The sequence below is a fragment of the Perognathus longimembris genome, chromosome 6, assembly GCF_023159225.1.
Source record: "Perognathus longimembris pacificus isolate PPM17 chromosome 6, ASM2315922v1, whole genome shotgun sequence".
NCBI lineage: Eukaryota > Metazoa > Chordata > Mammalia > Rodentia > Heteromyidae > Perognathus > Perognathus longimembris.
In genome coordinates this window covers 14,740,417-14,865,224 of record NC_063166.1, presented here as the reverse complement: position 1 = coordinate 14,865,224, position 124,808 = coordinate 14,740,417, and the positions used below count along the sequence as shown (strand labels likewise).

Here is a 124,808-nt window from a genome sequence, read left to right as displayed (position 1 = left end):
AACGGGCCCCAGGACCTGCTTTAGACTCCTGGTTCCCCTCACCAAGCCCCTCCCCACCCAAAGTGTAGCATCTGGCATCCTTTTATCTGCCATCTCTGAGCACCTTTGCCAGCGTCCTGGATACCACGCCCGTGCCAGGCTCCTCTGCCCCAAGGCAGTATATGGGGCACAAAGGACAGGGAGGGGCTTCCAGGAAGCAGGGGGAAAGAACCCACAAAAGATCTGGGGATGGCTCAGAGGAGGCTCTGAAGATGGACTGACGCCTGGGAGGATCAAGAGGAAGGCTAGAGAAGTGGACACTGAGAGTAATTAGGGGAGGTCAGGGACCCACAAGTTAGGTGGAGTGGGTGGGAGGATGAAACACTGACACCAGAAATGAAGGGACATACGGGGTGCGGAGCGCCTGGAAGAAGTGATTGGGCCTGGGGAGGGAACATCATCAGGATTCCCATAGAGTTGGAAGTAGAAGTGAGACAAGAGGTAACACTCATTTTTACTTTTGTTTTTTTCTTGTGCCAATACTGAGATTTGATCTCAGGAAACTGAGTCCTGTCCTGGCTCTACTACTTGAGCCACTGCTCTACTTCCAGCTTAATTTAGACTTAAGAGTCTCATGGAGTTTCCTTTCCCAGGCTGGCTTTGAACCTCAATCCTCAGATCTTGGCCTCACAAGCAGCTAGGATGATAGAGGCATGAGCCATTGGCACCTAGCCATTTTCACATTTTAAAGCGCCTTTGTATGTTTTATTCCAGCATTCATTCAGCAAACATTATAGATGTCTTTGCTCCTATTTTACAGATCAAGAAATGGAGGCCAAGAGAGATCAAGTAAATTACCCCAAACCATACAACTCTACCTGTTCTTTAAGCCAAGGCACCTGCTGCTTCTGAAACTAGCATGTTCAATAGAGGAAGGAGATTGGACTTTTAGGAAATAAAAAAGTTTTCATCCTACAGGTATTTGTACCCCTCCCCCCCCTTTTTTCTTGCACCAACTGATGTGCTAATACACTAACACGGTGTGCCTTCAAAAGACCAAGCTTCCAGTGAAGAAGTGATGTAAGCTGTAGAAACCAGATGGGGTGTGGCCCAAGGCTGAGGCTCCTCTGGGGGAGGGCAGCTTATGGAAGCTTTTACAGGGAAGGTCTGGGAAGAGGGAAACCTTGCACCAGTGCATGGTGGGAGGGGGCAGGCGAGGGCCTGTTAGGCAAAAGCTAGTAAGCACCCTGTGTGGGAGAGTTGGGTGTGTTCAAGAGAACAAAGGCAGGATGTGAAGGGAACTGAATGGAGAATCTAGAGAAATGAGAGGGAGGAGATTGATGTTCCACTTAGGATCTATTTAAAATCAGTGCGTGCCCACAGGAAGGGTTAGGAGGATGCTACCACCACAGTTATTATGGAGTGACAAGGGGATTCTCCATTGTGTTGGGATGATAGGGACTTAAATGAAATAAGGAAATAACCGTTGAGCATTCCTATATGCCAGATGACATGCACAGTGTATTCACAAATGTTATGTAATTTAATCCACATAGCAGTTGAAAAGAATGAGGAGAGGCTAAGGGGCGTACCTCCGTGGTAAAGCTAGTGCTTAGCATGCATGAGGTCCTGGGTTCAATCTCCAGTACTGAAACAAAGAAAGCAAACAAAGAAAAGAATGAGGAAAACCTATTTGAGTTGACATGGAAAGATGGTTAAGACCCATGGTTAAAAGAAGAAAAGCAAGCCAGGCATCCATTACTCATACCTGCAATCCTAACTACTCAGGAGGCTGAGTTCTGAGGATCAAAGTTCAAAACTGTGAAGGGGGCAGGGGGGGCAGGCAAGTCTATGGAGACTCCTTTTTTTTTTCTTTTTCTTTGTGTTTTTTTTTTTCTTTTTCCAGTCCTAGGGCTTGAACGCAGGACCTGGGCACTATCCTTGAGCTTCTTTTGCTCAAGGCTTGCACTTTACCACTTGAGCCACAGCACCACTTCCAGCCTTTTCAGTTTTTATGGTCCTGAGGAATCAAACCCAGAGCTTCAGGAATGCTAGCACTCTACCACTAAGCCACATTCACAGTACCTATCAGAGTCTTATCTCCAGTTAACCACTGAAAAAGCCAGCAGTGGAATTGTAGCTCAAGTAGCAGCCTTGAATGATAAAAGCTAAAGGGCAGTGCCCAGTCCCTATGTTCAAGTCCAGCACCAGAACAAAAATTAAAAGGAAAAATAGTACAAGACATTATACACTATGTGTTATGCACAAGAGAATGGTTTCGGTCTGGAAGGACAGGACTGAGAAAGGGCAGCTCGTGAGACAAGTACGTGTGGAGACGGGCAGGTGGTAGCTCCAGGCTGGGGATCACAGTGTTTGGTGAGGGTGGTGCTTCATGCCTAGGGCTGGCACTAAGAGGAACCTAGAGCTTGCCATGCCTTACGCTTGACATCCATCTTTTACCCTAGGCAAATCTCAGAGAGTTTTGAAGTGAGTGTGAAACACACACTGATTAAATCTGTTACAGTGACCTTTCTGGCTGCAAGTAGAGAATAGATTGGAGGGGGTGTGAGACCAACCAGGAGGACTGCACACAGCTGGAACGTGGGAATGGAGAGGGGGAGGGAGGAAGCCAGCGAGGAAGCTAGCGAAACTCCTCTGAGCCAGTGGGTGGGCAGCAGATCTTGATGGGGCTGGTGAAAATAAATGAGCACAGAGCACAATTAGGTTTTTTATTTTTTAGGATTTTAATAGAAATAATACATGCAAATAGTTTGTATGGATTAATTATGGGGGGAAAACTGGCAATCCTTATTCCTATCCCTACTTTCAACTCTTTTAGCCACTTTTATTTGGGGCATTTACCTGCACATCTGGGACTATCAGAATGATGTGATTCCTGCATGACCTTCCGACTTTAAGGATTATCTGTTGCTTTACTTTTATTAGAAATATATAGCCTTAAAATGAAAGAAAAAATCCTATAAGCTGAGTGGCCAGTGGCTCACACCTGTAATTCTAGCTACTCAGGAGGATGAGATCTGAGGATGAAGGTTCAAAGCCAGACTGGGCAGGAATTTCTGTGAGACTCCAATTAACCACCAAAAAAAACCACCCATAAGTGACAATGCGTAGGCCCTGACTTCAAGCTCCATTATCAGCACCAAAAACAAAACAAAACAAAAAGCACCACCACCAACAAAAAGCAATGCCACTTGATTCACAAACAAATATAATATTCTCCCATTCTCATTATTCTTACCTTATAACTATTTCAAAAGCCCATACATCCACATGTATTTCTAAGTATACCTGGAAATACACATAAAAATGTCCTGAAGAACCACAGTAAATTAGGATGTGAGGAGACAAGAGCCAAAGGAGACTTTCATTCTACCTGCCTTATTTAAATTCCTTTATTTTCTTTACTGTCAAAGCGATGTACAGAGGGGTAACAGTTTCACATGTAAGGCAGTGAGTACATTTCTTTTCTTTTTTTTTTTTTTTTTTTGTGGCCAGTCCTGGGCCTTGAACTCAGGGCCTGAGTACTGTCCCTGGCTTCCTTTTGCTCAAGGCTCGCACTCTCCCACTTGAGCCACAGCGCCACTTCTATATATGTGGTGCTGGGGAATCGAACCCAGGGCTTCATGTATACAAGGCAAGCGCTCTTGCCACTAGGCCATATTCCCAGCCCTGTGAGTACATTTCTTATCCAACTAGTTACCTCCTCCCTCATTTTTCCCCAGCCTCCCCCTTCCCCTTTCCCTCTCCCCCCCCCCGCATCCCCTTGAGTTGTACAGTTGTTTACACCAGATGGTTTTGTAAGTATTGCTTTTCGAATGGTTTGTCTTTTTATCCTTTGTTTAAATTCTTTACAAACGAATATATACTCATGTAGTAAAAAAACAAAAAAAAAACCTACACAATACTGAAAGATAATTATCATTGCCAATTACCCATAGTTTGCAGATGGGAAAAGTTAAAGCTCAGAGAATTAAGTAATTTGTTCAAGGTCTTACAACAAACACATCTGGTAAAAAGCAGACTTGAATCTAAAGAAAGAAAGGAGTAGGAACAGAGAGCATGGGAAAGAAAGCCAGGCATTGTGTATGTGTGTAGGAGGAAAAAGAGGTAAAGAACCTTCGAGAACAAGCCAGCTGGGGTGTGGTGGCACATGCCTGTAATCACATACCAGCACTTGGAGGGCTGAGATAGGATGATCATGTGTTTGTGGCTATCTTGGGCTGCATATTGAGACCCTTTCTCAAAAACAAAACAAAATCCAGAAGAGTCTGCCTATGGCTGACAAGGATAATGAAGGCAGAGGCGGCAGCAACATCAGAGATGTCTAGTTTGAAGGTTAAGGACACACTGAAGGCTCTATTGAGGAAAGGGGATCACTGATAGAGACAGACAGACAGAGACACTGACCTGAAGGGTGAAAGGTCACAGCCCCACATCCTTAAAGAGCCCCAAGAACTCAGGAGCCAAGCATCCGCCAGGCTGTTGATTTATCCCACCATGAGTCACTGATCCCTGAAACTGACGGCCAGGGTGAGGTCACCACGCCAAGAGCAGAGACAAGAAGGCCCTTGGGGTCCAGGGAGCTGAACCCGTCTGGTCAGAGGCCTTGGTCACAAAGCCAATGAAGAATTCATATCTAATAGCTCTTCCTCGGGGCTTCTGTGGATAGTTACGGGAGTCACTGAGCAGCTGTGATACAAGGCAGGATGACAAACAAAACACAGCCCAGACAAGAAAACAAGCTACTGTGTCCTACCCTAGGAAATAAGGGCTATCCTGGTAGGAGAAACCCCAATGACCCCCTGCCCTCCCCCCCCCCCCCCAAGAAAGCTGGCTTCTCCTTAATTGCAATTCAGCTCCACCAGGGGCACCTGGGAAAATCATAGCAACAGAAGACATGGCCAAAGCTGTGGAATTGCTAGCTTGGTGACCTAGGAATTTATGTCTGGAGGGTTGGATATCACAGAGATGAAACAAGATTTTTTTTTTTGTCGGTTGTAGGGCTTGAACTCGGGGCCTGGGTGTTGTTCCTGAGCTCTTCAGCTCAAGGCTAGTACTCTACCACTTCAGCCACAGTGCCACTTCTGGTTTTCTAGTAGTTAATTGGAGATAGGAGTCTCATAGACTTTCCCTCCTGGGCTGGCTTTGAACTGCAATCCTCAGATCTCAGCCTCCTGAGTAGCTAGAATTACAGGTGTGAGCCACTGGCACCCAGCGAAACAAGACCTTTTCTATTTGAAGAGGCCTTGTATTGAACTGCATTTTCCCCATGTATTCATATACGTTTCAATCCTACCAATTCATCTTGAAAACAGACTAGTCTCTTCCATTCAAAGATGGCCTGACACCCTAAATCCCATTCTTCTATGCAGAAATGCTCCTACAGAATACCAGCACAGAAAACACAACAAAATACAAACATGGTACCACCCACAGAAATACCAAACATCTCCTCTTGCCCAGAAGGAAAACTGACCTTGTGACCAATTTCTCAGATGACAATTGCTTTTTTTTTCTTTCTAACTAGTAACAGTTTTATCCTCATTTTAGTCTCCTTCCTATAGACAAGATTAAGATATTCACAGAATCTGGTTTCTAGCAGTATTTATCCAAAGCAATCTCCACACCTGCCTTAGTCTCTCCCCAAGTTATACAACGCAAAACTCAAAGTCCTATAATAAGTTTTCTATCACACATACTCTGTGGGTATATGTGTGTGCACACACTCACATCAAGACTAGGGCTTCATTTCAGGGTCTTGTGCTCTCACTTGGCATTTTTTGCTCAAGGCTGGCATTCTACCACTTGAGCCACACCTCTGCTTCTAGCTTTTTGATGGCGAATTGGGTATAAGACTCTCACACACTTTTCTGCTTGGACTGGTTTTGACCCAGGATTCTCAGATCTCAGCCTCCTAAGTAGCTAGGATTACAGGTGTGGTCTACCTTGATAAGAGTATGTTAGTGCCTGGCTTCCACTACTCTTAGAAAATGTCCTATGATTCCCATTAGGTCGCCTTCTACTTCCCTGTAAGAAGTAATTTACTAAACTTGTTCAACTACAATTATGCTCTGGGGGAGTCTCTACCTGGAGGACATTGATAACAATTTTGTCCTGTGCTATCCACCTTGAAGAATTGGACTGCTGGGCGCTAGTGGCTCACGTCTATAATCCTGCTATCTGAGGATCGGTTTGAAGCCAGACCTGGCAGGAAAAGTCTGTGAGACTCATATCTCCAATAAACTACTCAGAAAAGCCAGAAGTGGTGCTCAAGCACTAGATTAAAAGAAGCTCAGGGACAGCACCCAGTCCCAGAGTTCAAGCAGCAAAACCAGCCAAAATAAATAAATAAAAAGAATTGGATCGTGCTGCACAGGTTAAGATAGTACTAAGGCAAGAGGTGCTGTCAGAAGGGGCAGACCAGATGTGCATTCACTCACCAAGTATTTATGGAGCACCCACGTATCCCGCAACCTGTTCTAAGTGCCAAGGACAAGTAAAGCAAGATTCTTGACTTTTCAGGAAGCTCTGGTTGAGGTGGAGGTGAGACATAAACAGATCCTTATGGTTTGTGATCCTTATGATTCGGCCCAGGGGCTGCTCTCTACTCACAGAGGAGCTCATCTAAACTAGTGTGGGAGAAGCTGGAGCTGGTGGCTCACATCTATAATCCCAGCTAGTCACATGGCTGAGATCTAAGGATCATGATTCCAAGCCAGCCTGAGACAAAAAGTCCAATTACTGGGCAAAAAGCTAAAAGTAGAGGAATGGTAGAGTTCAAGTGGTAGACTCCAGCCTTGAACAAAGTAACTAAGAGACAGTATCCAGTCCCTAAGTGCAAGCCCCAGTACTAACACACAAACACACACACACACATACACACACACACTCTCATACATATGCCACTTTCCTGCCATTGTTTGTTTCTTTTTTTAAAATACCATCACTTTGTAGTGGCTGATGGATGGAATGGTGGGGTGAAATGTGTCTGCTTGAAAGATACAGTATGGTAAAGGCCCAAGCCCAGGTACCTGTGAAGTCGAGATCATTTGAAAGTTAACATCTCTTCAGATGTAATCAATTAGAGTGGGGCCTTCTCCAGTATGACTGCTGACCTGATAAGAGAGAAACTTGGAGCTGGGTGCCCGTGGCTCACATCTGTAATCTTAGCTACTCAAGAGGCTGAGATCTGAGGATCACAGTTCAAAGCCAGCTTAGGCAGAAAAGTCCGTGAGACTCTTATCTCCAATTAATCACCACAAAATGAAAGTGGTGCTGTGTGTCTAGTCTCCTCCCCCTCTCCCTCCCCCCTTGGACTCTTGTTCAGCTTCCCCTCCCCCACTCCAAGGCTGTTGCTCTACCACTAGAGCCATACCTCCACTTTTGGCTTTTTGATGGTTAATTGGAGATAAGAATCTCTCAGATTTGTCTGCCTGGGCTGGCTTGAACTGTGATCCTTATGTCTCAGTCTCCTAAGTAGCTAGGATTACAGGTGTCAGGCGCCAGTGCTGGTACAGGATATAGTTTCAGTCTAGTCAACCGGAACCACCCACCCCTGCTGGGGTTTGTGCTGAGTATCAAGGGTTAGTGAGAACTTGGAACCCAGTGTGAGACAGCTCTAGGTTTGTGCTGTTAGCAAGGCAACTACTATCCAGGGGGGATTCTGAGCAAAACGTCACAAGCAGAGTTCCCGGCCCAAAGTTGTCCCCTTCATCTGGAAGCCAGGACTGCTTATGTAATCTGGGCGCTTGGCAGGCGACCGGGGGAACTGGCCCGAGGAGCCTGGCCAGGGCTGACTGCGCGCTCCTGGAATCCCTGCTCCAGGGCGTTGGCCTCCTGGCCCTGGCACCTGGCACCGCCCTCTGCGTGGAGACACGCGCCAGGCAGCCCGCACTAATCCAGGCACTTCCCAGTCCCAAGCAGAGAGCCGTGCAAGCTGGTGAACACCTGCCCCCGAGGGCTTCACCCTGCACCCCAACCACTGAGCAGAAAACGAAGGAGCCCACAGAATTTTCAACTCCAGCGGCGATGGTGGGTCTTGCTCATTTCAGGATCAGGAAAGTCCTTTAACTTTATTCCTCAGAAGGCACCTCTAGACAAGATCGAGATTTTCGTGGTGAGGGTAAAGTGCTGGGGGGCAGTGTGCTGGGGGGGAGGGTGCTGGAGGCCAGGGTGGTCATGGGAGTGACTCACTCTGGTTTCTGAGGCGCTAGAAGAAGCAGATGGATTTATCTGTGCAAGAGAAGGACTCCATCCACCCCTCTCCCTAGTCCAAGTTGAAACCAGTCATTAGCTACAACCAGAAATCTTTGCAGCACCACTGAATGGATATGTGCATTCTGAGTCAAATTCAATCACACATATTGCCCCTGAGCTACTGCCCTTAGAGGATGCCTCTGTAGAAACTCCCCTTCTCTTGGGAGTTTTTGTTCATTACTAGGAGCTTACTAGTGTTTGAACTCAGGACCTCACTTTTGCTAGGCAGGCACTCTACCATATAAGCCATATCCCCAGCCCTTTCCTTTTGCTTTGGTTACTTTTCAGACAGGGCCTCACTTTTTGCCCTGTTTTTTGTTTTTTTTTTTAATATACCCAAGATCAGGGTATCAAGAGACTCATCCCTACCTATGTCTCTGTACATTTAAATTTTACATTATAACAGGTGCAGGGAGTACATGCCTGTAATTCTAGCTGCTCAGGAAGCTGAGATCTAAAAATTGCAGTACAAAGCCAGCCAAGCAGGAAATGTCCAAGAGACTATATCTCCAATGAACCAGAAAAGAGTGGATTGAAGGTATGATCCAAATGGTAGAGCACCAGCCATGAGCAAAAAAAGCAAGAGCACTAGACTTTGAATTCAAGCCCCCTGACCCCCCATACCAATATAAAAAAAAATCCCAACAAAACTCAAAACAAGGGCTGGGAATGTAGCTTAGCAGTAGAATACTTGCCTAGCATGCAAGAAGCCCTGGGTTCAATTCCTCAGCACCAAAATAAACAGAAGAAACTGGAAGTGGTACTATGGCTCAAGAGGTGGAGTGCTAGCTAGTCTTGAGCAAAAAGAAGCCAGGGACAGTGCTCAGGCCCTGAGTCCAAGCCTTGAGACTGGCAAAAACAAAACAAAACAAAACCCTCAAAACAACAACAAAAAATTAAATTAGAATTAACTTGTTTAAATCAAGATCCAAAAAGATTGGTATAGTATTTGGCTGGGTGACCTTTAGTCTCATTTTCTCCCAGAAGCTTTTTTTTAAATTAGTGTATATTAATTGTACAAAGGCCCCAGGCATTTTTTTTATTGAAGAAACTGTTTCTTTGTCTTATGAGATTTTCAGATTGCATCTCAATGGCATTTCCAAATTCATTTTGCTAGATCTAGATATGATAGGGTTTAGACTGCTTAATTTTAGACTTTGTGATCAAAGCAAAGAAATAAATTTTATTATTATGAAAGAGGAATACAGCATATGGTTATATCTGTTTTCCTATTTAAATCTAGAATTGTGTATTTATTTCTCTTCTTTCATGTCATATTCATAAGATAAAATTAAATTTTTAGGCTGAAAGTCTTGGTTCTCAGCAACACTAACATGAGTCATTATTTGCCTGTCCTATCATGTATGTATATACACAAACCTAATCGATTCAGAATAACAACACAGCTGTGATTTTTTTTTCTTTCTTTCTTTCTTTTTTTTTTTTTTTTTGCCAGTCCTGGGGCTTGGGACTCAGGGCCTGAGCACTGTCCCTGGCTTCTTTTTACTCAAGGCTAGCACTCTACCACTTAAGCCACAGGGCCCCTTCTGGCTTTTTCTATGTATGTAGTGCTGAGGAATCAAACCCAGGGCTTCATGTATATGAGGCAAGCACTCTACCACTAGGCCATATTCCCAGCCCTCATTGCTGTGATTATTACTGATATAACTGAAAAGTTAAGATTTATGTAGGATGTAACCAAATCACTACATTTTAAAGTTACTTTTAGTGTCTTTTTTTTTTTTTTTTTGGTCCAACACCAGGATTCAAACTTGATATCTTATGCTTTTGTTCATTGGCTGGTGCTCTGCCACCTGATCCACACCTCCAAACCCCTCTCCCTTTTTTGAGAAAAGGTCTAACTATGTTGCTAGGGCTAGTCTCAAACCTAATGGGCTAATATGATCCTCCTGCCTCAGCTTTCCAACTGGCTGGGAGTACAGGCTCAAAACACCATACTAATTAGTCACTTAAAATAATTTCTCTCTGTTGTGTAAGCTACCAACTACACAGATTAAATTTGTCCCATTCAAATTATGTTTTATAATGATGCAAAATTTTACATGCTATTAAAGTCAAATCTACAAAAAGAGAATGTAGTAAGAAAAGACTAATTTCCATTCCTTCCACCTAGTTTTACCTCTCCCTAATAGGGTACTGAGTGCTAGCTTTGAGCAAAAAGATTCCAGGGACAATGCTCAGGCTGTGAGTTCAAGCCCCAGGACTTGCAAAAAAACAAAACAAAACAAAACAAAAACATATATTTGTTTATAGTTCTTAAGTAGAAAGATAAACCAAAGCCACAGCGCCACTTCTGGCTTTTTCTATATATGTGGTGCTGAGGAATTGAACCCAGGGCTTCATGTATAGGAGGTGAGCACTTTACCTCTGGGCCATATTCCGAGCCCCATAAATGTATGTGTTGTGTATGCCTCTTTTTCCTATGCAAAAATGTAGTGTGATCATATTTGCAAAGCAGTGTTGGGGCTAGTCTGCCTGATTCTGAAGAGACAACGCATCATAGTTTTCAGATCTCAGGAAAGAATGAAGTCCAGATGGGTCAAGGCCACGTTCAAAGCCATAGGGACAACAGAAAATAATGCAGAGGAAAAGGACATCCCAGCATCAGCCGTTCCGACCCGTGCATCTGTGTCCCGGCCAGGACGCTTTCTCCAGCAGGGCTTTTCCAATACTACCTGTTGATGATGGCCACGTGACTTGCTTCCTGTCTTGTCGGATGCGTGGCCCTGAGCATAGTCTTCTCAGATATTTGAGTCTTTCTTTTCGACCCAGACATGGGGGGTGGGGATGGAACGTTGTAAATGGGATCAGAACATCAAGCCTGCATCAGTGTCATCTTCTAAAGGGCCACAGGAAGCCTAGCTCCCATCCTACAACTGTAGCACATCCGAAAGTGAGGGGCGGTCAGTGGGAAAGACAAGCAAATGATCCTAGGGACTCAGGGTGATCTGGGTGCCTTGTAACAGGAGCCGAAAAAAGGGACAGATCTTCCCAGGAAAGGAGGCTTGGAAGGTGTAAATGTGACTGTTGTTGGTGGCGTCATAGAAGGTGACCTTCCCCTCATTGTGATCCACAAGGACACCCACTTTCCTTGGACGGACTGGCAGATCCACCCGGGTGCCATGCTCGGCGAGCGCTTGGCACGTAGGGCCGAAGATGCGCAGCGCCCAGAAGCCAGACAAAGGTTCCATTCGCAAGTGGCCCTTCCGAGGCACGGGTTCCGAGGCCACGCCCACCAAGGAGGCTCCGCCTTCGGGCCCTTGGAGCTCCGCCTCCCAGGCCTGGCGGCCCGAGGTAAAACCTGGTAAACCCAGAACGCAGCAGAAAGGATGGAAGCGCTCGGGATTCGTGGGCTCAGTTGAATCACTCTGGTAGCCGCGGTGTAGCATTGCTGTCTTTAGATCTGGAGAAAGGATGAGATCTGGGTGGGCCGTGGCTGCGTCCAGGGTCACAGCAGCTGTGGGGAGATGAGGGGAAAGAGCGACAGCTTGACATCAAGCTATCCTGATCCTTATTTTCCATCTCCAGTTGGAGGGAGACTCAGACATACCGCAAATCCCCAGAGAAGTTCGAGGCCCTGTCACCTCCTTAAAATTAATCTCAAATCTCACAATATTCTGTTTTGTGGATGCACCAGGGAGCACCCCACTTAATCACGGTGGTATCATTTCAAAGATGAAATCATCTTTTCCCTGTTTACAAGGGTTGGTGCTGATTTGAGAAACAAGGCTCTGACTTGCTGAGCTGAAGTAATTTTCTAAACACAAGAATGAGGGGTGAAATACAGAAGGAGGAATATTCAAGAATCTCCCACCTCATCTTCCCATTTTTTTTATTAGGATCTAGACAGGGAGTCACATTTGATTAAGGTTGAAATTCTTTCAGGTCATCTCCTACAAGGCTGTCTGGGCACCAGATGTAGGAATGTGGACCTCGTTTTATCTCCTGATTTGTTATCTAATCTCAATACTTTCTGCAATACTAGTTTTTCTTTGATGGATGTGGGAGTTTGGAAGAGATAAGAGGAGGGGATATAGGAATGTGGAGACCTGTCACAGTGGTCTGGTTCATGGGGATGGATAAGAGACGGCTGCTTGGGTAAACAGTTGTTTAAAAAGTGAAGTTGATGCTGGGCCAGGCGCTGGTGGCTCACACCTGTAGTCCTAGCCACTCAGGAGACTGAGATCTGAAGATCGCAGTTCATAGCCAGCCCGGGCAGTAAAGACCCTGAGACTCTTATCTCCAATTAACCACCAGAAAACCAGAAGTGGCACTGTGGCTCAAGTGATAGAGTGCTAGCCTTGAGCTGAAGAGCTCAGGGACAGCACCCAGGCCCAGAGTTCAAGCACCACAACCAATTAAAAAAGAAAAAGTGGAGTTGAACTGGGAGAGAGTGAGGGAAGGAGTGACGTCTAAAACAAATATACTCATTACCTAACTTATGTAACTCTGACCCCTCTGTACATCACCTTTATAATAACAATACAAATATTTTTAAAATGGAGTTGATCCTGGGCACAGGTGGCTCACACCTGTCATACTAGCTACTCAGGAGGCTGAGATCTGAGGATGTAGGTTCAAAGCCAGTCCTGGCAAGAAGGTCCATGAGACTCTTAGCCACCAAAAGACTGGAAGTGGAATGGAGCTGTGGCTAAAGTGGTAGAGCACTAGCCTTGAGAGAAAAAGCTAAAGGACAGTCCTGATGCCCTGAGTTCAAGCCCAAGTAACTGACACTAATAAAAGGGAGTGGGAGGCCAGCTGGGTAAGGGAAACCAGAGGGGGACAGTTGTAGAGGTAGATTTTATCCACGAGGGGGAGCCCTAGCCAAAGTGACAAGAAGAAGCCAAAAGACAGGCGCGCCAAAGGCCAGGGGTTGTCCTTTCCCTTAGACTTTGCTCAACTACACCTTTATTCCTGCACCAGTACCATCCCATCTCCATGATCAGTATCTCCGGCCCCTCCCCGAGGCCCCACTCACTTGACCCAACTCTGCTTAACCTAGGACACTGGACATCTCCAGTCACTCACTCAAGTCTGAGCGTGGGTCTCCAATCTGCACCAAGGGAAAGTTCCCGGTGTCCTCAGAGTTGATTCGGTCTCGAGGAACCTCAACGTAAGAAGCCCTGCTTCGTGCTCGGAGCAATGCTGAAGGGACCACTGTCCCAGCAAGGGAGCCCCCAGGGAGGGAGGGTGTGCGCCACGATGCAGTTGAGGAGTTTAGTTGTTCATTGTGTCAAGGGAAAAGGAAAAGAGAAATGAGATCAGTGGGAGGAGCCAACGAGAAACCCCCATCCTCCAGCTCACAGTGCTATTGGGACTGAGGCCAACCACCATGCCCGGGTGTCTCCTGGGGGAAGCATACTCGGTAAGGAGAGGGGATGGACGAGATGCCATCTCTGGCACCTGAACTCTTCAAGATCTACAGGCCCCACAGTCCCCCTCCCACAATCTCTTTAAATGTAGTCTCTTTAAATCCTCCTCTTTTCTCCTCCCTTCTTCCTCTCCATCCTGACTGGCTGAGGAGGGTGAAGGGGACTTGGATGTGAGGAAGTTCTTCCTGCAGTCAAATCTCTACCTTCCCCAGTACATTCCTGACTGCTCTGAATAGAGCATTTGTCACACTGAGGTCCCCCATGAGAAGACTACAGCGTGCAGGGCGGGACTCCTACCTGGGGAGGGCAAGCCCAGATTGTTTTTCTCTGACAGGCTCCCTAGGAATTGGAGAGAGAAAAAAAAATTGTTACCAGAAAGTTGCCAAGTAAAAACAAACAGCCAGCCGGGTACCAGTGGCGCCTGGCACATGTGAAGCTCATGGGTTTGATTGTCAGCACCATAAAACCAAACAGCAGCTGGGTGCCAGTAGCTCACACCTGTAATACTAGCTACTCAGGAGGCTGAGATCTGAGGATCACAGTTCAAAGCCAGCCTGGGCAGGAAAGTCCATGAGACTCCTATTTCCAATTAACCACCAGACAACTGGAAATAAAGCTGTGGCTCACAGAGGTAGAGCCCTAGCCTTGAGCTGAAAAGCCCAGGGGACAGTACCCAGGTCCCAAGATCAAGCCTCACAACCAACCAAATAATAGATAAATAAAATATAAACATGTTCTCTGCTGACTGGCTTGCTCTGCACCCATAAGGGGACCTCCTGTTCCTATAGAAAGAGAATCCTACCCTTTGCATTCCCACTTCCCCAACAACAAGAAGCAGCCATCACTAGTGGCAAGAGAGCTCGCCTCGTATACATGAAGCCCTGGGTTTGATTCTCTAGCACCACATATCTAGAAAACAGCCAGAAGAGGCGCTGTGGCTCAAGTGGCAGAGTGCTAGCCTTGAGCAAAAAGGAAGCCAGGGACAGTGCTCAGGCCCTGAGTCCACGCCCCAGGACTGGCCAAAAAAAAAAAAAAAAAAAGAAGAAGCAGCCATCAGTCCCCACTTACAGCTCTTCTTGTCCCTTTCATCCATGCCTTTGAGGAATCTGGCTTCATCTTTCTTCTTTTCAGTCTGCAGGTTTTCTAGGGGTAGAGAACAGAAGGAAATGGAGAGCATTCAGACAGAAGGAAGGCTATTTTGAGCATAAACTGGAAAACTTATCTAAAAAAAAATAGCTAGAACCAAAAAAGGATGGGAGTATAGTTCAAGGGGTATAAATTCAAAAACTTGAAATTCACCCATGAAATGTATGTCTGGTCTCAGTGGCTAACACCTGTAGTCCTAGCTACCCCAGAAGCTAAAGTGGGAATACCATTTAAACCCACCATGGATTAGGAATGTGCATTAGTGGTAGAGTGCTTGCCTAGCATGCATAAAGTCCTGGGTTCCATTCCTCAGTACCACATACACAGAAAAAGTGGGAAATGGCACTGTGGCTCAAGTGGTAGGGTGCTGGCCTTGAGCAAAAGAAGCTCAAGGACAGTGCCCAGGCCCTGAGTTCAAGCTCCAGGACTGGCCAAAAAAAAAAAAAAAAAGTCCACCATATCAAGACCAGACTGGGCAACATAGTGAGATACCACTGAAAAAAAGTATTGCTTATATTTTACATTCCATTTTCATACTAAGTCTTGTGGAATCTTCAAATACTGAAAGAGAACTGTGACTCCGTGTTTCACAACACACATGGTTAGCAGCTACAAATTAGGCAGTGTACATCTGGCCCTTTGCACACCACCCAGCAGACTGACCAACCAACCAGACCCCAGAAATGCCACGAGAAAGAGGTGCATTGAGCTGGCTGTGGAGCTAGCCACTCAGGAGCAGGGTGCTGTAAGGGGGGGGCAGGGTCTAGTGCTTGGAGGGCAATCTCAGTCTTCTCTCCATGAGAGAGGGCTTAAGGGGAAGAGGAACAAAGCTCCTGTAGCAGAGGCTGGCTCCCCTTCCAACCCAGAACAGACAGGGAGGGCCTGCCCAGGGCACTTCCGCCACTGACAGGCAGGGGCCAGAGACGACTCCGGGCAGTGAGAGGCTGGACCCAGAAGTGGGGACCATGATTCCTTCCTGGCCTGAATTTCTTGTAAGGGTGCTGGACTCAGTTCTTTGTGGCCCCTATGCCAACCTTGGCTGGAGGAGGGCACAGAGAAGCCCCGGGGTAGGTGGAGGGAAAATGGTGGGCAACTCCCCTGAGTGCTAATAGCTCAGCTATGGGGAAGAGCCAGGAGACACCATGACCTTCACGTGAGAGGCCTGCAGAAGGACAGCCAGAAGAAACTGTCTGGGAACACTGCAATGCCCTTTGGGGCCCTTAATACACGTTGAAGTTCAGGCATTCCCAAGTCCACTCCTGAGTTTCCACACCCAGCCGTCCTCCATGGGGAGCAGTGAGCTTCTGCGGAGGGAACCATGGAGATTGAACCCATGGTAGAAGCAGACTCCTTGTCACCTCTCCATTCCCTCATTCCCTGGGCCCGGTGGGAATTGGAGGACTGGTGGGGAGGAGGGGATATATGGGTATGGCAGACAGATGGACATGTACATAGGGAGATAGAAACAGAGAAAGACATAGAGAAACACACACACACAAGAGGAGACAACACAGCACATCTACCTCCCCCTTCCCCAAATCTACAGGGAGTTCCTACCCTAAAACTCGACCCAACAACTAAATGTGTTAGACCTGAGTGTGTGTCGAGTTGCTGGTTTGATCACAGCAATGGGTGTGGAGCATTGTGCAATGCAGAGCAGCGACTGCCAGAAAGCAACGATCCAAATGCTGTTCTGCTTGCATGTGCTGAGGGGGAGTCCTGGAGGAAGGGGTCCACTCTGGTCACTGTCTTAGTCTTCCTTCTCCCCCAGGATCTCTCCTAGGATCTTTCTAGAAAGAGGACTCCATTCAGTTCTCTTCTCTCCTGGCTTAACACACCCTACATGGTAAAAAGAAGTCCTCACAGGCAGGCACTGGGGGCTCACGCCTGTAATCCTAGCTACTCAGGAGGCTGAGATCTGAGGATCGCAGTTCAGAGCTACCCTGTGCAGGAAAGTCCGTGAGACTTAATCTCTAATAAACTACTCAGAAAAGGTTCTGCGGCTCAAGTGGTAGAGCACTAGCATTGATCAAAAGAAGTTCAGCACCCAGGCCCTGAGTTCAAGTCCCAGGACACACACACACACACACACACACACACACACACACACACACACATCCTCACACATGCCAGCCCTGCTTCCCAACTGCAAACCCAGACAAGTTTGAAAAAGTATCTGACAATATCTATAGCCCCGTCTTTGTGGCTGTGATCTGATTAGTTTCTATTTCCTGAAAAGAAAAAAGTATTTCCTTCAAACATCATCTGCTTTCAATGTATTTTTCTCTCCTTCTGTAGCCCCTTGACAGACATTACACACCCCCTGCCTCAGTGTCCCCCAAAAGCAGCACTGCCTCTTGTGTGTCCGCCAGACAACGCCACACAATTGCTGACAGCCACTGCACTAGGGGAGGGAGCCCTCTTGAGGAGGAAAAGGGAACTTCAGGTCCCCTCAATGGTTATTATAAGGAAAGGCAGAAGGGACTGGAAATGTGGCTTAGTGGTAAAGTGCTTGGCCAGCATGCTTAAAGCCCTGGGTTCAAGTCCTCAGTACCACATAAACAGAAAAATCCAGAAGTAGTGCTGTGTTTCAAGTGGTAGAGTGCTAGCCTTGAGCAAAAAGAAGCTCAGGGACAGTGCTCAGGCCCTGAGTTCAAGCCCCAGGATTGGCAAAAAAGAAAAGGCAGAAGACAGAGCAAAAGGAAAGCAGAGAGATGCTAGACAATGTGGCACTTGAAGGGCCCAGTGATGACTGCTGGCACTCACGAGTTACAGGCCCCCTTCGGGGGGATGATGGGGACAGAATCCTCCAGAGAAGTAGGGGAATCGAGGTGCTGGCTACTTTTTCCTTACCTTTGAATTTTCTTAAGTTCTCTGTGATGGCGTTGTGACTGGATTTTGCTTCGTTGAGTTTTTTCTCCAGCCCCTCAGGAACTGAGGTTGGGTTGAGAAATTGAAATACCTCGCTCCTATAAATACATAGCTGAGCTGGGTGGTTAGATCATAGGAAGGAAGGGGCGGGAGGACCGATCACAGAGATGCGCAGGGATGGAAGAGTGCTTGGGGAAGGATGCTGCAAGTCAGGGGGTGGTGAGCTGAGAGAGAGGAGACCAGGGCTAGGGTGCTGGAGCTGGAGTGAGGTGGAGCAGGAGGAGATTCGGAAATGAACTTGGTATGTGACTGAGGAGAAGGGAAAGAGGGGGGCAAAGAGATTGAGCCAGGGTGCTAGGCCCCACCAAGTTGAGTGAGGAACATGTAGGAGGTGCCAGGAAATAGACTTTGTGCTAAAAAGCCAGGAAGCCAGAGAACACAGCTCTCTTTACCCACCAACCCCTATGCCCAAGCACCCACCTGCAGCCTCAACAGTTGGCTGCAGAGTGTGTGAGTATTCGGGGCAGAGGAGGTGGAGGTGTTTGGGTTTCTGTTGAGTGCCCTGAGCATGAGTGACTCAGTAAGCACTAGGCACCGTGTGTTCCAGCATACCTGGACAGGAGAGTTTTGATGTCCTGCAAGAGAAACAGACAGCACAGGCTCAGCGTTTGAATAAAGCATGGGAACCAAGGATGAAGTGCAGATGCCCCTGGAAGTGGAGTATGAACATCTCAGATTCCTCTCTCTCTCTCTCTCTCTTCACCCACCACTTGGAGGACTGCTCCAAGAAGCTCTTAATAAAACAGTACACAGGACCATGATAATAGCTTAAGAAGAACCAAATAAGTGATGTTCCAAAGATGAATTTTGTTTCTGAGACTGAATCAGGAGCCTTGCAAGCTAGGTCAGAGAAATGCAATGACTTTGCCTGACTTACTTCCTCCCCTCCCTCCCTCCCTCCCTCCTTCCCTCCTTCCCTCCCTCCCTCCCTCCCTCCCTTTCTTTCTTTCCTGTGGTGATACTGGTGCTTGAACTCAGAGCCTCACACATACTAGGCTGATACTTTACCATTTGAGCCATACCTCCAGCCCCACTGTTTGCTGATTAAGTTGTTAAGTCTCAAAGAATGTTCTGCCCTGGGCTGGCTTCAAATCATGATTCTCTAGATCTCTCAGCTTTCTGAGTAGCTAGAACTATACACATGAATCAATGGCTTTATCTGTGTCTTTTTCATCTTTTCATTGTGGCCACTAAAAAAAAAAAATCTGAACCACACATGTGACTGAAATGTATTTCTACATGGCATATGTGGTTCAGATTATATCTGAAGATGTCACATGTGGCTCACATATTTTTACATCACTCATGTGACCCTCATTATAATTCTAACTTTTATGTGGGGCTCATATCTTCTTGTGGGTTTTTTTTTGTGCCAGTCCTGGGATTTGAACTCAGGACCTGGGCGCTGTCCCTGAGCTTCTTTTTGCTCAAGGCTAGCATTCTACCACTTGAACCGCATTCCCAGCCCCCAGAGCTCATACCTTTTTGTTGGATAGTGGCTAGACTAGAGGTGGGGTGGGGCAGTCTTGGGCCATCTGTCAGTCCATGCTGTCCCAAGAAACTCACCTTCAACAGCTGTCTGGGCTGCATTTGCCGCTTGGCTGTCAGGGATTCAATGAGCTTCTTGAGCGAGTTCAGCTGCGCCTCCGTGGAAATGGAATAGAACTTCTTTCCCTTGGCTCCTTCCATCTCCAGCCAACGAAGCCTGGCCAGGAGGAAATTCTCTTCCTTGGCTAGGACCTGCCGCAGGTGTTGGAAATGCTGCTCAACCCTTTGCTTCTCAAGCCGTACCTGGGTCTGGCACAAGAGGAAGGTAGTAGAGATGAGAGGTGGCAGCCTCACAGGTCCTCCCAGCTGCCTCTTCAAGTTGGGAGTGTGTCAACCTAGGCAGGAGAGGGGAGCACCAACTCCGAAAGCATTTCCTGTGTTCTCAGGTTTAGATTAAATTATGTTTTGTCATTTACCTTCAAGGACCTGAGTGTCTAAAACTCACATCTCCTGAAGCTTTTTGGTTTATTTACCATCTGCTCCTAGGTAGATTTTTTCCCCCCTTGGACATGCCAAACACAAAACAAAACAAGTGAAAGTGGAGGGTGGCGTTTCTAAAGGGAGAATCAGACTCTCCAAGGAAGGGAAGGGCAGAGCGTGGTGCACTCCGTGTGTGTGTGTGTGTGTGTGTGTGTGTGTGTGTGTGTGTGTGTATTGGTACTATGCACTCAGGGCCTTTTCTTGTGTAGCTTTTTCACTGAAGGCTTAGTGAGTGCTCTTCACTCGAGTCATAGCACCACTTTCAGCTTTTCTTTGCTGGTTAATTGGAGACGAGTCTCATAGATTTTCCTGCTTGGGTTGGCTTTGAACCATGATCCTCAGATCTCAGCCTCCCAAGTGGCATGAGCCATAGATGCCTGGCTCCAGAACTTGCTTTGAAAATCAGCATTTCCTATTCTAAGACCAATATAGGTTTCCTTCCACCACCTGGGCACGCGTGGAGATGATGAGGCAGAGTGAGGAGGTTCAGTGGCCCAGTCAGCAAGGGCCTGACGCACCCAGCCCCAGTGCCCCCATGCTGGTCCTCCCGTGCTCCCGGTGTGTCCTCCCTCCCTCACTCCACCCTGCTCTGTGCTCCATCCTTCATCACAGATGTTTTTTGGAGAGTCAGTGTAAAAAGGATTCTTGGAGCTTGGATGGCGTGGTTTCTGCTTCTGAGGACCACAAGAAAAAAACAGTTCTTTCTTACCTGGAAGACCTCATTTTTCTGTTCACCTCTCTTCTTCTCTAGTAGTATTTCCTTCTCCTTTTGCAGCAAAACTTCCATCTTTGATTGAATCTGCCGCTGGGGGCGGGGAGAGAGGGAGCCATTGGGGCAGGCTGCACCTAGAGGCTACTCTGCCTCCTAAAACCCAACCCAAGCCTCTCAGGGGAGCAAGTGATACTCTCCTGGGTAGGACGGGTGCTGAGAGATGGGAAAAGAGAAATCCAGAACTTTAGTGGTCTAAAAGAAAAGAATTGCTATTCGTGACTCATTATGTTATTCATGATTAATTCATTTGGAAGGCATTTGAGGATTAATAAAGAATTCCCACAACCTTTTCCTTGTCTGTCAACAGATAAGTTTTGTTCACCCCATTTCCTTCTTTCCTTCCTTCCTTCCTTCCTTCTTTCCTTCTTTCTCTCAGGAGCTAAGGACTAGTGTCTAGTACAAGCTTGTACTCTATGGGATGTGGCCTAGTGGCAAAAGTGCTTGCCTCCTATACATGAAGCCCTGGGTTCAATTCCTCAGCACCACATATACAGAAAATGTCCAGAAGTGGCGCTGTGGCTCAAGTGGCAGAGTGCTAGCCTTGAGCAGAAAGAAGCCAGACAGTGCTCAGGCCCTGAGTCCAAGGTCCAGGACTGGCAAAAAGAAACAACAAAAAACCAAAAACAACAACAACCAAAAAAAAAACCCTTGCACTCTAATACTAGACTACATCCCCAGTCCCCCTGTAAGATGAGGCAGAGGATAGCTCAGTGGGAGAACATTTGCATAGCATATGCCAGGACCTAGGCTTGATCCCCTGAATGCTGAGAATGGCTGGCTCAAGGTGGTAAAGTGATTCTTCAATGGTCATATTTAAATTCAAGAGTCTGAACTTGAACCCAAATCATCCGATTCAAATTTCAAATCTGGGGGCTGGGGATATAGCCTAGTGGCAAGAGTGCCACTAGGCCACTAGGCCCTAGGTTCGATTCCCCAGCACCACATATACAGAAAACGGCCAGAAGCGGCGCTGTGGCTCAAGTGGCAGAGTGCTAGCCTTGAGCGGGAAGAAGCCAGGGACAGTGCTCAGGCCCTGAGTCCAAGGCCCAGGACTGGCCAAAAAAATTTCAAATCTGGGCCATTCTCCCTTAGGCCTTGATTGCAAACAGGCAACATTTCCTGGACTCCTTGACCCCACTGTGCCTGACTGTGGACTTCTCACTTGAGTGCAAAGGGATTGAGCCACAATTCCTGTCTTTTTTTTTTTTTTGCCAATCTTGGGGCTTGAACTCAGGGCCTGAGCACTGTCCCTGGCTTCTTTTTGCTAGCACTCTGCCACTTGAGCCACAGCGCCACTCCTGGCTGTTTTCGGTATATGTGGTGCTGAGGAACTGAACCCAGGGCTTCATGTATACGAGGTAGGCACTCTGCCATTAGGCCATATCCCCAGCTGAGCCACAATTTCAAACCGAACTGTCCCCTGGAGGTAGATAACACTTCCAACCCCCCCCCCCCCCGAATCCTCCTCTGATAGAAGGCAGAAGGAGGAGGGTAGAGAAAGGGCCCCAAATACCTACCTGATATATCTGGGCAGCTTCTTCTATCAAGATGGCATTATGGGATCTGTGGTCCTTGGAATCCCGACACACCACACAGAGGAATTCCCCATCTTGCTCACAGAAGTAATGGAGCCTTTCTCCGTGCTTTGAACATTTCATTTCTTCCTCTTCTGGCTGGATCTCAGAGGGATCCATAGCTTGGATTCTCTCCACCAGATTTACCAACAGCCAGTTGGGCCTGAGTGTGCTCCTCTGCACATAATGCTGGCACAGGGGACACCTGAGAAGGTCGTCCGATGAGTTTCCAATCTGAGAGATGCATCTGAGGCAGAATGTGTGCCCACAGTGAATGGTGACCGGCTCCTGCAGGGTGTCCATGCAGATGGAGCAGATCACTTCATCCTGGAGATGGCTGGCGAGCTGCTGGCCAGCCATGACGAGCCTCCGGATGGCTTCAAATGTACAGTCCCAAAATCTGTGGTGGACGGTGGATCTAGGAAAAGAGGAGGTGGGCACCGGAGAGTCTAGCAATTAAAGGGATCTGGAAGGAAAGAAACAAAGATGGCATAGAGGGGGGAGCAAATGAATGGTAAAAAAGAAAAATTCAACTGTAGAAAATAGAATAAAAAGAGGGAAACACAGACAATCCTATCTTAGTACCTCTTGAGAGCAAATGGATATTGTGACCGACTGTATGGAAGGTGTCCTGAACTTTGGACTCACAAAGATATGTTTATAAAGCAGTTGATTGGCCCAGAAAAAGTAGAGCACCAAAGTCCACCAACAGGGACTTTTTATGAGCCTCAGGTAGGGAGTGAAGGAAGGAGGAACTAGCAGCTCTTGAAAGGCTTTTGACTCATGTGTGCATGCATATATGAGTGTGCACATGCCAATATGGCGGCTTGAACATCAGGTCTGGGCAGTGTCCCTTAAATTTTTTTTGCTCAAAGGCTTAGTACTCTGCCACTTGAGCCACAGCTCTGCTTCTGGCTTTTTGGTGGTTCATTGGAGGTAAGAGTCTTGTGGACTTCCCTGCCCAGGCTGGCTTTGAACCATGATCCTCAGATATCAGCCTCCTCCAACCTGGCTTGTTGCTCATTAATTGGAGATGGAGTCTCTTTTCTGCATTGGCTGGGGTTGAGCCTCAATCATCCAGACTTAGGATTACAGATGTGAGCCACCAGCCCCTGCAGATTATAGTGTTTGTGTTGACTGTGAACATATTCACCAGTTCCACCTCAACTCTCTCTCTAGCTCAACGCATTCACGTCTAACCCTCTCTCCTCCCTCTTGTCTCAAGAGGAGAGTGACTCCTCCCTCCCCATCCTTGGTTGTAGTTTCCACCCTCCCTCCCCCCTCTCCAGCATGGCCTTCTGTCCTCACCAAGAAGCACAATTAACTTTGTTTTGTTATTTTTGTCAAGCCTGAGGCTCGAACTCAGGGCATAGACACTGTCTCTGAGCACTCTACCACTTGCGCCACAATTGAACTCCCAACTTTTTGATGAATAATTAGAGATCAGAGTCTCAGGGACCTTCCTGCCCAGCTGGTTTTGAGACAGCTTCAGAACTCAGTCTCCTGAGCAGCTAGAATTACAGGCATGAGCCACCCGCACCTGATACGCAATTGACTTTTTCTGATCTTAAACTTAAGTCACACAGGGATACGGAGTGGTTTCATGACTGTAGCCAGAGCAATTATACATTCTGCTTTACCTAAAGTGGTCTCTGGGCTTTACCTTTCGCCTGGTTAAATGTCAATGGCACAATCTTCATTTTTTATTTTTTTTATTTTTTTGGCCAGTCCTGGGCCTTGGACTCAGGGCCTCAGCACTGTCCCCGGCTTCTTTTTGCTCAAGGCTAGCACTCTACCACTTGAGCCACAGCGCCACTTCTGGCCATTTTCTGTATATGTGGTGCTGAGGAATTAAACCCAGGGCTTCATGTATAAGAGGCAAGCACTCTTGCCACTAGGCCATATCCCCGGCCCTCTTCCTTCCTTCCTTCCTTCCTTCCTTCCTTCCTTCCTTCCTTCCTTCCTTCCTTCCTTCCTTCCTTCCTTCCTTCCTTTCTTCTTTTCTTTCTTTCTTTCTTTCTTCTCTCTCTTTCTCTTCTTTCTTTCTTTCTTTCTTTCTTTCTTTCTTTCTTTCTTTCTTTCTTTCTTTCTTTCTTTCTTTCTTTCTTTCTTTCTTGCCAGTTCTGGGGCTTGAACTCAGAGCCTGGGCACTGTCGCTGAGCTTCTTTTGCTCAACACTTACCACTTTAGCCACAACTCCACTTGTGGCTTTTTGGTTTTTTTGTAATTTATTGGAAATAAGAATCTCACAGACTTTCCTGTCCCAGCTGCTTTGAACCACAATTCTCAGATCTCAGCTTCCTGAGTAGTTAGGATGAGTAATCTAGGAGAGCAAAACACCCAGTATTCCAAAGCTGTTCTATTCTCCTAGAATTCTCTTTGGTATCCATCCATTAAACTGAGTGGATATTTGAAATGTGCAGTAGGTTCAATAGTATGAAAAAAATGCTCTGATTTGCAAGAACTGAGTTCTTAAAAGAGAAATGATATTGTGCATATTACTTCTGGAAGGTTATGACTTCCAAGCACAGAGTTTATGAAAAGTGGCATGGTAGCACATGCCTGCAATCACACCTGCTTAGGAAGGAGGGAGAGAGAATGAAGTCTTCCCTAGGCAGAAGCTCTGGAATATACCTATTAAAACAACAACAAAGAGAAACTAAATGCAAAAGAGGGCTGATGGTGTGGCTCAAATTCCTGCAAATGCTCTTTTAAAACCTAGTACCAGGGGGCTGGGAATATGGCCTAGTGGTAAAGTGCTCGTCTCGTATACATGAAGCCCTGGGTTCCATATATAGAAAAAGCTAGAAGTGCTGCTGTGGCTTAACTGGCAAAGTACTAGCCTTGAGCAAAAAGAAGCCCAGGGACAGTGCTCAGACCCTGAGTTCAAGCCCCAGGACTGGCAAAAAAACAAAACAAAACAAAGCACCTAGTACCACCAATAAAACAAAATACAAACTAAAAAAAAACAGATGAATCATACAACATAATTATGGAGATAAAATAGAACAAGGAGATGTGTGAGGGAGTAAGTGGTAAGGCTAGGGTGGTCAAAGTAGGCTGAAGAAGGTATTAAATGGGCATCAACTTGGAGATGATAATCAGCAAATATAGACCATTGTTACTGCTGGTTGGGGGAATTATGGATCATTTCTAATATACGTTTCTGTATTTTTTTCTGCCAGTCCTGGGGTTTGAGCTCAGGGCCTGGGCACTCTCTCTGAGTTTCTTTTGCTCAAGGTTAGCACTCTATCACTTGAGCCAAAAAAGAAAAGAAAAGAAAACCCCTACAGTTAGCCTCAATTTTCTACAGAATGAAGTCTGAATTCCTCCTCCAAAGGCTTTCTCCACTTCCACCTAACTTATCTTCAGTTCCTCAAGACTGTCTTTTCCAGTCAAAATGATAGTGTGTGACCTAGATTAGCCAAGAAAGGCTTGTCCGATTCAATAAAAAAAAAAGTACAGGACACTCAGTTAAATATGAATTCCAGATACATAATACATCATGTAATACCTGAGACAGAACGTTCCATGAAATTCAAGTTTAGTTGAGCCTCTTGCTGTCTGATAACCTACACAAGCAATCGTCCTTCCCTCTTGGCTGGAATAGACATAACTGTTCAACGTGAGGACAGAGAGCAGGGTAAAGTGAAGGACAACCTGCCAATCTACCCAACCATTAGAATAAGACAGTATAACTTGGGGGACTTTCTAGATCTTGGTTCATCACTTTTCTGTAGAAAGAATATGCATTTTTTTGGGGGGGTGGGAATGTAGCTCAGTGGTAGTGTAGTTGACTAGCATGTGTAAGCCCCTGAGTTCAGAAAGAAGAAAAGAAACAATGCACTTGGGGTCAAAGAACCCTAATCTAAGAGTCAGGTCAATAGGTAAATATCTAAATTTCTCCCCAGAGAAGAAAGTCTATTTTAATCATACATTTAAAATTTCTGAGACATGGATCAAGAAAAGTATAAGTATACAAGGGAATTTTACTCATCTGTTTGAATGGTATTGTACCATTTGTAAGGAAAGGAAAGATGGAAACAATTACATTAAGTGAGGTAAGCATGACCCAAATAAAGGTTCCCTCATTTGTGGGAGCTTCTTAGAATGTGCCTGTACATCTAAAGTCCCCACACTGGATGGTATGCAAGTGGATACAAATGAATTAACTAAAGGATAGTAGACTCTATGGACAGCTCAAATAGTGTAATTGCCTAGAAAGAGGAGGTCAAAGTCCAAGGAAATCAACTTGGGGAGATGGGTACCTCTAAGAGATGGGGTGGGGCCTGGGGCGAGGAGGGGTGGGGAAGGGGGGGAGAATGCAGTCAAGGACTCATTGTATATACCACAAAACTAAGAAAAGTAAGGGGAAGAGGGCGTCCAAGGGAAGTGAAAACGTTGAACCTGGCAGCACTGATCAAGGCGCATTGCATTCATAAACTGCTTTGTTACATGGCACCTCCTTTGTACAGCTAAAGACAATTTTAAAAATAAATTTAAATTTTTCTACTACCTTAATTTAAGTAAAATGTCCTTATTTTTTTAATTGGAGAGTGTTTTTCTTTACTGTAATTTTTTCTTTTACAGGCACATGCTGGCAACCTTAGCACTGAGAGACTGAATCAGGATGACCCAGAGTTCAAAGCTAGCCTGAGATAACAATAACATGCTGTCTCATAACAACAACAAAAAAAACCCTAAAAATACAGATACTATGTCTAGGAACTCTCTGATCCATTGCTATATTTTTAGGTTTAATTGTTTTCATTTTTGTTGTGTTGCCGTTGAGACAAGAACTGGCTATGGAATCTAGGTTAGCCTACAACTCCTGATTTCCTATATCAGCCTCCTGGGTGCTTGGAATAGAGACCTTCCCCCACCAAGCTGAAGTAGCTTTATAAGCTTGATTCACTCTGCATTTGAAAACAATTCCGTAATGGAATCTGTCAATTGAGAGTAAGTAATGTGTAATGTCTTCTATCATAGTAAATAAAACGCAAAAAATGCATTACTGTTGAGAGCTAGGGGCACAACCTTGGTGATAAGAATATATGCAGTCCTCAGATCTCAGCTTCCTGAGTAGCTAGGATTATTGTCTACTTTTTAATGTCAAAATAACTTTGATTGAATTTATATAGAAATACATTAAAATAGTTTCCCCTGATGCATATATGTGGTTTTGCAAACTTTGTCACACAGTGGGGCCCATCCCAGAGCCCAGAGAAAAGCCCGTGGGAAAGCTTGAAACTCACACTAGATTAGATATTCCTTTTCACAACTATTGCCATGGGGTGGTCTCCCTCTCACTCTGGGCCTCACCACCATTTCTCTCAGCATTTGCTCACTCCTTTCGAATGTTTCTCTCTGCCCTGAGTGTTTGGATAGAGAGTTCATGATCTCCTCTACCACAAGGAAGTGTCTTATCTTTTCCTTGAAATAGGTGTGACTAGCTCAGTACTTCCAGTAAGCCCGACAGTCACCCACATTCCACTCAAGGGATGAATTCATTCGTTCTACACCCACACCATCCACACAGGCCCATCTATCTTACTTCTCTAATAAGAATTCTTTTATCATTTTGGTATATGACTAATTGCTTGAATACATTTCAAGCTATTCTAGTTGGGTGGTGTGTGTGTGTATGTGTGTGTGTGTGTGTGTGTGTGTGTGTGTGTGTGTGTGTGTGTACAGAGGCTTGAACTCAGGACTTCCCACTTACCTGGTGCTCTCACTTGGCTTTTTAGCTCAGAGGGCTGGTGCTCTGTCACTTGAACCTACACTTCGACTTCCAACTTTGTTGTTGTTGTTGTTGTTAGTTGTGGGGCTTGAACTCAGGGCTTGGGCATTGTCCCTGGGCCTCTCTGTGCTCAAGTCTAGCAATCTACACTTGAGCCACAGCTTCCCGTTTTTGAGTGGTTAACTGGAGATAAGAGTCTCATGGGGACTTTTTTGCCTGGGCTGGTTTCCAACAGTGATCCTCAGATCTCAGCCTTTGGAGTAGCTAGGATTACAGGCTTGAGACACTGGCACCTGACCACTTCCAGCTTTTTACTTTTTAGTGATGAGTCTCAGAAACTTTACTGTCCAGGCTGGCTGATTCTCAGACCTCAGCCTCAGAGGAGCTATGATTATGGTATATGACCTACCAGCTACACTGCCAGTTTTTTTCAGGCGCCCTAGTTATCACAGTAGCTATCTTTCAGAAGTTTCTTGGGGGACTGGGAATATGGCCTAGTGGTAGAGTGCTTGCCTCGTGTACATGAAGCCCTGGGTTCGATTCCCCAGCACCACATATATTGAAAAGGCCAGAAGTGGCGCTGTGGCTCAAGTGGCTGAGTGCTAGCTAGCCTTGAGCAAAAAGAAGCCAGGGACAGTGCTCAGGCCCTGAGTCCAAGCCCCAGGACTGGCAACAAAACAAACAGAAGTTTCTTGGGAGACAGCGCCACCTATTGTCCATTGATATAGAAAAACTTTCCCACTACAACTTTTCCACCTGTTGTGTACAGTGGCAGACATCCATGTAAGAATAATTTATTAAGTACATTGAATTGAAGATCCCAATGGCTTTGGGTCCAGGGATATTCCACGATTTGTGAAGGGTTAACCACAGGAAAAAAGTCAGAGTGGTGATCAGAACTTGGTGGATCAGAACTTGGGTCCTCTGCCTTTGAAGTTCCAGTAGCTGCACCTGGTACATGCTAACATAGAATGGGCTCCTTCTATGGATGGTCAGGAAAATGAGACAAAAGTTAATGGGGAAGCTGGGCACCGATGGATCACGACTGTAGTCCTAGCTACTCAGGAGGCTGAGATCTGAGGATCGTGGTTTAAAGCCAGCCCAGGTAGGGAAGTCCATGAGACTCCTATCTCCAATCAACCACCAGAAAACCTGAAGTAGTGCTGTGGCTCAAGTGGTAGAGTGCTAGCTTTGAGCTGAAGAGCTCAGGGACAGCGCCCAGGCCAAGAGTTCAAGTTCCACGACCGACCAAAAAAAAAAAAAAAAGCTAATGGGCAGGAAATTTTTAGAAGGGGACTGGGAATGGCCTAAGTTTTCACAGTCATTGCATTTGAGCCTGTGAACTGAGTGATAACATTGAGATTTTAGTTTAGAATTGTTAGATTCTTCCAAGAATATTGATATTTGTTTGGGAGGTACAGTACTAATGGAACAGTAAGCAATGAGTTAAGCATACTATAGGAACCATGAATGTTTAAAGAGGATTGAAGCAAATTAAAAATATGATTTCAATATTTGTAATACCAAATATATGAATATTCCCTCCTTACAGTAACCAATTTTCCACCTCTCGAACATAACTAAAGAGTTCTGTAATTTGATCCAGGGATGTCACTATCTAGAGTTGGCACAGGCACCAGAGGTGTATCATTCCACAAAACTTCCCCTTGCTTCAAATATGCTTCACAAAAAGTGAGTCCCCAAGTTACTTGTCTAGGAATTAGAAGTCCCACAACCTCTCCCCTAGATTTGCTATAATGGTTTACAGAAGTCAAGAAAATGTTTTAATTACTGTCAGTGGTTTAGTAGAACAGCTATTCAAGCTGAGCACTCATGGCTCACACCTGTAATCCTAGCTACTCAGGAGGCTGAGATTTGAGGATCACAGTTCAAAGCCAGCCTAGGTAGGAAAGTCTATGACTCTTGGCTCCAATTAACCAGTGAAAAAAGCCAGAAGTGGAGTTGTGGTTCAAGTGATAGAATGCTATCCTTGAGCAAAAGAAGCTCAGCCCCAGGACTGGCAAAAAAAAAAAAAAAAGTCTTATGGGCTTTTCTGCCTGGCTGAAAAGTCTTATCGGCTGGCTTTGAACCTCCATTCTCAGATCTCAGCCTCTTGAGTAGCTAGGATTGTAGGCATGAGCCACCAGTGCCCCAGCTGAGTCGCAGATTCTTAAGAACCTCAAGTGACAACCCTTGTAGTGGCCCCTTATAGTGTCAATGCCTCCTGTCTGGAGGGAAGTTGGAGGACAGTGAATAGGCAGTTGATAGTTTAACATTATCCAGAAATACATGCCATGGCCTTGTGATGCTTGGACCTGGCTGAACCCAGATTGGGGCCTGGCGGTGGGACTTCCATTCTGTCAATCGACCGTCAGACCATGTAACACCAGCATTAAAAACACCAAGTTGTTCCCTGGGCAAACAGACCACACCTGAAAACAAAGTCCATGTCAACTTGCAATTACCTGCAGCCATAAGGATTTTCATTTTCCTGTAATTCATCATTTCTTAGATAGGGCATGTCCCTTCACCTTTCTCCAGTCTTACTGACACACAAACATATATAGTTGGCATGATATAAGAAGGATCATTCATTCACCTACAAGCCTTCTCCCCAGATCTGGAGCCAAAGAAAAAGTACCTGAAATTGAAAAGGGAGAAATTAAGGTAGGAAACTAAGATCTTTTTTTTTTTTTGAGGGAGGGAGAGCAGAAGGGGGAGTAGGCAAGAAGTACAGGATGGGACAATGAGAGTGGACACATAGTATTTAAAGGGAGTACTGTGTATATGGTGGGATTCTTCCTGTTCTGGGTCATCTTTGGTGGTGGTTTGAAAGGATGGAACAAGGTAGCTTCAAGCATGATACATATCACTCTGCTCCCTGTCCTGTTTGCTTTCTCTTTCTCTTTCACTGTGGGTTTTGCATTGCCTTGGAAAGAATGTTGGTTAGGAAAGTGGCTCACTGACAAGGTGCCAATGTAAAAGTTGTCAGGAGCAATCAATAGCAACAATCCACCTGGGTTGACAGCAAAGGAAAGAACAGCCCAAGCACCTGGCAAGTTCTCTCAGCCAACATCAAATTGGAGAAAATATTTAACTTGTCTATGTGTGACAGTTTTACTTCCAGCCTCCATAATGACATCCTGGCCTTATAAAATTCTGAACTATAAAAATATCCACTGAGGGGCTGGGGATATGGCTTAGTGGCAAGAGTGCTTGCCTCGTATACATGAGGCCCTGAGTTCAATTCCCCAGCACCACATATACAGAAACGGCCAGAAGTGGCGCTGTGGCTCAAGTGGCAGAGTGCTAGCCTTGAGCAAAAAGAAGCCAGGGACAGTGCTCAGGCCCTGAGTCCAAGCCCCAGGACTGGCAAAAAAAAAAAAAAAAAAATCCACTGAAAGCTCTCAAAAGAAAAATCAAATTTGTTGTTTTATTTGTTTGTGCTGGTCCTGAGACTTGAACTCAGGGCCTAATGCTCTCACTCAGCTTTTGTGCTCAAGGCTGGCACTCTGTCAATAGAGCCACAGCTCTACTTCTAGCTTTTGGCTGGTGAGTTGGAGATGAGTCTCTTGGATTTGTCTGCTTGGGCTGACTTCAAACTGCCATCCTCAGATCTTAGCCTCCTATGTGGCTACGATTACAGGCGTGAGCCACTTGTACCCTGTCAGATTCATTTTTGCTTCCTCCATGTGTGTGGAAAACAATAGATTGATTTCAAGTTTAACTAATACAGGGGGAACAGATCGGTGTACAACTAGCTAATGAGAAGTTTGTGAAACTCATGCCGAATCCTGTTTTTTGTGGTCCGTGATTCGACCTTCTTGATGGCAAGACGGAGCCTGAGTCCTGACATCTAGGCTATTCCATGGCCGCTTCCAGCTAAGTCCTCCCATCGGGGGCTGTGGCGTGCCAGGCCTTTAGAAGAATATCCAGTGGGCAGCTTGGCGGGTGGGTGGAGGCTATGGTCTCTTTGCCAAAAGGCAGCCGGGAGGAGGGTGTCTGCCCTATCTGCCTGGAGCGCCTGAAGGAAGCTGTGAGCACGGACTGCAAACACCTCTTCTGTCGAGTGTGCCTGGCCCACCATGTGGAAAAGGCCTCAGCCTCAGGGGCTCTCTGCTGCCCCCTCTGCCGCGAGCCCTGTTCTGAGGAGGTGCTGGGTGAAGGTTACATCTGTCCCCATCACCAGAAAAAAGTATGCAGATTCTGTGAGGAGACGGGAAGCCTGCTGTGTGTGGACTGCCTGGAGTTACCCGAACACCAGTCCCATCCCAAGCCAACCATTGAACATGCCATCAGCCATTACAAGGTAAGGCGGTCCTTCCAGCCAGTCCTTCCCTCCCCAACCCCCAGACACTGACTCCTTCCTGTACCCAGTACCCTAGTGGCTCAGTCACCTTCCTTTGTCACTTCTGCCAAGTCCTGTTGTGGATCCTTGTCTTTGCTTTTTTTTTTTTTTGTATATTGCTACTGATGCTGGAGTTTTGCATTTATGTGAGGTCATCTAAAAAGCCATGCTGTCACTGTGGTGGCGCATTCCCAGCATGCACCACTCTGTTTGCTTCTCTGTAGACGGGGGAACTTAGATAAAGCAAAATCCTTTCTGTACGGAGACTGTTGCCTTGCAGGTTAACAGCACTGGAAATGTGGCTAGAAGTGTAGTTAAGGGCTAGTAATTATCCCATAGATAATTGAAATCTGAAAATTAACACATGGTTCTCTGGCCCCCACCCCCTTTCCTTCTTTAACTGACTTCTCATTTGAAGAACATTTTGTGCTGTTACTTCTTCATTAGCTGTTGCACCCTTTTACTTAATTTTTTTTCCTTGGCTGTCCTGTTGCTCTATTCTCTGCTTTTTTTCCCCCGTCTCAGAAATTCTTGGTAGAACATATCTTTTTTCCCATGTGCTAGCGTGTCTGAGGTGCCTGCTAGTTTACCAGAGAAATCTGTACAAACACCCAGGGCGCCTCAACTGAACAAGTCTCTTTTCTTGAAAATTTTATGAGTTTCCACTGTCATTGATATCCTGTGCTAGTCCCAAGTAGTATGGGGTGCTGCCACAGTCTTTACCCTTGTGGCTACATCCCCTACCCCCCCCCCCCAGAAATCTATTCTTCAACTGCTATCTTTTTAGAGAACAAATCAGCACATCAACTATAGATGAGCCACCTGTAGCGGGCAAAGTTATTTGCTCTCCATTTTAATCTCTTTAAGAATGAAATAGGCAGGTACAGAATTATAAATAACTGCAACTACAGGATAGCCACCCTCTCCACTTCTGTCAAGTGAGTCTTGGAAAGCTCACACTACTCTCAGTTTTCAGAATTGCTGTGGATATACCTGTATGTTTATCTTGTCAATTCAACTTAAGAATTATTTTCATCCATTTTTCCCTACTTTAAATCAGTCAGTATTGATTGGATGGAAGACAGGCAATATTTACACCATAACATCTTTCTATTCAATAATAAAGGGTGATTTTCCAGTCTTCTTCCCCCGCCCCCACCCCCACCCCCACCTGTGTCATGGGGCTTGAATTCTGGGCCTGGGCACTGTCCCTGAGCTCTTCAGCTCAAGGCTAGCCCTCTACCACTTGAGCCACAGCGCCACTTCCGGTTTTTCTGGTGGTTAATTGGTGATAAGAGTCTCACGGACTTTCCTGCCCAGGCTGGCTTTGAACCTCCATCCTCCAGCCTCTTGAGTAGCTATGATTACAGGTATGAGCCATCGGCACCCAACCTTCTAATCTTTTTTTTGACACACGATTTTGTGAGAACACTGTTATGGTATAAGATGAAAAGGGGGTCCAATTTGGGGATGACTATAGGAAGGTAGATACATAATGCAGGAAAGTGCAGAGAGAATATTCAGTTTTGTTCTGTACCCCAAGATGTGCAGTCCACAGGGGAGCAGGGTGGGACTTTCCACTAACCCATGAGTCAGACCTGAGGGCGAAAAATCTACTCACTCACTAAATGATTTACTCAGGCCTACACTTCGGGAAGAACATCGTGCTAGGCATTGTAGGATGTAGAAAGATGATTCATGATCATTCTCTTCGAATCTGTTTAAATAGTGACAGGAAACAGAGCACAAATAAATAATAATAATATATTTGCTCAATTAGGGAAAACATAGTGAGCTCTTCCTGAAATATATACTAGAAACTTCAGTGTGCAGGGATGAATGATGAGGTCTATTACCCTAGGATTGCAATTAAGTAAGCAAGAAAGACAAACAAGAAACCAAATGAGCTACACAAGTTTTCATGAATCAGGAAGGAAATAAATTAGAGTCTGAGATGGGCTGGCCCATGTTAACATGGTCTTGTGGCGGAGGTGATATTGAAGTTGAGATCTAGAAAAAGGGAAGTGCAATTCTGGGGAAAGGGAGTAGATGCAGAGGCCCAAATGTAACAAAGTCTTGTTACATTTGAAGAGCTTCCAGAGTTTAAATTGACAGGAACTATTGGTAGATTTGAAGCAGAGTGAAGGAATAAAGAGACTCAAAGATAACCTCATGTTTCTGGGTTGAGGGAGAGGTGTGAATGATAAGGATTGAGGAGAATGGGTTTGAATGAAACATAAAGTTTCACTTGGGACAAGTTGAGTCCAAGCTAAAGAATCTTTCATGGACTTTCTTGCCTAAGCTGGCTTTGAACTGTGATCCTCAGATCTCATCTTCCTGAGTAGCTAAGGTTACAGGTGTGAACTGATAGTACCCAGATAAGAAAAGAGTATTTTAAGAAGTAACGATATGGGAGGGGGGAAGGGGGTAAAATGAGGGAGGAAGTAACAAGTTGAACAAGAAATGTACTCACTGCCTTACATATGACTCTGTAACCCCTCTATACCACACTTTGACAATAAAGAAAAAAGTTTAATTAAAAAAAAAAAAAAGAAGTGATGATATGCCAGGCACCAGTGGCTCACACCTGTAATCCTAGCCGCTCAAGAGCTGAGATCTAACAATGATCTGAAGCCAGTCCAGGTAGGAAAGTCTGTGAAAACCTTCACTTAACCACCAAAAAAGCCAGAAGTGGCGCTGTGGTAGTGTTAGCCTTGAGCAAAAGGCTCAGGGATAATGCCCAGACCCTGAGTTCAAGCCCCTCCCTACAGAAGTTCAGGGACAACACCCAGAACCCCAAGACGTGTACAGAAAAGGTCTAGAAGAAAGGATTTTGAGTGCTTTCACCACAAAGAAATGATAAATTTCTAAGAAATTAGGTATTCTTACTCTGATTTGAACATTGTATAATTTATATATGTATCCAAATATCACATAGTATCCTATTTATAATTTAACATACACTAAACAGTGAAAGGAATTTAAATTGTAAATTAAATTATATGAAGTTATAAATTATGAATATAATATACCTTAAAATGTAAATTATATTTTTAATGTTTAATAACTATAAATTTACACATTAATCAAGTTGGTTACATTGACTTAATTTATACCAACTCAAAAAATATATACAGGGGCTGGGAATGTGGCTTAGCGGTACAGTGCTTACCTAGCATGCCTGAAGCCCTGGGTTCGATTTCTCAGACCATATAAACAGAAAAAATCTGAAGGTGGCGATGTGGCTCAAGAGGTAAAGTGTTGGGGGCTGGGGATATGGCCTAGTGGCAAGAGTGCTTGCCTTGTATACATGAGGCCCTGGGTTCGATTCCCCAGCACCACATATACAGAAAACGGCCAGAAGTGGCGCTGTGGCTCAAGTGGCAGAGTGCTAGCCTTGAGCAAAAAGAAGCCAGGGACAGTGCTCAGGCCCTGAGTCCCAAGCCCCAGGGCTGGCAAAAAAATAGTAATAAACAAACAAACAAGCACCAGGAAGATTGGCCCAATTGTAATTCCCATTACAAATGAGAAGAAAAGCAAAAATGCTTTTGTCATTATCTTTTTTTTTTTTTTTTTAATTTTTTTTTTTGGCCAGTCCTGGGCCTTGGACTCAGGGCCTGAGCACTGTCCCTGGCTTCCTTTTGCTCAAGGCTAGCACTCTGCCACTTGAGCCACAGCACCACTTCTGGCCGTTTTCTGTATATGTGGTGCTGGGGAATCGAACCCAGGGCCCCATGTATACAAGGCAAGCTCTCTTGCCACTAGGCCATATCCCCAGCCCCCATTATCTGTTTTTATAATTCTAAAACTTAAGAAAAGATTATTCATTACTGCTTTTTTTCATTATCCATAAAATAAACTTTCAAGTTCCTTACCTCAGGCATGCTTCAAAGTTGCCTGTTTTATTTATTATTTTTGTTGTTGTTGATCATGGAGCTTGAATGCAGGGCCTGGGTGCTGTCTCCTCAGCTTTTTTGCTCAAAGCTAGCACTCTACCACTTTGATCCACAGTGCCACTTCTGGTTTTCTGGTAGTTAATTGGAGATAAGAGTCTCATGAGCTTTGCTGCCCAGGCTAGCTTTGAACTGTGATCACCAGATCTCTACTAGTGCCCAACCATTGCCTGTTATGCAGGATTTTACATTAGCCTCATCTGAGATCAATACCCAACCAGGATTCATGGATTCCCACCCCAACATTTTGCCCTCATCCCTGGTTTATCAAACAGGTGTGCCTGTCTCTTTAGGAAAGACTCAACCGCCGGAGCAGGAAGCTTAGAAAGGACCTGGGAGAACTGCAGAGGCTCAAGGCCCAGGAGGAGGAGAAGCTGCAGGCTCTGCAGGTGGGCGGCTGGAAATCCTGAGAAAGCCGGTGTCTGTGTCACACAATAGCCTAAGATCAAGTGATGGTTGTGGAGGCTGGCAACCTGGGTGTGGATGTGGTTCTAGGGTTAGCTAGCAGGAGGGCCCTCTGACCTTCATTTGACTTACATGTTAACGGAAACCCAATTCTGTTCTCCCTGATGCATGAGAATCAGAGGAGACAAGTGAAAACGACTGCACAAACTATAAGGCTCCATGATGGCCCCACTGTCTACCTTTTTGTTCACCTTGCTCCTTTGGGTGAGCTCTCTGCTCACCTAGGACCTGAAGAGAGCTAAAAGCAGGCAGTAAGAGTTGCCTGCTGAGTTGTGTATGTGTGTATGTGTGTGTGTACATGCACACTTCCACCACACTAAGACTTGACAAGAGTGCAAGGGGAAATGAGGTCTACCCCTGCTTTCTGAGGAGCACAGCTGTCTCTGAAGTAGGACACGCTGAGAGATGGAGGACATGCACTGCACACAGCTCTCAGATCCCAGAGGGTTAGGAGGGAACCCTTTGCCCTTGGGTCTTAGGGAGATCCTTTCCTTTGGTTTCAGGTTGACTTGGCATACCATAAGCTGGAAGCTGAGCTGGAGAGCCAGTGCCAAACCAAGGGACAGCTGGATGTTCTCCATCCACCACCGCAGGATCAGCCAGAGAACATGCCAGAAGAGGCAGCCAGATACCGTTACCTCTCCAAGGTAGTCATCCAGCTTGCCAACCTGGTCACAAACTTAGAGAAGATGGCCAAGGAGCTGGATGCCACGACACTAAAGGTATTTATCCTGAGACATCTCCCCAGCCCTAGGGTTGTCCCCAAAGAGCAGGGAGCCCACCTGCAGTGCGCACTTCCTCCAAGAGGGTCTGATACATGGTGACAGGTTCTGGTGGTTTGTCCAGAGCCACATCATGCAGCGTCATCAGAGTGAGGAGCAGAAGAAGCCAGCTGTCCCCTCAGCTTCCCAGGCAGTACCCCCAGAGTGGCCTTGAAGAGCCGGTTGGGAAAGGAGTTAGGTTGCCAGCAGGATTGACTGTAATTCTCTCGGTCTTTCTTTCTCTCCTAGAATGTCAGCGACTTACTGAACAGGTATGAGGCATCCTTCCCTTCCTCCACATGTGCAGACCCATGCAACCTCCCATGACACAGACACACACGTGGGCTCCATCAAGATCAAGGAGACCTGCTTCTCCATGACCATGTGCACCTCCAGGCTATGCACCTGTGCAGGCTCAACAGATACACAAGTATATATGAATTTATGAAGGGTGTCTTTGTTTCTAGGAGTGCTCCACAGAAATTAGATGGACTGCTCTCGCTCCTTTCTTCCACCGGCTCAGCCCCCCATTAGCTCTGCCTGGTGCGTCTTCAGCTCTGCTGTCTCCTGAACAAGGTCCCAGTTCCTCCTTCCCACAGCCATCATGTGATATCTTACTCTGTGACCCATGGACACAGTTTCCTTCCTGGACTGGGTCCAGGCTTGTGGCCCCCACTGTGACGATCAGGTCCATGATCTCTGGCACCATTTGTACAGTGTGCCTTTTGTTGATGAAGCAACGTAGCATGCACTGCTCACATTTCATGTTAACACTGGAGCATCCGGGTATCTGCAATGCAGCAGTGAGACCACCTCAGCACACGGAGCTCAAAAGGTCTGTTAGAAGAATATTCCGTCTGCACTCCAGTACCAGCAGCTGTCTGCCACCCAACTGGCACTTATTCATTGTGGCTTTCAAGATCCCCCCCTCTTAGTGTCTGTCCATGTCCTTGTATGACCTTCTCCCCTGCATTGTGAGTAGGACCTGTCACATGCTTCTCATCTATAGAATATGGCAGAGTTGGTAGCTATGTTACCATTCATACGACTCTTCTTTGCTGGAGTACTTATACTAGGGACTCTCCTTTCCTTGCTGACTTATTTACTAGAGTTAGCAGCCCAGAGGAAAGGATCTGCCAGCAGCTTCTAGTTGCTGAGAGCAGCCTCCATCCTCCAGCCAACAAGAATCAGGGATCTCAGTAAGAGTGGAAGTATCTCCTTCCCCAGTTGAACCTCCGGATGAGACCCTGGTTTGCCTGAGACCTGGATTATATCTTTATAAGACAATGAGAACTCAGTCAAGCTGTACCCAACTTTTTGATGCACAGAAACTATGAGATAATAAATGTAGGTTCTTTTAAGGTAATGAATGTATGGTGGTTCTTATTTTAAAATATGGATAACTCTTACCAGGCGCCGGTGGCTCATGCCTGTAATCCTAGCCACTCAGGAAGCTGAGATCTCAAAGTCTGGAAAGACCCTGAGAGTCTTATCTTCAATTAATCACCAGAAAACCAGAAGTGGTGCTGAGGCTCAAAGGGTAGAGCACTAGCCTTTAGCAGAAGAGCTCAAGGATAGCGCCCAAGCCCAGAGTTCAAGACGCACGACCGATATATATATATATATATATATATATATATATATATATATATATATGTGGGTAACTCCTATAATTGTATATCAGTTATTTCTACATATGTCCCACTTCTTTACACACTTGGACTTTCTAACCTTGTCACTCATCCTGGTGTGAGGAAGATCCTATTGCCTCATTTAAAGTTGATATTTGCTAAGTTTTATTATTTGCACAGCCAAGTTCATATAACCAGGATTTTAATCCATGCCTGGTGCAAGATGTGTGTGTGTGTGTGTGTGTGTGTGTGTGTCAGAGAGAGAGAGAATGTGTGTGTACTGGGGCTTGAACTTGAGGTTTGGGTACCATCTCAACTTTTTTGCTTAAGGTTTTATCACTTGAATCACAGCTCCATTTCCAGCATTTTGCTCCTTAATTGGAGATGAGATTCTCACATTTCCTGCCTGGAATGGCTTCAAAGCATGATCCTCAGATCCTTGCCTCCTGCTTAGCAAGGATTACAGGTGTGATCCATCAGCGCCTGACTTCTGACCCAAGCTCTCTCAGTCACCAAGCTGCACTGCCTCACTCAGCACCAGGTGCCTGCGTGGTCCCGATGAATACACATAAAATTTAGCAGGACCACCCAGCACCTAATTCGTGAATTTGACCCAGTGCCCCATAAGGCACACCATCCCCCTCAGTTTTCAGTCATGGGGCTTGAACTCTGGGCCTGGGCACTGTCCCTGAGCTCTTTTGCTCAAGGCATGCTCTGCCACTTTAAGCCACAGCACCACTTCCAGGTTTCTAGTGGCTAACTGAGAGAAGAGTCTCACAGTTTCCTTCTCCAGCCTGGCTTTGAACCTCAATCCTCAGATCTCAGCCTCCTAAGTATTATAGGCGTGAGCCAACTGCACCTGGCTCCATGCTCGTCTGTTGTGCACTCTCTCTCTCTCTCTCTTTCTCTCTCTCTTCATGGGACTTGAACTCAGGACCTGGCCACTGTCCCTGAGCTTTTTTGCTCAAGGCTAATGCTCTACCACTTTGAGTCACAGGCTCCACTTCCAGTTTTCTGGTGGTTAAGAGTCTCATGGACTTTCATGCCTTGGCTGGCTTTGAACCATGATCCTCAGATCTCATCCTCCTCAGTAGCTAGGCTGTGTTCCCTTCTTAAGGTGCTTCTTGCTCACCATGTGGGAGGGAGGCACTCCCCCTCCCTCCAGACAAAGCTAAGCCTCCTCCTCCAGGCTTCCGTAACACCCAGCAAGACCCCTGACACAGAAGCCACACCACGCTGAAATCCCCGCCTTATCTTCCCCTGGCCTTCCCAGAGCTTCTTTATATTTAGGACAAGCTTGTATTTTGTTCTTCCTTTTTATTTTCAAATCATCAGTGGCTCACACTGTTACGTTCATAGCACACAACAAATACTTTTTGAAGATAGGAGTCAATTAAATATGTGGGGAAGAAAAACAAGATTAAGAGAGGTGATTTATAATATGTAATCTTTTTCTTTTCTTTCTTTTTTTTTTTTTTTTTTTTTTTTTGGCCAGTCCTGGGCCTTGGACTCAGGGCCCGAGCACTGTCCCTGGCGTCTTTTTGTTCAAGGCTAACACTCTGCCACTTGAGCCACAGCGCCACTTCTGGCCGTTTTCTGTATATGTGGTGCTGGGGAATTGAACCCAGGGCTTCATGTATACGAGGCAAGCACTCTTGCCACTAGGCCATATCCCCAGCCTGATTTTTTTTTTCTTTAATCATCCAAGGTTTGGTTCTAGAAGCCAGGTTTTCTGGTTCCAAGTCCAGGTCTCTCTCCTCTATCCAGAAACTTCTGTTCTTGCTGGGAATGAGAGGAGCTGGCAGCAGCTGAGTCTGCAGATGTCCTGAGCACCCCTGCACACTGGGGAGGGGACTGATCAGTACCCCGCCCACCCCTATCCCCCCATCCCCATCTCCCAATCCCTTCCCATCAGTCACCACTGCATTGTCCAGAATAGTCAGTTCTCTCCCAAGTTGTCCCTGTGACCCAAGCAGGGGTGAAATCCACCCCAGCCTGGACGTGAGTTGTGGGTATCTAACCCCTTTCAGCAATCCAGGGAGAAGCTGGACCCTCGGCCCCAGAGCCCAAAGAAGGGCGAGACCTCCCGTGTGAAGGAGGCGGTGAAGGTATGGATGTGCTCCTGGGTGACAGCGTTGGCAAAGGTCACCCAGCCGACCTCGTAATCCAGAGACACGCGAACCTTCCTGGGCTGCTCCTCCAGGGCCAGCCGTGTGGGGAAGGAGCCCAGCGCCGAGACGAAGCCCCAGGCCAGCCTGACCGCCCACACCCCCTCCTCTGGCCGCAGCCGAAGCTCCCCCTTCCTCCTCACCTCCCCACTCACCACACCCAGGGTGCAGCTGCCCCCGTGGCACAAGTCCACACCTACCACCCACGAGTGTCTCCCCCCTGTGAAGCCCCTGTGGGCCAGGACACAAGTAGCCCGGTCAAAACGCTGGGGGTTGTCTGGTGAATTCTGCCATTTATAGGAGAATCGAGCCCGCCGGTGGTCCTCAGACAGAAGGAGCTTGGGGTGGGAAGTCTGAGGGTCGAGAGAGATGTGAGCTGCGGGGGGAGGGGGGGAGAAATGGAAGAGATAAAGATGTCAGCTGATGCACAGTGATGTTCAAGAGCCCAGAAACCACCCTCCATGCCTGCCTATGCATTCTTTCTTTCTTTATTATCTTTTTTGGCCAGTCTTGGGGCTTGAACTCAGGGTCTGAGCACTGTCCCTGGCTTCTTATTGCTCAAGGCTAGCACTCTGCCACTTGAGCCACAGCACCACTTCCAGTTTTTTCTGTTTATGTGGTACTTAGGAATCGAACCTAGGGCTTCATGCATGCTAGGCAAGCACTCTACCACTAAGCCACATTCCCAGCCCTGTCAGCACATTCTTATGAAAGCACCAGTGAACTTGTTAGAAACAGACTCAGCATCTGCCCTCCCCCCCCCCCCCAATGCACAGGAGAAAGCCTGAGAGACCTGTCTCAGAGCATGCCCAGACCCCACTACGTTCCTGCTGTCCTCAAGATTCCACCCGGCCTCCCCTCTCAGTGGGCCTCTGCCTCCTCCCAGCTCTACCTCAGAGGCAAAGACTTTTCTCCCCTTGGTCTCAACTTCTGGATTTTGCCCCAGGACTCATCGACACAGCCTTGGTTCACAGCAGACTCTGCTCACACTCCTCCTAGTCATTCACTCTGCTTCAGTCATTCTAAATGGAATTTTAGATGCCTACTTTTTTTATTATTATTATTTGAGTGCTGGTCCTGATGCTTGTACTCAGGGACTCAGTGCTGTCCCTGAGGCTTTGTTGCTCAAGGCTAAACGCTCTACGACTTGAGCCATAGTAGTTCCACTGCTGGCTCTGTGTGTGTGTGTGTGTGCGCGCACACACACACACTTCATTGGAGATAAGAGTCTCCAGGACTTTCTTGCCCCAGCTGGCTTTAAACCACAGTCCTCAAATCTCAGCCTCCTGCATAGCTAGGATTATAGGCGTGAGCCACCAGCATCCAGTCATACTGCAATGTTTAGTATCCATAAATTGAGAAAATCTGTAAAGTCAGACATGCCCGTGGGTCATTGAGGCCCTTCCAGCAACTCCATGGTGTTTGGTTGGTAGATGAGGAATAACGGCCTCAGAGGTGCTTATTGTGTTCATTCCTGCCTCACCCCCAGGCTGGCCTCCTGTCCTCTGTCATCTGAGAGATGGTTATGAGAGGGGATTCTAAACTCAGACCAGTTCCCTCACCCAGAAAGACTTCCTTGACCCACCCTGTCCCATTCTGATCCAGGCCTCCTTCCCACTGACCACGTGCACGTCAGAGTGCGAGCTTCATCAGGAATGCCTGTGCCTGTTCTTTGTTCCCAGTTCTCCTGGGGACCTTACAGAGTCCGTGGAATCTGTGCGTACACTTATTCTTGCAACAAGTATACTAACATTGGGACAATACAGAGAAGATTAGCCTGGCTCCTGCACAAGGAGGACATGCCAATTCATGAAGAGTTCACACTTATTCTTCTGGGGATTGGTACAGGGACCCCTGGGGTAGCAAAACAACAAGCGCTCACTTGTGTCCCTTGAATAAATTAACATAATGTGGCCGAAGCCTCAGTGCCTCATGTCTACTCCTAGCAATTCAGGAGGCTGAGATCTGAGGATCACAGTTCGAAGCCAGCCCGGGTAGGAAATCCTATGCGATTTTTATCTCCCATTTAAAAAAAAAAAAAAAAAACCCACAAAAAAACAGCAGTGGAACTGTGGGTCAAATGGTATAACACTAGCCTTGAGGAAAAAAAAAATCTCAGGGACAGTGCCCAATCCCTGAGTTCAAGCCCCAAGATCAGTGCATGCACATGTGTGCGTGCGCGTGCACACGCGTGCACACCCCCCCATAATGTTTACATATAACCTCCATATATCCTCCCATATACTTTACATTTCTGGATGACTTATAATGTAATTGTAATACTCACAATGTAAATGCTATGTAAATAGGTGTTATACTTTATTAGTTAGGGAATAATGACAAGGGAAAGGAAAGTTTGGCTTTGTTTAATACAAATATAACTTCTTTTTTCTGAATATGTATTAGCATCACTGGTTGGCACTCTACTACTTGAGCCACATGTCCAGCCTGGCTGGTTAATTGGAGATGGAGTCTCTTGGACTTTTTTTCTCAGGCTGGTTTTGAACCAAGATCCCCCAGATCTCAGTCTCCTGAGTAGCTAGGATTTTTTTTTCAGTCTTGGGCCTTGAACTCAGGGCCTGAGCACTGTCCCTGGCTTCTTTTTGCTCAAGGCTAGCACTCTACCACTTGAGTCACAGTGCCACTTCCAGCTTTTTCTGTTTACGTGGTGCTGAGGAATCGAACCCAGGGCTTCATGCATGCTAGGCAAGCACTCTACGGCTAAGCCACATTCCCAGCCCCGTAGCTGGGATTATAGGTGTGCTTCTGGTACCCAGACTGAATATTTTCTGAGGTTGGATATGGAACCTGTAGATACGGAGGGCCACTGTGTGTGTGCACGTGTGCATTTATATGCACACGTGCATATGGCATGCATATACATAGGTGTGTGTATATGACTTGTGTGTGCAAGTGTATGTGGCTACATATTGCCTAGTGCTCCCAAACTGATGGAGACTGCTTACCTGGCTCATAGTCCAACTCAAAGCAGAGTTTCTCTGTAAAAAGAAAATAATGATACGAGAAGATTTCATTAGTGTTGAAACCAGAAAAGACCCAGTGGTAAGAAAACGGAGCCCTTCCCCTCCCACTCCCACCAGATAAAGGAGCAAAGCGAATGGAAGCTGGAGTCATCTTGACCAGTGGTTGTAAACTTGTGCCGGCATCTGAACCTCCTGGAGCTCCTACCACCATACCCGTTTCAGCTCCAGGTGCTCGCCAATGTGGGGTGGGGCTGCAAATGTGCATTTCTCACACAGTCCCAGGGAGGACTGCTGCTGCTGCTCGGGGTTCTAGTTTGAGGCCCACTGCCCCAGCTCTGAGCACACAGGGCCCATGTCTCCTTTGTAAACATGTAGCCACAAAACATACCAGGCACCAATGGCTCATGCCTATAAGCCTGAGATCTGAGGATCACAGTTTGAAGCCACCCCCAGACAAGAAGATCCATGAGATCTTATCCCTAATTAATCACAGAAAAAGCCAGAAGTGACACTGTGGCTTAAGTGGTAGGGCACTAGCCTTGAGCAAAATGAGCTCAAGGACAGCGCCCCAGACCCAGAGTTTGAGCTCCAGGACTGGAAAAAATAAATAAATAAATAAGCATGCTAAGTACTAAAGAACCATCTGCTTAATGGATAAGTAAGTGGATGCATTTATTTATTCTTTTTCTTGAAACTAATTTGAGATTAGCTAGAAGTCAGTCTTTTTCTCCCATAGCATTAGGGATTGAATCCAGGGTCTGGAACATGCTAAGCAAGCAACCTACCTCTTAAGCTATGCCCCAACTCCTTTAGTTTTTACGGTTTTTAAAAATTCATTTTGATAACTATTATTGTATATGATCAGATGCACAAAGGCATTGCACCTTTGTGTTCCTCTCCTAAGAATACCCTCCTTTGATCTCCTACCCCTTTAGTTTTGTGTTTTGTTTATAAGATGGGGTCTCACGAACTGTTCCTGGCCTCGGGAGATCCTCCTGTCTCTGTCCCCCGAGTAGCTGGGATTATAGGTATGTGCACCTCTCCCTACCTGACTAATCCACCTCAGAAGAGAGTGAAATTTCCTTGCAAGGTCCCTAGGAATACTAGCAGGAAGTGGACTTTTGGGGAATGTTCTTCTAGGGTGACGCTTTGGAGGGTGGGACTTTTAGAAATAGGGGACATCATTCATAATGTCACAGCCTGGAGAAGGGCAAAAGCCACATTCCCTTCCAACTCTCATCTCAGCTTTGCCTTTCCCTCTCTCATCACCACTTCCTATTCCCAGAAAGGCCACAGTTCCTACAAAGACAACCCAGCCCTGGAGAGCCACATGAACAGAAGGAAAGAGAAAGAGGGAGGGATGAGTCAGATACCAGAGGGTCAATGAAAACCTTGTCGCTGGCTACTGATTAATGGTGTTCAGCAGAAACTTACCATGCACTGCAGATTATGCTGTGGGTTTCTTAAATTATTGAGAATGATATTGTTAATCTCTCTCTCTCTCTCTCTCTCTCTCTCTCTCTCTCTCTCTGTTGGTCATGAGACTTGAACTCAAGGCCTGGACACTGCCCCTGAGCTTTTACACTCAAGGCTAGCACTCTACCACTTTGAGCCACAGCGCCTCTTTCAGTTTTCTGGTGGTTAATTGGAGAAAAGCATCTCATCGACTTTCCTGCCTGAGCTGGCTTCCTCAGATCTCAGCCCCCTGAAGAGCTAGGATTACAGGCTTGAGCCACCAGCACAATCTTTTATATTGCTTAATGCTTACTGATGAGATTACATTATTCTTCAAGTCAGTTGAAATTTTCTTCAGAAATCTACACCTTTATTGTCTTTCTAATGGCCACATCATTTTTAGAATCTGAATTCGTCAGAATCCTCAAATAAGACAGTCAAAGCACGAAAAAGGCATATAACTTCATCAGTATTACCACTATGAGGAGGGGAGCAAGAAGGCCTTTCCTAAAGCCAGGCTCTATAGCCGCCTGTGCTCCATGGAGCTCTTACCCAGAAACTTCTTCATCTCCCTCTGCAGCGGGATGGCCTGCTGGGGGAAATCCCGGATCCTCTGGCCCAGCTCAGGGGACACAGCCTCTGGTTTCCGGCATTTTCTAGTTTCACATCTAGGGGCAGAGAAACAATGGTGCCTAGAAATTCTTCTCCTTATTGGTATTCGCAGACCTAGGTAGCCATCTTCTCACAAGGGTGTGGTACCAGTTCAGTTCCCACAGACAGCCTTCCTCTAGGACCCTCCCAGCTGCTACCCAAGAAATGGGTACCTGCAGCTGTAGGTGACACTGCATTTGAGTGTGCGGACATTTATGTGTGAATATATGTCCTTAATGCAAAGATGTACATTTATATGGCAATAACTAGAACGATGGGGCATTTATATGTATTTATGTGGAAAAAGACAATAGACATCACATGACTTACCTTATTAGAGTGCTCCTGATGTCCTGGGGGGGGGGGGGAGAAAGAGAAGGGATTCAGCTTCCAGGGCTCCCTCCCTCCCTCCTTTCTTCTCTTTCCTTCTATTTTATAATATTGGGAGTTGAATTAGTGTTTGCTAGTCCTTGACCACTCCAGCCATACCCCCAGTACTTTTTTTTTTTTTTTTTTTTTTTTTTGCCAGTCCTGGGCTTGGACTCAGGGCCTGAGCACTGTCCCTGGCTTCCTTTTGCTCAAGGCTAGCACTCTGCCACTTTTTTTTTTTTTTTTTTTTGGCCAGTCCTGGGCCTTGGACTCAGGGCCTGAGCACTGTCCCTGGCTTCTTCCCGCTCAAGGCTAGCACTCTGCCTCTTGAGCCACAGCGCCGCTTCCAGCCGTTTTCTGTATATGTGGTGCTGGGGAATCGAACCTAGGGCCTCGTGTATCCGAGGCAGGCACTCTTGCCACTAGGCTATATCCCCAGCCCCCCCAGTACTTTTGCTTTGGGTTTGCTTTTACATTAACTTTGACCAGGCTAGCCTCAAGCCTCAATCTTCCCGGCTCTGCCTCCTGAGTAGCATGGGCCACTATGCAAAGCTTTCCCTATTTTTTCTTATGTTCTTAACCCTGGGCATTTCAGAAAGGGACACCAGATGCATAAAAGTCAGATTTTTAGGGTTCAGACATTGAGGATCAGAGTCCAACTCCTTTTCTTTATAGACCCAGGTGATGAAGGGGCCTGTGTCGGCTAATTAGGCAAAGGTGAGCAAGTCCCAGAGAAGTTTCCTGTTCTCCATCTCCAGTGATTTCCCCTAAGTCTTGCTGCCTTCAGATGCTTCCGATGCCTTGCCTACAGCCCAATCTCCCTCCTCTGGCTCAAAGAATTAAAACATCAGGAAGAACTGTCTGACTGCTAAGAGGTGACATTCGGGTTATAAAGAACAGTTTGCATGGGAAATAGCACCTGGCATTTGTTTACATAGTACTGTGTGTCTGTCTGTCTGTCTGTGTGCGCGCATGCACGTGCACACACACACACACACACACACACACACACGGATGCACGCACCAGTACCAAGGCTTGAACTGAGTGCTTCAAACTCTCACTTGGCTTTTTCACTCAAGGTTGGTGCTGTACCACTTGAGTTACACCTCTGCCTTTGGATTTGGGCTAGAGATAAGAGTCTGTTAAATTTGTCTGCTTGGGCTAGCTTCACACTGAGATTCTCAGATCTCAGCCTTCTGAGTAGCTAGGATTACTATGAGCCACCAGTGCCCAGAAGTAATCAGTACTTTTCAAAGTGCTCCTTCCATGTGCATTATGCTGACAGACACTTACAAACGCCCTACAAAACGGCTAACAGTGACAAGTGTTAATCTGTGCTATTCAATACATGCTGGGTGGAAAGACAGAAGAGAACAAAGACAAGGGAACTCAGAAAAGCATGGGCAGAAACTCAGGCCTCTGGTCCTATAACTCATCTCCTGTCATGGATGCAGATGTGTGTGAGGGAGACAGTGATTCCAGGCGCCACAGGGGCAGGAGACAACTCAGGCCTCACCGTCAGGAGCTCCCTTGCCGGCCTCTCGTTCTTCTCCTCCAGCTCCTCAATCAGGGCACTAAATCGGCAGATCTCCCCAGAGACCAGGAAATCAAACTCCTCCTGTTGTTTCAAGATGTCTCCATCCAGCCTCTCTAGCTGTGCTAAGAGAATGCCCTGCTGTTCCTCCAGGAATCGGCTCAGGTGTGCAAACTCAGAGATCACCTGTTGTCGCTTAGTAGCCACCTGAGTCTGCAAAGACAGATCAAGAGTCCAGGAAGATGTCTCTCACCTTCACCAGTATTTCCTCCTCCTCCTCCTCCTCCTCCTCTTCCTCCTCCTCCTCCTCCTCCTCCTCCTCCTCCTCCTCCTCCTCCTCGTCCTCCTCCTCCTCCTCCTCCTCCTCCTCCTCCTCCTCCTCCTCCTCCTCCTCCTCCTCCTCCTCCTCCTCCTCCTTCTCCTCCTCCTCCTCCTCCTCCTCCTCCTCCTCTCTTCCTTCTCTTTCTTTCTTCACTCCCATCTCCCTCTTGGCCCAGATCAACATGCTCCAAGGCTTGGTGGTGAAATCAAAACCTCTCCTGTCTCCCTAGTCCCCAGAAGTCCCCAGACAGAATTAGAGCTGTGGCACGGCCTCCTTTCCACCTGCAATCCCCTCCGGGAGCCCTCGGTGAACCAGCCATAAAGGAGCAGGGGAGTTGGTTCAGCACTAAACTGCTCTGACAGAGTGATCTCACTTAATCCTTGCAGCAGGATGAGGAAATGGTGATTTCTAATCTCTACCAACAAGTTAAACCAGAGTTAAGAGAGTCACTTGAGGCAATGCAGTTAGTGTCAGAGTCAGGATTCAAATTCAGAATGACTTCAAAGACCATTCTGCTGTTCCCCCAGACTGAGGGAGAATTCTAGACATAAAGAAGGGGCGGGCCCTGGGGAAGGGGAGGTGACCGACCAGGAGGACTTGGATCCTTTTGCTTTCTCTTGATTGGATTTCTTGAATCGCTTCTCTCTCTTTTCTTAGACTCATAAGACACTTGTGTATTTGTTCCTAAGGGACAAAATACAAAGATGGAAAATGATTTCTTAAGGGATGTCATCTCGTCCAACCCTCTACCTCTGGGAATGAGATGCCCCAAGAACAGTTTGCATTGTCCCTTAGCTGACAAGTTGGAGCCATCATCACCTTGATAACAACTCTTACAGTACTATTCTTTTTGATTTATACTTTCCCCTCTTTGATTGTTTTTTTTGGGGGGGGGTGCTGGTACTGGGGCTTGACCTCAGAGTCTGGGAGCTTTTTTTTTACTCAAAGCTGGTATACTACCACATGAATCACAGCTCCACTTTGGCTTTTTGGTGGTTAATTGGAGATAAGAGTCTCACAGATTTTCCCTTCCTGGGATCAAACTTTGATCCTCACATCTCAACCTCCTGAAGAGCTAGAATTATAGGCATAAGCCACTGGTCCTTGGCCCTTTGATTTTTCATCAGAGCTTTCTCCCTCTTGTGTGCCACTGAAGGTTACAACTTTGTTCTCCCTGTGAGTCTTTCTTCAGGTTAAATATCCTAATTTCTCTCTTCGGTAAGTAGTTTCTAAAGTCTGTCTTGAGCATGGTACATCCTTCACTGCAGTTACTCCAACTTCCTGATACATCCCAAAGGGAACATGCACAAATAAATAACCTTCCTTCTTATTGGAGTTAGTTATGTAGGTATGATTCCAGAAGGGAGAAAAAACTTGGATAGTGCAAAAATAAGTGACAATTTTTAAAAAGTGATTTGCTCTGGGATAGATTAGGAACAGGTGCACACCTAACCATTCAGATCCGGTATATTTAAAGCTCTCACTATCAAATGCTAATTCGCTAATTAAGACATCAGCACACATAGACCCTCACTTGTATCAAGGCACAATACATACACAACTAAAACCACCACATAGTTATTTCATGACCAATAACATTACATGACACATCTATTTATCCAACCTTATCTCTATGTCAACTAGCATATTAATGAACAAGAACAGTCAAACAGCTATACTCCAATACCCCACCTAAACACACCATTCACTTTTGCAGACATGCAAAATATCACTCATTTATTCAACTACCATTGTTGAGCTCCTATGATTTCAAGGCAAGCAAATATCCTATAACTCAGTCTTCAATCATAAATGTGGCATCGTCTTGCTTGGATCTATTCTCTGGGTGATCACACAAATAGGGAGAAAGAATTTAGAGTGATCCCCAAATTTCATAACTCTACTCTGCTTCCCTTAGTCCAATTCTAGCTCCACCCTGTGACCCCAGGGTCCCCTCTCCTACCCTGTAGGGACCGGCTGCGTCCTCCAAGAAGCGCACAGTGTGGGTTCCATGTTCCCCGGCCTCGCGACACACCACGCACAGGTGCGCCTCATCATCTTCACAGAAGAAGTAGACCTTCTCCCTGTGCTCCGAGCAGATGTCCTCCTCCCCCGGGCCCAGCGTGGACACCAGCTGGAGGCGCTCAATGTTCTCCACCACATTGGCCAGCTGCCAATTGGGCCTGAAGCCCCCTGGGCGGAAAGGCTCCTTGCACAGGGGGCAGGTGAGGGACTCCTCAGACTCTGGGGCTGGGATCTCACAGTAACGAGTGAGGCAGCCCCGGCAGAAATTGTGACCACAGTCGATGGTGACCGGTTCCTTCAGAGTACCTTGGCAGATGGGGCAGTTGACCTCATCAGCCAGGCTGGTCACAGAGGCAGCTGAGGCCATGCTGGTGCTCTGAAGCCTTGGGCCTCCTCCAGGTCACCTCCTCTGCTCCGCTGAGGGGGATTGGCAGGTGCACATCCCCACAGGTGGCCACCTCTGGACACAGACATAGTCACACACACTTGGACAAGGTACCAGCTCGCATCTCTGCCACTGGGGTCCCTCAGGAACAGAGTCACACCTGCCAGCTGCAGAGATGGAGAAAGAGCAGCAGAGGGGACGGTGTAGAGGGCTTCACAGCATTTCCCAGAAGGCCTTAGTTCTTCTTGGCCCCTGGACACTGCCCATGGCAGGGCATCTCCATTCACTCACCATCACTCCCAATAGAAAGATGGTGTTGGCATTCAGTCATCCGCTGTTGAAATGGATCATTCTTGTTTTGGGAGGACAGGAAAGAGACTGGCTTAAGGAGTAGTGAGGCCACCCCAGCCTCTCTCCAGTGCATGCAGCTGTCTCCAGGGAGATTGGAGGTATCAGGCAGCCCAGGGCTGGCCAGGCAGCAGGCAGGGGAGTGTGGAGACTCAGATAAGACCTTGTGCTCTGGTGTACACAGAACAGGCAACTTCACCAGTGGTGCCCCAGCTGGCTTGCCACAGGCTTTAAACGAGGCTAGAATATACCCCATGGGGGGAAGGGGAGGAAACTTAAATCATAGCCACCAAACTTTCTTTATGATGACTGTACCCCTTACACTGATATAAACATTTTGAACACATGATGTCATTTCTTCTACCTGTCTACTCTATACAATTGTGCTATTAGGATCTCCACTTTGTAGATCAGAAATCTGAGTCAGCCAGGTCACCTCAGTTCACCCAAGAAATGTGAGTGACCACGATTTACAGTCAAAGCTCTGTGCCTTTCTAGCAGTTCCAACCAACAACAGGAGCCGTGTATGCACTTTAAACTTCTAGTTCCTATATAAAGAATAAAAAGAAATGAGGGGCTGGGAATATGGCCTAGTAGTAGAGTGCTTGCCTCTTATTCATGAAGCCCTGGGTTCCATTCCTCAGCACCACATATATAGAAAAAGCCAGAAGTGGCACTGTGGCTTAAGTGGTAGAGTGCTAGCCTTGAGCAAAAAGAAGCCAGGGACAGTGCTCAGGCCCTGAGTTCAAGCCCCAGGATTGGCAAAAACAAAAAACAAAAAGAAAGAAAGGAAATGATCAAATAAATTTTAGTAATATAGCTTATTTAGCTTACTATCTTGAAAATATTATGATTTGGGCTGGTATTGTGGCCTAATGGTAGAGTGCTTTCCTAGCATTCATAAAGCCCTGGGTTCAATTCCTCAGGACCACATAAACAGAAAAAGCCAGAAGTGGTGCTATGGCTCAAGTGATAGAGTGCTAGTCTTGAGCAAAGGAAGCTCAGAGACATTGTCCAGGCCCTAAGTTCAAGCCCCAAGACAGGCGAAAAGAAAGAAAGAAAATGTTATGAGCCAACATATACTCAGTAGAATATGTTATCAAATGAGATGTGTGTGAGATATGTGTGTGTGTGTGTGTGTGGGTGTGTGTGTGTGTGTTGGTACTAGGGCTTAACTCAGGGTCTGAGTGCTGTCCCTTAGCTTTTTTTTGCTCAAGTTTGGTACTTTACCACTGAACCACAGCTTCACTCCTGGCTTTTTGTTGGTTATTTAGAGATGAGTCTCATGGATTTTCCTGTCCAGGCTGGCTTTGAACCTTAATCTTCAGATCTTAGCCTCCTGAGTAGCTAGGATTACAGACATGAGCCACCAATGCCAGGCTCAAATGAGATAGTTTGCATTTCTTTTCATTTATGCCAAACCTTTTAAATCCATCTGTATTTCACATCCATAGTACCCCTCATTTCGAACTGACCATATTTCTTTTCTTTTCTTTTCTTTGGTCCAAGACTGAGATTCAAACCCAGTACCCGACACTTTCACTCGCTGGCTAGCACTCTGCCCACTGAGGCACACCTCCAACCCCCAAGCCCACATCTCACAGAACAGTAGCCACACATGATGGTGGCTCGCCCATGGACAATGTTGTCGCAGGGCTGTGCTCTTGGCCAGGGTGATGGGGTGCAGGTAGCTGGGAAGTGGTGTGAAAAGGTGCAAGAACAGGGTGCTGAGATGAGCCGTCAGTAGGAAAACAGAAGGAAGGACCTGATTTTCTCAGCAGATGCAGAGAAGTGGACAGAGAAGCTGGCTGATTGACCTCTGTTGTGTCTTGGCAAGTGGGAAGGGCACAGAGACGTGAGTTGTCTCCAGTCTTGCAGCCATCAAGCTCTGTGAACTTTGAAAAGTCACTTTGTCTTTCATTTTCATCTTCTTCTCTGTAAGATGTGGGTGAAACTTACCTTCCCCAAAGACTCATATCAAAAGTGTATACAGGGGCTGGGAATATGGCCTAGTAGTAAAGTGCTTGCCTCATATATAAGAAGTCCTGGGTTCGATTCCTCAGCACTACATACATAGAAAAAGCCAGAAGTGGCACTGTGGCTCAAGTGGCAAAAAGAAGCCAGGGGGACAGTGCTCAGGCTCTGAGTTCAAGCCCCAGGACTGGCACAAAACAAAAGAAAGAAACAAAAAGTGTAGACAATAATACAAAAATAGTAAATCCTATGCAAGTGTGGTCAAACCTGCTTATTTTGTAAACTAATTTAACTAAAGCCTAAACTCAAGGTTTTCTGAAGTGTGTTGATATTTACATTCTGTTTTCTTGCTTTCTCTTGCTTGCAGTGAAAGAAAAAAAGAAAAGAAAAACTGGGGACTAGAGACCTAGCTCAAATGGCTGAGCACCAGCCATGAGTGAACAAGCCAAGTGAGAACACCAGGCCTTGAGTTCAAGCCCCAGGACTGACACACAAAAAAATAATTAATTGGTTGATTAAATTGAATGAAAAATTAGGTTGAAACCCAATGTTATCCAAACTCCAAGGAACAGTGATACTCAGAGGTGGGGCATTTAGAAGTACAGGAAAAATAAGGGGGGGAGAGGGGAAAGGGGAGGGCAGAGCAAAGGAAGGGAATCTGCAAGTCAGTCTACAATGTCTCAATGGAGTCACTGCAGTGTGTCCGGAAGTCAGTGAGCTCATTCATTCTCCAGGCTGGACTTTGACAGGGCAGGCACACCCCATAACTAGAACTTTATGACTCCTACCTGCTCACTCTGACAGGAAGCAGCAATTCCCACTGCAGTCAAGAGATTCCAAGAAATCCCAACTCCCGGTCACCTCACGGGTCTCCCCACTCCTCGGCCCAGACACCGGAAGGTCACGGGCCTGGTCACGGGCCTGAGGGTGCTCACCTGGCTGCTGCTGGGAAAGGCCGCTTTGTTCAGGATGCCCTGGAGTTTGGACCTGCTGAGCCGATAGGCGGTGGCCAGAGGGTTTCTGGGGAGCTGAAGAGGAGGGGCCGGGCGCTTCCCTCCGTGGTGATATTCTTGCACAAATGTGCTTCCGTGACACATTGACAAGTGAGTCAACCTCAAGCAAAGAAATTCCTGCCGACGGAGGCCAAGGACTGCGCACACACACGGGCTGGGGAAGGCTCCGGGATGCCCTCAACTCCATGCATGCAGGGGAGCCACCACACGGCTGCCTGTCCCGTCTGCAGAGGGCCCCTGCGTGATGCGGTGACCCCCAGCTGTGGACACGCTTGCTGCCGGCTCTGCCTCCCTCCGTCGGCCCAGATGGGGGCCCAGCCAAGCAAGTTCCTGCTCTGCCCCTTGTGCCAGGAGGAGGAGGAGGAGGAGCAGACAGACCCCAGGCAGGCCCCAGTACCCCTGGGCCCTCTGGGGGAGACTTACTGTGAGGAGCATGGGGAGAAGATCTACTTCTTCTGTGAGAATGATGCTGAGCTCCTCTGCGTGTTCTGCCGGGAGGGAGCCTCCCATCAGGCCCACACCGTGGGCTTCCTCGATGAGGCCATTCAGCCCTACCGGGTGAGAAGCTAGGGAGCTGGCTTGGGCCTGTTTGGGGCAGGATGGAGGTGGGAGTGGAGAGCAGGCTGTAGTGTGCTTTCTAAGGCTAAAGGATCCTCTGTATTCCTATCTCACTATGGATACCTTGATTATGAATTGTCTTATCTACCTCACACCAACTCCTACCCTAGAGAATAATCTCTTTATGGACAAGATCTAGACTTTTTTTGTCAGTCATGGAGCCTGGGTGCTGTTCCCGAGCTCTCTTTTGCTCAAAGTCAGCACTCTACCACTTTGAGCCACATCTCCACTCCCAGTTTTCTGGTGGTTAATTGGAGATAAGAGTCTCATGGGCTTTCCTGCCCAAGCTGGCTTTGAACCACAATCCTTAGATGTCAGCCTCCTGAGTTGCAAGCATTACAGGTGTGAGCCATCAGTACCCAGCTACACCTAGACTTTTGTCACCTACAAAGCCCTTAGCATTCAGTGGCGAGCCAGGAACACAGCAGACAATATTTGTGATTTGGATTGTTAACTGAGCCACCTCTCTCGGCCTCTGCTCTCCACAGGATCGTCTCAGGAGTCGACTAGAATCTCTGATCATGGAGCGGGACAAGATAGAAGACATAAAGTGTCAAGAAAACCAGAAGATCCAAGTGCTTCTGGTAATGCCCATGCTACTGAGCACCTTAATCTCTTGGGGTTTTCTTAGACCACTGCGGAAGCCTGTTAGCTTGTCCCTGGCTGGAAAGAACTGGCAAGCAATTCACTTTCCTGCTGCCAAATAAAAGTGTTTGCAATGCTGGAATTTCAGAGCCAGAAGTGGTTCTGATATCTTCTAATTCAAAATACACGTACCCAGTCCTTCACAGAGAGAAAAACTGAGGCTGGGCCCTGGTAGCTCATGCCTATGATTCTAGCTACTTGGGAGGCTGAGATCTGAGGATTGTGATTAGAAGCCAGCTCAGGCAGAGAAGTCCCTGTGAGACTCTTATCTCTAATTAACCCCAAGAAAATCATAAGTAGCATTGTGGCTCAAAGTAATAGAGTGCTAGCCTTGAGCACAAAAGCTCAAGGACAGCACCCAGGCCCTGAGTTCAAGGCCCATGACAAAACACACTCAGACATACACAAAACTGAGGTCCAGGAAAGTAATATCGTGATATACCAAAAGCCACTTCATGATGAAGTGATTAGAATGCGGTCTCTTGATTTCAATGGACTCAGGGCCATTATTCTTCTATCCCCACTATGTCTGCCTGGAAAGAGACCATCTATCTGAAACCTGGGAGTCTGGGGTTACAAGGTGTAGATTAGCATCTGATTCTAGTCTTGACCATAAAGCTGACCCTGTAGACAGCAGGTTATGATATAGTTCTATCTGGCTCCTTCCCAAGAAAAATCCAATATTGGAATTTCTGGCACTTTGACCAAGGAGACAGAGTATCAAGACAGAAAGTTCTCCCCCATATCCCTAAACTGCCAGTAAAGCATGCCTTGTAGAGGATTTGTCTCTAGTCACAACTTCCTTTTGCCTGAATTAGTCTCTAAAAATGTTTCACAGTCATGTCTGCCTAACTCTAAAGAGATACAGTAGGGCATTGTGAAGATAGGATTTTTTTTTTTTGGCCAGGCCTGGGGCTTGGACTCAGGGCCTGAGCACTGTCCCTGGCTTCTTTTTGCTCAAGGCTAGCACTCTGCCACTTGAGCCACAGAGCCACTTCTGGCCGTTTTCTGTATATGTGGTGCTGGGGAATTGAACCCAGGGCCTCATGTATATGAGGCAAGCACTCTTGCCACTAGGCCATAAGATAGGATTTTTTTAAGTGCAACATGGCTCAAAGAGCACAAAGTGGTATTATTATTTTACTTAAGACAATAGCCCTTGTCAATGTATAGTATAGCCTTTGTCACTGATAACTTTATCTCAACATATTAATTTCTACCAAAGTACAATTTAGAAGAATGAGTTTTAGAATAATACTCTCAGCACAGCATTGGTGGTCATGCCTATAATCCTAGCTACTCAGGAGGCTGAGATCTGAGGATCATCGTTCAAAGCCAACCCAAGTAGGAAAGGCCCTGGGACTCTTATCTCCAATTAACCAAAAAAAAAAATGCCAGAAGTGGGTCTGGGAATATGGCCTAGAGGTAGAGTGCTTGCCTAGCATTCATGAAGCCCTGGGTTCGATTTCTCAGCACCACATATATAGAAAAAGCCAGAAGTGGCGCTGTGGCTCAAGTGGCAGAGTGCTAGCCTTGAGCAAAAAGAAGCCAGGGACAGTACTCAGGCCCTGAGTCCAAGGCTCAGGACTGGTAAAAAAAAAAAAAAAAGAAAGAATTACAGACTCTCTGGGCATAGAGAGAGATGAGATAAAAGACATAAAGTGTTAGAATACCAGAAGAGCCAAGTGATTGTGGTCAAACCTTTACCCTTGGCCACCTTCTCCTTGGGGATTTTTCTTATCCTTTGTAATAAGTATACAGATGTTTCTTCTGGAAGCCAGCTCAATGAACCTCTCTTTTTTTCTATCCCTTCTTTTTTTCTATCCCTGCAGACTCAGATGGAAAGCAAGAAGCAACAGGTAGAAGCAGCCTTTGAGAGGCTGCAGCAGGATCTGGAGAACCAGCGGCATTTCCTGCTGGTCAGGCTGAGGGAGCTGGAGCAGGAGATCTGGAAAGAGAGGAATGACTACATCGCAAAGGTCTCTGAGGAAGTCGACAGGCTTGGCGCTCAGGTAGAGGAGCTGGAGGAGAAGTGTCGGCAGCCAGCAAGTGAGCTTCTGCAAGTGAGACACCCCTCTACCCCATAGGAAAGAGCAGGAAGGTTCTGCAGGAAACGGGTGCTGGAAGATACTGGAGAGAGGCAGGAAAGGGAAGAGATTTTCTCTAATGGGAGAAATAAATGGCTGTCTGTCTCTGGTCCAGAGAAGCTGGAAATTAGCCCAGGGCATACATTGTTGAGGGTCATACAATCTTTGATTTTCCAAGTATTGGTTCTTCCAGTTGTGTCAACTGTGTGCCTTAACCTGGAAGTATGGAGATAAGGGTAGCTCCTCCTCATAGGGTTGCTCCAAACAATGCCCTGGGCATGCAGGGAGAATTCCATAAATGGGGCCTGTTTCACATTGAGTCCCTCGGGGAACTCAGCCTGATTCCTGCTGTCTGCCATCTTGTAAGCACTGGAGGCCAAACACTGTTCCAGGATAAGGCTGAGACAGGGAAAGCAGCACAAAGGGACTGAGTCCCTCCTAAGCAAGGAAACGTGACAAAATTGTTTAGATGAGTAGGTAATTAAGTAGATTCGACTCTCTGGGTGAGGAGAGCTTTCAGTTGACATATTAAGGAAGACAGGATGTTCAAGAGGCCCTGTCAGGAAGGACATGTGGAAACTAAGTGCATATTCTTGTCTTTCTTTTGTAGGATGTCAGAGTCAACCAGAGCAGGTAGGGCCCACACCCCAATTCTGACCTCCTTTATGTGAGACACTGAGTTAATCACTGACCACTACACAGAAAGAAAGCACTCTGACAGATACAAGGGCGAGTGAGTCGCACAGTAACAATTCCAGCTCTCAAAGGTTTGTGTTCCAAAGCTGCACTTTTGAACGGATGGGTTGGAATTGGGGCATCTTCTTTCCTCCTTGAAGTGAAATGATGATTAACAGTCATGGTTTTAGACTGATCTAGGAACATCTGTAATCCATGAAATTATTGGTGTGTGAGTCAGTACCCAACATCATTTGCAATGTCACTTGAAGGGGCATTTAGTGTATGAATCAGGTATCCACGAACCAGGAAGTGTCTCTAAACTGACTTTGTGAGAGACTGAGCTCTGTTGAGACCCAGGGGGTGACGTAGTTGTGCATTCATACAAACAGGGACTAATGAGGATTGCGTTGGGATTGAACTTGATGGCTTTTTCACTACAATGTATAATTTCTCTCCTTTCCTTCCACCCTCTCCCCCCCCCACACACACACACATCTGTACTGCAGGGCTTGAACTCAGGGCCTGGGAGCTGTCCCTGAGCTCTTTTTTTTTCCTTTAAGGCTAGTACTCCAGTACTTTGGGTGTTTTTTGTTGTTGTTGTTGTTTTCTTGTTGGTCGTTGGGCTTGAACTCAGGACTTGGGCACTGTCCCTGAGCTCTTCTGTTCAATGTTAGGACTCTACTATATATTGAACCACAGCGCCACTTCTGGTTTTCTGGTGGTTAAAAGCCTCATGGACTTTCCTGCCAGGGGTGGCTCATATCTCAGCCTCCTGAGTAGCTAGGATTACAGGCACAAGCCACCAGTGATGGGCTTCATTTCCTTTCTGTTCTCTCCTAGCCCCTTTCAATTAATTAATAGTACCAGCTCATGAATTAGAAATCGATTAAGGCTGCTTTTCAAATGCTGCCATACTTCCCTCTAGTGGCCAATGTTGGTAATGATCTTAGCTCTGCGAGGCCCAACCAATCCAAACATACTAATAAAGAGCCAATCTCCAGTTCCATAAAATAAAGTCTTCAGTATAACTGCTCACCACAGATAGAGAGATCTCTTAACTCACCCAGTTTGTTTAACTCAAACATTACTTTTTGAATCAGTACCTAACCCGTTACCATACTTACCTGTAGGTGTGAAATGAAGACTTTTGTTAGTCCAGATGCTATCTCTTCTGACCTTATTAAGAAGATCCGAGACATCCACAGGATAACACTCACCCTTCCAGAGATGATGAGGACGTTTTCAGGTAATGGAATGGGCTACAGTTCCCAACTCCCATCAGTCAGGAGTGAGGTGGCAAATCAGCACTTGGGAAAATGAAGCAGGAGGATAGTGAGTTCAAGGTCAGCCTGGAGTCCATTGCAAGACTCTCAAACAACAACAGCAAAACCTGGCTCAAGCATCTTTCCTCCTCAGACCTTCCCTTATGACCCCCTTCTATTCAGGGGACCATCCACACAGTCATATATTTTTCTCCTTAAGGACAGACATTGGACTCAGAATCCAGGAAAGTGAACCCCATTTCTCCTATCTCTGACCTCACATTGTAGCCAGGATCCCTTGCCCTTGAGAGTGCCCATACAAAGCACTAACCAGCCCGGCATGGTGGCTCAAGCTTGTAAGTGAGAGGCCTCAAGTTCAAGCCTCAGTAACCTCCCTCAAAAATAAAGAAAAGAAAGACATACACCTTTCTATTTCCCTTTAGAAACCCTGGTGCATCACCTGGAAACAGACTCAGGTAAACAAACTGGGGGGTGGGGCGGGCATTCTTCCACTCATCTGCTTACTCCATGAGAGCAAATAGCAGACCAAATGCCCATGTTCTGCACCCCATGCGCTCAGAGTGTCTGGTTGTAGCTCTTGCTAAGCTATGAGACAACTTCTTCTATAGAGTAAACCTCATATAAAAGGAACAAAACAGCAGAGCAAAGGGTTTAGTATAACCTCTTTTTTAAAAAAAAGCAATTAACTTTCAATTGAAGGTTAATTTGGACATTGTTTCCAAATTTTTGTATTAAACTAGTGCTTCTCAAACTTCATAGAAAAGAGCTTGGAGGATGTTAAGTTTCACTGCAGACTCTGGTTTTGTTGGTGCATGGTTGTGTGCTTCTAGCAAGTTCCCAACGCACACACACATTGAAGAGCAAATCTTACAGCACCCCTTGCCAGTCAAGTAGAGCTGAAGGGGAAACTGAGGTTCAGAGGGGCAGGCTGCCCAGGGCCAGTGTCCCGTTCCACCCCGCCCCCCACCGTCGGCCTTGTGGTTGCTTCCAGCTCTCCTCTCTCTAGGGATCATCACTCTGGACCCAGAGACGGCCAGCCCGAGCCTGGTCCTCTCTGAGGACAGAAAATCCGTGAGATACACGCGGCAGAGGCGGAAGCTGCCCGACAGCGCCCTGCGCTTCGACGGCCTCCCGGCGGTCCTGGGGCGCCCGGGCTTCACGTCGGGGCGCCACCGCTGGCAGGTGGAGGTGCAGCTGGGCGAGGGCGGCGGCTGCACGGTGGGGGTGGCGGCCGAGGAGGCGAGGAGGAAGGGCGAGATGGAGCTGAGCGCCGACCAGGGCATCTGGGCCGTGGTCATCTCGCACCACCAGTGCTGGGCCAGCACCTCGCCCGGCACCGACCTGACGCTGAGCAGCATCCCGGGCCGCGTGGACGTCACCCTGGACTACGAGGAGGGCCTCGTGAGCCTCCTCGACGCCGACACCCAGGCGCCCCTCTTCACCTTCACCGCCTCCTTCTGCACCACCGTCTTCCCCTTCTTCGCCGTCTGGAAAAAGGGCTCCCGCCTCACCCTGAAAGGCTGAGGTCCCAGCGCGACACGTGGGGCCCCGGGCCCAGCTCCACACTCGGCCCCCCTATGCACCCCCAGGAGGCCCGTGAACCCCAGAGCCTAGAGTCTTTGGACCTGGTGTTTGCAGAGTTTTTGGACCTCGTGTTTGCTCGTTTGTTAGACTGCACTATAAAGGTGTTGTACAGAGGGGTGACAGTCACCTAAGTCAGGTAGTGAGTGTGTGTCCTTTTGCACAATGCCCCCCCTTCCCTCGCTCTCTTCCCTCTTTTCCCTCCCATCCCCACCCACAAGTTGTATAGTTCATTTTCGGACCACAGCTGCTTTTGCTCACCCTTTGTCCCTCCCCTTCAGTGTCCCCCTGATCTCCCAAAGACAGACAGAAGAGCCAACAAGATCAAAAGGAAACAAAAATAGAAACAAAGAAAAAAGAAAAACTGTTTCCATTTCCTGGCCGACCTGGTTTTTACCTATTTATGTTATGCCCTCAGCTCGTGGTGTCCTGATCCTCAGGGTGGATGAGAATGAGAGGCAGGCGAGCCCATGCAGAGCTCCTGGCAAAAGCTGGGGGTTGGCAGGGTTGAGGGCAGGGGAAACCAACTAAAATAAACATGTTAAAGCCCCAAAGCAGTCATCATGGGGGAAACACAGGAGTTTGTTGTGCTTATGTTAATTTACCCCAGGGGCTTTTTGTTTTGGACATACAGCTAGAAATGCCTTATCCAAAGGGCTTTGGGCCCCTTCAACAGGCCTAGGTAGATTGACACCCCTCCCCCCTTAAGGCATTTGTCCAGGCTTGTAGAGAATGCCTCTGTGTGTGCACACATGCGCGTGCACTCCTCCTAGAGCCTAGAAGACACAGAGCCAATTATTCTAATCGTAACAATAAAGCCACTGCCACAAGTATCATCCCCTCACAGGACTCTAGAAATCCCAGGAAGCAAATGACTCAAAGCACTACGCAGAATGTAACAACGAGTACAAGTCACTGGTTCTGTGGGAAAATTGGGCCATCTGCCTGGAAAGCAATGACTTCACACCTTTGTGGTCCGTTGTGAAAAGCATGGGATCTAGAAGCAAGAGGATCCAGGTTCAAATCCTCACTTCAGTTGTGTGACTTGAGATTTACTTAATCGCCCTGAGTTTTTAGGTTACTGGTCTCAAAACTGGGCATGAATTCAGGGCGTGGGTGCTGTCCCTGAGCTTTTCAGCTTCAAAGCCACCACCCTGACCCTGCCTTCCAATTGTTCTAAGGAGTGAATGAAACCACCTGTGTAAGGTGCCTGGCAACGCAGGTGGTGTGAGTAGGGGAGAGCCTGCCCTGGCTCTTAGAGCCAGTCCTGGGTGGGACTTGAACTTAGGGCCTAGGCACTGTCCCTGAGCCTCTTTGTGCTTAAGGATAATGCTCTACCACTTGACCCACAGTGCCACTTCCAACTCTTTGTGGGTAGTTTGTTGAAGAGTCTCATGGGCCTTTTCCTGCTTGGGCTGGCTTTGAACTGTGATCCTCAGATCTCAGCTTCCTGAGTAAATAGGATTATAGGCATGAGCCACTGTGCCTGGCTAACTTCTTTTTCTTAAAGAAGGTCAAAAGTTAATCAGGTGCTATGTGGTCCTCACAGGTCTCCTTCTGCCATCTATAGCACATGCAGCAATCATCTAATTTCCTGGGATCTGCTGTCTTCTGGGGACAGCTTCCCGGGTCCCTGGAGACATATTACAGGAAGGAGTTGGATCAACTTTACAACTGAGCATAACTCACTCAGCTTCAGCACACAGAAAGCTAACCACCATGTAAAAACATTTCTGCCAGTGTCACTGAGTTAAGTGGCTGACATTTGTTCAATTTTGTAAGAAAACAGTTGATGAAAGGAGTGGCTCTAATCAAGATGCATTCTACGCATAAACTGACATGTTAAATTGGAATCCCTTTGTACAACTATGTCTTTTTTTTTTTTTTTTGGCCAGTCCTGGGCCTTGGACTCAGGGTCTGAGCACTGTCCCTGGCTTCTTCCCGCTCAAGGCTAGCACTCTGCCACTTGAGCCACAGCGCCGCTTCTGGCCATTTTCTGTATATGTGGTGCTGGGGAATCGAACCTAGGGCCTCGTGTATCCGAGGCAGGCACTCTTGCCACTAGGCCATATCCCCAGCCCTGTACAACTATTTGAAGAAAACAGAATAAAGTAGGGGGAAAAGAGAAAGAGAGGGAGGGAGGGAGGGACCAGGCATTGTGGCTGATGCCTGTAATCCAGTTACTTAGGAGGGAGAAATCAAGAGGACTGAGATTTTGAAACTTTTTTTAGCTTGGTTGTAGGGCCTGAACTCGGGACCTGAGCAGTGTCCCTGAGCTCTTTTTGCTCAAGGCTAGTGCTCTACCACTTTGAGCAACAGCACCATGTTTGGTTTTATGGTGGTTAATTGGAGATAAATGTCTCCAAGACTTTCCTGCAGGCTTGTTTTGATCCTCAGATCATGGCCTCCTGAGTAGCTAGGATTATATAGGCATGGGCCACCAGCTGACTGTAAAAGGACTAGGATTTTCTGGGTTTTGTTTTTTTTGAGGGGGGTTGTGTGTTTTTTGCCAGTCCTGGGGCTTGGACTCAGGGCCTGAGCACTGTCCCTGGCTTCTTTTTGCTCAAGGCTAGCACTCTACCACTTAAGCCATAGCACCACTTCTGGCCGTTTCTATATATGTAGTACTGAGGAATCAAACCCAGGCTTCATATATAGGAGGCAAGCACTCTTACCACTAGGCCATATTCCCAGCCTGTATTTTTTTTTTATTCTCAAAGTATCAGGACTTGAACTCAAGACCTAATGCTTGCACAGCTGGCACTCTATCATTTAACCCATCTCCAACCTGTGGAGGACTAAGATTTGAAGCTAGCTCTGGGCAAAATGTTAGCATGACCACATCTCACTGAGCACTGGTGGCTTATACCACTCAAAAACCAGAAGTGGCACTGGCTCCAGTGGTAGAGTGCTAACCTTAAGCACAAAGAGGCTTAGGGACAGCATCCAGACCCTGCATTCAAGCCCAACCAGCAAAAAAACAAAACAAAACAAAAGACCACATCTCAACCAACAAAACAGGTGTAGTACCTGTTGGCTATAATCCCAACTACATGGGAGACAGAGACAAGATGACCGTGCCCTGGGTAAAAACACAAGACTGAAAAATAACTAAAGCAAAAAGAGATGAGAATTATGGCTTAAGTGGTAAAGTACCTGCCTAGCAAGCATAAGGCGCAAGGCTCTAAGTTCAAATCCCAGTACTAAAAAATAAAAAAAAATTTAAAAGGCTGGGAATATGGCCTAGTGGTAAGGTGCTTGCCTCATATACATGAAGCCCTGGGTTCGATTCCTCAGCACCACATATACAGAAAAAAGCTGGAAGTGGCGCTGTGGCTCAAGAGGTAGAGTGCTAACCTTGAGCAAAAAGAAACCAGGGACAGTGCTCAGGCCCTGAGTCCATGTCCCAGGACTGGCAAACAAAAACAAAACAAATAAAAATAAAAAAGAGGCAAGAAAAAAGATGACAAGTTATAAAACAATGTGATAGAAATACATTAATCTATCAATAACCACAGTGTTTACAAACAGAATGATCTCAGATTTCAGAGAAGACAATGGCTCCTTGTTCGGAAAAACCAACAACAACAAAAAACTTTAGCTATACTGTTTATGAAAGAACAATGATACCTATTGAAAACAGCTGGGTGCCAGTGGCTCACATCTGTGATCTAGCTCAGGAGGCTGAGATCTAAGAATCCCAGTTCAAAGCCAACCCAGGCAGGAAAGCCTGTGAGATTATCTATAATAAATTACCAAAAAAAGTCAAAGTAGAGCTATGGCTCAAGTGCTAGAGCACTAGCCTTGAGCAAAAAAGAAGCTTAAGGGGGGCTGGGGATATGGCCTAGTGGCAAGAGTGCTTGCCTCGCATACATGAAGCCCTGGGTTCAATTCCCCAGCACCACATATACAGAAAATGGCCAGAAGTGTCGCTGTGGCTCAAGTGGCAGAGTGCTAGCCTTGAGCAAAAAGAAGCCAGGGACAGTGCTCAAGCCCTGAGTCCGAGGCCCAGGACTGGCCAAAAAAAATGCTTAAGAACAGTGCCTGTCCCTGTGCTCAAGTCCCAGGACCAGCAAAAGTAAATATATGTGTGTGTATGTGTATACATATACATATATACATACATACATACATATATATATATATATATATATATAGCAATGCAATGAGAACTAAAGGAAAGTTGATGTAAATTAGTCAGTACCAGAGAAAATACAGGGCCTGAGCACTGTCCCTGAGCTTTTCTGCTCAAGGCTAGCACTCTACCACTTTGAGTCACAACTCCACTTCAGGTTCTCTGGTGGTTAATTAGAGATAAGAATCTCATAGACTTTCCTGCTTGGGCTGGCTTTTTTTACCTGCAATCCTCAGATCTTAGCCTCCTGAGCAGATAGGATTACAGCTGTGAGCAACCAGCTCACAGCCGAAAAAAAAACATTCTTTAATGAGAGAATTATTAGGTTAGAGAAACAGGAACAACATCCTGATAAATGTATCTGGAAAGTTGAGGTACCTACATCATTGTCACACACACAAAAAAATCCTTTAATGAAGAGAAAGGAGGACACATTATGATAAAAACAACACATTTTTCTGGAAGTGGAAACAATTCTAAGCTTTAATGAACCTAGCAATTCGTTAACAGTTACAAGAACTGGAGCCAGACACCCATGGCTCACTCCTGTACTACTACTCAAGAGGCTGGTGGTTCAAAGCCAGCCCAAGTAGGAAAAGTCTGAGGTTCTTGTCTCCCATCAACCAGCAAAAAGCTAGAAGGGAAGCTGTGGCTCAAGTGGTGAAGTGCTATCCTTGAGCAAAAAGGCTCCAGGACAATGTCCCAGGCTCTGAGTTCAAGCTCTAGTACCTGCACCACCACCACCCCCCCACCACCAAAAAAAGGATATGTCAACATTTTAGTCACAAATTTTTTTAACAGATCTTTCTCTCACTGATACTTAGTGGCAAAAGATAGTAATAATATAAAGTACTAGAATCATGGAACAAAATTCTAATAAAAATAGAGCATATTTGTATAACATAAGATCCATCTTGTGGATATATAGAGAACCCTGAACTTTAACAGACTGAAAAAAGTCTTGTTGAAAAGTACCAAGACATGGATACAAAAGCAAAACCATCAATACCACTGTCAAAGTAAAACATTCCATGCACCATATTGATGGTCTCAAAATTCCTTCTGCCATATGTTAAGTCTTAAAGAGCAGTCTTTTGTCTTGCAATCCACCAGCTGAATTCCTGGGCCTAGTCATGAGAAAGCTAGCCCCTCTAAGTAGCAGTTGCTCATCAAAGGTCAGAAAGCCGTGAGCCATGTTGTGTGGGCCAACGTGTTCTTCAAGTGTCCTGCCAAGAGCACTGCTAAGCCTGGAGTTCAGGTACAGTAGTGACAACTTGTGACCATAACCACCCTGTTCTGTCTTGTGTTCTTATGAATGTTATTTAGAACAAAAGATCCTTTCAAGATTCTTCAAGCTCACGATTTGACAGAGAATCTGGTAAAAAACAACAACAACAAAAAAAAAACTTCCCCAAAATGTTCAACTGTTTTGTTAAACAATGTCCTGGCTTGGTAATAATTGCTCTGGTGATATTTGAATGTTTTCTTGTTCAGTCAGAGCTTTGAAAAGCACCAATCTCCCTCCCTCTGCCATAATGACAGAGCCTTTCACCAAGACTGACCAAAAGTAAAAATTACAAGTAAACATTAAGCCAGATGCCAGTGGTTCACACCTATACTACTATTCAGGAAGCGGAGACATGCGGATCTCAGTTCAAAGCAAGCCTGGGCAGGGAAGTTCATGAGACTCTTATCTCCAACTAGCTGTCAAAAAATACCATTAGTGGAGCTGTGGCTCTAGCCTTGAGCAAAAAAGCTCAGGAACAGCACCTAGGCCCTGAGTTCAAGCCTCCGGACTGGCACAAAAAATATTCAGGAAATGGTTAAGAGCTGAATGTATAACCAAGATCAAGTTGTTTTAGATCGGATATATATATGTATATATATACATATATATATATATATATATATATTTTTTTTTTTTTTTTTTTGCCAGTCCTGGGGACTGGACTCAGGGCCTAAGCACTGTCCCTGGCTTCTTTTTGCTCTGCCACTTGAACCATAGCACCACTTCTGGCCATTTTCTATATATGTGGTGCTGGGGAATTGAACCCAGGGCTCCATGTATATGAGGCAAACACCCTTGCCAGTAGGCCATATTCCCAGCCCTAGATGGTATTTATTACCGCTGGGGCACTACCTATTTTCCAAGTAACAGAGGTGTGCCAGCTGATACAACCTTCTCAAGGAATCTAACAGCCTTTACTAGCTCTGAGCTTCATCCGTGTGCCACAGACGCTGGACCTCAAGCCAGAACCCCACTCCAGGAGGGTAAGGTGGAGCTGTGTCTGTATCCACAAAAGTCTCTTCTTTGGGGACATCCAAAAAGGACAGCACATGTGCAAATAGGACAGAAAGCAAAGCCACCGAATTCTAGCTACAAAAGGAAAACCCTGGGCTACTAGTGTCAATGGAACCTCTTAGAAGCCAACTTGAGGTCTACTGACCTCTGAGTTGCAACAAAAACATTTCTCTCGGGGCTGGGGATATAGCCTAGTGGCAAGAGTGCCTGCCTCGGATACACGAGGCCCTAGGTTCGATTCCCCAGCACCACATATACAGAAAACGGCCAGAAGCGGCGCTGTGGCTCAAGTGGCAGAGTGCTAGCCTTGAGCGGGAAGAAGCCAGGGACAGTGCTCAGGCCCTGAGTCCAAGGCCCAGGACTGGCCAAAAAAAAAAATTTAAAAAAAAAAATAAATAAATAAAAAAAATAAAAAATAAAAAAAAAAAAAAAAAAAAAAACATTTCTCTCTCCAGTCTGTTCATTAAACAAGTCTTTATTGAGCACCTACTCTGCGCCCAGCACTGCACTAGGTGCCATGGAGAACACAAGTATTAAGAGATGGCATCCACTTTCCAGGAGCTTACAAAACTAGAGGCAGAAGTAAGATGTAAGTGGGACTCAGGCAGCATGTGATATATACAAGGTGGGCAACTCCGGGACGTGGGGTGGCTAAGATACCACCTAGATGCAGAGTAGCTGGGAGCAATCTTCAGAGCAGGGGGAGGAGTCAAAACTTGGATAAACAGGAAACAGGTAGAACAACTGGAATGGATAAAGACAAAAACTGGGACTTCACTTTGGCTGGAGCAGGAGCCTGTGTTAAATTGTGTCACGACAGGTGACTGGATAGGGCTAGGATTGGGGTTGGATCCACAGGCAGTACAAAGACACTTGAGATTCTTTCCTGACATGAAGACCTGAGGGCCTTGTTGTCGAGTCCTCTGCCTTCCTTCGCTCTTCTAAAAAAGAGCCCGGGCACTGAGCAGAGCAGGTGGCAGGAGTCCTGGAGATGCTGACCAGATCCTCTGAGGCAGGGCAGATTTTACTCGCTAGGGTTATCTGGTGTTTTTAGATTCAGAGACTGAGTGACACATCACAAGTATCAATCTGCAGAGGGAACTTTTTATAGATTGCAAGTCATCCCAAAGTCACATATATCTAGATTCTTCCTCTAAAACCACAGATAGCTCCAGAGAACCGCACCTCACCACCTATGGTAATCTCACCACGCTCAGCCTCTGGAGCTGCTTTTATTCACTGAGCTTCAAGTAATTCCCATCGGCTCTGCAGGCAGCCGGCTGAAATGACACGGGAGCCTAGTAGATTTGGAGTCCGTATTTCCAGCATTTGCATGTATTGTCTAGCTGAGTTAGGGTAGGAGGAGGTCTGCTTAAAATGGAAGATGGGCAAGAGTGAATTCAAGCAAGAGGAACCTATTGGAGGGTTGAAAACAGCAAATGGCCCCAAGTATAATCAATCCTCATTTCCCAGGCCAGCTGGCACAGAATGCAACATTGAACCAGACAATTCTGCTCAGCTCCTTATCCCACCAAGCAAGCTGGGGCAAAGGGTGGTCGGACGCAAGGCAGGGAATTCTCATGGTCTTCAGGGACAGAAGGTCCCATGGAAACCAGCAAGGTGGGGTAGAGCCCGATGAGGGCAGTACAACAGCACTGAGGCTTAGACCACCCCCGTGGGGAGGTAGGTGACAGTAGATTTGGGTCCCTCCTCGCCCCTGCTCCAGGTGCTCGAACCAGGCACCCCTTCCCCGTCACAAAGTCCTGGAAGCCCATAGAAGTGAAGCTTCTTTGGGTGTGGGGCCCAGATTCAGCCTGGGACTTAAGGTCTCAGGAGGAGACGTGTTCCTGGCCACTTGAGCCACAGGAAGGGGACCAGCCGTCGGGTGAAGGCGGTGGTAAACGTGTAAATGAGTTCCTGTGACTCTGCATTCGTGAAAGTCACGGTGCCTCCCTCGTAATCCAGGGCGATGCCCACTCTCCGGGGCCGCAGCGACGGGAAAAGCTGGGCCTCAGGGCTGGTGTTGGCCCAGATGCCTGATGAGGAGAGGCGCAGCGCCCACACTCCATCCTCTGGCCGCAGGGAGAGGTCACCCTTTCTCTTCACAGTGTCTCTGGCCACCCCCACCATGCAGCTTTCCAGAACTTCGTCCTCTTCTTCCTCCTCCTCCTCTTCTTCATCTCCCAATGATTCCTCATCTTCATCTGTTTCCCACTCATCATATCCGTCCTCATAGCCAGCTTCCTCTTCCTCCTCCTCCTCTTCCCCTTGTTCCTCCTCCTCTCCATCATCTTCATCCTCCAACCAGCCCTCCCTTTCCACCTCCACTTCCCAATACACCTTGCCCCAGGTGAAGCCCTTACTGCCCAGCACCCCTGGCTCACAATCAAACTGCTGGGGATACAGCGAGGAGCCCTGGTACAGGCTGGTGTAGGTTACACACTTCCAGTCTTCAGACAGCTGCAGATACCCACTGGCGGACTGCGGGTCCAGGGTGACACTTACTGTGGGGACAAGGAAAGAAGGTAACAGTGTCACCAGTGAGCTGGAAAGGGTCCCCCCCATCTCCATGGCAAGGCTATCACACTGCAAAAGCTAAGGGGTGCTATTCACCTCTTGGCCTATGGGACCAGTGCCTCTTCAGAGTTGTGTGGTAGAGCAGAACTGGGCAGCAGTGGCTAAAGGCACACAGCAGTGGGAACGACAGGAGGCCCCCGGACTTAGGGTACCACTGCTGTTTCCCTCAATACAGGACCACATGGTCAAGCAATGCAAAGAAACTCAGCCACAGGGAAAGAACTGTTGATAGGATCAAATAGCCAAATATAGTGCACAGAAGGGCTGGACTATGGACGAAGCCCGTGTGGATTAGAGAGTAGGAGAAATACCAAGTAAGTATTTCTTTACGGGGAGTTTCTTTATTTGAGGTAAATCTGGAAGAATATACACTCACCTGTCTTATACTCCAAGTCTCTCAGCAGCTTCCCTGGGGGGGAGGGGGACACAAAAGGACAGTAGTGACTTTCAAGCCCAGCAAATTTATGGGCCCATTTCTTACTTGGATGGTACTAAGTTTGTGACAAGACTCTATCCCTGATGACAAGAAGGAAGAATCAGCAACAAAGAACCTCTCAAGACAGAGGTAGGGAACTGGATACTGAGAAGCCAAGTGACCTTGATCTGTGCAGTGGCCCATCTTGATTCTGGCCCTGGTGTTTTCTCCCAACCTTACCTTGGAATTGTGTCAGGCCTCGCTGCAGAGAGAGGAGTTTATCCGAAAATTCTCCTGTCTTTCTCTTAACCATGTGAGGGATGGGTTTCCCAATCCAGAACTTCTTCCGTGGGTACCTGAGGAAATGATGGACACATAATAACCTGCGACTAGACTCTTGTTATCTTCATGACAATTATGAAAATTAATCAGAGAGTCTATCTCCTACTGGGTGCCAGTGTCTCACACCTGTAATCCTAGATACTCAGGAGGCTTAGATCTGAGGATGGTGGTTCAAAGCCAGCCCAGGCAGTAAAGTCTGTGAGACTCTTATCTCCAATAAACTACTACGAAAGCCAGAAGTAGAGCTGTAGCTCAAGTGGTAAAGCACTAACCTTGAGCAAAAGCTCAGGGACAGCACCTAAGCCAGGAAAGAAAAAGAGAAACAGGGGTCCAAAGACACTAGCTGAGCAGACTCCATCTTTGTGCATTCTTTTTTCTAAGCCAGGTTTCTCCTTTCCCCATCCTGCCCCACCTCAAGCAAAGACAGTGGACCTAGGAGCTGGGGTTACAGAGCTATGCAGAGAAGCAGATCAACCACCATGCTCCAAGGATGTACTCAGAATTAACCAGAGATGTACCTTTGGCACAGTATTACTCCCCATTCACTGGAATAAAACATGGTCAGGAAGAATCATGGACAGGGGAATGAAATACAAGGTATATAGGAAGCTCATTTACCTGTTGACGAAGTCTCTAGTGTCCTAGAAGAAAGCACAAGCATTAATGTGATCAAATAAGACTGTATTAGTACACAACCAACACTGTATTACAGGGAAGGACACAACAGTGAACAAAATAAATGTGGTCCCTCCTAGCGAGCTGACATTCTAGTAAAGCATTAGAGACACAAACAAAGTACAAGGACAGACGTTAACTGAAGGTAACAGACAAGGCCAAATGAAGACTGGTAAGAAATGGGAAAGGGTCTGGAAAAGGAGGAAGGGAAAGCTCACCGAAGGCATGGGTGGTAGGATTTTAAATTTTATTCCATGTTATCTAGAAAGCTACTAAAGGGTTTCAAGCAGGGGGAAGATATGTGTGACTTGCTTTCCCTGAGGCGGGTACTCTAAGGACCTCCAAAACACATTCCTCCTTTCTCCTGTTTTATTTTTTTTTTTCTTATTTATTGTCAAAGTGATGTACAGAGAGGTTACAGGTTCATACATTAGGCCTTGGGTACATTTCCTGTGCTGTTTGTTACCTCCTCCCTCACTCCCCCTCCCCCCTCCTTTCTCCTGTTTAATAGTCAAACTCCTGGAGTTCTAACTGATGCCATCCAGAAAACATTTCCCAGGTTCTCTCAAGCACATCTCGTCACATGACTAAGTTCCAGCCAACAGGATGTGAAAAAGAGCAATGACTTCGATTTCTAGGCTTTGTCTTCTTTTCTCCTTGGCTGAATTTTGCACAATTTTGGTGATGGACCCATCTTGCCCCACAGAGCTGAGGATAACTTCCCTGGACGCTGGTGGAATAATCAGAAGTAAGCCAGCTCCGCGGATGACCTGACAGATGTTTCCAGAACCCTCTACCTGTGAACTGCCACTGAGACACCAAAATACATTTGCTTTATCTGAGCTACCATACTGTAGCTGGAATGGAGGGAGGTCAGTCTAGAAGTGGCTGCCGTAGGCCAGGGAGACAGATGGCTAGAACTAGGGTGATGGCAGTGGAGACAGGAGTGAGGTTACACACGCCTGGAACATCTGAGACAGACTCAGATAGGTACACTGGCCGAGGATAAGGGAAGGAAGGCCATGGCCTGAGCAGGAGGGAGAATGGCGGTGTTGTTTGGTGAGGGAAGACAGTGGAAGGAGAGGGCAAGAGGAAGGGGGTTCTGGTGAAATGCCACTTTAGATCCTCTTTTCTGAGTCCAAAGCCACCACAGTGCTCAATATTGATTTATTCCCATGTATTCCACATATCTTTTTTATTAATTATTAATCTTTCCTATATGCCAGGCACTGATCTAGAAGCTTGGGAGACAGTGGTGAAAAAAAGACACAAATCCCTACCTGTGTAGAGCTGACATCCTAGCAGAGGAAGCAGACAACAAACAACATAACAAATATAATTATGTAATAAGTATAAGCACTGTGGGGAAAAAAAAAAAAAGAAAAAGGGACCAGGGTGAAGGGGGACAAGGAGAGGGCAGCAGATGTCTTTAAGGGGCTGAGAACTAGCCATGCATTTTGTGGCTCACGCCTGTAATCCTGGCTACTCAGGAGGCTGAGATCTGAGGACTGTGGCTCAAGCTAGCCAGGGCAGGAAAGTTTGTGAGACTCGTATCTCCAATTAACCACCAGAAAACTGGAAGTGGAACTGTGGCTCAAAGTGGCAGAACACTAGCCTTGAGCAGAAAAGCTCAGGGACAGCGCCCATCCCAAGTTCAAATCTCATGACTAGCCAAAAAAAAAAAAAGTCCCTGAGTTCAAGCCCCAGAATCAGCGCACATGTGCAAATAGCTGAGAATGTAAAGAACTAATGAGAGCACCAAACTGTGGCTGCACAGGACTGTTCCAGAAAGCACAGGAAGAACAGCAGGGCTTTACTCTTGGGTAGACAAGTCAGCCTTACATCCTGCCCTCAGAGGAGTGGCAGTCTGGGCTCTGCCCGGGATCTCCTGGTCCCCCACCAGCCTCTCACCTGCATGAGCTCCGCTGCTGGCTGCCGTGCCTTGCCCTCCAGCTCCGAGATGACCACTGTCAGCCGGGCGAGCTCCCCAACACCCCGAGTCTTGAACTTCTCCCTGCCCTCTGTGAGCAGCTGCTCCAAGGTGGACAGCTGGTCCAGAAGGTGCTGCTCCCGCTTCTTCAGAAACTGGTGTCCCTGTTTAAACTCAGCCACGATGTACTGCCTCTGCTCCTGCAGCTTCTTCTGCAGGGGTGGAAAGGGAGGGTGACGCCTCGGTCTAAGGGTGCAGGATGCATCTAGGACCTGGGCTGGTTCTTCCCCTTGTAGCCCTCACTCGGGAGTTATTTAGCCTTTGACATGGAGGAAGCCATTGCATGCTCCTGCTCCACCCTCCTCTCCCCCAAGTCTCCTCTGCAGCTCCCTACATTGTTTCCAGAACCAGCTCTGCTGACAGTTGAGTCACTATGATTCTAGGTGGTTCAGTGCGGGTTCTGGGGTGCTGGCGGAAATCTCCTGAATCACACTCCTGGACTACATCTGTGTTGCTCCTTTTCAGGAAGCTTTACTTGACTAATGTCATCTAAAGCCTGGCCAATCTTCCCTTATAGCTTCCCAAGATACTACAGAAGCCAACCCTGCTATGCAGGACTGAACCCTGTGTCCTCAGTGAAACCAGACTGGGGGTGCTCAGGGATGGTGCCCTTTCCTGCCTCCAAACCCCCCTGCCAAGTCTGGGGTCTGTCTGAGTTCTCAGTCTCTGCTGATTGCTCAACTACAGGCACCCATGCACACCAGGGCTTGAGGGTGCCCCTTGACCCTTGACAGATAGCTATCCCCAGCTATCTGTCTCCTTCTGCCCCTTCCCAGGGCCTAGACCCTATCTGCTGAGTCTGGCGCAAACATTCCTTCATGCCCACTTTCCCAGCACAAGACCCTCCAGAAAACTGGAACCATCTTACCCACTCTTCCCCCCTAAACCCATCACTTATCAAGCACATTAGGCACTGCCTATTTTCCACCCACAGCCACCATGGGCTTGGACTTCACTAGACAATCAGAGCTAGGCTCCCTGTCCCTCACAGTTCAGACCCTGTAGCCAGCTCCCTCCTTCTCAACCCTCTCGCTGCCCTAGCTGCCCTCCATTCAGGAAATCAAGTTTTTCCCTTGCTTCTTTGAGAGTCAAGTCAGATTTTCCTAAGTCTTCCAGCACAAAGACCGCCCCTGCTATACACGTGGGCCCTGCAGCTGAGATGAGAGTGGGGGGAGGGGGGATAGGGACCCTCGCTGACAGTTTGACCACCCACTCACCCATCTAACTCACAGGTCAGATGAGAAATAGACCCTGGCTCACCCTGGCAGCCCACTTACCAGCGCGGCCAGGATATCAGCCTCTCCCTTTGCTTGGAAGCCCTGAATTTTGTCTCTGTCTCGCCTTAGGATGCTCAGGTGGTTCAGGATTTTTTCCTGTGGAAAGACAAGCAGTGGAAGAGATGGATGCTGAGCGAGGACTCAGCCTGCATCCTCAGCTAGAAGAACGCTTCAGAGGGGTCTTAGCAGGCCCCTCAAGGTGTGCAGGGCACGTCCTGAGGAAAGCAGGGCTTACCCTCTGGGGCAGGGCGGCCTTCTCCACGAGGACGGCCGTGTGGGGCCGGTGCTCCCGGGACTCGCGGCACATCACACACAGCAGCTTGCCGTCATCCTCACAGTAGTAGTGCAGTTTCTCATGGTGCCTCTCACACAGCTTCACGTCCTGCTGTTCGCGGGCCGCCTCTCCCGGCTGCCGGCCCTTGTCCACCTTCAGACGCTCAATGTTCTCTACCAGACTGGCCAGCTGCCACACGGGCCTGATGTTCTCCTTCTTGAAGGGCTTCTTACAGAGCGGGCAGACGGGGCGGTTTCCTGAGATGGGGCGGACATCCGTGGTGCAGCTTCGGCAGAAGACATGGCCACAGTCAATGGTCACAGGGTCCCGCAGGTAATCGAGGCAGATGGAGCAGGTCACCTCTTCTTCCAGACTCCGCAAGGGGGCCGAGGTGGCCATGGTACCCTTAGTTCAAGCTCAAGGTCGGGGGGAAGTCTTCCGTTCACTGGCGGGGCTTCTCCTCCTTGAAAAACCAGACATGGAGTCGAGGGCAATTAGAAGACATAGTCCAACCCCCTCATTTCGCAGATGAGAAATCTGAGGAGTGGACAGAGTGAGGAGCAGGGTGAAAAGCAAGGCTGCCAGGAACCCAGACCCGCCAAGACCCTTTCCTTCCGCCTGTCAAGGAACTGCTCCAATGCATCGGTGACAACAGAAGGATCAATCACTTCCTGCTGGGAAATGGGTATAACGAATACCTAAATCAGTTTACAGGGTGCTTGCTCCCCTACTCGTGCAGTGCACAAGCTGTCTGTCCGTCGAGGGTCCTGACAGAGCCAGAGACCCCTTTATAGTTTGCTCCTCTCCTTTCAGGTATGAAGAACCAAGAGCAGCCAGTTTTGTTTTGTTTTTGAAGCCCAAACTCAAAAAGACACCAAGGGCCTGTACGCTGCTATCTCCTTTTGGAAGTGTTTCCCAGGGCTATTTTATGGTTTGGGTTCAGTTCACTCCTGCTAGAAGGCTGGGCTCTCTAAATGCAACCTATCAGCCGAGCCCAGCCAAGCCTGGTTATACTGGATACATTCTCAGCCCCGACTCCCCCATGAAGCTGGCCCGGCCACTCTGCTCTGCTGCTCACAAGAGCAGACTGTCCCAACTGAGCTCACGGCAGGGAGGCCAGCCGGGAGGAATGTTCCGTTCAGCCGGCCTTGACCACCTCTATGCCATTCAGCTGGCCTTGACCACCTCTTTGTGGCAGAGGAGGGCCCTGAAGGGAGCACAGGGAGGCACGGCTCAGCCCACAAAGGACTTTGCTCTTGCTAGCCTTTTATCTGACCCATTTCTGACCAAAGTTACAAGGCTCCACACAATCTGACCTGAGAGCTACCTCCTCTCCCTTCGGCTCTATGACCATAGAGAAGCCATCTTAAGTCCTTTGAGCCTTGATTTATCCATGCATCAAAGGAGAGAGCCATATTTGCCTTCAAGTTTCTAATCATGTTATATGAAACAATTATGTCGTGCTAAGCATAAGCCTTGTCCAGAGAAAGAGATCTAGGAGAACTCAGACCTTTGATTCCCAAATCTAGTGAGTGTTCAAATCACAGAGCTGAAAGTAACAGCAAGAGAATAAATGAGCAGAAGCAGCACAGTACCACACATGCTCCAGTACACTAGGCCTCTCGGGGCGGGCAGGGGTAGTGGCTCTGCTACCCATGCATGGAAAGGGATTACGGCTCTTGCTTGGAAGGCAGTCAACACAGCCCAAAGGTAACTGCAAGCTTGAACCACAAGCAACACTATCATTGATAGTACAATGAAGTCCAACCCAACAGAGCTCAGCGGCCTTTGTCAATAGTGACATTAATGACCCAGAAATAAAAAGACTATTCTTTAAAGATCTAATGTGATAATATATTAAAAATGCTGCATAAAGGGAAAGTACTATTCAAATGTAAGGGATAGTTATACTGCCCATAGTAAGTTCCAGCTGGAAGCACTCATAGATTTAGATAGGTGTGACTTTAAGGGACATAATGAGTATGAAAAAAAAAATGTATGTACAAAACTCAAAGGAAGGGATCAAGAAATTTAACTGGCAAATGAAGGTAATATCATGGCCCAGGAACATCAGAAATGTTAAGCAGGTGTTTGTTCCAGTTTCCTGGTTTTGCTTTTGAGGAATAAAGGTGGTTCTGCAGCTCTTTCACTTAGAAAGGTTTGAAAGGAGGAAAAGGAAATGGTACTGGGTGATTTCTATGGGCTTTGGTGCTCTGTTTCCTGCCACTTTGTTGAATGGCTTAAAAGTTTAAAAGCTGCAGTTTTCCACTGGGAAACAGAAAGTGTTGTCTTTGGGGATGGGGATTTATGTTGAAATGTACTGGAATAAAAGGACTATGAAGATCAGCTACCATTCCTCTTCCTGACCCAGGTTCCAACAGACCTTTAGACCTCTTGAAACAGTATGCAAATTACTGCAGATGTCTAGGGATCACAGGAGAACATAGCTAATAATAAGAGGGACAGGACAATAATCATATATCTTTCTAGACTGTGGACATACCTCAGTAATAGAATATGTGTTTAGCATGCATGAATCCCTGGGTTCGACTCTGGCAACAAACAAAAACACTGCCACCAAACCAAAGGGAAAAAATAAAAAGAAGAAAAAACTACTTTTCCACTGTCATTATAACACAGAGATCATCAATAGTTTGTATAACTATTAGAAGTATTAGATGAAAAGTTGAGGGGACAGGATGGTTTCCATGGTACCACTCAATGGACTCCTAAGGTACCATGTTGAGAAGCCTAGTGCTCACCTTAATGAAGTCACCAAAGCCAGCATCACACCACAGAGAGTAAAGTAAGCAGGCATATGTTTCCTGACGGAGCACGACGTGCACTACACAGCAGCACTGATGACATTTTCTTGCCAAAACAGTCTTAAATGAACCTAAAGAAGCCTTTGGATTTAGCTTCCAGTTTACAGAAAATGAGGGCTGTATGTGAATGTGCTGAAAGAGGATCACACCAAGAGGAAACAATCAGATAAATCCAGAAGGTGGGGCATTCCATTAGACAACTGGCCTGCTTTTTCAAAACAGAGAAAAAAAAACAACAAAATGCAAAAGATCATTCTTGACTGAATCCTCGTGGGGGAGGGAGAGAATTCTTTAAACAAAAAAACTATCAAAGTAGTTTGGAGATCATTAGAAGAAATTTAATGAAACTTATTTTCTTAGTGACATTTAATGAGATTATATATAAATTAATCTATTTTTCAGCAAAGGATGATGCATTATTTAGAGTTTCATGACTACAATTTAATTTGAAATAACTCAGCAAGCAATAAAAATATAATTTTTTTTCTAGGGGAAGGGACTAGTTTTCTTTCATATTCTTAAAAGGATCTAACCAGCCTGATGACTAGCTCACACCTATAATCCTAGCTACTCAGGAGGCTGAGATCAGGACAGCAGTTCAAGGCCAGCCAAGCAGAATAATCAGCAAAAAGCCAAGCTGGAATTGTGTGGCTCAAATGGTAGAGTGCCAGCAGGGTGAGCAAGCAAACTAAAATAAATGAGGCCCAGAGTTCAAACCACCACAGGGAAGGAGAGCAGCTTTGTAGCCACCAAAAATATTAAGCCCCTTAATAAAATCCACAGCTTGAATAACCCAGGTTCAAGTTTAGGCTCTGGAACCCAATAACCAGGAGACTAGCAACTTCCTGGCAATGGGATATGTGTGTCTACATCGTAGGATACACCCGATGTTCCATACCCCTCCAATGGAGGGAAGCCAGAAACTAGTTACACTTCTGCAGACCAGGAGGACATTCCCAGGAGCAAGGCCTGCAGTGGCCAGCCCCCCCTCACAGACAGATCGGGGGATGCCCCCTACCTTCCACTGTTTCCTTCTCCCCTACAAAGTCAAGGGGATGCATAAATACCTAACCTCATTGGTGCACAGGCTGGCATGCCATGACACTGTAATTTCTGGCAGTACGTTTTAGCATGTAGATGCTGGGCATGGTTCTTGGCTGTGAGAATCACTGGGAGCTGCATCAGCTAGCTGAGAAAGCTTTACTGTGAACATCCACACCTTGTTAGGTAGACACGTGCGCTCCTTGCCTCCACCGGTCCTGGCCCAATCCTCAGGGAAGAGACAACATCCAGCCTCACTCTTCTCAACAGCAGATGACTTTTGCTCCTCCATGTACGAAACACTCTCCAAACTGTAGCTTCTCAGGCTGCACAGCTAGCACCTTCCTCTGGGCTCCATGTTGCCTTGGGCTCCCACAAGCCACAGAGTAGTATTTCAAAAGGCACTGATGGCTCACTCCTGCAATCCTAGCTACTCAGGAGGTTGAGATCTGAAGATCTCAACTTTGATTTCCAATAAACTATTCAGAAAAAGCCAGAAGTGGTGCTGTGGCTCAGGTGGTCGTGAGCTAGCTATGAGCAAAAGAAGCTCAGGGATAGCACCCATGCCCTGAGTTCAAGCCCCAGGACCAGCACCAAAAAAAGAAGAAAAAAAAAAAAAAAGCCTGAAGTGAAGCTGTGGCTCAGTGGCAGAACACCACCCTTGAGTAGGAAAACTAAGGGATAATGCCCAGGCTCTGCGTTCCAACTCTATACTGGTACTTCTTTTTGAAGAGAAAGAAGACACTGACTCCCAGATGCATATGCTTAGAAAAGTACCAGGACTTGGGTTTGCGCCCCAGCCTCCAGGCTAGAGTTCTTTTGATTACCTCAGGCTCCTTCTCAAGCATGTATCTGGGCTTCCCTCCCCCCACCCTCACCAGTTATCTCAGAACTGAGGACTCTAGACCCTGTGGAGCCCCATTTAAGGACTCTTGGAGCTCCAGATTAAAACTCAATTTTTAATCTGAAAAAAATAAGTCCTTTTAGAAAGTAAACTTCTGAGATACCTTTAACAAACCTAGAAGACAAAATTCAGAACAAAAAGCAAGTGATCACAGGGCACCTATGGCTCACACCTCTAATCCTAGCTACTCAGGAAGCCAGCTGGGGCAGAAAAGTCCATGAGACTCATCTCCAATGAACTACTCAAAAAAGCCGGAAGTGGCACTGTGGCTTAAGTGGTAAGAGTGCTCGTCTTGAGCAAAAGAGCTCAGGGAAAGCAACCAGGCGCAGAGCTCAAGCCCCAGGACTGACAAAATAAAAACAATTAAAAAAAAAAAAAGCAAGTGATCTAAACATGTAATCTACAGTGGCTATACTTCTAAATGTTACAACCCTGGTTGTGGCTGTGTGCTGGGCAGCAGGCTGTCACAAGAGATGCTGACTGGAGGGTGCAATTTCTGTGGTCTCATTTGAGTTTCACTTTCTATTCCCAGGAAGCACCAAGGGTGCAGTAAAGGCAGCACAGGCCACACCCACCCCCAGGGCCAGGCTCTGAATACATTGGGAACAGCGAAGATTCCCACAGGGCTCAAAGACAGCCACTATGGGGCATAGATGAGACCAAGCTTTCAAGTTTCCTTGTCTTGAAAATACCACTGCCTTGTAAGAATACAAAATTGTCCATGTGGGCACCTGGATATGTTTCTGATTTTGAATCATGAACTAAGTTCTCTTTTACCTCAAAGAATTGTCTTGTACTCTGCGCCAGGGAATAAAAGAAGAAATCCTTTATCATCGAGTGGGATGACTTCAACCTCTGATGACACATAGGAATCACCTGCGAAGGTTTCAACACATGCCCAGACCAAGGAACCAAGATGGTGGAGGTGTACCCAGCCTTTGATATTCAAACCAAACAGAAACTCTATTGTGTGGTCAGGACAGCAAAGAACCCCTATTTACAGATGAGGAAAGTGAGGGTCAGAGCCTTGGTGTGCTGGAAGGCAGAGCTGGTGGGAGAAGCACTTTCCACTGCTCCCCACCCTTAGGAGAAAAAGGGATCTGACCACTCGTTGCCTGGAAGAAGAGGGTAGACATAAGTGATTGGATCTGCAGGGACGGAGCAAACTGTCAGGACTGAGTAGAGGGAGGGTAGAGAAATAAGAGGAACAGATTATGCAAGACTATGGGCCAGTACAGCAATTCTGAACTTGATCCTAAACGCCCTGGGAAGTCACTGAAAGCTGAAGCAGGCAAGAAGCACAATTCATTCAACGGTCAAGAAATATTTATTAGGCGTCTACTGTAGGTCAGGCAGACAGGTCACAAGAACAAAATGGCAAAATCACGGCTGGGGATGTGGCTCAAGCGGTAGAGTGCCTGATAAGGGTGAAGCTCTAAGTTCAAACGCCAGTATCACCAAAACTAAAAACAAAATAACAATAAAGGTAATAAATTGAAGGTAATAAAGTCCCTGTCAATTTTATGTCTCTTACCTCTAGTGACGTAACTCAGTGATCTTTTAGGACTGCCATAGGACCCAACAGTGGGGATAAGCAAACCCTCAAGGTTTCTAGATTTACTCAAAACTCTGTTGCCAGTACTCCAGCTATCCCTCCCTTTGTTCCTCAAACACACCCCACTTAAGTACAAAGTGGCAGTGTGCTCACGTTCCCACCCTGGTTTAAACCGTTAAATGGTCTTCTGGTGCCTAAGATAACTTAAGCCCAGCCCTTGGCTGCCAGCTCAGCTCCTGCCACCCTCCCTCTCCCGCTCCATCTCAATCCAGAGCCAAACCCAACCCCTCTCCCTGCCCTAAAGAAAGTGGCACAATTTTGCCCACACAAGCCCTTTGGAAACACCATTCTCTCACCCCGCCTAGAATACCATCCATTTCCTGCCCAGCAACCCCTCTTTCAGTTTGAGTTCTCAGCTGAACACTGTCCCATCTGGCAACTCTGTTCTGACCCGTCAGACTCGGGCTACAAGTGCTCCCCTCACACAGCCTCCCCACCCCGGCCGCACCCTATGCTTCAGTGCTAAGTTCCCATGGAGAAGTACAAAAGTTGGCTGAGGACACCAACACAGAAAGCTCAGGCAGAGCACGACCCATGTGTGCGCTGAAGCAATCCCAGCCTGGTTCTCCTCTCCATCGAGATGAAAAATGACTAGCAAGGCAGTCAAGAACGGCAAGCTACACATTACCTGTAGGTCACAGTGTCCAAGGTTGGCCCAGGAACATAGAGAACCCAGGAGAGAAAAATGTTTTTAATATGCAACCATAAACCATATATGTGTGTATACATGTATATATATATGCACACACATATACACACACACATATGTTTATGTATGTATTCCTGGTTTTCATTCTGAAATGAAAAATCACTGCATTTTTTCTTTTTTTTTGCTATTCTCGACATCTTGATGAGGTTCATTCATGTGACAATGAGCTGATTTCGTTTGCTGGTATTATGGTGTATGACATTTCGCATGCGTGTGAACACAAAGTGGCCCTGGTCCTCACAGGAAGAACACAATCTGCTAGGATGTGACAGATCTCCTGCTCCCAGCCACCTGGGCCTTCCCCTTAGGAATTCTGAGGAAACACAAGCAGAATCTTCTTGGGCCCTCAACTGTAATTCTAACCTAAGCCTGCAGTAAACAGTCCTATGTTAAGGATAAAACTACCAGGATTTTTCACCTAGCCTCAGCAAATCTGCTACACAGCCTAAGGCTAGATTCTTAACCTTTCTAGGCCTTGGTATCACCATGACAAAATACTGGAGAGAATACACAGGCCATAGGGATACACTGAAATTAAAGTCTGGTAGGTACATAAGTATATTTACCATGCCACATAAAGTTATCAAAAGCAAATCAGAATCCACAGCTGAAATCTTTGGGTCAGAAATTAACTAGTAAAAAAGGCCAGAAGTGGAGATGTGACTCAAGTGGTGGAGCACTAGCCTTGAGCAAAAAAGCTGAGGGGCAACATCCAGTCTCAGAGTTCCAAGTCCCAGGCCCTGCACCAAACAAAGGAAAAGAAGAAAGAAAGAAATGGGGGGGTGGGGAAGGTGGGAGTAAAATGAGAGAGGCGGTAGCAAGTTTGATAAGAAATGTACTCACTTGCCTTACAAATGAAACCTCTCTGTACATCACTTTGACAACAAATGAATTTTTTTTAATGGAAAAAAGATATCCCTGGTGGTTTGGGGATTTTTGACAATATGGCTATCAGGAAGAAAAGATCAGGTTATCAAATTTAGTGTTTTCAAGAATACAAATAGAGTCAGCCAACTTTACAATCATGGGTGAGAGATGAAGATATTGCAACCATTAATACTTGGGAGAAGGGGTATCTAAACCAGTAGATGCCAGCAACTAAGGAGTTACAACATGTCTGCCCATCTTGGTGGTACTGGGGATTGAACTCCACAGCCTTCTGCTTGCCACTGCACCCAGCTATTGGTTGAGTGGAGTGTTCTGACAACTTCTTGCCAACGCTGGCCAGGAACTGCCCCATCTCTATCTCCTAAAGTAGCCAAGATTACAGCCTTGAGCCACTGGATCCACTAGAAGTCCCTTTTTTTATTCCAGTCTTAGGCCTTGAACTTGGGGCGTAGGCTCTGTTCCTGAGCATCTCTGTGCTCAACGCTAGCACTCTACCACTTGAGCCACAGCGCCACTTCTGGCTTTTTCTGAGTAGTTTATTGGAAGTAAGAGTCTCACAGACTTTCCTGCCCAGGCTTACTTTGAACCGCAATCCTTGGATCTCAGCCTCCTGAGTAGCTATGATTACAGGTATGAGCCACCACACCCGACTTAGAAGTTACTAATTTTTATTAATATTATGACACCCATGGGGGCCGGAAATATGGCCAAATGGTAGAGTGCTTGCTTCACATACATGAAGCTCTGGGTTCAACTCCTCAGCACCACATATACAGAAAAAGCCAGAAGTGGTGATGTGGCTCAAGTGGTAGAGTGCTAGCCTTGAGCAAAAAGAAGCCAGACAGTGCTCAGGCCCTGAGTTCAAGCCCCAGGACTGGCAAAAAAAAAAAAAAAAAAAAAGACACCCATGCCATCACATCTCAGCATCTCTGAAATACGATCAAAGGCACATCATAATTTAACTGACAAAATATTTTTCCCATGTCAAACAAAGAGCACATAAAGTAATGGCCTCTCAGATTTGACATGTGGCCTATCTCACAATGTTCCCAGATCACTTCCCTAAAACGTGGGTCTCATCTCATCCTTTATTCTCTTGCTTTTAAATTCACAAGGGAGGGCTAGGAATGTGGCTTAGTGGTAGACTGCTTGCCTAGCATACATGAAGCCCTGGATTTGATTCCTCAGCACCACATGCACAGAAAAAGCCAGAAGTGGTGCTGTGGCTCAAGTGGTAGAGTGCTAGCCTTGAGCAAAAAGCAACTCAGGGACAGTGCCCAGGGTCCTGAGTTCAAGCCGCAGGACTGACAAAAAAAAAGAAAGAAAAATAAAAAAAGAGATACAATTCACAAGGGAGACCTGTATCCGTGACTCATATTTATAATCCTAGCTTCTCAGGAGGCTTAGATCTGAGGATTACTTCTCAAAGCCAACTCAGGCAGGAAAGTCTGTGACACCCTGAAATACACACTCTGTGACACCCTGAAACTGTGGCTCAAAGTGGTAGAGCACTAGACTTGAGCACAAAAGCTCAGGGACAGTGCCTGGGACCTGAGTTCAAACCCCAATACAAGCAAGCACACATGCATGCACACATGCACACACACACACACACACACACACACACACACACACACACACCACACACCTCACAAGGCCCACCACTCACCACAATCTGGACCCAACTTAATCACCTTTTCCCAAATCCTGCCTCACCTCACCTAATGCTCAGTGGATAGGTAAACCTAGAAAACATCCTTCACGCCCCATTCTCCTCCTGGCCTTGTCCAGCTCAACTTTTAACAGGACCAGTCCCCCTGTCTGTTTAAGTATTTTCTGTATCCCTACTCCAGCTCCTGCAGCTCTGGAACACGACCACCCAGCTTCCTAACTGGCATTTTACCTGTCTTCTCACCCAACCAGAAAGTGGACCTAAGGGTCATGCCTCACTCATTTTTCTTTTCATCTCTAGGAATATGGCTCAAAGCAGGTTTCTTGTTGAAATCAGCATCACCCTCTATTTAGAACTTCTCTTTTCCCTCTTCTCATCTTGTCCCTCTCTTTTACTACAGTCCCATCTCCCACTTCACATACCTGCTTCAGCAGCAGGCCCTAGGGCTCACATCTTTGCCACAAGTACTTACATCTCCTCCAGTCTCCCTCTAAGCATGAATGAGCGCATGCGCACACGCGCGCGCGCGCACACACACACACACTTGGGGGAAGGTCAAAAATCCATTTCTAGCAAGCTGGCAAGTTCACTCTAGATTCTAGCCTCTGTTATCCAAAAATAACTTACTTCCCCTTCTTCATGTATTTTCTATTCTGATCCAGGGAGGAAGGAACCTCTAAGTCTGAAATCACCCCAAGAAAACTCAATTCAGAAGCTCTACCTGAGGTCTGCAGTGTAAGGGCTGACCAAGTCTAAGTCCAGCTGGTTCTCCTCTTGTAGAAAAGTGACCACTGTACTTAGGCCTTCGTTTCTTTACCTTTTAACAAAAAGAAAGTGTTTTGCTGGGCGCTGGTGATTCACACCTGTGCCCTCGCTACTCAGGAGGCTGAGATATGAGGATCATGGCTCAAAGCTAGCCAGGGCAGGAAAAGCCTTGAGACTCTTATCCCCAATTAACTGCCAGAAAACCAGAGGTGAAGTTGTAGCTCAAAGTGGTAGAGCAGTAGCCTTGAGCAAAAGAGCTCAGGGATAGTTAGTGCCCAGGCCCTGAATTCAATCCCCACAACTGACAAAAACAAAAAAGAAAAGTGTTTTGCCAAATCTACCAGCTTGTCTGAAGTTCAAGTCATCACATATATCATCTTTACAATAAAAGTAAAATTTTAAAAAGTCTTCACATAATGAAAGTGTTTGTACTATTACAGAAATCACTACTATAAAACAGGAGGAACAAAATGTCAACTTAAGAGAGCTTCCATGGCCAAAGCTCTAACTTTTTTTTTTTTTTTGGTGCCTGTCCTGGGGTTTGAACTCAGGGCCTAGGTGCACTCCCTGTACTTCTTTTGTTCAAGGCTACTGATCTGCCACTTGAGCCACAGCTCCCCTTCTAGCTTTTGGTAATTTAGTGGAGATAAGAGTCCCATAGAAGCTGGGCACTGGTGGCTCAGGCCTGTAATCCTAGCTACTCAGGAGGCTGAGACCTGAGGATTGTGGTTCAAAGTCAGCCCAGGCAGAAAAGGCCATGAGACGCTAATCTCCAACTAACCACGAGAACACTGGAAGTAGAGCTGTTGAAATGGTACAGCACTAGCCTTGAGCAAAAGAGCTCAGGGACAGCACTCTGGCCCTGAGTTCAAGCCCCACAACCATTTTTTAAAAAAATAAAAGAAGTGTTCCACAGACTTTCCTGCCCAGCTGTATTCAAACCTCGATCCTCGGATCTCAACTTCCTGAGTAGCTAGGATTACAGGAGCGAACCACTGGCACCTGGCTCAAAGCTGTAACAACATAAACAACAAAATAAATATTGGATTATAAACAAAAAGGTTAAAATCTGAGTCCATACTGATATAAACAAATAACTGGATAAATGAACAGGGGAGAAAAAACAAATATCTCATGAAGGAAAATTTCACCAAATAATACATGTAAATTCTTGCCCTGGAGGCAAGGAGAATAACTCCCCACTCTTAGACATGGAGTGAACAATGTGACTTCCTGCCAAAGACCACAGTATGCATGGGGAGAGAAATACAGTATATAACTTGGAGAGATACAATATGTAACTTGGAGAAACCTGAAAAATAGGTGATTAAGATCAACATCAAGACATAAATCATAATAACGGCATGAAACCCTTGATATAAACATGGCAATTCTGGGGTTGGGAATATGGCCTAGTGGTAAAGTGCTTGCCTTGTATACATGAAGCCCTGGGTTCGATTCCTCAGCACCACATATATAGAAAAAAGCCTGAAGTGGTGCTGTGGCTCAAGAGGTAGACTGCTAACCTTGAACAAAAAGAAGCCAGGGACAGTGCTCAGGCCCTGAGTCCACGCCCCAGGATTGGCAACAAAAACAAAACAAATAAAAAAACAAACAAACATGGCAATGCTTTGTAATTTTCCTCTAAATCTATAAGCTCAGTCTTAGGAGGAAAACATCAGACAAATACTGATAGAATGACAGCCTACATATACATGTGCAGGAACTATATAGTTTATAGTTATCCCTCAGAGGCCCAAGTTTTATCCTCACCTTGGTAGTATTGGGAGATGGTGAAAATTTTTAAGAGGCGTGGCCTACTGGGAGGTTTTTAGGTCACTGGCATAGTGCCCTGGAAGGGGTTTATGAGACTCTGCTCTATTTCTCTCCCTCTTGTTTCCTGTCCATGAGGTGAGTTCACTCTTGAACAGGCTCCCCAAAACAGGCCTAAACCAACAAGGGCCAATTGATTCTGGACTGAAACCTCCCTGTGTACCAAAATAAAAAACCTTTTCTCTTTGTAAATTAATTATCTCAGGAATTTGTTACAATGAAGAAAAGCTGGTACAATGGTATTCATCAAAATTGTCAACCCAAGTCTGAGAAATCTGCCACAGACAAGAGGGAAATAAGGAGACGTAGCAACTAAATGCAATCTGGTAACTAAGATAAAGGCAAAAGAGACAAGGTTAAAAAAGAAAATCTGAATATACTGTGGGCTTTCGACAATAATAATGAACCAAGCTGGGGACCAGTAGCTTATGCCTGTAATCCTAGCAATTTAGGAGGCTGAGATCTGAGGACTGTGGTTTGGAAAATACATGAGACTCTTAGTTCCAATTAACTACCAAAAAGCTGGAAGGAGTTGTGGCTCAAGTGGTAGAAAGCTAGCCTTGAGTGAAAAAAGCTGAGGGACAGCACCCAGAGTTCAAGCCCCAGTACTAGCACTAATAATAATAGTAATAATAATAATGAACTAATATGCTAGACTGATGTAAAAATGTTAATGAAATGGAAAAGAGATTCACACTATCTGGGAATGCTGAACAACCTTTTCTCTATTATTTTGTAAATCTAAAACTGTTCTAAAATAAAAGTTGCAGTTTTGAGAACATTTTAAAAAGTCTCCTTTTAGAAAAGCTGGTTTTTTTTTTAAGGAAACGGTAAAATATAATAGAGGTTATAATTTCAGCTAACAGTAGGTTCAGGCATGCATGAACAAATGTCATTCTTCCCTCTTTTGAAGCACACACAAATAGTTTGGTGTCAAAATCTGAAATCTACTGGTCATTTTTAAGTGTTCCCTACCATTTACTTTACAAAGTTAAATTTATGCACTTTATTTTCCTAAGGGTAAATAGTCAAAAAATGTGCATGGAAAAGACACGGTTCCGAGCACATACATATATATGTGTGTGTGTGTATATATATGTATATATATATATATATGGCTATATTCAGTTCACATTGATGTTTAAAAAGGGGGGGGGGGAGCAAGGAAAAAAAGGAAAGGAAACTGACTTTGATCATGCAGCGGGATTGGCCATCTACCTACAACGCTCCAAACCACCAGACCGTCATCCGGGTCCCGCGGACTTGGGGCTCCGGGGACTGGAAGGGGTCGGACACAGAAACGGAACAAGACTCTGCAGTTAGGGGGGAACGGAGGGTCAGGCGAGCGGGAGGGGCGCGGCCGGTGCGGAGGACGCCGCGCACTCGCCCCCTCCCCAGCTCCCCCGGCGGCCTTGGCCCGGCTCTCTGCCCCTGGGCCTGGCGGCCGCATTCAATCGCCTCGACCCGGAGGCGCGTGTGTGCGATCGCGGTTCCGCGGCCTTGCGGATCGGATTCCCCCGCTACTCACGAGTCCAGAGCTCCGGGCGGCGAACCCAGCGCCCCGGGGCGCTCGTCTCCCGCTCCGGTGTGTTCCGGGTCTCGTTCCTCCACGAGCCCAGCAGCGCGACAGCGCGTCCCCGCCCCGTAATCTCCCGGCTCTTCGGTGCCCTCCGCCGAGATTTCTCTCGGGCCAGCTCCGGGATTGGCCCCTGCCGAACTCCGTCTTCCAATGGGAACTTTAGTTTCGTCTACGTCACTGATCACTGGGCAAATCCCCAGGCAGCCGCGGGGGGTGGGGCAGCGGGTCGGGTGCAGAGAAACTGAAATCTGAAGGGGCGGGGGCGGGTCCCGGTGGGAGCTGGAGTTTGGCGCGCACGGTCGGTGCCCAGTTGCGGGCCTTAAGGAGGCTAACTTTCTGAAGCTTCGGGAGGCCCTTGTATCGGACTGGGGTAGCCAGAGTCCCCTCTCGGCCTGCTGAGGTCCCCCCCACTTCCGGATTCCCGAGCACTGGATCAGGGTCAGCTGGCGTCGCCAGGTGCTCAGCAGTAAATATGATTCCCCGCGCCCAGCGCGGTCTGGGTTTGCTCCCAGCGCCAGACAGGACGGATATGAGCAAGCAAATGCTCTTAGGGGTTATTTTGCAAAAAGAAAAGGGAAACTACTATTGCAGAGGTGCCTGTACGTAAAATACCCTTACATAAACCGGCCGTGTCCCCATTAGACAGAAGAGAAAACTGAGGCTTCCTTAGCGTGGGGACCCAGCTTAGCGGTGCTGTCTCTGCTCCTCGGCGCTAAATATGCAAAACTGCAGAGCCCGCACCCGCCGGCGAGAGCTCGGCTTCCCCGGGCCCTCGGGGACGCGGCTTCCTGGGGGGCCCGGGCGAGTTCCCGCCCCCCGCGCCCCCCGGGTGGGGGGCGGCCGCGCGGAGCAGTCCGCGCCCCCCCTGACTGGCGCGGGGGCCCCTGCTCCGCCTCCGCGGCGAGTCCCGTCGGTGCGCGGCCTTGACGCTGGGCAGCTCCGGGCGCGTCTGCATGGGAGCCCCCCTTCCCCACCGCACCCCCAGGTCGCGGGGCGGAGGAGCCCCGACACCCGGCTGGAGAGAGGCGGCCCAAGGCTTCGCGACCCCTCCAGTCCACGTGTCCGGGTAAGAGGAGAAGCTGGGATGGAGTCGCGGTGGGCGGCGCGTGTTGGGATAGGGCATGCATATGAGTGCGGGAAGTCAGGTCCGGAAGCCTAAAATCGATCCGACCACCCCCTCCCTCGCTGGGGGTGCGGAAGTGTGAATACTGGGCGCTGGTGGAGGGGACGGGCACAGCCCTGGTGGGGGGGTGTGCCCCGGACTCGACACCCACCTGCTCCTGCAGCTGGTGATGTGAGAACCAAGTGCCCGTTGGGCCATTCCGTGCAAGCGCCAGCCTCAGCGGCTCCTTCCCATCGGTGAAAAATCTACCTTGGGTTGGGGCATGGTGGTGTCCGTCTGTAATCCCAGCCACTGGAGAGTGGAATGTAAGGAGGACGAGGTGGGAGGCACACCCTTGAGAAACACACAAGATTCTGTCTGAGAAAAACAGTAAAAATAAATAAATAAATAAAATAAGGGAGGGGGTGCAGAGTGTGTCTCTAGTGAGTTCAACCCCCCAGGCGGGGTGGGGTCTTTTATGTTCTCAGCACTTTGCTTGCTTGCTTGTTTTGAGGCAGGCTCTTGACATCTAGCCCAGGCTGGCCTCTAACTCACAATCCTCCTGACTCAGCCTCCAGAGTTGTTGCTGGGGTAACAGCCATGCCAGGAGTTTCCTGGTTTGTACCTTACCACTTGAGCCGTGCTTCCAGCCATAGCTTTTGCTGTTGCTTTGTTTTGTTTTATTTTGAGATGGACCTCACAGGCATTTCTTGGAACCATAATTTTCCAGTTCTCAGTCTCCTGCGTAGCAGCTACCTATGAGTGAGCTTGAACTCAAAGTCTGCATACTGTCCCTTAACTTTTTCACTCCATTCCCAGCTTTTTTAGTGGTTAATTGGAGTTAAGAGTCTCACAGACTTTACTGCCTGGCCTGGTATTCAGCTGCTATCCTCAGATCTCACTAGGCCTTCTGAGCAGCTAGGGTTATAGGAATGAGCCACCTTCACCCAGCTTTAAGCTGAATTTTAAAACTATATTTTTGCTTTCTAGCAAAGGCGTAAACTAATAAGCAAATTTTCTGCTGTTAAGGACTGACTGCTTTTGCACGAAGAACTGACTGTAAGCTTAAAAATAGCAAGTGTCTCTTTTAAAAGTGAAAAGGGTATTTTGAATGGTAATAGCATGAACTGCTGGGTTTTGATCAGATGGAGAGCATAGGCTGAGCCAATCTCCTATGTGACTTGCTTTCTCTCTTAAAATTGTTTTATATTCCAGATTCAATATTCAATGTCTTTTATTTCAAAAGTTAATGAAAATAGATTACAATTATAAATCACTTATTTATTTTTGTGTGTGTACCAGTGGTGGGGGATTGTGCTCCGGGCCTGGGCACTGTCCTGAGCTTTTTTGCTCAAGGCTAGCACTCTACCACTTGAACCACAGTTCTACTTCCAGCTTTTTGGTAGTTAATTGAAGTTGGCTTTGAACTGCAATCCCCACATCTCAGCCTCCTGAGTAGATGGAATTACAGGCATGAGCCACTGGTGCCGGGCCTACAAATTGTTTTTTAACTTTAATTCTCCGAGAATTTTAAGACTTTTTAAGTGTTGAGCCACTTAGAGTGTGAAATAGAATATTGTCGTGACACATTTTTAATAATTATGGAAAATTTTAAGCCTAAAGCAGAGGAAATGTTGTGAACCACTTGGCTTCAACAATTATAAATATTTTGCCAGCAGATTTTACTCTTTGCTATTCCTACTTCTTTTTTTTAAATGAGTATTTTAAAGCAAATCCTAGACCTATTTCCTATGAGATTTGGGGCCTAGAGCCTTGCCCTTACTAGGAAAGCATTCTGCCATTTAAGCCATGCCTCATCCATTTTTGCTTTATTTTTCGGATCAGTCTCATGTATTTTTTCCTATGATTCAGCCACCTCAACCTCCGTGGTTCCTGCACAGCTGATATTATGGCTATGAACCACCTTAAACTATGATCCTCCTATCTCTACTTCCTAGGTAGCTGGGAAATAAATGTAAGTGAATAAGTAATAACATGTTTTTCAATGATATTTTTGTAGCTGTCAGAATTTAGATCCAAATAAAATTCACAGGACTAAGAAAAAAATTGCAAACATACCGCACTGCTGGTGGGAAGGTAAGCTAGTACAACCACTCTGGAAAGCAGTCTGGAGGTTCCTCAAAAAATTAAACATAGACCTCCCCTATGACCCAGCCATACCACTCCTAGGCATCTACCCTGAGCATCATGAGCCAGGATATGATAAGGACACCTGCATATTCATTGCTGCACTGTTCACAATAGCCAAGATATGGAAACAACCCAGATGCCCCAATACAGATGAACTAATCCAAAAAATGTGGTACCTATATAAAATGGAATTTTACCCAGCCATTTGAAAGGATAAAATAATAGCATTCACAGAGAAATGGAAGGAGCTAGAACAAATCATGTTGAGGGAGATAAGCCAAGAACAGAGAGACAAATGGTGCATGGTCTCCCTGATATGTGGGAGTTAGATTTAAAATACAACAAGATAAGACAAAGTAAACAGGACTCAAGATACCGATATAGGGCTGGGAATGTGGCTTAGTGGTGAAGTGCTTGCCTAGCATACCTGGGTTCAATTCTTCAGCACCACATAAACAGAAAAAGCCATAAGTGGCGCTGTGGCTCAAGAGGTAGAGGGCTAGCCTTGAGCAAATAGAAGCCTGGGGCAGTGCACAGGCCCTGAGTCCAAGCCCGAGGACTGGCAAAAAAGGAGGGAGGGAGGGACAGAGGGAGAGAACAGAACAAATCACCCAGTCTGGAAGAAATGTTGTTAAAGTTCATAGAGTTCATAAGCTATGTAGATTAAGAGGATGATTTTCATCATTGTCAAGTTAAAATGTGTACTGTGAAATATATGTAGTTACTTAATCTCTCGCTGTATGTATGTGTGTGTATATATATATATATTAAGCATGATTGCATAAAGTTATAACTATATGTCCTTTCCTTGTTGCGCTGGAAAATTTTCTATCAGGCAGTCATATGAATTACATAATTGTTTAGTATCTTTGCTTTTACTTTCTTTTCTAGGGTTGAGGACTCTTTAAAGGTAGATGTTGACTTGTAGGAAATTGATACTAATTTAACAGATTCTTGTGCAAAAAAAAGAGGTGACATTGTCCAAAAAGAAATGTACTCCTTAGCTGACTATGTAACTATAACCCCTCTGTAAATCACCTTTATAACAACAATAACTTTTTAAAATTTAAAGCCAGGCACCAGTGGCTTAATCCTTGCCACTCAGGAGGCTGAGATCTGAGGATTGAAGTTAGAAGCCAACCTAGGCAGAAAAGTCCCTGTGAGACACTTATCCCCAATTAACCACTCAAAAACCTAAAGTGGAGCTGTGTCTCAACGTGATAGAGTACTAGCCTTGAGCAAAAGAGCTCAGGGACAGCGCTTAGGTCCTGAGTTCAAGCCCCACAACTAAACACCACTCCCCACACCAAAAAAAATAAAGATTCTTGAACCAGATGTCAGTGACTCATATCTGACACTGAGGATTGTGGTTCAAAGCTATCCTGGGCAGGAAAGTCCATAGGAGACTCTTGTCTCAACCACCAAAAAGCAGAAAGTTGAACTGTAGCTCAAGTGGTAGAGTGCTAGCCTTGAGTACAAAAGCTCATGAGTTTAAGCCCCAGCGCCCGCGCGCGCGCGCGCGCGCACACACACACACACACACACACACACACACACACCACAAAAAGATTATTGGCTAACAATGACCAGTAGGATGTGAAAGATAGATGTTATCTTTTAAATTCCCTTTACTCTTTTTTTTTTTAACTGGTACTCATGGTAATATATCTTTGATATATATTCACTTTGTGTTTGTAAATGTCTTAGTTCATTTTCTCTTGCTAATAACAAGATACTACAGAGTGGGTAGGTTATAAAAGAGGTTTATGTTGATTGGTCACCAGTGGGTGTGATGTTTAAGTTCACAGGGTGCAACATCTATGATTAAGACACTGCCCCACAAGCCCCCAAACACAGAGGGAGGCAGGCAGGACCCCAGGCTCGCCCCCAGGCACGACCCAAGGCACGCCCTCAGGCCGTCCCCCCCCAGGTTTGCCCCCAGGCACGATCCAAGGCACGCCCTCAGGCCGTCCCCCCCAGGCTTGCCCCCAGGCTGTCCCCCAGGCACACCCCGGCAGTCCCCCAGGCACACCCTCAGGCAGACCCCCCAAGACACGCCCCCAGGCCATCCCCCCAGGCTGTCCCCCAGGTACACCCCAGGCAGTCCACCAGGCACACCCTCAGGCAGACCCCCCAGGTTCGTCCCCAGGCAGTCCTCCAGGCACGCCCTCAGGCTGTCCCACAGGCACGCCCCTAGGCCTTCCCCCAAAGCACGCCCTTAGGCTTTCCACCCAGGCACGCCCCCAGGCCATCCCCAAGGCACGCCCTCAGGCGTCCCCCTGGCACGCCCCCAGACTGTCGCCCCTGGCATGCCTTCAGGCCATTCCCCCCAGTCACGCCCCCAGGCCATCCCACCAGGCACGCCCACAGGCCATCCCCCCACCCTCAGGCCATCCCCCCTGGCACACCCCCAGGTCGTACCCCCAGGCACCCCGCCTGGGTACAGCCCCAGGCAAGCCCCCAGGTATGCCCTTAGGCAGTCCCCCAGGCACACCCCCAGGCTGGGGGCCAGGCAGTCCTCCCAGGCAGCCTCTAGGCTGGCCCCCAGGAAAAAAAAATTATAAGACACTGCCCCAGTACAGTGAAAGAACCATGCAGAAGATAGCAAGGGTGACTTAGCACAGTGAAAGTACACCCTGAGACCCAAAGTGGGCAGTTCAGATAAGGACAGACAGACCTCAAATTGTCTGGGCTTGAGGGTTTTATCGGTTATTCAGTAGGTCAAGGTTACCAGGAGGCCTGAAATTGGGACCCTCACCTTGTGACCACCCACCCCCCCCACCATCTACTCATGCATACGTGGGAAGTATCTGCCTATACTTTTCATCTGCATCTGAGCATTTCAGCTTCTGGGATTCCTGGCTTAGCACCACCATGAGAGGTTATGTGCTGGTCTGGTCATTAGGTCCCTCAAGATGCAGGCTCAGCCTTGATCTAGGAAGTGTGCCACCAGGAAGATATAGGGCCATTAGTCTAATTGCAGGTCCAGGGCTTTAGGCGGAAATGGAATCTTGTAGCTAGGGACATTTCCTCATTCCTGTCTACCTACTTGCCTGCGTTAACACATTCACAGTTTTGATCCAAGGTTGAGGGCCACATCTGATGGTAGCCTCCTTCCTGGCACAGTCCCAAAGCAGCACAGGACATCATATGACAAGAGGTGGGAGGCACACACTTAGGCCTGCCTCCCTTACTCTTCTCTCTCTCTTCTTATAAAGCCATGAGGACTCAGTGATGGGGCTCCTATTGACCTGACCTAGTTCAAATCCCTTCTCAAAGATCCCACCTTTAAACTGTACTCTAAAATGGAAAGGGGGAAAAAAAGCACCTTGGTTGATTAAGGTTCCATCCTTTTAATACTTCATAGTGACGATTAAATTGTAAATTGCTCAAAGCTAGCACTCTATCACTTGAGCCACAGCTCCACTTCTGGTTTTCAGGTGGTTAATTAGAGATAAGAGTCTCACAGACTTTCCTGCCCAGGCTGGCTTCCAACCAGGATTCTCCAGATCTCAGCCTCCCCAGTAGCTAGGATTATAGGTGTGAGCCACCAGTGCTCTGCTTCTTCCTTGATTTCTTTTTTGTTGTTGTTGTTGTTTATTTTTTGGCCAGTCCTGGGCCTTGATCTCAGGGCCTGAGCACTGTCCCTGGCTTCCTTTTGCTCAAGGCTAGCACTCTGCCACTTGAGCCACAGCGCCACTTCTGGCCGTTTTCTGTATATGTGGTGCTGGGGAATTGAACCCAGGGCCTCATGTATACGAGGCAAGCTCTCTTGCCACTAGGCCATATCCCGAGCCCTCTTCCTTGATTTCTGAGACAGGGTCTCACTATGTAACCCAGGCTAGCATCATTCCTTTACCTTCTGAGTGCTGCAGTTACAACCACCGTGCCCAGCCAATTGTACTTCTCTTTCAGTGTAAGATCTTTTATGTTTATAAATATTGTTTTTTACTGTCCTATGTTTACTTTCCTTATGGATTTTTTTTGTTTTTGTTTTTTTGTTTTTAGCCAGTCCTGGGGCTTGAACTCAGGGCCTAAGCACTGTCCCTGGCTTCTTTTTGCTCAAGGCTAGCATTCTGCCACTTGAGCCACAGCGCCACTTCTGGCCATTTTCTATATATGTGGTGCTGAGGAATCGAACCCAGGGCCTCATGTACAGGAGGCAAGCACTCTTGCCACTAGGCCATATTCCCAGCCCTCCTTATGGATTTTTTATAGATGTATATTCAATATATTTTTCATATATTCTTGGTAATAAGTTTTTGTTTTGTTTTGTTTGCCAGTCCTGGGGCTTTGGACTTAGGGCCTGAGCACTGCCCCTGGCTTCTTTTTGCTCAAGGCTAGCACTCTGCCACTTGAGCCACAGCACCACTTCTGGCCATTTTCTGGATATGTGGTGCTGGAGAATTGAACCCAAGGGCTTCATGTATGTGAAGCAGTCACTCTTGCCACTAGGCCATATTCCCAGCCCTTGGTAATACATTTTTATCCAGTGTCAGCACACCCTCTAGTTAAAGAACAATGCCAGTGGGGCTGGGGATATAGCCTAGTGGCAAGAGTGCCTGCCTCTGTATACCCGAGGCCCTAGGTTCGATTCCCCAGCACCACATATACAGAAAACGGCCAGAAGCGGCGCTGTGGCTCAAGTGGCAGAGTGCTAGCCTTGAGCGGGAAGAAGCCAGGGACAGTGCTCAGGCCCTGAGTCCAAGGCCCAGGACTGGCCAAAAAAAAAAAAAAGAAGAACAATGCCAGTGGTTCATGTCTTGCTACTCAGAAGGCTGAGATCTAAGGATCACCATTAGAAGACATCAGGAGCAGGAAAGTCCATGAAATTCTTAGCTCCAATTAACAACCAAAAAGCTGAAAGTGGAGCTCTAGCTCCAGTGATAGAGGACCAGCCTTGAGCAAAAAAGCTTAGAGATAACACGCAGGCCCTAGGGCTCAAGCCCTGGGAGAGACAGGGACACACACACACACACACACACACACACACACACACCCTCATAAACTATTTTTCCAGGGTCTGTATTGAGTTGTCTGCAGTTACTTTGCAACCTAACACTAGGTGGTGATGTAGGGTAGTTTTCTGCTATAGGCTAGCAGAGCATTAAGAGCTTGTGGAAGGAGGGGGCCTGTGGCTTTGGGAGTTGTGGAGAATATTTCTAACAGCTCTTTCAGACTGTGGTCAACTCCTCTTCTACTGCTCTGTAAGTAACCCATTATCCCCTCCTTTTACTCATTTTACTTGGATTTGAGTAATGCTTTGGGCTGTCAGCACTATGCCAGTTTAGAGGCTCATGGTTTGTTTCACCTCCTGGGAAAATCTATTCATCAAAACAGAGATATAAAGTAGGCATACACAATTTTAATAACAATTGATAGCCATGCCAACTCTTTCCCTTTTCTTGATTTTTGTTTTTGTGCTGGTTTTAGGGCTTGAACTCAGGGCCTTCTTGTTCTCACTTTTTTTGCTTGTGGCTGGCACTCTCCTTATGGGTTTTTCTGCTTAAGCTGGTTTCAAACCTTGATCCTCATCTCAGCCTCCTGTGTAGTTAGTATTACAGGTATGAGCCACTGGCATCTGGCTGTGTTTAACTTTGTAAGAACTACTAAAGTGTCTTCCATGATTGGCTGTACCATTTTATATCCCTACCAGCAATATATAAGGATCCTAATTTCTCCATTTACTTGGCAATACTTGTTCTTTTTAAAAATAGTCTTTTTCCCTCCCTTTGATATCTGTCCTGGGGCTTGAACTCAGTCTGGGTGCTTGGCCCTAAACTTCTTTTGCTCAAGGCTAGCACTTTACCACTTAAGCCACAACCCCAATTCCAGCTTTTTGGAGTAGTTTGTTAGAGATCAGGGTCTTAGGCACTTTTCTTCCCGGGATGGCTTATTACAGGTGTGAGCCACGGGTACCTGGCACCTGCTTGCTTTTTCCCTCTTGTTTCCAGCTACCTACCCAGTCATAATATGACCGGCTGCCCCTAGTTTTCTCTGTGTCTTCACTACATTTCCCTCCACCCTTCCTATTTTAGGTATAATTTAGGCTTTGGGCAGTTTCACCAAGCCTGGGGTTTAACACCCAACACCCTAAGACCTCTCCAAAGTTGCCAGGAAGGAAAAGCACTTGGGATTTTTCAAGCAAATAGATGGTGGGAATGGCAGAAGCACCAGATGGATTTTTTTTTTTTTTAAAGACCTCAGCAAAGAGGCTGAAATCCCCATCTTGGGGTAGGGAGGACCCAGGCCTGCTGGAGATGGAGGGGCAGCCAACGTTGCTTAGCAACCACGGGCTCCCCAGGAGCTGCCATCTTGGCCTGCTGTTGTTGACCCAGTTCTCGCCCTGTCCTCGGCTCATCTGTAAAATGGGGCTGCTGGTGCCTGTGTGCCCCGCATGGCAGGGTCCGTGAGCCTCACAGGCACGGTGCCAGCAGCGACTGCCGCGAAAGCCCGTGGAGCCCACCCCACCCACCCCGAGACCACCGGGCACGAGGGGCCCAGAGGCTGACGCGCGGGTCCCCGGCAACGGCTACAGTCCTGGGCCCACCTGGGAGCAGGGTTTCCCCCGGAGAGGCCAAACGGTGGCACGGAGGGCCCGGAGGCGGGCAGGGGCCGGGCCAGGCCGTCCAGGAGAGCCCCGGAACTGCCGAGAAGGCCCCTGCGGAGCCAGGGACTCAGCTCTGCCCCCCGAGTCCGGCCAGCGAGGCCCCGGAGGCGGGCAGGTGAGCGTGGGCCAGGCCCCGGGTGGACAGTGGGTGGCCAGGAGGAGACAGGGGCATAGGGTGGTACCTCCAGCTGATGGGCGTGAGAAATGCACGTTCTATGGGGCATTTTGCTTTGCAGAGTGGTCCTCAGTTCTTCATCTAGTGTCGCTCAGCCCCTTGGGCGCCCTTTCGGGGGCGTGGGGATTACTGATAGGCTCCCCTTTAATAGGGGTGGCGGGGGTCGGCCTCAGCAGAGCTCCGGGCATATTCCTGTGGCTTCACGTAAAGAGCACCTCGGCCAGGGAGCCCACTTCTCCAGACCAGAGAGGTGGCCGCACGGTGACACCTTCAGATCTACTCTAGCTTTGCTCGGTTTTGTTTTTAAGATAAGGTCTTCCTCTATAACCAAGGCTGGCCTTGAACTCACACTCTTACTGCTTCGGCTTCCCTAGTGCGAGGATTACAGGCCTGCATCACTAATCCCACCAACCAAAGAAAACTTCAAAACCAAAACATTTTTAAAGAATTACAGTTTTGTAATTGGCCTGGTCAACTTTAAGATGCATTGTTTATTGCTTTCATTATATTTAACGTGGAGTTCTTCAAATGTAGAATATACATTATTTTTCTTTTTAAAAAAATCAATAACAGGGCTGGGGATATGGCCTAGTGGCAAGAGCGCTTGCCTCCTATACTTGAAGCCCTGGGTTCAATTCCCCAGCACCACATATACAGAAAATGGCCAGAAGTGGTGCTGTGGCTCAAGTGGCAGAATGCTAGCCTTGAGCAAAAAGAAGCCAGGGACAGTGCTCAGGCCCTGAGTCCAAGGCCCAGGACTGGCAAAAAAAAAACACACACACACACAAAAAAAAATCAATAACAATCTCTATCTCCTAATGGGTACATTTTAATGCTTCACAATTGATGTTGATGGTGTATTTTCAGTGTTAGGAGTTGAATCCAGGGTCTCATGTATATTTAACTATGTTCTACCAGTGAGCCACACTCCAGTCCCAATGCACTTATTAATATTGTTGAATTTAGGCCCACCATTGTTGTTGTTTTTATTTCTTTTTTGTTTGTTGTTGAGGTTTTTTGCCAGTCCTGGGGCTTGAACTTAGGGCCTGAGCACTGATATAGTTTAAATAACTTATGAGGTAGAAAATAGTCTATTCTATATGCATCTCTTTACTACTCTGCTCTTTATTAATTTCCAAGGTTCCAGATTTCCCACCAGCGTCATCCTCAACAGCCTAAAGAACTTACCTTAGCGGTCCTTCCACAGCAGGTCTTCAAGATGTCTTTGCCTGACAATACTTTTAATTTTCATACTTGAAGAATAGTTTTGCTGATTGGAATTCTGAATTTATAGCTCTTCTTTACAAGATAATTCCCCACTCTCTTCCGATTTCTGGGTTTCTGATAAGAAATCTGCCAGTATTTGGAAAAATTTCCCCCCCTTGATGTTATATATCATTTTTTGTTGGCAAGGTTTTTTGTGTGTTTGGTTTATATCAGCATGATTTTGATGTATCTGAGCGTGACTTTCCTTGAAATGATCAACTCTTTAAAATTTATCAATGTCTTGGCTATATTTAGGAAGTTTTCAGCCATTTTTTTTCCAATTTCTTTCTCCTGAGGCTTCTAATGATCTGATTTTTTTTTTTTTTTTTACTGACAGTACTGAGGTTTGAACTAAGGAACTTGTGCTTGCTAGGCAAATCCTCTACCATTTTAGCCACTCATCTGTCTTTGATCCATTCTGTAGATAACTAAGTTTCTGCTGTCTGGGTTTTTTTTTTTAATTGATTTTCTCTTATTTAGATTAGATTATTTCTATTACATATCTTCAAGTTTGCTGACATATTTTTCTTTCTCATCTCCAGTCTGCTTTTGAAGCCAGACCATGAAATTTTTATTTCAGATACTTTATTATTTAATTCAGTGAACAGATATAGGAAGTGGTAGGAGGCAAGAATAATTCTCTAAAATCACTTGCAGGTTTTTTGCCTTGGGCATGGGTTTTAGTAACCATTCCTCAGGAAGAGGAAGAACGGACTTGGATATAAGATGCTAGTAGTACATGCACATAGTGATCCAGTTGGTCTTTGTAGCTTCCTCTGTAGATAAAGTATTAATAATAAAGTTGTCGTGACATACACTAGTGTTTTTCAAGGCACGTGTCCCTTATATCCTCCTATCGATTTTGTGTTATACCATGTTTAAAAATAGGCTGTAACAAAAAAGTTAGAACAGGCTGTAACAAAAAAGTTAGAAAAGGGCTGGGAAGGTGACTTAGTGGTAGAGTGCTTGCCTAACATGAATGAAGCCCTGGGTTCAATTCCTCAATACCACATATACAGAAAAATCCAGAAGTGGTGGTGTGGCTCAAGTGGTAGAGTGCTAGCCTTGAGCAAAAGCAGCTCATGGATTGTGCTGAGGCCCTGAATTCAAGCCCCACAACTGGTTTAAAAAAATGGAACATATTACAAATATACAAATTAACAGCTGAGTTCCTGTGGCCATGCCTTGTAATCCTAGCTATTCTAGAGACCTCGTAAATCAAGGTTTCAGCAGCCTGGGCAGAAAAGCACACAAAACTCCATTTCCAAAACAAGCCAGTGAAAAGGTAGACTAGAGATGAAGCAAGTAGTAGAGCACTAACCTAGCAAATTCAATTTCCAGTACTGCCACAAGTAAATAAACCATACAGTAGTTGGTGAAATGTTCGCTAATATGTGTGTATATGTATATGTGCACCCACACTTATTAGATTAGAAATGAATGCATGTCTTGTTTCAAAAACATGTTTGAAAAAAGTAGTTTAAATCATAGCGATGAGATCTTCTAGACAAAGTGTAAATCACTGGCCTATGATTAAATAACAGACCTATGATTGAACTTGGCTGTTTATAGTAGTTTAAGGCTGATATTCTCAGGTGAGTTTAAAATGTAGCCCTAAATTATATGATTTTTATCCTCTGCTATTGGATCTTTAAAATTCTGTGCCAGTCCTTGGGGCTTGGATTCAGGGACTTGGCATTGTCTCTGAGCTTCATTTTGCTCGAGGCTAGTGTTCTACCACTGAGTCACAGCTCCACTTCCAGCTTTTTCTGAGTAGTTTATTAGAGATAAAAATCTCACAGACTTTCTTGCCCAGGTTGGCTTTGAACTATGATCCTGGACTGGGAATATGGTCTAGTGGTAAAGTGCTCGCCTCATATACATGAAGCCCTGGGTTCGATTCCTCAGCATCACATATATAGAAAAAGCTGGAAGTGGCGCTGTGGCTCAAGTGGCAGAGTGCTAGCCTTGAGCAAAAAGAAGCTCAGGGACAGTGCTCAGGCCCTAAGTTCCAGCCCCAAGACTGGCAAAAAAAAAAAAAAAACAACAACAAAATAAGAACCATGATCCTCAGACCTAAGGAGCTAGGATTACAAGCATGAGTCACTAGCTCCTAGCTTGAATTATTTTTAACTAAACTTATCTAAGAGCTAGACAGAAATTCTTTAGATTTATTGGGAATTTATTTCCCCATAATCTTCTGGAATACTTCCACTTAGTTAAATCTGTGAGTACCTTTGAAAAGCTTACAACAGGAGCAAGTAGCTTGATATTAACACCTATCTCTTTCTGCAGGCTGAAACCTGTCCTGACTACTGTTCTAGAAGGAATTTTGGATTTTAAAGGAGAAAAAAAAAAAGGTTGGGCATAATTTTACATCCAAAGTATTTTCTCGTGGTTCCATTTTGATGCTTATTAAACTCATAATTCCTTTTCATGTCCTCTCAGGAAGTGATTCCTGGCTTTGGAGGACACTGTGTCTGTTTTGAGCTTAGTGATCATGGCCGCTGCCTCCCCTCTGAGGAACCTGGAGGATGAAGTGCTGTGCTCCATCTGCCTTGATTACTTGAGAGAACCAGTGACCATTGACTGCGGCCATGTGTTCTGTTACCACTGCATCATTAAGGTCTGTGAGTCTTCCAGACAGCCATTGTATTGTTCTCTCTGCAAGACAGTTTTTAAGAAAGAGAACATCCGCCATGTGTGGCAGATGGCCAGCCTGGTGGAGAACATCTGGAGGATGAAGGTAGAAGAGGAAAGACAACCCCGCGAAGAAAGACCACCTGAGCAACGAGCAGAGAACCTGTGCAGGCGGCATCTGGAAAAGCTGCATTACTACTGCAAGGACGACCAGCAGATCCTGTGTGTGATGTGCCGGGAGTCGCGGGAGCACAGGCACCACGCTGCGGTCCTCCTGGAGAAGGCTGCCCAGTCCTGTCGGGTAAGCATCGCCTGAACCTCAGCCCTGCTCTTGTACTGCTTTAGGATAATGTCTACTCTTGAAATCTCTGTACTGAGGCATGATTGATGTGTGAAAGCTGGACCCACAAGTCAGCAAGTGTACACCTGAGACAACAGTATCGCCATCAAGGGCATTCACAGATCCAGGAATTCCCTCCATCTACTTCATCTTCCTTGTTGCTGCTTTTGTGTACGTGTTTGAAAAGAACATTTGGAAGACATGCCCTTTTTGCAATTTTTGTTCATATTTTTATTTGCTTATGTTCATTTTACATAGGGCAGGGGATTTTATAGTTTCTTTTCCATGCCTGCTTACAATATAGTCCAATCAATCTCATTCCTCTATCGCTCTTGCTGCCACAATTTCATTTTTTAATTTATGGTCCCACTATGTAGCCCAGGCTGGCCTCAACCCTATGATGCTCCAGCTTCAGTCTCCTGATTTCTACGATTATAAACGTGCACTGTGCTTGGCTCCTTTGGCAAATTTTAAGGAGACAATAGAGCATGGTTAGCGATAGACTACCTTATACTATACTATAGAGCTCCAGAAATAAGTTATCTCTCATAACTAAAACTTGGACTGCATCCCCATCTCCCCCCAACCCCTAGCAATTGCCATGCTGCTCTTTGCTTAGATGAGTTTGACTATTTTAGATTCAATGAGACCACATGATATGCTCCTTACTATACCTGGCTTATTGCCATATGCGTAATGTCTTCCAAGCCCATACATACTGTTACAAATGGCAGGATCTTTTTTTTCAAGGCTAGCTAACCTCCATTATATGTATATGGCACAATTTTTTAGTTGTTGATTCCATGTCTTATGAAAGAAGCTGCAAGGAAGTGGGATATCTTAATTCTGCTCCTAGGATACATACTAGAAGACAGATCCCTATACCATACCACACTTGATGTGTGGGAAAGAGCAGTGTAAATATATCTAGAACCTACACCATAAGTCTTAGGAGTTGTAATAACAGATTGTCTCTTGTGGTGCTACCAATTGAACGCAGTATACCTATGTAAGCTAGGCAAGCTCACTACCACATGAGCTACACCCCCAATCCCATATAACAGATTACTATTTCATTTTAAAGAAACTACTCTAAGCCAACATAAAACTCACTGTGTTTTTCTCCACTAACACGAGTGAAATCTGTTCACTTGCTTCCTTTGTTTATTTATTTATATATTGGGGTCTTTACTCAGAGCCCTGTGCTTGCTGGACCAGGCACTCCGCCACTAAGCCATACCTCCTAGATCTTCATCTCCCTGTTTCAGGCTTCCAGCCTCAGCAGGGATGACAAGAACATGCCACTACACCCAGCCTGTTTGCATGGAGATGGAGTCTTGTAGACTTATCTTCCAGGCTAGTCTGGAACTTTCATCTACTGAATCTCAGCCTCTCAGGAAGCCGAGATGACAGGCATTCGCCACAGGCACCAGTTTCCACTGCCTATTTTTATAGTAATGAGATACAATTTTATTGGAATTGCTTTTTTATTTTATTCTATATTGTGGAATTGCTTTATACCTCCTTTTTATTGCACACATTTTCATCTTATTCTTGAGATTATTTGTGTTTATTTCCATAGGGGAAAATTCTAAACCATCTGAAGATTCTGAAGGGAGACAGGGATAGAATTCAGAATTTTCAGTCTACAGGAGAAGATGAGATTCAAGCTCTGTTGGTGAGAGAAATCTTGACTGGACGTGTATATGAGAAGGGTGTGTGTGTGTGTGTGTGTGTGTGTGTGTTGGAGGGGGACTGCTTTGGGATGGTAGGCAGTGTGTTTTGGGGGAGGTGAACTGAAGGGATTCCTGTTCTGGACTCCTCCCCAGATCTCACAAATGTTCTAGTGTTTCCTGTCCTCTCAGAAGCAATCATCCTTCTCTTCCTGCATTTGCTGTAGACCAAATTCCAGAACCACAGGCAAGACATTGTGTCAGTATTTGAACAGGGCCATCAATTCTTGAGAGAAAGGGAGCAGTACCTGTTGGACTTGCTGGTGGGGCTGGAGCAGGAACTCATAGACGGGAGGAACAGCCATATCACTAAAGGCTCTGAGGAGGTGGTCCGGCTTGGGACCCTCATTTCTGAGTTAGAGAAGAAAGTCCGGCAGCCAGCACTTGAACTTTTGCAGGTTAGTAAGCAGTTCAATTGTGTCCATCCTTTTACTCAAGTTGGAGTACAGCCTCTTCATTAGCAAGGGACTTGGACCAGCAGTCAAGAAAGGGGATGTTTATTTTCATTTATTGTGTTCTCCAGTATAGTAATCCTATTCGTTACCACCTCCAAATATTACCATCATTTTGTGAATCCATTACCCATTGATTAGGTCAGAGCACTCGGGATCCACTCAATTCCCCAAAGCCCATCAGCCCTGAGCCAAACCCCAGTACATGAAGCTGTGGGCAACATTTCATGTCCAAATCAAGACAGGAATACACCAGGCACAGACCATACACTGCAGTAGTAAGGTTGCACATTTATGATTACAGCACCCAGCCAGACTGGTGGCCACAGCTGTGCTGGCCAGTGCTAAAGCTTAGTCCTGCAGGTCTTCAGAAAAGAGTTTTTCCATGTAAGTCTTGAAGAATATAAAGAGTTGGATTCTCAGAAAGGTGGAGCTCCCCACTGAGTGGGGCTCATGGGTGAGAAATAGATAAATGAACTGAGCACTGGTAGCTAGCTGCCTATAATCCGAACTACTCAGAAGGCTAAGATCTAAAGATCGAGGTTCAAAGCCAGCCAAGGCAGGAAAGGTAGGTCAGAATACTGATATCTCCAACAGACTACTCAGAAAAAAGTGGAAGTGGTGCTATGGCTCAAGTGGTAGAGTGTTAACCTTGATCAAAAGCAGCTTAGGGACAATGCCCAGGCCTCAAGATCAAGCCCAAGACCAGCACAAAAAAGAAAAAGAAAAGAAAAGGTAAACGCATGCAATTATAAAGTCTGGCATGTCCAGACAGGTGGTGTAGATGCTGGCAAAAACAGGAATAGGGGGCTGGGGATATGGCCTAGTGGCAAGAGAGCTTGCCTCGTATACATGAGGCCCTGGGTTCGATTCCCCAGCACCACATATACAGAAAACGGCCAGAAGTGGCGCTGTGGCTCAAGTGGCAGAGTGCTAGCCTTGAGCGGGAAAAAGCCAGGGACAGTGCTCAGGCCCTGAGTCCAAGGCCCAGGACTGGCCAAAAAACAAAACAAAACAAAAAAAAAAAAAAAAAAAAAAACAGGAATAGGAAGGGAAACAGGAAAGTGTCATAGTGAAGAGACTTTCTGGAGGGGTGGGTTTAAGAGAACAAGTTAAAGGAGCAGTAAGCCAGAAAAGATGGGACCATCCAATATAGTTCAAATGAAGGAAATGGGGAAAAGCATATGTTTCTGTAAACCATCGCTGTAGTGATGCTGTAGAGAGCTGAACAGGCTCCAGCCATGAGAATCATTCTTTGCACAGTTCTGTGGGGAAACCACACGGGGGATGCTAATGGCTCCTGAGAAGGTTGTGTTCATGACTTGTGACTTTGTAATCTCTCTTCCTTCCCAGGACCCAGGTGATATAATGAGCAGGTAAGTGGTTCCTCATTGCTTATTTGCTTATACCACTCACAGTGTATCCCTTCTTTTCCTTTCCCTCTTTCGAGGGAAGAGCTCTTCTAGTAGAGAGCTCAAGTACACTTTCCTTCTAGTAAAGAGTTTTTGCCTTTATTAAATTTTTTCCTTATTTGCTTGTAGGTTTTGAAGCGCCTTCAAGGCAGAAATGGCTCTTTCATAGTATACTGTGATTCCTACAGGATATGTTGATGGGTAGGGGATCCTTGGTCATAGCTCCTTCTTCAGAACTTTCTAGCTACCCTTTGGCTGGTGTTGGAATGAAGCACTGTTTCCACTCTTTTCTTTGGTTGAGGGGCTTGAACTCTACGCCTGGGCGCTGTCCATCAGCTCTTCAGCTCAAGGCTAGCACTCTACCACTTGAGCCACAGCACCACTTCCAGTTTTCTGATGGTTCATTGAAGATAAGAGTCTCATGGAGTTTCTTGCTTGGGCTGGCTTTGACCCACAATCCTTAGAGCTCAGCCTCCTGAATAGTTAGGATTACAGCCGTGAGCCACCGGCAATTGTTTGCACTCTTAAAACCACTGTGGGCTTGGGAATGGGGGGGGGAGTGGTGACAGTGGAATGTCACCATTCTTCCTTTAACTGGCTCCCACTGTGGATTTCCTTTCTTTAGGTATCCCCGGAAGAAGTTCTGGATTGAAAAGCCTATCAGCCCTGCAGTCAAAAAGCGGGCAGAAGAATTCTCTGATAAGTTTCTTTCTCTAGAGAAAGGACTGAGAGGATTCCATGGTATAGTAAAGCACTGGGTGAAGGAAGGGGTTTGGAGCTGAGAAACTTCTTTCTTGCTCTGTGGGTTTTGGCTCTCTAACCTTGGCTTATCAGAATCCCTTGCTCTTGGGCAGGTCACTCAAACCAGGCACATTAATTGGGGAGGGAATCTTTCCACAGAACAGGCTAAAAATACTACCTAGACAAATGTACAGTCCCAGAGTTGGTTAAAAAAATGATACAGGCCTGGTGCCAGGTGGCTTATGCCTGTAATTCCAGCTACTCAGGAAGCCAGGATTGAGGTTTGAAGCCAGTAGGTAGAAAAGTCCATGAGGTGTAATTCAAGTGGTAGAGTGCCAGCCTTGACTGAAAAAGCGAAGCAAGAGTGCAAGGCCCTGATTTCAAGTCCAGTATAGGCATTCTCACACACACACACATTCATTGTGCTTGAGGTGTGTCTTGAATGGTAGAACACTTCAGAAGCCCTGAGATTAAACCCCAGTACCATGAAAAAGAAAAAAAGATTCATACACAATTCATATTAGTAAACTTTAAAAAGGAGGGAAACTCAAACATGTAACAATGTGGAGGAACTTTGAGGACATTTTGTTAAGTGAAAAGGGGCATTCATAAAAAGGAACATAATGTATAAGCCCACTGTCAAACTTACAGAAACAGAGTAGAATGTTGACTTCCAGGAGCCTGGAGGAAGAGGAAAGTGAGAAGCTATTTAATTGGGTATAGAGTTTAAGTTTCACAAGATGGAAAAGTTCTAGAAATTGGTTGCATGACAAAATGTGAGTATATTTAAGACTGCTGAACATAAGATGGTAAAGATGGTAGATTTTATGTACTGTCTTTTCCTACAATTAAAAAATTTAGGGGCTGGGGATATGGCCTAGTGGCAAGAGTGCCTGCCTCGGATACACGAGGCCCTAGGTTCGATTCCCCAGCACCACATATACAGAAAACAGCCAGAAGCGGTGCTGTGGCTCAAGCGGCAGAGTGCTAGCCTTGAGCGGGAAGAAGCCAGGGACAGTGCTCAGGCCCTGAGTCCAAGGCCCAGGACTGGCAAAAAAAAAAAAAAATTAGGGCTGGGAATGTGGCTTAGTGGTCGAGTGCTTGCCTAGCATGCATGAAGCCCTCAGTACCACATAAACAGAAAAAGCTGGAAGTGGCACTGTAGCTCAAGTGATAGAGTGCTAGCCTTGACCAAAAGAAGCTCAGGGATAGTGCCTAGGCCCTGGGCCCCAAGACTAGCAAAATAAATAAATAATAATAATTTAGAAATACTTTAGGAAAAATCTTAGAATTACTGTTAGGAGTAGAGAAAAATAGCATGATTTAGGTCTAGGACTTTAGGATTCATGAAAGAAGAGACTATGGGACTAGTTATAGCAGTGCACACCTGTAATCCCACTTGTTAGGCAAGCATTCTACCACTTGAGCCATGGCTCCAGCCCTGTTTTTATTCTTTGTGGTTCTGGGAATGGAACCACCCTGGGCCTCATCATGCTAAACAAGTGTTATAATCCCAACTATTCAGGAAGTGGAAACGTGAGGATCATGATTCAAGGCCAGCTCAGGCAAAAATTAGCAAGACTCTGTCTCAAAAACAAGCCAGGCGGGGCTGGGAATATGGCCTAGTGGCAAGAGTGCTTGCCTCCTACACATGAGGCCTTGGGTTCTATTCCCCAGCACCACATATATGGAAAACGGCCAGAAGGGGCGCTGTGGCTCAGGTGGCAGAGTGCTAGCCTTGAGCGGGAAGAAGCCAGGGAAGGTGCTCAAGCCCTGAGTCCAAGGCCCAGGACTAGCCAAAAACAAAAACAAAAAAAAAACAAGCCAGGTTTCCCTTCAGACACTTGGTAGCCCCAGCTATTTGGGAGAGGAGGGGAGTAAGAGGTTCATTGTTTGCCTGAAAAAAGCTTAGCCAAGGCCCTATCTGGAAAACCAAACTTAAGCACAAGCTGAGCATAGCTCAAGTGGTAGAATACTTGCCCAGCAAGTGCAAAAATAACACAGTTTGGCCCAGTGTACTCTTTCATGAAGCAGTCTAAGCAGGTGCTGACATGGGAACACCACCATTGCTCTCTCTACTTCACATGAGTTTTCATATTTGTCACTGTTTATAGAGTTTACAAGCCAACAAAGAATAAGAGAATCTGACCTAGGAAGATGTGCTGTCAGAATTGGTTTGATGTAATCTTCTTCCTTCATTTCAGGAAAGTTGATGAGGGATCTGGAATATAAAACAAGTGAGTATCTGGTGGGGGTAGTAGACATTTTTTTTTTGCCTCAAACAAAGTGAGCTGTCCTGCACAGAATCACACTCTCCCTGAGAAACTCTTTTACTAATAAATCATTTCTTAGAATAGGAAGGTCTTGGTAGTGCCTCTGTGTGTGTGTCTGTGTATCTGTGTGACTAAAGATTGAACCCAGAATCTCCCACATGCTACGAAAGCATTCTACTACTTGAGCCACAAGAACAAAAGGTATTGAGGATTGACCCATCCAGCACCTCACATATACTTAACAAGCACTGTACCACTTGAGCCATGCCCCAGGCAAAATAAGATTTTGCTCTTGACATAAGGTCTCACTAACCTTTTCTGGGCTGGCCTGGAACTCACTGTCCTCTGAGTCTGTCTCCTGAGTAGCTGGAATTACAGGTATGTATTAACATACCCTCCCCTCACCCTCTCTCATGTGTATGTGTGTGTCTGCATGTGTACCAGACTGACATGGAACTCATTGTGTAACCCAGGTTATCCTCAAACTTGACATTCTCCTATCTTAGCCTTTTTTTTTTTTTTTTTTTTTTTTTGGCCAGTCCTGGGCCTTGGACTCAGGGACTGAGCACTGTCCTTGGCTTCTTTTTGCTCAAGGCTAGCTCTCTGTCACTTGAGCCACAGTGCCACTTCTGGGAGTTTTCTATATATGTGGTGCTTAGGAATCAAACCCAGGGCTTCATGTATATGAGGCAAGCACTCTTGCTACTAGGCCATATTCCCAGCCCCTCCTATCTTTGCCTTCTGAGTACTGCGATTTCAGGTGTGTACCACCATACCCCCACAGGTCTTTTCATACTGTCTTTCCATGGTCTGGATATGGGAATTAAGGATAATGTGAGCACAAAATCTAAGATATTCTCTAACCTGGTCTTCAAAAGAGGCCGCTGTCAGAAGGGCTCCAGAGCCTATGAGAAAAGTCCCACTTGATAGCTTTCATGATGTCACACCTTTATTCCTTTGTCCCCGCAGTGAAGATCGTCCTGAATTCTCAGACAGCCAACGGCTACCTCCTAGTGTATCCCAATGGGAAGAGTATGATATTCACTGGCTTGTGGATAAACAAATACCAACGCGGTCAGCGGTTTGACCCTGAGCCTGGTGTGCTGGGCAGTAAGGGCTTCACATGGGGGAAAGTGTATTGGGAAGTGAAAGTGGACAGGATCTGGTGGGGAGAAGAGGAGGAGGAAGCAATGAAGTTCAGGGCTGGAGCCAGAGGTATGTTTGGCAGTAGCTGTCTTGGTGGGTTCCTAGGTATTGCTGATGGCTATGCGTCTCCTGTGTATAGAAATGAGAGTGAAGAGTTGGAGGAAGAATGGTCTCAGGAGACTGGAATATGGCCTAAATTCTGTTTGGTGGGGGTGGCCAGAGAGTCAGTGGTGAGAAGAGGGTCTCTCAGCTTCACTCCTGAGGAGGGATTCTGGACTCTGCAGCTGTCGTCAGCAGGAGTCTGTATTTGTACCAGCACTGAACCCTTCCAGATCCTGTCCTACTGTCCAAGGCAGATTGGCATTGCCCTGGATTATGATGGAGGGAAGGTGACCTTTACCAACGCGAGAACTCAGGAGTTTATCTACGAATTCTCATCTTCCTTCACTGGGAGGATTTTCCCTTTCCTGTGGCTTAATTGCACGAGATCCAGACTTACCCTGAGACCCTGAGAGGAGACCTCATGAACACTGTCTTTGGGTCCTTTTTTTTTCTTTTTCTTTTTCATTTATCCCTTATCCCCCTACATTAGCCCCAAACCCATTCATTAACTGGCTACCCTGCCCTGCCAGTTTCTGAATCCCTTTAGCTAGATTGGAGCAGGATGGCAGGAGTCTCATGCCATTTCTGCATTGTCTCCAAACTGGAAGTGTTGTTAATACTTGATGTGTTTTATCTATGGTGCAAGAGTTGTAATGTCTTTGAAGTATTTATTAAAATGTGTGCTGCTGTTAATCGTTTTTTCTATTGCTTTCTTTGTCCTTATCTGGGCCACTAATGTGTGTACACTGAGCCAAATATATGCAAGGGACGCCTGTGTCAAGGATTGTCATCTCTGCCACCGATCACAATGTTTGAATTCTTAGAGTCCCTTTCCTCTCTCTTAATTGTTTCTACCATCCCTCTGAGCACCCCAAAAACAGTAATATTGTAGTTCAAATCATGCATGAGCAAATAGCACATATCTACATTCTCAGATTATATATATATATATATATATATGTAGAAGTTGACAAATTTATTCCATGTTGTTCTAACTTTTACAGTAAGAAGTGGGGAGGCCACCATGTGAAGGTCAGAATTCCTTGAGTTTTTGGAAATCAGTCCAGGAATAAGTCCAAGGCAGCTGGGTTTTGAGATGCAGAATTACATATTTAGTTTCCTTACTAGTCTTAGCTACCAGTAGAAAACAAGTCTGGCTAATATTAGCAGATGGAAAATCTGTTAAACAATACTGGAAAATAATAGGATCCAAAGCAAGAAGATTGCTCTTTGTACCTGTTTATAATGCCTGCATTTGCAACACAGCCTGGGTAGGAGTCAGCATGGGAGCTGCAGGAGTGGAGGAGGCCCCAGAACTTGAGAGGAGGTCAGGATGGCCAGATATAAACATCGTACACATCAGTGCAAGCTAGCATTCTTGTCTTCAAGACTGTTACAGGCTATTTCTTGTTAACAAAATATTCAACAACAGGTAATTATAAAGAATGAATGTTTATTTGGTTCACAATTCTGGATATTTTGAAATCCAAGAGCATGGCACCAATATCTGCTTGATATGAAGAGAGGTCCTTCTTCATCTAAACATGGATGAGCACATACATGTTAGACAGTGGCAAGCATGCTAGCCTGGGTGTGTCTCCTATTTTTCTTAGAGTAGTGAGGCTTGAACTCAAGACATTTGAGTTTGCTATTCAAGCACTCTACCACTTAAGCTATGCCCTGTCCCAGTCCTCTCTTCCTCCTCTTATAAAACCACTTCTGGGACGATAGCTTAGCAGTAGAACATGCATGAAGCCCTAGATTCAATTACTCAGCACCACATACACAGCAAAAGCCGGAAGTGGCACTGTGGCTCAAGTGGTAGGGTGCTAGCCTTGAGCAAAAAGCCAGGGACAGTACTCTGGCCCTGCGTCCAAGCCCCAGGACTGGCAAAATAAATAAAACCACTTCCCATGCCCTCATTTAACCCCAATTAATCCCCAGAGACCAACCTTCAAATAACATTAGCATACATTTGGGGATTGTTATCAATACATATTCAAACCATAGCATGGAAAAACTCCATCCCGGGGCTGGGGATATAGCCTAGTGGCAAGAGTGCCTGCCTCGGATACACGAGGCCCTAGGTTCGATTCCCCAGCACCACATATGCAGAAAACGGCCAGAAGCGGCGCTGTGGCTCAAGTGGCAGAGTGCTAGCCTTGAGCGGGAAGAAGCCAGGGACAGTGCTCAGGCCCTGAGTCCAAGGCCCAGGACTGGCCAAAAAAAAAAAAAAAGAAAAACTCCATCCCTCCCTCCTCTCCTCTTCCCCCCGCTTTTTTTTTCTCCTGAGACAGGGTCCTATATGTGGCCCAAGCTGGTTTCCAGCTCTTCCTGCCCCTCTTACCGAGTTGAGGGTCTCAGGCCCCAAAGTGGTACTGGGTCAGAAAGCCCAACACTAAGGATTCATTCCCCCATCGCCAGTTCAACTGCTTCAGCCTGGATACTGATGACGCGGGCCAAATCCTGGCTCCTTATTGGGTGCCTGGATCTAGCGAGGCCAATCAGCGTCGTCGGGGTTCTGGGTTATAGTTCCCACAGAGTCCTACAGCTGCTATTAGGTGCGGTGACGCAACTTGGACGTGGGAACGTGAGTACTGGGTGTCTGCGGGAGGAACGAGGGAACGGGGGACCAGGAGAGTGGGCCGTGTGGATAGGGCTGTGGAGACAGCAGTGGGAGCCGCCGAGACCCTTGTCCCAGGAAGAGGAAGAGCAGGCGGACGGGGTCAGGGAGGAGTGGTCATGGTGACCTGCTTCATTTTCCGTTTATTTTGAAATCCACGGAGTGCTGAGCTGGGCTGAACAGGTGGGTGTCACCAGTGGGCGGGGTCTTCCGTGGGCGAGGCTTATCTGGGGGCGGGGCAGGTTCTCACACCATCCAGTCCCTGTACCGCTGAGGTGATGTGGGGAAATCTCATGCCCGGCCGGGTACCTACCTGCAGGGACCCTCAGATTGCCTACGACCAAGACTACATCTCCTGAGCGAGGACCTGAGCTGCTGGACAGCGGCAGACACACCGGCTCAGGTCACCCAGCCCAGGCGGGAGGAGGCTGGTGTGGCAGAGCACGGGAGGGCCTACCTGGAGGGCAGAGGTCTGGAGGGGCTGCTCAGTAGGTACCACAGATGATCTCCTGTAGAAGTCTTCCCTCCACTCACGCAACCAAAGGAAAAGGGGACCCACACAGGACATTGCCCTCCCTCTGCTCCAGAGGGAGATGAATCCTCCAGCCTTTCAGATGCTGTAGCAGGAGGACTCAAGTCTTACCATATATGTGGTTCTGCTATCATACCCTTCTGGGTGCCACCTGTCACTGACCGCAGCAGGAGGTGCCTTCCTGTCGTTTTGCCACATGGGCATGAGTCTCTGTGTGCTATGAAGAAATGAATTTTCAGCACTATGTAGCTCTTGTCCTCCCAGTGCTGTTTCCTGGGTAGTGATTGCTAGAGTTTTCTCAGTACTTTTTTTTTAATAGAAACAAACTGTGGAAATAGCAGAAAGGAAGGTTCTCGTGACTTCTTATCTTAGAGAAATGCCTCATAGGTTTCCATCTTCTTTGCTCCCCCTACTTGCCTTTGCTCTACTAACCTTAGCACAACTTCTGCCAGATGAATGAACTTCCCTGCTCTACCATGACCTTCCCACCAAGTGGACTCCCTTCACTTCCTGACAGTTAATTTCAGCTCATTTGGCAATAAGAGAGCAAGGAGGGATGGAGGTCCCACAATCCCTTTTCAAAGTTCATCCCAATAGCCTATGGCCCACCCACTAATTTCTACATCTCAGAGGTTCTGTTTCCTGCCTTGAGGACCAAGCCTTTAATATTTGGGTCTTAAGGAACACCTTTCAACCTTACTACACCAGTCAGATGGGAGAGGATCATAAAAGACCGTGTGAAGAGGGAGCAATACAGAAGATGCACCAATGCTAGAAACTGGGTAAACAAAAGATGTATTTCATTAGAAACGAAATCTGTCTCCTCCCAAACACAGTGTTTTCAGGAAATGTACCTGAAGCCTGTGTTGAGAGGACAGACAGACACAAAAGATTGTGGATTGAAGCCAACTGGGCAAATAAATCTGAGGATCACATATCTTCAATTAACCAGCAAAAAAAGTCAGAAGAAAGCCTGTAATCCTGGCTACTCAAGAGGCTGAGACCTAAGGATTGAAGTTCAGAACCAGGCAGAAAAGGAAAATCCATGGGATTGTTAAATCTAAATTAATTAGCAAAAAAAAAAAAAGGCAAAAAGTGGAGCTGGCTCAAGTGGCAGAGTGCTAGCCTTCAGCACAAAAGCTATGGGACCAGACACAGCCACCACCCTCTGTAACCATAGGTCCAGTGGCACCAGCCAGCCACCCTAGCTCCATGTGTCTCCTCAGCAGAGTCTGATTCTCCATCTGTCACCTTTCTGCCCTATTCTTGTCCTTGTCTTCTTCGCTGAATGGATCTGGTTGGCATGCAATCACCTGAAATTGGGTTGGATACAGCCTGGGGGCCCAGCCAAGGTGCCCACGGGCCACGCCTCACAACAATGTCCTGTTCTTTGGCTGATGTGATGAGTCAAGAGTTGGCTAAAGAACTGCAGTTAGAAGATGAAGCTGCTGCTTCCCCCAAATTGGTTGTTTGCTGAAGGACCATTTATTTCTAGAGAGAACATTGATGCTTGTGGTGACATGATGCTGGCTCAGATGCTACAGATGGAATTTGACAGAGAGTATGATGCACAGCGTAGGCATGAAGACAACAATTTCAATGGCGATAAAGTTTCCATTTCCTTTGAAAATTATCGAAAAATATATCCCTTTGAAGACAGTGATAAGGTAACAAACAGTACAAGAAATGTATCCAATGCCTAATGTATGAAACTGTAACCTCTCTACATCAGTTTGATAATAAAAATTTGAAGACAGTGATAGCTCTGAAGACAAGTAAACTGGCAGGATACTAGTGATGGTCCCTAGAGAGCAGCTAAACCACTTCCTACTCCCAAAAAGGGTTTTATTGGAAAAGGAAAAGACATCACCACCAAACGGGGTAAAGTGGTATGTGGGAGAAAGGATACAGCAAGAATGGAAAATTTTGTACCTGGGTTTCAAGTCAGAGAGGGAAGCGGAATGGATTCCAAACTATCAAACCATGTTTTCAATGCTTTACAACATGCCTACTCAGAATATCGAAGTGCCTGCCTTCATGAGAAAGAAGAACATTCTACTGCAGAAAAAAAGCAGTTGATCCTAAGACACATTTACTATGTATAAAATGGTCAACTCTGGATGTTGGAGACAATCACTGGCTATATTAGTACAGGAAAGGAATCTGATGTCTTTCATGCATTAAGAGGGAACATGGAGGATGAAAAGGAGGATGGTAAAGTTATACCTATAGAGTGTGCCATCCAAGTCCTTAAAACAACCCTTAATGAGTTTAAGAATCGTGACACATATATTAAAGATGATTTCAGGTTTAAAGATCTCTTCAGTAAACTAAATCCACACAAGATCATCCACATGTAGGCAGAAAAAGAAATGCACAATCTCACAAGAATACAGAGAGCAGGAATTCCTTGTCCAACAGTTGCACTGCCCAAGAAACATACTTTAGTTATGTCTTTTATTGGTCATGATCAAGTTCCAGCCCCAAAATTAAAAGAAGCAAAGCTCAGTAGGGGAGAAATGAAAGAAGCCTATTACCAAACTCTTCATCTGATGCAGAAGTTGTATAGTAAATGCACTCTCGTACACACTGACCTCAGCGAGTGTAACATGCTGTGGCATGCTGGAAAGGTTTGGTTCATTGATATCAGTCAGTAGAACCAACTCATCCTCAAGGCCTGGAGTTCTTGTTCATGACTGTGGGAATGTTTCTCAGGTTTTCCCGGAGAGGAGGAATAAAGGAAACCCTCAGTGAGAGGAAGCTCTTCAATGGTGGTACAGGCATGAACAGGGGCGGGACAGGTCCTCACATGGTCCAGAGAATGTACGGCTACGACCTGGGTCCAGACAGTCGTCTCCTCTGCAGGTACAATCAGCACGCCTATGACGGCCATGACTACATTGCCCTGAACGAGGACCTGAGCTCCTGGACCGCAGCGGACAAGCAGACTCAGATCACCAAGCCCAAGTGGGAGGAGGTCGGTGAGGCTGAGTGATACAAGGCCTACCTGAAGGACACCTGCGTGGAGTGGCTGCACAGATACCTGAAACGCAGCAATGTGACACTGCAGCGCACAGGTACCAAGGGCCTGGGAGGTCCTCCATCTCCTGTGACCGTCCCCCATCCACTCCCACAACAATGGAGGAAAATGGGACGCACCCCAGCACACACTCCCTCTGCTGCAGAGGGCTTTGGGCCCCCTTGCCTTTCACATGCCTGAGTCTGAGTGGCTCTGAGCTCCACCTTCACCTCAAAACAGTTAAAAGGAAACACTTTCTCTCCCCTCACACAGAGGGAAAGACTGTCCCTGAAACAAGTGTCCAGCCAGTCCCTTCTACTCTGGCAGTGGCCCTGGGCACCACCACTTCCCAGCATTTGTCCTCAACTAGGACCTTGTGTCTGGAGATCTCTTCCAAGTTTTTGTAAAATGTCTATCTCCACCCAGGACCTAGCCCAGAGTGACTCTTGAGAGACTGGGGGCTTCTGGCCAAGGGTCATGTCCACCTGAGTTTACAACTTTGCAAAGTTTAGGGGATGATTCCAGGAACCTAGTTCCAGCCTGGATCACCCACTTGCTCTCCCCTTCCCCTATGTGCAGTCAGTATTCACCATGGTCACAAGAGCTGGCACAGTGGCCCATGGGAGGCAAAGAGAGGGATCTGAATTTCTGGGTTCTTCTCGGATCCCCCAAAGGCATTGTGACCCACCACCATAAGGTCACCCTTAGATGCTGGGCCCTGGGCTTCTACCCTGCGGAGATCACCCTGACCTGGCAGCAGGATGGAGAGGACTAGACCCAGGAAATGGAGCTTATGGACACCAGGCCTGCAGGAGATGGGTACCCAGAAGTGGGTGCCTTCTGGAGAGGAGCAGAGATATACCTGCCAAGTGCGGCATGAGGCTGCCTGAGCCCCTCACCCTGACATGGGGTGAGCAGGGGCTGAGGGCACAGAGCTTGTGGTCAGAGAAAGCAGGAGGCATCTGGGGCCCCTGAGCAGGTAAGCACTGAGAGCTGGGGTCACACCCCTCATCATCCTTTCCCTTCTCTTCCCAGAGCCTCCTGCTCAGCCTGCCATTTCCATCATCGGACTTGTCATCGGCCTGGCAGTTCTGGTTATTCTAGCTGCTGTGGTGGGTTTTATGCTGTGGAGGAAGAGGAATGCAGGTAGGCAGGTGGAGCTCTGAATTCCCTGACCACTGGTGGGGTTTCAGGCTCCAGGTAGCAGTGTGCTCTGCACACATAACGGGAAGCTGCACCACCCTCAGGGCCTTCCCCAGCCTGACAGCTCCTGTCCTGTAAATCACATGGAAAATGAAGGACACAAACTCCCCTCCTGAGGGTGGTGATGGGGAGCAGATTCCAGCACTCAGGACCACAGGGAAGGTCCCCACTGAGGCAGACTCCAAGAGGCCCTGGGGTCTCTCTTCCCAGCTGGTGTACTCATCTCTCTTGATGCTTCCCTGCTCAAGGTGAAAAGCCAAAATGACTCTATTTTTAGGCAGCCACCATTTGTTGATTGTTTAAACTATAAGTAACCCAGAACCCCCCTGAATTCCAGTAACTAACTTGGTTGTGCTGAACCTAAACCATTTGTGCTAAAATTGCTACACCATAAACTTTTGAAATCAGGCTCTATAGCTGACTTAGATTCCCATAGATTCTAGGAAATGACTGCGCTAGCCTGAGATAAGCAAGCCCTGAGACAAGCAGATCTGCCATATCTTCTGGTGTGAACAACTAATTAACTTTGCAGGAAGCCCCCCTGCTAACTCTAACCACCCCAATGTCTCCAGCCCTGAGACAATGAGATTTGCCATATCCTTTTGTTTGAACAAGTCTCCAGCCCTGAGACAATGAGATTTGCCATATCCTTTTGTTTAAACAACGGATTGCTGTAACTTTGCAGGAAGCCCCCTGCTAACTCTAATCACCCCAGAATGTCTCTAGCCTTGAGACAATAACCCTTTTGTTCCAACACCTAATTACTAATTACTGTAATTTTTGTAATTTTTGTCTATATAAACCCTGTGAAATTTCAGCTTGGGCTTCCTCCTAAACTCCACTGTGACGTTGTATAGGACCGCGGCCTGAATAAAACCTTGCTTTTGCATTTCGGAATGTCTGGCTTCTTGGTGGTCTTCTTGGTGGTCTTCTTGCGACTTGGTATTTCAAAGGCTAGGGATTCTTCCACAACCTCATGCCACTGCTTAAACCCCACTTCTCACATGTAGTTTCTTCTTACAGGTGAGAAAAGAGAAGGCCATAATAAGGCGGCAAGTAAGTACCATGGGGGAGGGAGGTAACCTTTCTTGTGGTGCAGAGACTGACTGGTCAGGCTTATCCACCCATAATGCCTGTGGGTTCTAACCAGTTCCTCTCTTCTACCATAAGAGATGCCAGTGACCAGGGCTCTGCTTCCATCAGAGCTTAAAAGGGTGACAACCTGGAGGACCTAAGTGGGAGACAGGGCTGAGGTACAGGGAAGGCCATGTTATGGTTGCAGGGCCTATAAATTTGGGTATCAGGTGACCTGCTTAGAATGTGTCCCTAACAGCAACTGATCTGAATTGGTTTTCTTGTTCTTTTCATTGCAAACTGTCACCAGCTCCTGGCTGCAGCAGGACAAGGCCGGGAGCAAGGCCGGGACCAAAGCAATGATGGAGACCGGACTGTAGAATTGGTTTTGGGGTGCCAGGGGACCTTCTACCTCACTCCAGCAACAGATCCAGAGGGTCCCATGGACAGGGCTTTAGTTCCTTATCAAACAGGAGAGTATGTGCCGAAAACAAGGTAGCCATCTTTAAGAGATACGGGCACCACGGTGGGAGGAACAATCCTAGGATTAGTGACTTCCTGAAAACAGGATGTGAAGATGAGCATAAAGGGCCAATTTGAATAGGCCACCTGCAAGCTCCAAGGTCAAGTGAAGATTGGGATGTAAGGAAACTGTGGCCATTATGATGCTAAGCACAATAACCCTCAGCATTCCGAGGGACAGAGAGAGAATGGCCTTCCTTATGGCTCTGCAATTATGGGCTCCTACAATTTCCCCTTGCAGTGTAAAACAGCTGCTTTGTGTGGCACTGAGAGGAATAACATTTGTTCCTGCCTCTCCTCCTCCTTCCTGGGACATCATGAGCTCCTGACTTCTCTTCCTGCACCTGAGATCTGAACATGTCCAGGTGTCTGTTTCCTGTCAACATCCTGTGAGGAAATGAGGAGCCCAGCCCAGCCCTGAGCACCAACCCCCCCCCACACTGGGCTGGTTGTCTTTCTCCATCCACCTGCTGCTCCAGCAGAGGAGGAGCCAAGGCGTTTCCATCCCTGACTTCACTTTAGGTTGCTCTGAGCAGCAGCTCCTCGCTTCCCCATTGATAAACAGAATGTGGATGTGGGTCTATTATTCAAATTGTTGTCATAAGATAGGTTTGAAAAGTTAGTAAATCAAAGGAGGATTTCTAAAACTTGAGATAGAAAATAAAACATGAATAAATTCCAGAATCATGATGTTTGCTGGTCTGTTTTGTTGGGGGACAGGGCTATGTGCTTGGATCTCAATGGGTACTATATAGTTATGTGGTCTGTCCTAACCTGAGTTGTCTTCTGTTGCTTAGTCCTGTCTCCTTCCTAGAGCCTTCTCCATGAGGACTTTTGATGATACACCTTAGAGGTTCCCAGCACTTTTCCTCTGTGTCGGACACAGGACAGACTGTCCAGGTGAGACTGGGCTCAGGCCTGAGTCCTGTATTCTTGCTTTGCTGCATAATTACTCTACAACTTGAACCACAGCACCACTTCTGGCTTTTTCTGTTTATGTGGTACTGAGGGCTTCATGCATGCTAGGCAAGCACTCTACCACTAAGCCACATTCTCAGCCCTACATTTTTTTTTTTTTTTTTTTTTTTTTTTTTTGCCACTCCTGGGCCTTGGACTCAGGGCCTGAGCACTGTCCCTGGCTTCCTTTTGCTCAAGGCTAGCACTCTGCCACTTGAGCCACAGCGCCACTTCTGGCCGTTTTCTGTATATGTGGTGCTGGGGAATCGAACCCAGGCCCTCATGTATACAAGGCAAGCTTTCTTGCCACTAGGCCATATCCCCAGCCCCCATTTTTTTAATTGTAGAAGACAGGACATAAAAATCTACCATCTTTGCCATTTTATGTTCAGTAGTGTTAAGTATGTTCACATTGTCATGCAACCAATTTTAGAACTTTCCCACAGAAAGGAACGGGAGGACTCCTTTAGTCCATTATGATACACAGTGTTGGGAGACATGTCATTTCTGTCCCACAGACATTGGGCATGGCTCTGAGCTCAGCATTGTAAATGTCCAGTGCTGCTCTGGAATTCCACTGCCCAGAGTGACCTGTCCCCATGCCCACGGTGAGCTGTGGACTGCAGGCCATATTGTTCATTAATACAAAGAGGTAACTATGTGTACATATGTATGGGGAACCCAAGGCTGGTTGCACAGGCTGGAACAGAATCCACCACCCCATCTCCAGCTCAGATCAAGGTGGGACCCATGGCCCCTGCTGCTGGGCAGAAGCCACGGAGACCCTGATGTGGACAGGGGACCAGGGAAAGAGACACAACCAAAAGGCTGGTTTGGAATCTCTAATCTAGGAAAAGTACAAGTGCTGGAGGGAGAAGGATGAGGAAGGGGAAAAAATTACATTTTTCTGGAACAATGATGTGAGATTAAAACTGTATCTGGTCCATTTCAAGAACCTAAATATGGTTGACTGAAACTGGTCCTCCAGTGCTTAGAGTCAACCACCATTTAGCTGTCCTAAGTGTCAACTTGCTGCAACACAGGCCATCCCTCCACTGTCAGTATTTGTAGACATATCGCGCATGGCAAAGGATAGAGTACAGTCTGTCTTAAGTGTGTAGTTACTACTGCTGTATTAACACTAGGTGGCACGTTAGGTCTAGAGTTCTACAACTTAGTGCTACAGAAAATAAGGATTTGGTAGGTGAGATGACTTTTGGTAAATACAGCTCTCCCTAGTTATTGCCACTTTGTAAGAAACCCCTATTAGGATCATCTCATTAAACTACATTTCTAAGTCATTTTTGGGACTGCCAGTGCCATCTCAGTTTGGAAACACATCATTTTATTTTACCTTTATGGAAATAACACACACACAACCACACAACCATGAGCTGAGCACCAATGGCTGGTGCTCATAATCCTATTCAGGAGGCTGAAATCTGAGGGCCACAGTTTGAAGCCAGCCCAGGCAACAAAGTCCATGAGACTCTTATTTCCAATTGGCTATCAAAAAATTCAGAAGTGGAGCTGTGGTTCAAGGGGTAGAGAGCTAGCCTTGAGCACAAAGCTCAGGGACAGTTTCCACACCTTAAGTTCAAGCCTCTGAACCAGCACCAAAAAAGCAAAGAAAAAGAATTATCACAAATAAATGACATCATTAACTTACACTTCTGACCCCCTCCAAATACAAACATACATACTTGTGACTTCAGATCCTTTTTGGCTTCTGACTACATCTATGATTCTGTGCTCCTGTCAGCATGTGAGGAAATAAGCCTAACTCATCCCTGAGAACCAAGACTTCCTTTCCCTCCCTCACACTTACCTGCCTGAGCTCTCTTCACTAACTTCTCCAGCAGATTGGGCAAGGACTTCTCCATCCTTATCTTAAAATAATGTTTTAGTGGGCAGTCACTTTCTTCTCTACTGAAAATAAGCATCTGAATACAAAACTGTCTTTAAAATTCTTGCCACTAAATGGAGTTGATGGCTTAAGAACATGATCAGGGGCTGGGAATATGGCCTAGTGGCAGAGTGCTTGCCTTGCATACATGAAGCCTTGGGTTTGATTCCTCAGCACCACATATATAGAAAAGGCCAGAAGTGGCACTGTAGCTCAAGTGGTAAAGTGCTAGCCTTGAGCAGAAAGAAGCCAGGGACAGTGCTCAGGCCCTGAGTTCAAGCCCCAGGACTGGCAAAGAAAAAAAGAGAACATGATCAGCTCAAGGCTAGTGCTCTGCCACTAGAGCCACAGCACCATTTCTGCTTTTCTAGTGGTTAATTGAAGAGTCTTACGAGTTTTCCTGCTTGGGCCGGCTTTGAACCACTGGCTTTGAACTGCGATGCTCAGATCTCGGCCTCCAGAGTAGCTAGGATTACAGGCATGAGCCACCAGTACCGACCTGAAAAACTTTTGAGAAGAAATAAAACCTCAAACCAGCCAGACGCTGGTGGCTCCCTGCTGCAATCCTGTCTACTCAGGAGGCTGAAATCTGAGGATCACAATTCAAAGCCAGCCAGAGCAGGAAAGTCCATGACTCTTCTCTCCAATTAACCACCACAAAACTGGAATTAGTGGTCTGGGTCCAAGTGGTAGAGCACTAGCGTAGAGCAAAATAGCTCATCAGGGACAACGGCCAAGCCTTGAGTTCAAACCCCATGACCAACAAAAACTAAAGTAAACCTCAGAACCTTCCAGAATCTACATTTGCTGAGTGGAGTCTATGACAAATGGGGGAAGAAGGCTGTGAGGGCCAAGTGGAGTAGACTGTGCTCAGTATGTGCTCAGTCCTTTGCTGGTTTTGATGTGCTCACTTTTCACCTGGGTCATCTTCACTTCTCTGTTGTCATTGCTCAGTGGGACCTGTGTCCCACCAGGACTTGTAATCACTGGGACCCAGATTAGCCTAGGCATTATCCTAGGACTAGAACCATAGGCAGTAAGGACTCATGTTTCAGTCAGCCAACCTTCAACCCCTAAATGTTTCTTAGTAGATCAAAAAGAACATATTTCTTGTCTGATCTTGTTCCCAGGAGAGTCCCATCTCTGACAGCAGATGTTTTTCTGGCATTGCCCTACAAGATCCAAGACCTCTGATCACAGGATAATCTGGTCTCAAGACATATTTTTTCTTTCCTTTTTTTATTTTTTAAGCAGCTGTACAAATGTGATTCAATTCAACATGTCAGTTTATGAGTATAATGCATCTTGATCAATGAAGCAGCAAATTTTCAGCAGCAGCCTGAGCCGGATAAGCTCCTGGGAACTCTTCTTTTTTTTTTTTTTTTTTTGGCCAGTCCTGGGGCTTGGACTCAGGGCCTGAGCACTGTCCCTGGCTTCTTTTTGCTCAAGGCTAGCACTCTGCCACTTGAGCCACAGCGCCACTTCTGGCTGTTTTCTGTATATATGTGGTGCTGAGGAATTGAACCCAGGGCCTCATGTATACCAGGCAAACACTCTTGCCACTAGGCCATATCCCCAGCCCCCTGGGAACTCTTCTTTTCTTAGCCCTCCCCAGACTGCAGATGCAAGGCTCCTGTGCTGGAAAGACTCTGGAGAATGGGGAAAAGGACATTTCTTTTTTTTGCCAGTCCTGGGGCTTGAACTGAGGCCTAGGCATTGTCCCTGAACAGTTTCTGCTCAAGGCTAGCACTGTACCACTTAAGCCGCAGTGCCATTTCCAGCTTTTTCTGTTTATGCAGTACTGAGGAATTGAATCCTAGGCTTCATGCATGCTAGGCAAGCAATCTACCACTTAGCCACATTCCCAGCCCAGGGAATAGGATCCCCCTCCC

At 46.6% G+C, this 124,808-nt stretch overlaps 6 protein-coding genes, 1 non-coding gene and 2 pseudogenes across 9 annotated transcripts; 6 read left to right on the top strand and 3 right to left on the bottom strand.

Annotated features, from left to right (window-relative positions):
* Positions 1 to 11,207: 11,207 nt before the first annotated feature.
* Positions 11,208 to 22,460, bottom strand: Trim31 (tripartite motif containing 31). The gene is made up of 8 exons (XM_048349227.1): positions 22,044 to 22,460; positions 20,464 to 20,559; positions 19,293 to 19,523; positions 18,279 to 18,301; positions 17,649 to 17,764; positions 14,718 to 14,792; positions 13,306 to 13,434; positions 11,208 to 11,734 (listed from the first exon to the last, which is right to left on the bottom strand). The coding sequence occupies exons 1-8, from the start codon at positions 22,458 to 22,460 to the stop codon at positions 11,208 to 11,210; spliced, it is 1,614 nt and encodes a 537-aa protein (XP_048205184.1).
* Positions 22,461 to 31,804: 9,344 nt separating this feature from the next.
* Trim40 (tripartite motif containing 40) lies at positions 31,805 to 37,901 on the top strand. The gene is made up of 5 exons (XM_048349226.1): positions 31,805 to 32,149; positions 36,435 to 36,530; positions 37,110 to 37,328; positions 37,617 to 37,639; positions 37,835 to 37,901. The coding sequence occupies exons 1-5, from the start codon at positions 31,805 to 31,807 to the stop codon at positions 37,899 to 37,901; spliced, it is 750 nt and encodes a 249-aa protein (XP_048205183.1).
* Positions 37,902 to 40,884: 2,983 nt separating this feature from the next.
* Positions 40,885 to 51,292, bottom strand: Trim10 (tripartite motif containing 10). Its single transcript, XM_048348216.1, has 7 exons — positions 50,446 to 51,292; positions 49,071 to 49,166; positions 48,143 to 48,373; positions 46,587 to 46,609; positions 46,158 to 46,273; positions 44,133 to 44,165; positions 40,885 to 41,542 (listed from the first exon to the last, which is right to left on the bottom strand). The coding sequence occupies exons 1-7, from the start codon at positions 50,872 to 50,874 to the stop codon at positions 41,025 to 41,027; spliced, it is 1,446 nt and encodes a 481-aa protein (XP_048204173.1). The 5' UTR covers positions 50,875 to 51,292; the 3' UTR covers positions 40,885 to 41,024.
* On the top strand, positions 42,893 to 42,995 carry LOC125354074. The gene has a single exon (XR_007211457.1). It is a non-coding gene; the product is annotated as a U6 spliceosomal RNA (small nuclear RNA).
* A 3,106-nt stretch (positions 51,293 to 54,398) lies between the features above and the next one.
* On the top strand, positions 54,399 to 61,062 carry Trim15 (tripartite motif containing 15). Its single transcript, XM_048348217.1, has 7 exons — positions 54,399 to 54,785; positions 55,334 to 55,429; positions 57,323 to 57,553; positions 58,188 to 58,210; positions 59,386 to 59,501; positions 59,961 to 59,993; positions 60,545 to 61,062. Exons 1-7 carry the CDS (start codon positions 54,399 to 54,401, stop codon positions 61,060 to 61,062), a joined length of 1,404 nt encoding a protein of 467 aa, XP_048204174.1.
* Positions 61,063 to 68,011: 6,949 nt separating this feature from the next.
* Positions 68,012 to 89,037, bottom strand: LOC125352832 (tripartite motif-containing protein 26). Of its 2 annotated transcripts, none has more exons than XM_048348214.1 (8): positions 88,887 to 89,037; positions 75,068 to 75,569; positions 74,833 to 74,928; positions 73,477 to 73,707; positions 71,509 to 71,531; positions 70,789 to 70,904; positions 70,510 to 70,542; positions 68,012 to 70,060 (listed from the first exon to the last, which is right to left on the bottom strand). In XM_048348214.1, exons 2-8 carry the CDS (start codon positions 75,503 to 75,505, stop codon positions 69,378 to 69,380), a joined length of 1,620 nt encoding a protein of 539 aa, XP_048204171.1. In that variant the 5' UTR covers positions 75,506 to 75,569; positions 88,887 to 89,037; the 3' UTR covers positions 68,012 to 69,377. The 2 variants fall into 2 exon arrangements, with proteins under 2 accessions (XP_048204171.1, XP_048204172.1); XM_048348215.1 differs by lacking the exon at positions 88,887 to 89,037 and adding an exon at positions 77,869 to 78,278.
* An 898-nt stretch (positions 89,038 to 89,935) lies between these two features.
* Positions 89,936 to 111,806, top strand: LOC125352776 (tripartite motif-containing protein 26-like). Of its 2 annotated transcripts, XM_048348138.1 has the most exons (8): positions 89,936 to 90,003; positions 102,690 to 103,182; positions 104,804 to 104,899; positions 105,122 to 105,352; positions 106,760 to 106,782; positions 107,444 to 107,559; positions 109,764 to 109,796; positions 110,802 to 111,806. In XM_048348138.1, exons 2-8 carry the CDS (start codon positions 102,742 to 102,744, stop codon positions 111,488 to 111,490), a joined length of 1,629 nt encoding a protein of 542 aa, XP_048204095.1. In that variant the 5' UTR covers positions 89,936 to 90,003; positions 102,690 to 102,741; the 3' UTR covers positions 111,491 to 111,806. The 2 variants fall into 2 exon arrangements, with proteins under 2 accessions (XP_048204095.1, XP_048204096.1); XM_048348139.1 differs by lacking the exon at positions 105,122 to 105,352.
* A 3,717-nt stretch (positions 111,807 to 115,523) lies between these two features.
* On the top strand, positions 115,524 to 117,023 carry LOC125353527 (annotated as a pseudogene).
* An 18-nt stretch (positions 117,024 to 117,041) lies between these two features.
* LOC125352829 lies at positions 117,042 to 120,406 on the top strand (annotated as a pseudogene).
* Positions 120,407 to 124,808: the final 4,402 nt, after the last annotated feature.

Coding starts and splice junctions, on each gene's coding strand:
- Trim31 (XM_048349227.1), bottom strand. CDS start 22,460: ATGGCTGGCCAGCAGCTCGCCAGCCATCTCCAGGATGAAGTGATCTGC. Junction 14,793..17,648: donor GAACTTAAGAAAATTCAAAG/GTAAGGAAAAAG, acceptor CTCTACCCCTAG/AAAACCTGCAGACTGAAAAG. Junction 11,735..13,305: donor AGACCCACGCTCAGACTTGA/GTGAGTGACTGG, acceptor ATCTCCCCACAG/CTGCTGTGACCCTGGACGCA.
- Trim40 (XM_048349226.1), top strand. CDS start 31,805: ATGGTCTCTTTGCCAAAAGGCAGCCGGGAGGAGGGTGTCTGCCCTATC. Junction 36,531..37,109: donor AGAAGCTGCAGGCTCTGCAG/GTGGGCGGCTGG, acceptor CTTTGGTTTCAG/GTTGACTTGGCATACCATAA. Junction 37,640..37,834: donor GTCAGCGACTTACTGAACAG/GTATGAGGCATC, acceptor CTTTGTTTCTAG/GAGTGCTCCACAGAAATTAG.
- Trim10 (XM_048348216.1), bottom strand. CDS start 50,874: ATGGCCTCAGCTGCCTCTGTGACCAGCCTGGCTGATGAGGTCAACTGC. Junction 48,374..49,070: donor AAAGGATCCAAGTCCTCCTG/GTCGGTCACCTC, acceptor CTGTCTTTGCAG/ACTCAGGTGGCTACTAAGCG. Junction 44,166..46,157: donor GGAGATGAAGAAGTTTCTGG/GTAAGAGCTCCA, acceptor TTCTTTTTACAG/AGAAACTCTGCTTTGAGTTG.
- Trim15 (XM_048348217.1), top strand. CDS start 54,399: ATGCCCTCAACTCCATGCATGCAGGGGAGCCACCACACGGCTGCCTGT. Junction 57,554..58,187: donor CAGCAAGTGAGCTTCTGCAA/GTGAGACACCCC, acceptor TTTCTTTTGTAG/GATGTCAGAGTCAACCAGAG. Junction 58,211..59,385: donor GTCAGAGTCAACCAGAGCAG/GTAGGGCCCACA, acceptor ACTTACCTGTAG/GTGTGAAATGAAGACTTTTG.
- LOC125352832 (XM_048348214.1), bottom strand. CDS start 75,505: ATGGCCACCTCGGCCCCCTTGCGGAGTCTGGAAGAAGAGGTGACCTGC. Junction 71,532..73,476: donor CAGCAGCGGAGCTCATGCAG/GTGAGAGGCTGG, acceptor GCTTTCTTCTAG/GACACTAGAGACTTCGTCAA. Junction 70,061..70,509: donor AGACTTGGAGTATAAGACAG/GTGAGTGTATAT, acceptor TTGTCCCCACAG/TAAGTGTCACCCTGGACCCG.
- LOC125352776 (XM_048348138.1), top strand. CDS start 102,742: ATGGCCGCTGCCTCCCCTCTGAGGAACCTGGAGGATGAAGTGCTGTGC. Junction 104,900..105,121: donor ATGAGATTCAAGCTCTGTTG/GTGAGAGAAATC, acceptor CATTTGCTGTAG/ACCAAATTCCAGAACCACAG. Junction 107,560..109,763: donor AGGACTGAGAGGATTCCATG/GTATAGTAAAGC, acceptor CCTTCATTTCAG/GAAAGTTGATGAGGGATCTG.